Raw genomic sequence first — 106,771 nt, 5'->3', positions numbered from 1 at the left:
GCTAAGCATTTTGTTCTGGAGATGAGTGTCTTGGCTACGGAGTTGATCTGTGCTGGGTGGTGGTGTGAGAGTGCGTGCAGATAGCGGTTTGTGTGTGTTTTCTTCTGGTAGATGGTGTGTCCTAGGGAGCCATTGGATTTCTTGTAGACTAGGACATCCAGGAAGGGAAGTTGGTTATTAGCTTCTGTTTCCATGGTGATACATATATATATATGTAAATAAGGAAGAATTCAATCTGACAAACTCTGCTGAGACCATATTTACTATTTGCATGTAGTATATTATCAATGGCTACAGAAGAATTGTATTAATAATAAATTGCTAAAAGATTATATTTGTTTTAATTCACCTCAAAGCTATAAAATACAAACTATATATGCATTCCTAAACAGGTACATTCTACTGTACAGCCTGGAATATACCTGTAGGCATGTTCACTCTCAGCCCAACCCACTTCAGATTTGGGAAAACAGGAGGTGGGAACATTAAACATTAAGCACAACTAAGAATTGTGTCAAATAAAGGCAGGATATAGCAACAGCAGCAGCCCCATTGTGCTCAATGGACCTTATCCCTAATGAACTGCACATAACAATAGTGTTAATTAAATCCCACTTTAGATATCAGGTGTAACATATACACTCCTGCTAACTGGATGAAACATGTAGCAAGTTGTCTCCATTTACTGAAGTCAGTTAAAAGCCAATTTTCTCCTTTGAATGAAAGACCGATATGATAACTGTAATGTACACAGACTGAAACTTTTGAAAAAATGAAGTGTTGTAAAAAACAGAAAAATTGTTGTAATCCTCCTGATTCAAATTAAAGATGACGTTAATTAGAACATAAGCTGCTCAAAATATGACATTGCGAAGAACTGAAGTACAAAAGGTTTTATATGTTGATTTCTTTTCAATACTAAAAATAGATTAACAATATTTTTAAAATTAAAAATATACAAAAATTTGTAGTCCATTTTTATTATAAAACAATTATTGCAGAAAATGTTGAAATTTGTACTGATTGGGATTTGAGGGCAGAATGATTTTACAAGGAGCTGTTAATACCATAGGATGGAAGATATTCTCTCATATTCTCCTGGATTATTCTCTCCTTGGTTTAGCATAAATTATTTGGCTTTCATTTGGGTAAACTCAAACTGATGCAAGAATTTTAACACTTAAAAAATAATGGTTCCATTTGTACAACCAAGAATATTTCTCAAATCCTCTGTGCACATCAATAATTTATGACAAAAATATAAGCACCTTCTCAAATACATTTAATTCAATGAATTTCAACAAAAATGAAACAGTTTAAAAAAGTAAATATGTTTATTGGATTTCTGTTGCTACTGCATTCATTTTAATATGTCTCAACACTAAGATTACCTCAAGTTTTGAATTAATCTTCTATATACCAATCGTAGTCATCTTTTCCTTCTGAATACTTTAACTGAATATTTAACTACTTGTAGAGATAGTCCTCACTTAACAACTGGGACCGGCAACTCCATCATTAAGCAACACAATTATTAAGTGAGACATCATGTGACTATGATAGATTTATGTCTTCACTTCTGCTAGAGTCATTAAGCAAATTACCTGTGACTGTTAAGCAAGACAAGCAGAACTGAGACTTGCAATCTTATTGCTAGCTTCTCCACTGGCTCTGCTAGTCAGAAGCCAATTGTAAAGCACACAAATGGTGATCATGTGACTCTGGGATGCTGCAATAGTCATAAAAGCCCACCAGTTGCAAAATGCCCAAATCTTGATCATGTAACTGCAGGGATGCTGCAACAGTTATAAGTCCAAGGATCAGTCATAAAGATACTTTTTCAGTGCCCAGTGGTAACTCTGAATGATTCCTATCCAGAGCAGTCATTAAGTGAAGATTACCTGTATTAAATATTTAAGCAATTTGAATTGGATACTTATTTTCCATGCCATAGAAATAACATCTATACACCATCGGGACAAAGTTTGCATGAAATATGTTTCAAGTTTAATTTTTAACAGGTCAGTTTAAACAGGTATTCAGTAGTATGATTTGAAAATACCTGATATTACATGGTGAGAAATAATGTGAATAATGAACCAATGGCTTGGTGATAATCCTAGTGAGATAAGTTTAAGTATAAGGCTGTTTGATGCTTTTAAAATGGATGCACATCAACACATTATAGACACACACATCACCTACCTTGGCAATATATATTCTTCCCATTTTTGAAAAACCAGAGTTTAGGTCTTCAGCCTATAAGACAGGCAAAAAGAAAATAAAGAGAGTCAAAATCATCAGTATAAATATGTTAGGCTTTCAAATACTTTCAATATACATCTCTTATGATTTAATTTCCCTTTTCCTATATATAAAATACAAAGCTTGAATAATATAGTACAATTTCAGGAGTGGAAATCATGTAGGCCTGTTGTAGTAGAAAAGAAAGATCTTGTAAATTTTCATTTGTATCATACAAATTTTGAAGTGCCACCAAACTCTATCTGGCAAAACCATATCATTATAGAGACACAAATGAGCAACATACCAGCTGATGTGCACAGAAATATTGTTTGCTATGGACTTCCAGGAGAGGAATGTAGAACTAGCACATCTGCATGTGAGTGGAGAAAACCACCACAGTAAAGACCGAAAAACAGTCCTATGGAACCTCTACAGATAAGAAGAGGATGGGAGATTACCCACATGTGCACCAGATGGCTGCTCCTCATGAGGAGACCGCAGGAGTTTGAGTCCTGGGAGCTGAAGAGACTAGCCATCATGTTCACAATTATAGCAGAGCCTTTTAAAGTGGGCTTTAGATTTGCTGACCTGTCTTCCTAAATACTTTTGGAAATTATCGATTTAATTATCTTAAGGCTAATAAAGATGTTCAAAACGAGTTTGAAAAGCCACCTGGTGAATTTGCCTGCATTCTTGAATAAAAGAAAAAATAACCATAAGCTTAATAATTTAAAAATTTAGAAATAAATAGCAAAAAATAAGATTTTTGATGTAATAATGTTATAAACAAACTAGGGAATAGACAAATCTGGAATATTTGGATTTTCACTATAAGATTTTAGAAATAATTATATAAATAAATAGCCTTTCATGTGAACTAAATTGTTTCATCTATTCCAAATCATCTCAGAAATTGCTCCCTAGAGGGGACTTAAAGATTTCAAGCAGAAAAGGAGGGGGAAAAAACAAGCTTGCTGTTTATTTTTGGTTAATACTGGAATTTACAAAATAACACAAAACATTATGACATTTGAAATAATCCAGGATTTGGTTTGTTTGACCAAGATTAAAATAAGTTTTTATAAATCTCTAGTAACTCTTTATAGATATTTTGCTGACAACAGGACTGAAAAGTTGATGATTTATGGATATGCATATGAATAAGAAATACGTTATGGAAAGAAAAGATATTTGTTTGCAACCTTTCAGAGCTTGAAGTGTTATTTGTTTATACATTGTGAAGAAGACTGGAAGTCATTCTTTTAAAATATTTTTTTACTTTCTCCTTTTTCTTTCCTTGCATGTGTTATTCTTTTTTTTTTAATTTAGTCAGCAATTTGCTTTTCTTTGCAATTTGTTTTGTATGTTTTGTTTTTACTATTGTAATCAATAAATAAAAGAAATATGCTATTTATTGCTTGCATATTTTTACTATGTATTACTTGCATGGTACATCAATTTTAATGTGTACAAATACCAATGGGCTAACACTGCCAAATCCTACAAATTTAAGGTCCCCTGTGCCCTGTCTATAACATGTAACTTCAATAACCAAACAGAACATGTTATGGGGAAAAAAAAGAAAAAATGAAAGGAGACCTAGGATAAAGAACAGACTTTAAGAAATGAGCTTAGGAAAGCAGAAGAATGCACAAAGATTAGCCAGAAAAACATTTCAAGCAATAGATAACAGAAAAAAAAGAAACTCAGATAAGAAGAAAAGCAATAACCATTACAGAGGTCCTTGGAGTCCACATACTGGTAGAAAGAATATATAAGACTTCAGAGATCTTTGAAAGTAAATAACGAGTGATACAGCAAATTATAGTCAATGTCATTAAAAAAGAAATTTCTAGATAAAATATATGCATGAATCCATTTATCCACTCATAAAATATAAAAATGAATCCATTCAATCCACAAATCAACTAATTTACAATATCATCTACATTATTTACAACACCTACAATTTAAAAGCTTTGACTGAATTAATGTGAGTACCTTGAAAATAAAAAAATAAGGTATAGAACAATTATTACAAGCGTTGACCTTTCTAAGCCTTTCATTAGGCCTTACTGAGTACTAGAACAAAATATTTCAACTGGTCCATACGTCACAATGTGAAATACCTGAAGTTAAAGTTATGCACATCTGAATCAAGTTATTTATGCACAGAGCATAGTGTCATACCTTATCTTATCTTTGTTCACATATGCCTGGCACTCACATATAATGAGTCAATGATTGTCATTGGCATATAATGACAATGTCTAACTTTAGTACCTTTTACTTAAGACTTCTGCAAGACTATTGTAACTAATCGGTTTGAGTTCTGTTCAGTATAAATACCTTTAAGAAGTTTTGCAGTGCGTCTTGGACAGTGGCTAAGGGAGGCTCTTCATATAAAGCAGAAGCAGTTTTCCTTTCCAGCCATCCTAAATGAGCAACCTACAGAAAAACAATTAAGAAAATTTCATAAAACTTGGCAAGCAGCCTGAATCACTTTTATGCTTGGCAAGCAGCCTGGATCACTTTGATTTCCATATGAAATCAAGGAACATGATTTGCATTTTTTTTTTTACCCTAAAAAAAATCTAAAGGTGACGGCAAATTTGTTTGGAGGTATGCTAGCACATTTAACAAAGTGTTCAAAGTATTTCTTTCAGTCATGTATTTGTTTAAATGCACAGAAGTAGATACCTATGTCTCAACACTCAACAAGAACTGCCACATGCCTAAGAATGGATTGGGCCATTACTTCCGCTTGCTAACAATCCTTTGTTCAAGAGATCAAATATCAGGACTACCTTTCCTTCTCTAACATATTATATAGCAAATATGTAGGGAATATATGCTCCTTTTAATAAAAGTTAAAGTCATACTGAAATTTTGCTTTTTATAGGCATGTCCAAAACTGAAAATGACAGTAGGGATTTTCATTTCTTATTCCTTTGAACAACATAAAGAAGATGGTATGCTTTTATGTAATAGCTGCCATATTTACTTGCAATAAAAGGGCAGAAGAAATTGCATGTAAAAGGTTTTACAAATACACTGTATGCAAAAGCCCTGGAGTTCTCTGTAAGATCCATAATCATATCCATATGTTCTCAAAAGACAGGAGGTGATTGTTTTTATGGAGCAAAAGCATGAGAAAAGTAAAAGCGTAAAGCCATAAAGAGTATTTTTTTAAAAATTTAAATGCAAAATATTGAAGCTCGAAACTGTCTAGGATTTTTGCTTTCTCATTGCTTGAAAGACTTGCTTTCATCAAATATTGTTTTACTCTTTTTGCATTTAATTAGCAAAAAAAGAGAAAAATAGTAATCCATCATCAGAAACATTGCTAATTTAGAATGCGCAAATAATCATAGGAATAAAAAGTACTACAAAACCATCCACAGTGGCAAAAAAATCCCCTTATTTTTACAAACGCTTTTTTTTAATTCTTAAACATTGCAAATAAGAGTTACTAAAATGTTTATCTAAAGTGGCTGCTCGTGGCCTAAATCAGTTTCAATACACGCTCACAATACAAATATTTTACTATACCATGTATACAACATGTATACTATACCATGTATACAACAAAGTAAATATTGGTTGAAAACGCCAATCAAGATAAGTAGAAACAGCGTGCCATTTCATTATAAATCTATTTTACAAATAGATTTTCATCTATTTGTAAAATTAATATTGTATTTGGGTAATACATTTATTTGCATATAACTATGTTTTACTCATGCTTATGTAGATTTGTGCTTTGTTCCAGAATATGCATTTTGCTTTTAAACCTGTAAGTGAGCAATCTTTAAATCATGTATCATTACTGAATGAAGTATGTCTATGGAGATTCTCAGTCTTCCAGGTCACAGTTATCCCAAAGATGCTTTTTCACGAGGCAACTGGACTTTCTTTGTTTTTCTTGGAAGACATTTCACTTCTTCAAATCCCTGAACCACTCAATGATGCTGAGCGTTTCTGTGATAATTCTATCAATAGTTAACAACTGGTTACCAATTCCAGAGACTTAAATACAAAACTTCCCTAAGGCAGTCAATATTTTCTTTTCTGCATACGGGCAGAATTATTTAGTAGGATGGCTCAGAATTTTTTAAAAAAAACATAGTGATGAAAATAATCTACCTGGTAACACCATCGACCTAGGAGATAGTAAGACATGTGGTCATCTGGTTTCAGAGAAATGGCTTCATCTATATGTTTCTAAAGAAAAAGGAAAACAAAACCACACAGGCAAAACAGTTGTTTCATTTGCATTACATTAGGAAATAACATGCAAAAGGCTGAAATTCAATGCAAGCATTCAAGAATTTCATGCGGAAGTAGTTGCTAAATTAAAGCAATTGTTCTAGCAAATATACTACTGTAGCATTTGGTAATACCCTAGTCCCATGGTGGCGAACCTATGGCATGCGTGCCACAGGTGGCACGCGGAGCCGTCTCTGGTGGCACGTGAGCCATTGCTGGGCCGAGCTGCTCCTTCCTCCTGTCCGCGCATGCGCAGCTTTCCGCAGAGATGCGCTCTGCACATGCGCAATCTGGGAATAGGCAAGAGGCTATAAAGCAGTGGTTCTCAACCTGTGGGTCGGGACCCCATTTGGGGTCGATCGACCATTTCATGGGGGTCGCCAAGCAAGGCTGTCCGCCATTTTTTTTGTCCGCCATTTTTTCCCCTTTTCCGGCGGGTGCCTTACCTCCCTTGGGCTGGTGGTCGGCCTGCTCCGTCTCTGCCGCTTGCCAGCTACGCCTCGGCCGGCGCAGGGGGCGGAACCACCCATGCGCGGCGCTCCCGGGCAGGGAAAGTCCTTGACTTACGACCGGTTGGGTAGTCCTCGACTTACAACCGGTTTAGTCCTTGACCTACGACCGGTTTAGTCCTTGACTTATGACCGGTTGGGGTCGCGGCATTAAAAAGGTTGAGAACCACTGCTATAAAGGGAGCAACTTTTGGCGGAAGTAGGCACAGAAAGTGAGGCAGCAGCCCTATGTGCGTCCCCATGCGCGAGCGTGCCCCTGCCCTGCCAGGCAAGCGGAGCTGCAGCATCTTCAACAGAAGAGCGTAGGCGGGCAGCGGAAGGCATGAGGAGCCCCAATCCCAGCAGAGCCCCTCTCCCCTTCAGAAGAATTGCGGGGCTCAGGAGCCTCCCCCCATGCTCCCCCACCCACTGAGCAAGATGCCCTCCTGCCCACTGCCCCACCCGCCAGAGCAACATCGAGTTGGCCATGCCCACCCTGGCCACGCCCACCCAGTCTGCCATTTTCCCCATGGCTACGCCCACCCAGCACCCGGCAATACATAAGTGGGATTTGGGTTGCAGTTTGGGCACTCAGTCTCTAAAAGGTTCGGCACCACTGCTCTAGTCTACACTGAAGATGAAATACAAACATTTTTCTCAATTGCCTTAAATTGTGTCTTATAATCCCTTAGTGAAAGGAAGGTATTTTCAGATTTCCAGGGAAGAAATGGTGGACTGAAGAAAGCTCCGTGAATAGTAGAGCTTAAGGCTGTAGCAGAATGAAGACTTGCCAAATAGACTAGCTCTTTCTTCAATAATTTCTCTCCAAACAAGGAGTGCTCCAGATAGCCCATTCTACTGTCTTGTCCACAGCTGTCTGATTCACATATATATTTCACAATTTACTAGTTCCTCAAGGATACAACACCACTATCCATCACCACAATTACTGAAAATTCCATTAGAAGAAGCTCTATTATTGGACCCTATCCAATAAGATGCACTTCAATGGTGAGAAAAATAAGGTGCTGTATTTGGACAAGAAAAGCCAAATGCCTAGGTGCAGAATAGAATAGAGGTTGGAGGTCTTGGAGGTCCTCTAGTCCAGCCCCCTCCTCAAGCAGGAGAACTATACCATTTCAGACAAGTGACTTTCTAGTCTCTTCTTAAAAACCTCCAGTGATGGAGCACCCACAATTTGTGAAGGCAAGCTGTTCCACTGGTTAATTGTCCTCACTGTTAGGAAGTTTCTCCTTAATTCCAGGTTGCTTATCTCTGTGGTCAGTTTCCAACCATTGTTTCCTGTCCTGCCCTCTGGTGCTTTGGAGAATATTTTGATGCCCTTTTCTTTGTGGCAGCCCCTCAAATACTGGAATACTGCTATCATGTCTCCCCTGTTTCTTCTTTTCTTTAGATTAGCCTAGTCTCTATATATAACTAGTAGACTAGTTATATATATATTGATATATAACTTTGGGGCAAGAACAGGGTGGAATGGATGTCAGAGTTTTTTGGTGTAAAATATTGACTAAGCCTTTAAATCAAAATTATCACATACATTATTTTTTCAAATAAACCATGGTTATAATCAATCAGTAATATTTGCAACTCAAAGCCCCCCCCCCCCAGCTTTGCTCAAGATGTATCATGATTTTCTTTCCCGGAGTAAAAAGTCCCTTGAATTATGCAGTAAAAAGCTTTTTGAATAATAATAATAATAAGGCAGCCCTACCTACCTTAAAGGCATGTCCAGCTTGAATGCGCTTTTGTATGCTTTCATGTTCTGAACACTGACCACACAGAATAGCATACCTAGAAATTACAACAAGCTTCATCATTAGTACAGTTATGGTTTTGTATTTATTTTTCTGGTATACAGGTGAAATACTTAATCTAAACCTAATATCCTCTCTACAGAAATAGAGACATCCTATCATTTTTGATAGATGGACATCAGTCACTAAAATGTAAGTTACTACAATTTCCTTATTTAGTAAAAAAAAGAATATAGCAGAAAATGGATAGAAGTAGTTACATTACATACAATCTTCAATGTTTGATTATTTAAATTTTATGCCACCCATAAGGAGTGGATGTAAGGGGACTCTGGGTGGCTTACAGGTTATAAAACAAATAGAACAATAATTGAAATACTAAAACATTAAAACTATCCAGATTATGATTTTAAAAACTATACTTAAACCAGAAGTAAGAGATGGGATGGGGATGAGGTCTTGTCAACTTGTCAACTACTCCCCGTGGTGAGGGCCCCAGGCCAACTGGCAAAGCTAAATTTTAATGCCCTTCTGGAATGATTTTTGTCATCACAATTTCTTTTATATGAAGGAAAATAATCAATGTAATGAAGGAAATATAAATAAATCTGATATCCGAAGGTAAAGTGATAATTGATTTATCAAGGTAAGTCAATAGCATTCAGTTCAAAGTTTGAAGCTCTTAAAGTTCACAAATACAACGTGTTATTCTTAGTCGGCCAAAGACAAGTTGCATATTGCTAAATGAAATAATGTCCACAACGGGAAAGAAAAATAAAATAGGGCAGTGCCAGAATAGGCACTTTGGGTCTCATTCAATGAACAGTCTTACAATTAACCATCATTCCTTTTGTAGTTAGATATGAAGAAAAATTCTTCCCTTTTAATACTGATCTAACCCTAATCCCTTATAGCAGTGGTGGCAAACCTATGGCACAGGTGCCAGAGGTGGCACTCAGAGCACTCTCTGTGGGCACGCGCGCCGTCGCCCCAGTCCTAGGCCTTCAGCTGGGTTTTATAAAACCTTTTCGTTTTAGGCCTCCGCCGCCATGTACAAAAAAAAAATGTTCAATCAATCAGTCAATTTCAACTTCTTGCGGGAAAAAAAAGATCTTGCAAAATTGGAATTGATTGATTGAACTTTTTAGTCCCACCCAGTCTGCTGTTACCACCGCAGCCACGCCCACCCAATGGGCCACGCCCACCCGGCACCCGACGATGCATAAGTGGGTTTTGGGTTGCAGTTTGGGCACTCGGTCTCTAAAAGGTTCGCCATCACTGCCTTATAGCAATTAAATGGTTCTGAAAACCAAAGCTGAGACAAAAGGTCTGAATATTCAAGAAATCATGTTAGATTTTAGTGCAAGAACTCAAATATTATTAAATTGATGTAATGAAGATTGTTACAATAATACTGAAATTTAATATGGCCACTAAAAATAAGCCTTTTACCAAATTGTTTAGAAAAGAGAATGCCAGGTAAACCCTACATGAACTCTTACCACCTCCAAAACAATAGTTCATTACGGTCACACTTGCTGCAAGTGTGCACCAAGACAATCACTCTTTACTGCAATTCATTATACGTGGAGATGCCCTTGAACACCACCTGAAAACTTCAGCTGGTGCAGAATATGGCTGCTCAGGGACTCACTGCACACACAATATTGTCACGTGATATTGTAGAACGTTGTTTGGATTGTCAAGAGGGAGGAGCTGCATTCCAGAGGAGCAAGAGACAGTGACATTTAGATAGTGTCAAGTCCCTGTTGGAACACTGCCATTCCAAGGGGAGGGGGACGGCTATTTGGGGTTTGAAGAATTTGTTGGGAGGGAGGAATGGGCCATGAGGCCATTTTGGATGGATTACTTTCCAGCCAGTTTCAGCCTGTTACCAAGGCCCCGCCAAGATGACAACTTGTTATCACCTTTTTATCTCAGAGTTCTCAAAATACCTTTATGCCTGTGGATTGGCTCCTGTTGGACTGGGGCACTGGGGTGGGGTTTGAACAACGGGGAATTAGCTTAATGTTTTCACATGGGAACTTCAGATTCCGCCTAGCTTCTCTGCAATCACTTTCTCTCAGTAAAAGTCCCTTTTGAAATACCACTGGTTGCAAGAGTCATGCTTTCCTGAGAAGATAGCAGAGGCAGGACCTTACAGATAGTTTGGTTGGGAGTAAGAGGGCCAAGGCAGTCCTCCATAGAAATTCTCAGGGTATACCTTTAATAATAATAAGTTTGCTTTAGTTTGGCAAGATTTCTGTCTATAGGTGAAGAACAATAAGGGAAGCTGCTTTGAGGTTATTCAGCGTGTCTTTCTTGGTTTTTGGAGCGTGACACCTAAAAACATGGCTACTGAAGCTACACTGGCTACCAGTTCATTTTCTCACTGAAATCACCTAAACATTCCATATGGCTTTTGGGCTGGATATCTTAGAGACTGCCCATCCCAAGTAAATTCAGTCCACCTGATGTGTGGATGAAGAGAGGGCGTACCAAAGATCTCCTCCTATTAGCAGGTACTACCGGTAAAAGCACAGAAGCAGAGATTCTTGGAGATTACAGTACTTCTTCCCTCCTTTAGGAAAGCTTATCCCAGATGCCAGAATGGCTCACACTATATGTAGCATTCCAGAGAATTACTGAGACTTGACTATTTCAGGAGAGTTCTGGAGATGAACAATTGAAATAAGCTCTGTGGCAATTGTGGCATTATTATTTTACTGCTTTGTGATTTATTTTATTGTCTTATTAGCTGCATTGTCTTATGAACTTATCTATACATTTCTTAGCACTTCTGGAATGTGGGGCTTTACCATGTTATAAATACATAAGTTACTAACTAAATAAGCAAGAAGAATTGAACAGTACAGAGAATAAGGTAACCTTGACAAAAATACACAAGAACTGTTAGCTAGACAAAGAGGTATGCTTAACATTATTTAAATCCTGGGGAACAAGAAAATGTTTGGAAGGAGTATAAGAAAGAGGAAGATTAAGCACAATTAGACTTGCAAGATTCTGTTACTAAAGCCAATCTCAAAGTGTACTTCTGGTTTTCCTATGGAGCTGTTTCCTACTGAGCTATTTTCTGGTCTGATCTACTGAATGGGGCTGTCAACCGAGCTTCAGCAGTGGCAGTGTTGTGAAATATTTTCCACCTCAAAGCTACAAGCTTAGATGTATTTAGGAGTAAGCCAAATGAAACTCAGTCAGGTTCAAGCATAGGATGAGGCTAAGCTCACTTTTTATTTTCTTTTTTTCTATTCCTGTTTGAGATACCAGGCCAAGACAAGAAATCAGGAAGTATCAAACAAAAGTAAAACTCATACTCTGCATAGCAACAGTAAGGAATATCTGGGACAACAAAATGAATCAGCCTCATGGGCTAACAAAGTCAATACCACACATTCTCCCACTGGTTCAGATAAAATTTCACTTCTTGGGAAATAAACTGGAAAGATATTTAAAGTTTCATTAGTCTTGTCTTTCTTTCCTCCCCTGCTGCTATCCCACAGCATAAGACTGATGGTTCAGATCTTGGAGCAATGCCGGGTGTCTCCAAAGTGAACAGATTCTCATGAACTTTGGCCAGCTGAAAAAACAGAATCAGTCACCTAGGACTGTAAGGAAATACACAGTCTTGTCTAGATCAGACCTCATGTTGACCTATATATCTTGCTTGCTTTTTTAAAATTTTACAAAACAGAATATCTACATCCCATTTTTTTTAGCCAACAGGTGGCTGGCTAACCATTCTAGAAGTATTTAAAATAAAGCAAAGTATTACATTGCAAAATAAAATGATAGAAGTTCTTATTATAACAAGACTATTCAGATGCAGAATTAGCAACCCCAAACCAGGTTTTAGGCAGTTAAAGCAACACAATGCAATAGAGAAGGCCATGAACAAACATAACTGATCTTATCTGGCTATTTCTTAGAGACAGAAATACAGTATATTCATCATGAGGCTATTCCAAATCCAAATGAACTATTTTTAGTCTCTATTTTTATTCATTACCCATTTGAACAGCTCTCAAAAATGCACAAAATACTTCTCTAATGTGTGCTGAGTACTATAAATCATTTCTGGAGTAACTGGCTCAGTACACAGAGAAACCAAATTGGCTTTTATGACACTTTTGGACTATAAGTCATAATTTATACAATTTTGCGGTCTCCTCCCTTTTTGTTCCTATGTTTAGTATCTTATTTTTTAATTTTTCCCAGGAAATGTAGAAGAAGAATTGACAACTGAAAGCTATGGAGGATACACCCTGAGAAGTTTAGTCCCCACTATTTCCATTTGTGATTCAGCCAGATTTCAATAATAATAATAACAACAACAACAATTTGTTTTCATTAATGTCTAAAATTTGTTAATATTTTATTCAGACTGTTAATCATCTTGAGACCACCAAGGGTAGAAAGATAGTTATAAACTGAGTTTCAGCAAGAGATCCCTGTTTGGAACATAAAGAAAACACTGGTTTTAAATAAGCCCAGATTTTCATAGGAAAGCTAGTGCTAAGGAATGGGAGACAAACAGGATGACGTATGACTTGCTTCTCACTTCAGAAGATCGAAACTTTACACCCAAAACAGACCACAGAATGGCTAAACTGATGAAACTGCAACATCTGTTAGAGAAGGGTTATTTCTTTTACATTCTTTGTAAATACATCAACAGTAGGTTTTTGATAGTTGAAGATCAACAATGACACAAAGTCTGAAAATCTCAGCAGAACAATCCGCTATAAAAACGGCCCAGATAAAACAAATAAAACAGCAGTGAATAGAGGAAGCCATTGAAAAAATCTCACAAAAGTTTCCAGTCCATTTACTTTGTTATGTGATTTTTCTCTCTCTCTCTGTATGACATTTCCTATGCAGGAACCAACACAGATGTCTATAGTCTGGAGGTTTTATCAGAATCACGAAATATGCGTTGTGATGTGATGCAAGCTCTATCTTTTCTTATCTCACATTTTTCATCGCCCTCATTTCAGCATCACAACATTTAATTGTTTTGCCATGGAGCCAGTCACTTTTTAATGAAGTGGACATTATAAAATGGAGGGACAAACTACAGGTGAATGAGAAACATGTTTTTCCAACTTCCTTGTTTGTGTAGATGTGTCAAGGATAGTAACTTCTAAGCACCTAAAAGGATACCAGAACCAACACCCAATTCCACCATAGAGCCCAGAATGACATGACTAAGAGTATAGGAAACCATAAGCAGAAGACCCTGTTCAAGGTCCTGGGGACCAGGTGTGTTCTCATCCATCTTTCTAGTGAATTAAATATGACCAAAAAGAGTAAGAACAGTATTACAAATGAATGATTGACTATGGAAAAGATATTGGTTTTGTTTCTGGAATCATTGCCTGAGTACCTGGATCAGGGGTCTTCAAACTTGGCCCTTTTATGACTTGTGGACTTCAACTCTCAGAATTCCTCAGCCACCCCTCACCTAGATGATGGAGCCCTGGGATGCTATTTGTACTTCATTAAGATTGTCAAGATTGTCATTAAGATTGTCAAAAATCTTCATTAAGATTGTCGCCCAACATATCACCAGATTAAACCAAAAGGCTTCTCTGTCTATATACTAAAGTTCAGATTATGAAAAACAAACAAGATGATTTTGAAATATGTCAACAGTAATAAATAAAAACTGATAGCACAATCCCCAGAATCAATATCATCATCATCATCATCATCATCATCATCTACTAAACCTACATGCTACCTTTCCCAGCAACTCTGAGCAGTTGTTAAAATATTTAAGAAAAAAATTAATATATTTTAAATTCAAATTCACAAAAATACAAGGATATTATTTAGAAGCAACTCAGCTCTGGGAGGCTTAAAGTGCTGCAGTGTTTCTAAATAAACATCTCAATCCTTCTACCGGTAAAGCAATACATTCCCATAACCAATTCCATTTACCCTGAAGGCCAGTTCAGTCTTTTTGTAATGCAGACAGCTTTGTAAGCTTTCAGTAATTTTTTTTTTAAATAACATGAATAAACTGATGTTCCGTCTGCACCCTCTTCTCCAAAGGGATTACTAAAATCCCATAATGTTCTAGCTGGACTTCCAGCTCTTCTTAAAACATCAATTTCTGAAGCCAAAGCAAATATGCAATCTCCCATCTTGGTTTTTAAATCAGACAAAAAAAATTTAAGGAATGCAAAAGCTACAGACATCCTAAAGAAAGAGGATTCAGTGTTTTTCTTTCTCTTGCTAGCTCTGAGAATTTGCATATTGACAATTCAGCAAATTAAGCAACTGCTATGTATTTCAGAGTTGTCCCAGAGTTTTGACCCCTTTTGCATGTTTCTTTCTCTAAACTACAGGATTAAACATTACAACTAATACAGTATCTTATGTAAAAATCAGCTACCAGACTTATTTGAAGACACATTTCTCATGTGTTACATTGCACAAAAGGAGTATTGCTTTTAGAAATAATATGTACTGGGCTCCCATCCCAAGCAACTTAGGAGGCAAACAAAAGCAGCTGACTTTAATTTGTAGTTAGCATCTTTTGTGGAAGCTCTCTTGAGTGGAGAAAAGCATTTTGGGAAGATGTTGCTTAACTGTCTTCTCTGTGAGGTGGGGAATAAAGAAAGGGCTAAGGTAGAGGACAATATGGACTGACTGACCATCTGTAAAATGGCAAACATGGGAGAGAGAGAGAGAGAGAAAGAGAAAGAGAGACAGGGAGGGACGGAGGGAGAGAGAGAGAAGAAAGAGATGCTGTGATGGTTGCCAATATGGTCAATGGTTACAACGTTACTTTTTTTATCAATGTTGTTAACTGAGGCAGTTGCTAAGCAAGATCTACCTGTACTACGTGGGCTATGACGTTCTGTCTCCTCTGTTGCTCCTCTATTCCTGAAGCAAGCAGCTGAGACCCCAGGAACCACTGGCCTCTCAAGAGCCTAACGTGCAAATCTAAAGCTTCTAAAATGTTCTGCCAAAATATATATTTAATACAAGTGTGGAATAATTATATGCGCAGCATTAAAGTAATTCAATTATTATTTCATTTAATTAAAATCAGTTTTAGCTTCTAGCCTGCCTTCACTTAAACCACCAGCATATCTTTCAAAGGACAAATGTGATCTGGAGAAATTTCTTGTACGCTTCTGCTCCTGATTTTCCTTTCTTTAAGAAGCATATGGAGTCCTCTGAATAGAAATGACAATTCAATAAAACCTGTCTTGCATGGCGATGTGTTCAATGCTGCCAATGTTTAACTAAAAAAAAAAAAACCAGTTTGCCCACACTTGAGAGTTAATAGGTAAGATCTTGAGAGAATCCAGGTCTTTCCCATAATTCCTGCCCAGCAGAAAAGATAGAATGGATGTCCATCTGTAGATAGATATTTATGGCAGCTTCCTATCTCACACATTTTGATAGTCAGAATACAAGGAATTAAGAGCTGTAGCATTAGCACTGTTTGCTATGTAATTGCTGCATGATTAATCTATACTGCATTTTAGAAAAAGGCACTACTTTATAGATCTTTGGCAGCCACATGGATCTATATGTACATCTGCTAATACAATTCACCTCCTTCCATCCACCTGAGCACTTCTAACCCAGTATTTTAATATCACTTGTCTTAGAACTTGAAGCATCTTACTTCAATTGTGCAATTTTAGCAGAATGTAAAAATCAGAGCTCAATTGCCACAGAATTCTATTTTTGCTTGAAAAAAGGTAATTAATACTACTAGTACAATACTTTTCATCTAATCAGTCTGAGCAATAAAACTATTTGTCTATAGTAAGAGATGTAAAATAATTTAGACAATTGTACTAAAATTATTTTATATTGCATATATTATTAGGACAGAGCAGTAAACTGAGGAGAATTCATGAGAGATTAACACCAATTGCATTTTGAGAATTAGAGAATTCTCATTCACTAACAGTGAGGACAGTGTGGACGGACAGAAATTCAAATAGACACATAAAATAAACCTCCTAAATAAGTGTTCTGAGCCCATTTGTACATGGCAATCAAGAACTAAAGGTGGGGAGGAAAACATTTACCATGTTAATTATGGAGAGTTCGCAACTTATGACAGCAACTGGGAGTGGAATTTCCAACCACACTGCTTAGTGATGGCCATTCTGATTGCTACTGGTAACCAAATGTCACGATTGTCAGGCAAGGCAACTTCCTGCCAGCTTCCCACAACCAAAGTCATTAGGGAAGCCTGAAGGAAATTGCAAGATCCAGGCTGGCAGGTAGATAAGTGACTATTGCTGGGTGGGGGAAGGAGGGAGAGGGTGCGGGTCAGCAGCGGTGTGGGAGAGATACAGCACAGGTCGAAGATGGTGCACAAGAGGCACAGCATGGGTTGAGAAGGGTGCGCAAGAGGTGCCTTGCAACAAGGGGGTATGCAAGAGACACGACACAGGTCAGTGTGGCTGCACAGTGGTGTGAAGGGGTGTGGGAGTGGGAGGATCAGGGAGGGTTGGGGAAGATGCATGAGAGAGCTCTGGGGTGTGCAAGTGGCTATTGCCACATGAGCACAGAGGAACTGGGGAGGGTGCACAGGTGGGAGAGACTTATCCCAGCAGCCTATGATCTTCCCTGCCAGCTTCCCCATTGACTTTCTGGGGAAACCGGCAGGGAAAGTTGCAAATGGAAATCATGTGATTCTGGGGCACTGTGTAACTTACGATTGGTTGCCAAGTGCCCAGATCGCAATCACATGACTGTGAGGATGGTGGGATGGCCAGAACTGAGGACTGAGCAACCATCATTTATTCAATGCCATCGTAACTTCAAACAGTCACTGACTGAATGGTTGTAGGTAGAGGACTATCAGTAATAATAACCAGGACTATCTGTGAAACTCAGAGACACTTCTGCCAAGTGAGCAAATATTCCCCAGAGGAGGGTAATTTCTGAACTGCATTCCTGTTAAAGGTTTTTGTTTTTCCTAAATAGCTTTTCTCTTCCCTTATATATATAAAGTAAACAACTACATACCATTGGTGACATTCAGCACTGTGATCTCCTAACTGCAGAGCCATTTCGGCCTCTTCTTTGCCTGCAATATAACCCAACTTTTTAATCTTTGTCAAAGCGAGATTTAACATTGTATGAAATCTTACATATTTATTACCGAATGCTGGGGGTTCATATAAAGCAGTGGTTCTCAACCTTTTTAATGCCGCGACCCCAACCGGTTGTAAGTCGAGGACTAAACCGGTCGTAAGTCAAGGACTAAACCGGTCGTAAGTCGAGGACTAAACCGGTCGTAAGTCGAGGACTACCCAACCGGTCGTAAGTCGAGGACTTTCCCTGCCCGGGAGCGCCGCGCATGCGTGGTTCCGCCCCCTGCGCCGAGGCGTAGCTGGCAAGTGGCAGAGACGGAGCAGGCCAACCACCAGCTGGCCCAGCCCAAGGGAGGTAAGGCACCCGCCGGAAAAGGGGAAAAAAATGGCGGACAAAAAAAAAATGGACAAAAAAAAAATGGCGGACAGCCTTGCTTAGCGACCCCCGTGAAATGGTCGACCAACCCCAAATGGGGTCCCGACCCACAGGTTGAGAACCACTGATATAAAGTGCCTAAAACTCTGTATGTTTTGCAGTTAGCCACTTTAGCAAATAATATCTACCGTCTAAGGATTTAGCTGTCATTATAGCTGTCAAAGCTATAAGGTTGCTGATTTCTACTGAAGTCAAATTCCTTCAAACTTCACTTTCAGCATGTATAAAACTATCAAGAGAAAATACTCAATGTAGGTAAAATTCAGCCTACAGAAAAGCTGGGATTTTGATTTAAGTACAAAATACACACAATTTCTAATATGAGAAACAAATGGTCAGTTAACAGAAATAAAAAGAAGACAATATAAGAAGCAAAGGGAGTTGGAATCGTTATGTTCAGAAATCTGAAAAGTTGCCTATAACTTGGCCAAGAATCAGAAGTGTGAACTAGCACAAATATACAATCTATTTGAGTAAAGATAACTGCAGCATTGTGAAGCAATATTGTTTTCTGTTTATCTAAACTCTTTTCAGTCTACCTATTTTTAATGTAATCTGTTGTTTTTATAATAACCCGAATAAACTTCAGCAAAATGTTACTTCCAGAAAATGTCTTCCAGGTTAGGTGAATAAATGTCTGACTGAATTTAATTGGTAAAAAAAAATCAACTAAAATTTCTTCTTACCATCACATGCATACAATTGCCTCTCCTCTGTGTCTTCTGTGATTTCATACAAATCACTGTAAGCTCGGGCCAGATGCCAAAGGAAATCCTGCTTGTCACCATACTGTAGACAGAATGAATAGCAGTTTATATGTTTGCATTTCGTTTCTTCTAGATTAAGGTAAATGGCGCATATACCATGCAGCACTTTGTTTCAGGGCTAAATTATAATGTGGCTAATGTATTAAAAGGTAGACTTTGTCAAATCAATATTTTTTTTAAAAAAAATCTCTTCCATTTGTTTGAAGTACAAAAACATTTTGGCTCTTTTATTTTAAATAGAAAAGTGGAATTATTCCAGTTTCTGGGTGAGGACTGGCTTTCTGGATAAGGAATAATGGCAGTTGAAACTCCCTGTGAGCAGCTCCACCAGAGAGGACAGCACTGTGGTGAAACTGCCAACCAGGAGCCAGTTCTGGTTGATGAAAATCTCTCCAAAGAGAAGGAGAGATCCAGGGATCACCCACTTGTGCTATGGAAGAACTGTTCCTCATGAGGTAACCAGAGGAATTGAGTTTCTTGTGGTTGAACACTACTTGAGCAGGTTGAGAGACAAGGGAACTACAATGTGCCCTTAAGCTCTGTGCTGCCTCAATGGGCCTTTTACCATCAGAAGCCCCACTTTCTTAAACATCTTAATAATTAATTACTTTACAACGTAAGAGAAATATTCCAAAATGCAAATGGAAGATGAAAGACTCTGAATGAGTGCCTTATTTTTGAAATTAAGAACGGGAAAAACATTGTTTTTAGTGGATTTTGATTTAAAGGCAAAAAGCTTAACAAATTTGTGATCCAAGTTAAGTTCACAAACGGATAAATTTTAAAAATGGGAGTTAAAAAAAAACAGAAGAATTTTTTTTCTGACAAAGTATCTTTAAAAATAGCAAAATTAATTAGGCTAAAAGATCTTTATGGGAATGCTGATTATTTATTAAGGACAATAAATAGTTTGTGTATTTTACAAAATAAAAATACAAAGATGTTACAGATGTAATTGTACTTAAGGAAATTCCACAGGGGAAGAAAAGAAACTGAAGGTGAGATTCTTTCTCTATAAACGAATTTGGGATTATTATTTTTCTTGCTTATGTTATAAAATCTGTTGCTTCTTAAAAGATTAACCTATAGCCTTTTTGGAAATATAAAAAAGCTTGGATATATAACTTTGCAGAATAATTATCTTTAGTGGGGAAAAAAGTCTGATGACAGCTTTACTATTGACATAGAGATGATCAAATTTCACTTTTATTAGCCTTAGAATATTTACTATTAAATTATTTAAGTTACAGGAAACATGCAATTCAATGCTCTTAAATTAAGCCAAGTCTCAGCCACATTGAGGATTCTAATTGCTTACAAGAGCAATGGTTAGTTTGCATTTAGTTTATTTGCTTGGATTTATCAATATGGTTTAGGTAGGACTTTGCACAACTCCTGTATTCTTCTCTACATTGTTAATTCGCACACACTCTTTTTCCAGAAAAAGCAATTAAGAGTTACCACAGGTTTATTGTTAAGCAGTAGTTGGAAACCTTCTCTCTTCTCCTGGTCAGTCCCTTTGTGTAAGCTATCGGCTTGGTGCAGCAACTGAGCAAGTTCTTCTTCTGAAGCAGTGTCCAAACTCAGCGTTGCTTCATCTTCATTGACAAGGTCCAGGGAATCTCTTCTTCCAGTTCTAACTGTTTCACAACTGATTTCATCTTCTCCTTCTTCACTCTCTTTATCAGATTCCCTATCATAATCCGATTCTGCATTGGCCGTAGTATAGCTTTAAAGAAAATACAGTTATTTATACTTCCGTGTCAAGCACAATGCAGAATTTAAAAATCAAGTAACCAATGTCTAAATTCATATTCAACAATAAGCCAGAACTTGGGGAATTCACAGTGAGCAAGCCGTATGTCCCACTCATTCTAAGTGGCTCATGCTACTTTAATATACCATTAAACTAACAAGAAAGCAAATATTATTTCAATTTTGGTTCTTGGCTTTTTGTATTTCTTAAATAAAGATGGCAAACCAAGGCATGCTCCTGACTTACGAGTCCTGGCTTCTGAAAGAGCAAGTGAGTAATCCAGTTTGAAAATCCAGTTAAATTTCAGATGTTGGCCCAATCAGAAAGAGCCTAGTGGGCAAAAATGTGTGGCATATACAAACATGTAACTGATTCATTCATCAAATCTTCTGGAAACTCATAGCTTACACTGTATGGAAATTATTTTGACAGCAAATGCAAATTAAATTGCTTACTAACTGCCTTGATCTCCTGATCAGCCAAATTACATTTAACTATTCCTTGTTCTAAACTAAATGTTCCTTACCCCCCCTCACTTTCTCCATCGTCTGTGTTGCCAGCTCCTGAACTGGCTGTGAAATATATTGAGCTGGATCCTGTGGAATCACTTCTTTCTCTGGGGTATATAAACCGCCTCCGCCGAATAACCTTTTGGCTTTCTTCTAGATGGGACCTACAAAGTTAAGAGATTGGCACGACAATGAAACCTTACAACAATCAATAGTCCATTTCTTTTTGCCCAACTATCAAAAAACAATTTCCCCCCTCAAAAATTGGAATACAACTTACAAAATATAAATTATTAAAACATATTTATAAAAGTTAAAATACCCATAAAATGGCCATACTCAGCAAATAAAATTAAACAGGTAGGGCACATACTTATATGAAAAGAAAAATCCTTAATTGGCAAAAAACAAATATAGGAACGTGATCTAACCCAAGGCTTTTCAACCAGTGGTACGGGTACCACCTGTGGTACATTGGCACCTGGCAGGTGGTACGCGACCATCCTAGAAAAGTGGTAGCGGGGGAGGGGAATGAGCTGAACCGGTGGCAGCACCGCACAAGCCTAAGCGAGAGATGGCTGGAGCTCACAACAATGAAAACCTCGGACAAGAGGAAGAGCACCGCCGGGCGGGCGGGCAGGTGTCTTGCTCGGCTGTGGCTTGGGGGGCACTTTTTTCAGTGCCACTGTAACTTCAAACAGCCACTAAGCGAACTGTTGTAAGTCAAGGACTACCTGTACTTCATCACTTTTTTCCTTTTTTGGGGGGGGGTCATCAAGTTTTTGACACCTTGCTAGGCGACTGGTGGTACTCGGATACTGCCATATCCTAAAAGTGGTACAATGGGTGAAAAGGTTGAAAAGCCCTGATCTAACCTACTGGGACAGGTTGTTACCACTGAGAAAAACCTTTGAATATTCTAGGAAAATATTCTCAGAATGTATTTTTAAATAATAATTTGCTTTCATGACTGTATTCTCATAGTATTATGGAAACAATTGCTCCCCCAAAATGCTGATCATGGATTAAAAGCATGACATCCGTTCTCTGAGCGTCTTGAGCATCAAATAAACATTAGATAAAATAGCTAGCTTTTCATCCTGATGGGAAACTCCCTGCAGATCATGCTCTGGATTTCAGAAACATGTTCATCATCTGCTGGCTATCTAAATTTAGTTAATTTAAGCAAAGTAGGTCATTTGCAATTTTGAGCAGAAAAAAATTGAGGGGAACAACGTCTTCAAATTTCTTCAGGTAAATGAAACATTCTCCAATAGCTTCTCAAGGGCATCGTAATGGCAGGACCATTGTAACAGGAAAAGCCCAAAGGGAAGCATTGCTTCATTGCTTTGACCATGAAAATGTTAATGAAGCATAAGAGGCAATGAAGCAGGCAGACCACTGGAGGAGACATCAAAATAAAAGAAAGGATAAAAACAAAAAGCTGAATTCAGCAAAGGCTATTAAACCCAACATTATTGGAAACTTGTTGTTTCAGATTAAAACTGCATGTCCAGCTTTAAAATAAAAACTTTGCCTCTTTTCCACATCCTTTCTTAAAAAGGATGGTGTCCCATTTTTTACACTGCTATAAAATGAAGCAATAATGGTAATGATACAACAGTTGTTTTGACATTCAGAATTATTAGGTTGTTCTTTCTTCTGCTAAAAAATAAAAATGAAGCTAGGGAGCACTGGTAGGTTAGACTAAGAAACTAGCTGCTCTGCAGATAACAGCAAGAGTAAAAATGTCACATAGTGATCTCACACAAATCTTGATTAATAGTTTCTGGATTCTGCTACTCGGAATCTTCTGTAGCCTGGAATGTGAGAAAAACAGATACACACCTGACTTCTTCAATAATTCCTCCAGCTAAACTCTGTAGGCTGTTCCGTAATTCTTGCACCTCATGTCGCAACTCTATAAGGCTTCTGAGCACAAAATCAAGACGATTTAAGACTTCAGCCTGCTCTTCATGCGTTAGAAGATGTGTATATGGAACACTATCACCACCCTCCACTGGTTCTGGTCTCATCCATGGAACTAGTATGAGAAAAATAAAATAATTACTGAAAAGTTACTTCATCTGTACTGCACAAAACTGTGACTAGTGGTAATTTTTTAAATTTTAGATATGTGGACATAGAACTGCATACATGCATTTGATGGACTGGCTCTGAATCTTAATTTTATATCCAGTTATTTCTTAAATCAATTTACAATAAACAAATATCAATTTAAATTTCTGTGAAACATACTTCTGGGACTGATGGAGTGTGAGTATCTCTGCATTAGGTTGGTATAGGGACAGCATAGGGTTCCTGCTCATATACTGACTGCCCTGTTCTGAGGAGGATCTCTTGGCATGGGGATGGTTCTTATTGCAGAATTGGATCAGGAGTTTCTCTAGATATTAGTGCTGAGGGACCTCAATTTCCATGGCTTAGGAAGGATATCTGGCAGGGCTCAGGTTTTCGACAGGGATCACGGATCTGTCCTGAGCGATCCTGGATGCCACACACACAGCTGAAAGCTGTTAAATCTTCTCTTTGTTTAGGAGAAATTGCATTGGCCATTGAGAGCCATTACTGAATCACACTGATAATGTGGGTACCACAATGATTGCCAGTAGAGACTATTAAATTCCTAAATAGCTTGGCTCCTAGGTTATGGTATAGCCACTTTCTACAGGTAGATCCTGCCCTACATGTTTGTCCAAGAAGGAAATCTGTGCATTGCGGTTCATATGAGCTAAGGAGCCTGGAGAAGCTGTTTCATAGCTAGTGGTCCCTGCCTTATGGAGCACCTTCTCCTTTAGCAACAACTGGTTTCATTTCAGAGGTCAATCATAATCATCATTTTATCTAAAATGATTTCTTATATCTATTTTGCTTATTTTTACAATATTTTATTATGTTTTATTTATACAATGTTATGCTTTTAGACATATTAATTGCCAAAAGTCTTGGGACTCACTCAAGCAGGAAGAAAGGGACCAAATTCACAGATAAATACAGACATTTCACACAGAGATCTGGAGAAATGGGCCTGAATTGAGAAATCAGAGCCCAAATCTAGCTTTTGGAATGTATCTCATAATAATTCTGATAATACTGAAACACAACAAGTTGGTATCTCAGTAAGCAGTCTTTATTTTTCTGGTAAGTGGCATGGAAGAAGAATATGCATTAAACATATAAACGGAAATGCTTTGTTACATTTCTAATTCTATAAAAAAAGCCCTCTTTGCACTGTTGAAATTACTTTAAAATACAGTAATTAGAATAGAATTCATAATTTCATTTAGAAGAACAAAGGGACTGTGGTCTCAGATCATATCTACGCTGGAATTAAGCAAAGTAGAAGGGAACACTGGCACCAAATTTCAAATTGAATGAGGAATAATGATCTAATACAGGGCTTTTCAACCTTTTCACCCATTGTACCACTTTTAGGATATGGCAACATCCGAGTACCACCAGTCGCCTAGCAAGGTGTCAAAAACTTGACCCCCCAAAAAAGGAAAAAAGTGATAAAGTACAGGTTCGCTTAGTGACTGTTCGAAATTACAATGGCACTGAAAAAATTGTGGTAAGGCCACACTTGGAATACTGCATCCAGTTTTGGTCACCATGATGTAAAAAAGATGTTGAGACTCTAGAAAGAGTACAGAGAAGAGCAACAAAGATGATGTAAAAAAGATGTTGAGACTCTAGAAAGAGTACAGAGAAGAGCAACAAAGATGATTAGGGGACTGGAGGCTAAAACATATAAGGAAAGGTTGATGGAATTGGGTATGTCTAGTTTAATGAAGAGAAGGATGAGGGGGGACATGATAGCAGTGTTCCAATATCTCAGGGGCTGCCACAAAGAAGAGGGAGTCAAGCTATTTTCCAAAGCTCCAGAAGGCAGGACAAGAAGCAACGAATGGAAACTAATCAAGGAGAGAAGCAACCTAGAACTAAAGAGAAACTTCCTGACAGTTAGAACAATTAACCAGTGGAACAACCTGCCTCCAGAAGCGATGAATGCTCCAACACTGGAAGTTTTTAAGAAGAAACTGGACAGCCATTTGTCCGAAATGGTATAGGGCAGTGATGGCGAACCTTTTAGAGACCAAGTGCCCAAACTGCAACCCAAAACCCACTTATGTATCGCCGGGTGCCGGGTGGGTGTGGCCCACTCGGGCGCAGCTACAGTGGGCGTGGCAGACTGGGTGGGCATGGCCACTGGATGGATGTGGCTGCAGTAGTCATGGCAGACTGGGTGGGCATGGCCAGGGTGGGGGTGGCCACCTTGATGTTGCTTATGGGGAGGGACACCTGTGGGACCCGGGCAGGGTTGGGGGAGATCCAACCCTGCCCGTGGGGTGGGATGGTGGACTCCCCAATGGCGGCTCCAGGCTGGCTGGCCTTAGGCCAGTGATGGCGAACTTTTAGAGACCACGTGATGGCGTGTGCCCACAGAGAGGGCTCTGCGTGCCGCCTCTGGCACGCGTGCCATAGGTTCGCCACCACTGGTATAGGGTTACCTGCCTGAGCAGGGGGTTGGACTTAATGACCTCCAAGGTCCCTTCCAACTTTATTATTATTATTATTATTACGATGATGATGATGATGATGATGATGTGCCCTCCAAGCCACAGCTGAGCAAGACAGCGCCCGGCAGTGCTCTTCGTCCTGTCCAAGGTTTTCATTGTTGTGAGCATTTCTGTTGAGGATTGGCAGCGGGGGTGGGGTGGGGGGGTGTTTGGTTTTTATTCCCCCCGTCTGCTGGGTGGTTGCAACAGGTTTTGGTCACTTCACATGACCGTGGGACACTGTGACCGTCATAAATATGAATCAGTTGCCAAGCATCTGAATGTAAATCACAAGACCCTGGAGATGCTGCAACATTCCAGCTGATCACTGCTTCTTCTGGGCTCAGCAGAAGTGCCAGGATCAGTGCTGCTTTCCAGCTGATTGGTGCTTCTTCAGGGCTCAGCAGAAGCACCAGGATCAGTGCCGAGCTCCAGCTGGAGCCTGGCGCTGATCCTGGTGCTTCCGTTGAGCCCTGATAGCCCTGCAGCTCCAGCCATCTCTTGCTCAGACTTGTGCGGTACTGCCACAGTTCAGCTCATTCCCCTCCCCCGCTACCACTTTTCTAGGATGGTCGCATACCACCTGCCAGGTGCCAATGTACCACAGGTGGTACCCGTACCACTGGTTGAAAAGCCCTGATCTAATATACTCTCTCACTACCAATTTGGTCTCATGGTTAAGACACCAGGGTTGAAACCAGGAGATTGTGCATTCTTATCCTATCTGAGGCATGAACGACATCAGGCTCAGGTGATAAGCCAGCCCATGACTTCCTGTCACAATTAATGGATCAACACATGGTTGATCCGCCCCCCAAAAAGCAGCCCCAAACTTGTGGGAAAAATGCTAGGAAGAAAAATATCTTATTACTCTGAGTAAGTACAATCTTGAATAAATAAAAATGCCAAATAAATTAATCATCAACTTACCCTGATTATAAGGCTGAAGGGTTTCTGCATGTTCATGAACATAGATAGCATTTTGCTGACAATGTACAATTGGATATCTTGAACTGTTTTCCTGACTGGGCTTCTTTCTCTTCTGTTTGTAGAAGTAAAAGATGAGACCTATTCCTGCAGCTGCTCCAAGAACTATACCAAGCCCCATACGAATAACCCCTGTTTTGGGCATGATTCATCTAAAGTAAATTAAATAGAAAGAAATTATCCCATGCAGGAGAAAGGCCTACATCATATATTAACAATAACCGTCTGAACCTAAAATTACTCTTAAGTATTTTTAAGGATAGCACATGGCAACATAATTTTGTTTCAGCTATATATGCTTGACAGTATATCGCTTTAAAAACAAGTACAATAATAAGTACAATAATGCTTTGTAGACTCAATAGCAATTCCTTGCTTAATTTCATTAGAGTTAATTGTTTTTTCTGAGACAATATCAGAACATTTCTTTAAAATTTAGACTTAGCTTATATAATTGTTTGAAGACACAGGAGATCGTTTAAAGACCCTGGATACTGAAAATAATGTGACTTTAGGCACTCCCCAACATGTACCACTTCTGGAAAGTTTTGTATTACCTGATTTTGCAAACTGGAACCTAACCAAGTATCTTCTCCCCAAACCAAGCTTACAAATTTCTCAAGGGATGGATGACAAATGGATAAACGAAGCTTCCACTTAAAGGCTCTTCTGGGACTTGCTGCCCATCTTATGGTTCACTCTGCTATATTTATCTATATCTCTTGCTGCTTTGGATCTATACACCACACCATTTTTTCCATGCCTTAAAAATTATATGACTTATAGAAACAGTTGCATGAAGTCCAATTTATGTGAGTCATGTAATCCTCAATTTACAACTGTTCACTTAGTGATCATTCAAAATTACAACGGTACTGAAAAAAGTGACAATTTTTCACACTTCTGATCATTGCAGCACCCCCATGGTCATATGATTTACATTCAGATGCTTGACAACTGACTCACATTTATGACGTTTCAAGTGTCCTGGGGTCATGTGATCATCTTTTGCAACTTTTTGACAAGCAAACCCAATGGGGAAGCAGATTCACTTAACAACCATGTTACTAATTTAACAACTGCAGTCACTTAACAAATGTGGCAAGAAAAGTTGTAAAATAGGACAAAACTCACATAACAAATTTCTCACTTAAATTTTGGGCTCAGTTGTGGTCATAGGTTGAGGTCTACCTATACAACCTTGGAAGCCTCTGTTCAAGAATGGGAACATCCAGTTAAAAAGTTTCATGCGCTTTCCTATAGTACAAAATGACAAGCCAACCAACTACTTTAATATTTTCATTTTAAAACACGATGCAGGACCTATCCTCAAGAGTTTGCAACCATTTTAAAGAACAGTATCCATATTTTTCTTTTTGCTGGTCAAGTTTTCAAGTCAACAAGCGATGAAACCAACCATGCAACTATCACATAGTCAAGTATAATTGGCCTTTTCTATAGTCAATACTATGAACAAAGATAACTTTTGTCATTTTTTACTGTGGGCACCCGGGCACACATTAAAAATGAAATTCTGTTGCCTGCTCTCAAGTGTAAACTTACATAACACACATATACACATGCTATATACATACATATGTATATACCTACACCCTTACATACAAATACATATAAATATTAATCACTGTCCATCTTAAATCTATGTTGTCGCTAGGCGCCGGAAACGACTCGATGACACACAATCAATCGATCAATCATGCTCAATACAACCTTGTGAAACAACGGACCTCAACACTTGGATTCCTGCCTCTGACGTGGCAGGGAACGAAAGGTGAACAGCCCAGTCACCGAATATGTTTGAGATGGAAATTCAGATCTTGCCCACGCGGCTTAGGAGAAGTGAAACTCAAAGAAGCCGCTAGCATGTAATCACATTTCGCTTCTTAGACATAAGGGAACCCTGCCAACACCTACCGCACCCACGTGATGACTTTAAGAGACAGCGGGAAATAGCGCAGGGTGGCACCCGCTTTCGAACCAAGCGGAGCGCACGTGTGTCTAGGGCAGGGGTAGGCAACCTTGGCTCTTTTATGACTCGTGGACTTCAACTCCCAGAATTCCTGAGCCAGCTTGGCTGGCTCAGGAATTCTGGGAATTGAAGTCCACGAGTCATTAAAGAGCCAAGGTTGCCTACCCCTGGTCTAGGGAATCGTTGGCACTTAACGCTTCTCCAACGCAATTGGTTTTGCATTTCAGAGGGAAAGAGAGGAGCCGTGTTAGCCTGTTCACACGCTGAAAAGCAAAGTGCCTAATGTCGCCTTCGAGACGGATCGCGTTATTCTCCCCCCACCCCCCGGAACACATGCCTTTCCGCCCAGCAAACGTAGAAACTATTATCGGAGTGCAATCCCCATGACCCTGTGAGATTTACGTCCGAAGGCAGCCCCACATTAAAGGGCCTTACAGAGAAATACATCCAACAGAGTCAAACCAAACAAGGGGAGCTACCAAGCGGGACTCTCACCACGTAATTTAAGTATTCCCAACACCGCTTCGCTTCCTGCGTGGTACGATCTCAAGCGGCCACCGTCCACCGCGGTTTTTTCCCCTTCACCTTCCTGCTCTGAAGCCACACCGCTCCCTTCCCCATAGTCGCATTACAATGATATCATCGCCCTGCCCCGCTGTTGGGTTTTGCCTTTCAACTTTGCCCGGCCCTTGACAAGCCAGTTTTCTTTGCCTGTGTTTTTGTTTTTTTTAAAAAAAATATGGCGCGGAGAATTGACGCAAGGCCACGCCTCTATTTCGTAAACCCGTTTGTTTCAAAGCATGTGCCTAAGGAGCCAATGAGGAAAAAAGGAGGAAGTGGCATGGGCGAGAGAAGTGAATGTGTTAAATCTGGACCTAGAGCCTTTGCATTCACTTTGTAGGTTTTATAGCTTACATTTATGTATTACTGTACCTGCATTTAGAACTGATTTAATGCCCGTAGATTTATGAAGGTGTATGTTGAATTTGATCAGCGGATCTGCAGCTAATGAAAGCATGTGCCTTTTCATAAAATGTGTTAGTCAGAAAAGTTGCTATCACCTCCGATATTTGAAGGAGGAAGAGTTTTTACATAAGATCATTTGATCACATCAGAATAATCAATCAGAATAGAGCTGGAAGGGACCTTGGAGAGCTTCTAGTCCAACCCTCTGCTCAAGCAGGAGACCATACCATTTCAGCTAGGTGACTGTCCAGTCTCTTCTTAAAAACCTCTAGTGATGAAGCCCCTACCACTAAGGCAAGCTGTTCCACTGGTTAATTATTCTCAGTGTTAGAAAGTTTCTCCTTAATTCCAGGTTGCTTCTCTCCTTGATTAGTTTCCATCCATTGTTTCTTTTCTTGCCTTCTGGTGCTTCGGGAAATAAGTTGACCCCCTCTTCTTTGTGGCAACCTTTCAAATATTGGAATACTGCTATCGTGACACCCCTTTTTTTCTAGGCTGGCCATATCCAATTCTGACAACCAGGGCTTTTTTTGTCATAGAACGCCCAGAACGGAGTTCCGGCACCTTATTTGGATGGAACCTTGTAGGGTAGGCAAGGCGGGTTATATGATGTGTGTGAGTTCCGGCACCTTTTTGTTTTACAAAAAAAGCACTGCTGACAACTGTTCTTCATATGTTTTTGTCTTCAGGACTTGATCATCTTAGTTGTTCTTTGCACTTTTTCCAAAGTCTCAATATCTTTTTTGTAATGTGGTGACTAAAACTGGATGCAGTATTCCAGGTGTACTAATACTTCACATGATTTTGATTCTATGCCTCTGTTACACAACCAAAGATTGTGTTAGCTTTTTAATTAAATAATAAGGCTAAAGCATATAAGGAACGGTTGCTGGAACTGGGTATGTCTAGTTTAATGAAGAGAAGGACGAGGGGGGACATGATAGTAGTGTTCCAATATCTCAGGGGCTTCCACAAAGAAGAGGGAGTCAACCTATTTTCCAAAGCCCCTGAAGGCAGGACAAGAAGCAACAGATGGAAACTAATCAAGGAGAGAAGCAACCTAGAACTAAGGAGAAATTTCCTGACAGTTAGAACAATTAACCAGTGGAACAACCTGCCTCCAGAAGCAGTGAATGCTCCAACACTGGAAGTTTTTAAGAAGAGACTGGACAGCCATTTGTCCAAAATGGTATAGGGTTTCTTGCCTGAGCAGGAGGTTGGACTAGATGACCTTCAAGGTCCCTTCCAACTTTTATTATTATTATTATTATTATTATTATTATTATTATTATTATTATTATTATTATTTCCAAATTGGGAAACCTTAAGTAATATTAATTTGTGCAAAGTGATCTCAGCTTTGGGTCTTCTACCAGAGGCCTGGGAGTTTGAGGGTTCTGCATAGTATCTTAGCTGTTTCTAGCACGCCTGGCATCTGTTGGAGCTACTTTCCAGCTTAGAAGTCACAGCCCCAAGTGCTCCTGCTGCCATTGGGACTACTTTGGCCTTTATTTTACACATCCTTTCTAGTCCCTCCTTTAGGCCATGGTACTTTTCCAATATCTCATACTTTTTCTTCCTGATGTTTATTTATTATTAGATTTTTATCTCATATTTATTACATTATAAGTAACTAAGGCAATGAACATACATAATGCTCCTTCCTTCTCCTATTTTCCCCACAACAACAACCCTGTGACCTGGGTTGGGCTGAGAGAGAGTGACTGGTCCAAAGTTACCCAGCCGGCTTTCATGCCTAAGGCAAAACTAGAACTTACCATCTTCTGCTTTCTAGGGCAGCACCTTAATCGCTACACTAAATTGGCACTGCTACAATTATTACAACTTGCATCTTCTGTCTTCTAATCCTAACTTTGTCAATTGATGGAGAACACACACTCACACCAATACACATTGATCGGCAAACGTTTATTTATTCATTCAAAACAGCTAAAATGTGTTTTATAGACAGGCAATAATTGTATTTTTTCCATCATTCTTTTGGCCATAGAATTGTAAACCAGGTTACTATCACTATCCAATTTTACTGTTTATGTTAAGCAGTGTAATTGTTTCAGAGATCCCGACTGGGTATACATCAACCTGCATGTTTGTTCAAATATTTCGTGGAAGCCAACAAAAGCTTTACTTACACTTTTATTGTAATATATCTCAGTAAGAAGTTTCCTTTTTAATGTTCAATGTATTTAGCACAGTGCTTTCCAAACCTTTTTCATTATCCAAAACTTTTTACCCAATGTAGGTAAAAACATTTTAAGTCATTGTAATTGGATAATGATTTTGTGTGTCATTACTGCCCCCCCCAAACCACTTTCATCCTATTTTGGGTAATTTATCCAGGTTTGAGAAGCACTGATTTAGATGTGATTGAGACTACATGTCATGAGGTAAGATTTTTTTTGTCTCTTCTACTACCTGTTTTAATTTTTGAAAGATTTTCTCATTATTCAAATAATAGTTGGTTTAAAAATGGTTTTGTTTCATGCTCAAATAACGCAAAGCCATAGCGTAAGACTGAGCATTGCATTTAGTGCTTTTGGTTTGTCAGGTGACGCAGGATTATTTGATGAAAGCAAGTAGAATAGATTTCATTAGATAGATCTGTAGAGCTGAATGGGAAAAGGAAATGATTCTGAGGCAAGGCTTCAGATTATTATTTGTTGTCCTTTTGTTATCTGTGTAGGAATGATAGAGGATCAAGGCTGTGGGAGTTTAAAGTTAGGTCTTAAAGGATATTAAAGATCGTATCTAGACAATAAATTGTACTGCTAGAATTCGGATAGACTTGCTAGCACATCTGCCTTTGTGAAAGTAATATCAAAACACATAAAATTAAACCATATCCCTGTTTTCACGATCCTTGTGGATTTCTTATAAAATTCTTGCCATTAGAATGCGGAATTTCTAGTAAATCAAGTGTGTTTTGCAGATAGATATGCATAAACTTTTTAACGTTTTAAACTACCGGTATTCTGGATCTAAAATTTGAGGGCCTGGCATTATGACCTCAAAAGAATTCTCATAAAATGAGACAAAACATGTTTACTACAGTAAGAATAACCTTTCACACACTGCTATTATTGTAACCCTGCAACCCTGGAAATGAGACGTCATTAAAATTTAATTGTAGCATTGTGTGATCAGTCCTTATCTCTTGCTCAGAGGCCTTTTCCTGGTGACAGTGTTTTGATTTTGTACTTTTTCCAACATCTCTGGGGTCTGACATCTCTAATGTGTGATGTACCTTAAAAGTATGGACTGTGCACAAGTTTTAAACAACACTCTCCCTGCGGTTGCTTCAGTCAGATCCACAAATTGCTGCATTTCTATCAAACAAACAAGATAGTTCTTGTGTCCTGTTTAATTTGGCCCTAAGAATGGTAGTGCAATTGGGCATGATAGAGTTGTTTATGTATATCTAATTTCCAGCAAGCATATCACTATCTGTACCTAGAGCATGTTTCAGCCTTTTGTGTTATTTGTTTCATATGCAAATGTTGCCAAAGCAAAAAAAATCTGCAATTACATGGGATTAAATTAAATTCTTTCTTATCACAATGTCTTTATAGTTGAGAACTCATACATCTCTGAACATCAGTGTGACAGGACTGGTTGGGGTGGGATACTATAGTTGCTTCCAGCTTGCAAGGCAGCAAATCTCCCAAATCTGTTATCTGTTGTGATGCTACTTATAGTAATAGCAATTCTTCATCTGTAACATTTTATTTGCAGTTGCCCTTATGCAAGTACCGAATAACTACTTGTAAATTTTTTCAATAGAAGAGAATATGTGTAGCTCAGGATTGAATTGTGGTGTCCTTCGTGCTCTCTGAGCTTGATTGTTTGCTTGCAAATGTTTTACTACCCAACGAGGCAATACTAGCATTTGCTAGTAAAAAGACCAGAACACATCCCCTTCAGCAGCCAATGCTCAGATAAAGAGGGATTAATATCAAGCAAATAATCAAGCAGAAAAAAAAATATTCCAATCAAGGAACTACTAAGGAGCAAACCACTCTCTCACCGACACTGGTAATGCAAGCTACTGTAAATAAACAGGAACCAAACTTCACATTCAATAGCACTGGTGATGTTACCTAGTTTGCACTTCTTTTTTTGCAAGTGATTTGTCAGACAAGTGTGTGTGCACAGTTTCCCTTGCCCTCCATTTAGCTTTTTGTAATTGCATATTCCTGGTCAGCTATGCCTGCACATATGTGTGCCCCTTTGTCTCCAATGGGCAGTTTGTAAGGATCAAGAAGGGCACTTGGGAGAGGTGCTAAAGGTTAAGTTTTCATTGTTTGGTTTAAATGCAAGTATTTAATTGGTTTGTGTGCTTCTTAAGTAATATGATGTTCCATATCCATTGAACTGGTAATCTTAATTAGCCACAATAATGTCTATCTCAGGGTTGACATCTTGCATTGTTGGAATTTTTGAACCTTAGTTTTTGGGTTGCAAATGCTTATTTTCCATCCTAACTTTGTAACTTTATTTGTGCAGGACTTTTGGAGAAATGAAGTTTACTGATTGGCTGGGATTATACTGTATACCAATCTGTTTTGTATATGCATGGATTGATTGGTTAATTACTTGTCCCAATTTTTTTCAGAACTCCAATGTCTCATATTGCCAAACAGAAACTTTTTTCATATGACGCTACAAGGATCAACAGTGCATTCCTAAGAAAAGATGCAGCTGCTTTAAAGACACATATATAGGTACTACATTTGTATTTCTGCATATCCTAAAGCACTTTTTTCAAATTATTTCCGAGGTACAGCAGAATCCCAGTATTTACAGGATGCTACTGGAATGAGCATGTTTACTACTTTATCAGTCAACAAGTCCTGGAAAGTCAGTTGAAAATGTTTCTTACACTCTTGCAGAAAAATGACCATGCTTGCCAACTACAGTATTTCTACTGTTAAAAAAGCTCTTAGCAAGCAACTTGAGAGGAATTATGGACAACATTAAATCTGCTTTAAGCGTTGTTAGATTTGGAAACCACACCCTTCTTTGTCCAAAGACTTAGCTACCAGACTTTCTCATAATACTAGACTTAGCATTTGCTTACTTGCCCACAGCGCTAGATTTAGACAAAGGTAAGTAAGCAAGCTTACTTAGGGCCTCACATTATGAGATGCTTCTGAAAAATGAAACAAACTTAAGTTTGAGTATTTACATATTGAATTTTCATTTAAAAGTATTTATAATGCAAATAAAACATAAAAACATGAAAAAATAACTTGTTCTTAGATTATCTGCTTTTTGTAGCAATTTTTTTTCAAATAAATGAGAGCTTTACTGGTATTTTAATTTTCCTTTCTGGTAGATAAATCATTGTGACCTCATAGCAAATAATCACCATAAATTTCTTTGCAAACTTCTGTAGACATCTGGACAAACATTAGGATGAGTGTCTTAGGTCAGTATTTGTCTTAAAAGCATCAGATGATCTACTCCTCTTTCTTGAGCTAACTGTGCCATTTTACCCATTGAAAAAAAATGAAATAAAAATAAAAACAGCCATGTTGAGACTTTCAGGATAGGAAGCCGCTAATCCTATATTTTGTGGTTCCTTATCCTATCCCATCACAAAGCCAGAGTACCATGAACAAGAAGGCAGAGTCAGCTAAGCATGTCTCCAAAATTATTTCCTCAGTTTAGTATGATGTAACAGTCCTTCTACAATAACATTAAACAATAAAAGTTCCCTTCTGCAACAAAAAATCATGACAATATCAGGAAGAAGCCAAATCAAAAGATGATACTAAGCACCCACTGACAGCCTGCATTCATCAATGAGAAGGGTATGCTTTTGAGAACTCCTGGCAACTACCTGAACTAGTTCTTGCAGTTTTCTTGGCAAGATTTTGGAAGTGATTTGCTATTGTCTCTTTCCTAGGACTGAGAAAAAGTCACCCAGATGGTGACTAGAGGTCACAATTTCCGGGTTTCTAGCCTGATGCCTTAACATTTATATCAAATTGGCTCTTAATCAATAGAAGGCTCAGAGTATTTAATGTTGCAATTCACCTCCATCTGGAAAAAACATTGACTGATCTTTGATTAAGTCAAGGTGTTAACAGGATGATCTATCCTCATCCTGGCCTTTTAAGTCTTGTTGTACATTCATGGCTGTCGTAATCAAGTTCAGCATTATAGACTTCTTTTTCATTTGATATATTCTGCTTTTATTTTTTGTCATCGTAAGGCAGCATATATACCTCATACTTCCATGTCTTATTTTCCCCACAACAATCCCAGGGCTGAGAGTATAACTGGCTCAAAGTCACCCTGCTGGCTTTCATGTCTAAGAGAGGACTAGAATTCACAGTCTCCTAGCTTCTAGCTTTTTCTTTCAGGAGACTTGGTTCCTTGCATAATATATCCACAACATGACCCTCTAAGACTCATTTGAATTCAGTTCTTATCTCCTGGGATGTTTTTTCTGCTTCAGTTTAAACTACAGACCTTATTATTTGTGCTGATCTCCCATCCAAATACAACCAGGTGTGATCCTTCTTAGTTTTTTGAGATCTACCAACACCTGCTAAGTGCTACCACCTGGGTAGGGGCACAGAAGTGTCTGTAAAGGTATGAGAGAAATGGAAACAAATGATAAAAACAAAGCTACAAGTTCCACTCTGGTCCATGCATCATGATGTTGCACGGGCCAGCATGAAGAGACTGAAGCTTACAGTGAAATGGCATGATGCCACTTTCATCGTTTTAACTAAAATGTTGGATCCTACAGATGCCTCTGTCAGCTTTTATTCCACCGAATTTTCCTTCAGCTCCCAAATTTGGTAGTCATCATATATCTGCCACGTTTCTCAGAATCAGGTATTATTCATATCCTAATTAGGATTATAAAATGAGATGCATACATATTTTTAATTACAATCACTTGGAAATAGGTACAGTAAGCATTCAGGAACATAATCTGTTAGGTGCTAAAGTGCACAAGGATGGTAAATAAATTTGACGGGTAGGGAATGATAACAAGGTGCTATAAAAGAATATAAATGCAAGCAATACCCACTCATCCCTTTACAAGCATTCTGTGGCTGTTCACTCAAAGATGAATAACATGCAGAAATGCAGACAATAAATTTTTATTTGCTGACCGACTATCGAAATGTTCCTTGTTCTGCTAAGTCAGCTGTACAAACAGAGGAAAACCCAATATATTATAAAGAGAAGCTTGATTACTGTACACGTTGGCTTAGTCTTTTCTGGCCACGGTCCAGCATTCCCACGAACTAAAGCAGCCCTAGCTGTGCACAGCCGAAAAGCTTACCTTACGGCCACCACTTCCGTGCCGGCCCCGCCCTTAGGTGGCTCGCTCTTCGATTGGCTGTTCCGGAGGAGGGCGTTAACCTGGTTAGGCAGGATGTCACGTGTGGAAGTGAACTAGGAAAATAGAAGACGCTGGAGCTGCTGCGGCCACCTTCAACACCCTGGTGGGCGCTTAAGGGATCATGCCGTACGTTCTCATCAGCACTCAGATCCGCATGGTGAGCGATTCGGGACTGGGGCTGCAAAGTGGGAGGCTGCGGAAGAGAGCGCGAGAGATCAAGCATGCAGTTATTTTGGGAATGTTGAACTTTTCCTGATTACCCCCCCTCCCCTCCCAAATCAAGAAAGCCAGTGTGTGTGGGAAAACATATCCAGACGGGGTGGGAGCCGATATCTTTATTTGGGTAAAAGTAAGAATGAAAGAATTAGCTGATTTCTGGAAATATTCGTCTGGCGGAAATATATGAACACCGGCTTCTTTCCTTGGTCATATGTATGTAGATATGTGTTGATACAATTTGGTCTAACCCCCTTCATGCCTGGTTTAGTACTAGAGACTTTGGGGATGATAAAATATCTCAGGTCACTTTGTGTAATTTGCATGCAGTTCTACAGTTGGGTATTGTTTTCTTTTCTCAGTTGCCATTTGCTTGGTTGTGCAGATACATGAATGCCACCCATAGCAATAGATTTCTGATGATGCTCCTCTATGTTGGCAGGATCCACCTGTAACTGCTTCTAGAGCAGTGCCTTTCCCAACGTGGTGCCTTCCAGATGTGTAGACACCACAACTTCCAGAAATGGAGTTGGCTGGGATTACTGGAAGTGATAATCCCAACACCTCTGGGCATGAGTTTGGGGAAGACTGCTTTGGAAGGTGTCAGAGTTGCAATTTCTGGATTGGTTAATCTCTTGAAGGAAAAACGATCAAAAGTCACTGGGCATTTTACACAGTGCTTTTTTTCTTCTTTTTGGATACACTTTTGTGCCTCACAGACCATTTCATGGAATCAGGGATCTAACCGCATTGTGACACAATTGTGTGACGATACATTTGTTAGATTTGCCATTGTGTGAACCTATCCATTTTTCTGTAAACCGAGAACCTCTCATCATAGTGGAATTTACTTAGAAGTACATTTCAGATGTGACTGGCCCTGCTTATATAGATTATCTGATCAGTACAGTGAAACATGGAAAAATCTACACGTCCAGAAATTTTAACTTTACAGGTATACAGAAAATTGATGGCCGTTAGTTACTTCTTCTGGCTACTTACATATTACTTTGGGGAAAGGGATACAGAGACTGTGGAGATTCATCATCCCAGTCTTAGGAGAAAATTCCTAAGCTAAACAAGCAAAGTCCTTTTTCTCCAGTGGCTGCATGACATAGATAATTGTTTTTCAGACTTGGAAAATTTAAGATGTGTGGACCCAAATTCCCCAAGCAGGATTCCCAGACATAAATCATGTGTTGACACCCTTCAGCGACCCTGCATTGACTTTTAAAAGTATGCACAAAAATTGAGCAGCAAACTGAATTTCTGTGGATTTTCAACAAACTAGCTGCTAGTGAAAGGAGAAAGTGAAATAGATGCATTAAGTTTCCTGCTCCTCTCCATCTGACACTCTTCTCCCTTTTTTGACAGTAGGTTGAATGTTGAGCAATTAATTTACATCCACTGCAAATCTCAGCTATATTTTATTTCAAAAGAAGATGATGCCCCCACAACTGCAAAAAGTCCTTCCCCTGCTATAAAAGGATCTGTGCCAGCCAATCCTGAATATTGGTTTGAAAAGAATAAAAGTCAGAAAAAAAAGATCAATTGAAAACAAGATCGATTAGTTCAAAAAGATCAATTGAAAACATTTCATGCTGTCTCATGTTCAGCCTGTAGGGGGAGCTATAACAATATGTTATATAACTCTAATTGTAGAGTGTTACACACAAATAGCTACATAGCTCTAAGTAGGTAAAAGTGAATAGGGTATTGTTGCCAACCTTTTGCCAATGGTTTTACTTTGGTTTTATGTAAAGGAAAAACCATTCCTTGTGTCCTAATAGTGAAGTCTTGTGGTTCAGAAATTAAAACAACTCTAAAAAAAAGGTGGGCTGTCAAATGACTGAATTTTGATCATGTGACTGCAGGGGCACTGCAAAAGCCATAACCTCAAGGACAGGTCCGTAACTACCATTTCTTTAGTGCTTCTATGATTCTGTGGAAAAGGGATTTGAGATTGTATCATGAAAATTTTACAGCAAACTTGTTGATTTTTATGGGTACGATTTTAGGGCACTTGTGGAATACGTAGGTGTTAAGAGTGGAATGGGAAGATTTCGCCCCCCTCCCCAACTGGCTCCCACCCTTATCCTCATTTAGAGTGAGAAAAACAACATTGCTACCATAAATTGGCCTCTTTGCTGTCAAATGGTAGTGTGATCTTAAAGTGTTATTAACTCATATGCAGTGCTATGCTTTCATTTAATAAATAAATACTTATGTACCCATCTATCTACCAGAAGGAGCCCCAGGTCTGATTTTAATGAATAGATAAATTCCTCCAGGTGAAGTCAACTGATCAGACATCTTGATTCTAAAATATATAAGGTGTGCTTAATACCTGAGATCAGAAATACCATCAAACTGGATGCTAGTGGAGATCTTTGGCAAATGTGTTGGAAATTACTGGCACGTTCTGAATAATGTCTGAATAATGTAGCATTAAAACTGCTCCATTCACCTATTTTTTTTTTAATCAATGCCTATATATTCGGGGAAGTCCTCTCTGTATGTATATGTGTGTGCGTGTGCGTGTACACCAACGATGAAACCTTTATGTTGATTTGAGTTGCATTGGTTTTCAATGTTATACTGAATTTTGAATGAAAAAGCTCAATAATTTTAATGCTTGTGATATTGATATCATAAATTGTAACTCATTTTAATAGAATATCTCATTTCTTTCTCTTCTCTAGTTTCAATACTTTAAGTAATAGAATGTCAGTGATTTTTAATTATTTTATATAAGGTACGATAGCTCAGTGGCGTTAAGATGCTGGAGGTGGTCTCTGCTCCAGCGGTTTGAGTCCTAGCACTGTGGTGGAGTGACCTCCTGTCACTGGCCTCAGCTTCCGCCAACCTAACAGTTCGAAAACATGCTCTATGCAGGTAGATAAATAGGTACCACTTTGGTGGAAAAATAATGGCGTTTTGTGTAGTAGTGTGAATCCAGCCAATGCCAGACCTACCCCAATGCAACTCCCAAACACAGGGTGACATCAGTGGAGGGAGAAACCCCAAATGTTGCTGCAGAATGCTGTTGAACCTTTCTGAGTGTGGAGCTAGTCCGCCCCTGTGGTGCACTCTAGATAGTGTGCGAGTATGAATTGAACAAACCAGCAGTCATGAGCAGCCAAACAACTACTTTGTATTAACACTGTAGTCTGCTGGTAATGTAACACATTAGATAAATAAATAAATAAATAAAAATACTTTTATATACATGTCACTATGCTGAAATAATACAATGAAATAATGTCTTACAACCACACAATAAAAAGGGAAAAAATAAAATGCATTGTAGTAAATTTAGATACACTATTATGGGCAGGTGTGCAAAGCTGAGTGGTAATAGGCCAATCTCAACCTGAGGACAAAAGTACAGTGTTAAGAGATTTTCATAAACCATCTTGAATTGTGGTTTCTGCCAAGGATCTTTATTATCTGGTGTTCAAATTTTGCAACTAGACGAGAGGTATAATGAAATAATGGGATGATGCTAATGTTGCTTTCGATACAGAAAAGGTCACTTCTCTTTGCAGGAAGTTGGACCTACAATGGTTGGTGATGAACATTCAGATCCAAACCTGATGGACTATCTAGGGGCCATTAAAAGAAACATGTTGGGAAATCATTTGTAAGTATTCCTCTTTTTGCTTCTTGCTTATATCACTGTTTGTTAATCAGTAATTTTGACAACACAAGAGAACTTTCCCAAATCTGGTGCCCAGTTGGGTGGAAATCTTTTATTAACAAACTATATATTCCTAACTTTTTTTGTCATCTTTATTCTTTTGCTCCGAAAAATTGTGTGCATTCTTCAGGATGGATGGATAATTCTGATGCATCTAAGACATTTCTTGAGCTTTTCATTCATCATTTAAATTAAAGCCCAAATGATGACAACAATACTAGAATCCTATTTACTTTAATGATAGCGTCAGAGAAATTTTCATCCAAGCCATTTCCACTCAGTTCTTTTCTTGCTTCAACCCCCATCATTACCCCAGATTGGGCCTGTCTTCCAGTCTAGTATGTTGGCCTCCTGCCAGTTTTATGCCATCTGTTTTCCCTCTGTTTATGCAGCTTTAGAATTTGATGTGCAAAATGTTATCCTTTGAGGCACCATAAATAAATATGAACATAAATATAAATCTTCTTAAGTTACAATATAGTTGTTTTGGCTTAAGATATCATGTTCAACCCAGGCGTTGTGATTTATAAAATATTAACTAATATATTAGTTCAACTCAGCCAGTTGTTCTTTATTGAATGAACTATGAATGAAACAAGGCCTGGCTTACTGTAGTACGTAAACTGGATTAGTTTTCAGGGCACTTTTCTGAAGACCTAGAAAAAATGTAAAATCAGTTGAAAGCAATATTTTAGAATTGAAGATGAAAAATAATAAGTGTTTTCTTTCCCTATTAACTTTTCTCCACAAGTATTGGAAATAAAATTTGGTGAAGAGATCACAATCATATTTACTTAAGTAGTTCAAAAACATGCTATTTTAGAAGCCATTCTAAGCTTTTCATCATGTTGATGTTTACGTCCTTTGACTTTCCATTGTTAGTGATTTCAGAGCCTTTACATGCCCAAGTATGAAGCTGGTGTATAAATAGTGATAGGTCTTACTTTAAAGATGACTCTTCTATTTGGAAGATTGTCAGATGAATATCTCTTTGAAGGTATCTGCTCTTTGAAGGGTTGTGGAGGCCAGTGGAAGGGCAAAGGGCCATGAATATACCCCTGGATACAGTGTTTCCCTGAAAATAAGACCCACCCTAATAATAAGCCCGAGCCTGATTTTTTTGGGGTGGGCCTAATATAAGCCTTACCCCAAAAATAAGCTGGTGGGGTGAGCGTGGCCAACACGAGCAGTGGTGTGGGGGGGGCGCGATGGTGTCTGGAAGCAGCCGCAGTCTGCCAGTCCCTTGGCGCAGAGCAGGTAAGTCCGCACGCGGAGGCAGAGGCAAGTGTTTGGGCACCTATGGAGTGCTTTGGAATGAAGCAATTCACTCAGTTCCGAAGCGCCTCATAGACGCCCGAACACCTTTTCCCCCGAATGGAGATCTGACGAAGATGGAAGCTCCGTCTCCTTGCGAATGGGACACTTGGTGACAGAACTAATCCCCTGTTCGCAAGGAGACGGAGTTTCCAGTCTCTGTCAGATCTCCATCCTGGTCAGCAGTGGAGCATTGCATCCTGAGGAGAAATTCTGTTGCTGCTGCTGCTGGACCAGCCTGGGCTTCTGTCTCCCAAGTTCCACCTTTACCCACTGCCCAGGATTTTCATTTGCGTTTGGGTGCATTTGTCGATAATGCCAAAAATAGTGTCATACCATAAGCGTTGTCCTTTTCATATTTGGGTGCAACATCATGATGCACATGGAAAAAGTGCAGGGTATGTGCCCCAATGACGCAATGCTATTTGTTACTCCCGCCCTTGCCATTCACGTCTCTACTTCTTGTTCTCCTTTCCCTTCTTGCTTTGCAGTGGTGACTGCCTTTTTCACATAAATAACCAGAAGAAGAGGGAAAAAGAACAAAGCCTCAGGGGGATCTAATTCTGTGGCTGCAAACTGTGCAGTTTAGAAATACAAGCCAGAAGGGTCAGTTCATAGATGAAAACAGAACAAATCCAGTAGAGCCCTGTAAAATATCAAAAGCAGATTAGGGTAGAGCTGTATTTGTAACAATGCCCTAACATTTACAATAATATTATAAATAATCCGTTGTTGACTGATTTGTTTATTGGGACCAAATATATAAAACTGGGCGTTATATCTTCATGAGGGTTTGTGAATAAAGCTGTCCCTAGGCTCCATTGCTATGTCCCAAAACTTGGAAGCTTTCAGAAATGTGGGGCAACAAAGACCTAAAAGATTAATCTTAAACTTTTATTCAGTTTACGTTCTCATCAATATAAACACAAATTATTTGAAATTGTTTTTAAAAAAATCATTTTCATATTTTTTGTCTTGTTTACAACAGCTGGGAATATTATGTGAATGATGCTCCACGGATCGTCTTGGACAAGCTGGAGAAGTGTGGTTATCGAGTGATCAGCATGACAGGAGTGGGGCAGACACTGGTGTGGTGTCTTCACAAAGAAATGCTTCATTTTTAAAATATTGCTGTAAACCACCCAGCATAAGCCTGAGATCGCATTGCTCGTCTTCAGGCATTTTGAAGTGAGACTTTTATCAAAACCTGGCTTTAAAATCGTAAGCACCATTACATCATTCTAAGAAGCATCATTCTAAGAAGCTTCACAGCTTTGGGACTGGAATTTCCTGAAGAGATGAATCCTTATTAAGTATTATTTCAGGTACCAATCTGAAACTGGCAGTATTAACTGTTATCGCCACTTTATTGAACGATGACAACTTGGCATTAAATCCACTATATTAGTAACAGTCTCAGGTTAGATCCAGTGTGACATAGCAGAGATATATGATCATGCAGAAAATGTCTGTTAATATTGATAGGGATACTGTTACCATACAAATTTACCTCTATAAAATTACATAATGTACTTAAAGTATACTACAGTGTCCCCATTCAAGAGTGTGACTAGAATCTTGAGATTGTGATATGTGGCTTTTCTATTATCTCTACATGGTATATCTTGAAATAGTACAGAAAAGATTCTTTAAATAATTCCATATAGTTTTTAATTGTACCAACTTGCCTTTTCATTGTTGAGATTATTTACACTATGTCTGCTGAAAACATTCCTAAGTAGCTGATAAAATAATAATAAAAAATAGTAAAATCAACCTAATATTGTATCTCAAACTGTTTGTTACCAGACAGTTTTAAAAGGCTGCCAAAGCCTGTAATATACCAATTGACAATCTTGAGCAAAAGTCTGAAATAATGAGTATCCCGAAGGGTACACTAATATAAAATATACAACATATATTGGCAGGTAATGGGACTAGTGCACCATCTCTCTCTTATTCAAAGAGCTACGTTAGTTTCACATTGTTTTATTGCTGAACTGGAATTGCCAGATAATTAACCCTCTTTGTAATTTGAATTTATTTTAGTTTAGATTGCACTGTCAATACTGATAGGTGGTTCAATTTCCTTGTGATGTAGGTGGCCATGAATGACCACCAGTAATATTTAGAGTCCTAGATAAGAATTGAGAAAATGGGCAAGATCACAATTTAGTTATGAAATTGAGCTGGTAACCAGCTTTCAACCAAACAAATCTCACAGATTTATTACAAAGATAAAAAATAAGGTAACAATAGAACGCTTTTAAACAAAAGATTTTGTTACATCTAAGAAATACGTTGATTGATAAAGAACGTTAGAGAGAAGAGCACGATGAGCCTTTAAAGTCAGACTTGCCATGAGTTGTGATGAGCAGAAAACATTTTCTATCATAGAAAGTGTGCTGTAGAACTCATATTGGTTCAATGAGTAGGGAAACAGGGTGATCAAGAAGGAAGGGATATGGTTTTTCCAAAAGGCAGATTTGCCACTGCTGTATAAATTCCAGATGTCAGAGTAATTTAAGCCATACACCGAAAATACTTGAAATAGATTTTCACTTTATATATCACCCCTTAATTTGGGTGATCAGTTATTCTTCCAAGAAATCTACAGTAGTTTTGAAGTTTTTCCTTCAAATAGTTTTTAATGATTTAAGAATTATAAGCAAAAATGCATGGTAATGCCATTTCCACTTCTACTATGTACAAGACTCTTCTTCATCTTCCTGTTTCATCTTTTCAATTAGCTTCTGCCTCTCAGAAGCTTGCCGCATGCGCATCATCACAAGACTTTCATAATCCCTCTCGGAAACTACTGAATCCTGTGGAAAGAAGTGACTGCAGTTAGTTTCAGAAGCTCCATTAGGTCTTTCATGCATAATTATTTTATTCTGGATCTGGAAAGCATCGCCACCCCAATACAAGAGTACCTTTCAAATGTCTATAGAAATACAGAGTCTACATTTAGCGCAGCTACATTACTACTAATTACTGCATATTGGCAATTTATTTGGCTCTCGGCAAGAAATATTCTTGGCATTTTCAGCTGATCTTAAGATTTTATAGATATTAAAATTACTCTTTACAAACAAAACAAACTTCGCACAGTATACATAGCATTATTCATCTGGCTGGAAAGTGCCAAAAGGAAAAAATGTTTTATGTTTGACATCCCAATATGCTTAATAGTCATACAAATTATTCAAAATTAAGTAGTTTTAAGATCCCACATATTAAAACGGAGCTTAGAACAAATTATTCTAGATTATGTTCTAAAGGTTCTATTCATCAGGTGTATTTCTTTTTGAGAAAAGCTTACAGCTGGTCCAAAGAACAATGGTTTGTTGAAGCATTGCCGTATTTCTTGAACATACAGTAGTCTTTGATCTACAACATTTCTTTTAACAACCATTTGAAATTAAGCATTGAACAAATGGGGGCTATAATCAGTCCTGGGAGCTTGGCAACCAGTTCACATTTAGGACTGGTTGCCAAGCATCAACTGATCACCATTTGCAACCTTCCTTGCCAGCTTCCCCAGAAAGAGCCTCCTGACCTGTGCTGCTCCTCTCACACACACCATCCCTGGTCCTCCCTCACCTACACAGCACCTCTTGCACCCTCCCTGATCCATGTATTGCTTCTCATGTATCCAGCCTGACTCGTGTATCCTCCCATGCACGTTACCCACTTTCCCTGACCAGCGCCTCTTGCACATCCCCTCGCTCCCTCCCCCACCCAGCAGCAAAGCACTTACTGATTTGGAACTTGCAGAGTCCCCCACTAATTTCGATTGTGGGAAGCTGGCAAGAAGTTGCCTTGCCTAAACTGTGAGATTCATTTAAAATCAGCAACCGAGATTGCAGGGATTGCTGTCACTAAGCGATGATGCAGTCGCATTTTATGACTGCAATGCTTGGCAATGAAAATCCCAGTCTCAATTGCCGTCATAAGTCAAGACCAACCTGTATGTATGCCTCCAAGCCTGAAAAGTTTCTGGAGGATTTCTGAGGGAGCTGTAGAAAAGAAACACCCAGCTGAGAGGCCAATACAATGTGAAACTATGGCAGTGATGGCGAACCTTTTAGAGACCGAGTGCCCAAAACTGGTCCCGGCCCACTCCATCCCCTGCCCCGCCCCCACCCCATCTGCCCGCAGGGCCATTCACCGCCTCCAGGGCCTGCCACAGATCGCCCAGGCAGCCCAGCAGCACCATGGTGGCCACGCCCTCTGCCCGTGCCCCACAGCATCAACTGCATGATGGGGCATGAGGGCAGAGTCTTGTCTACGCTGCCTGGCTGCCATGTCCTGGGCTGCGCTGCTCCACGTGGGCCACGCTTGGGGGAGACTCTCCTCCAGGGGGCTGCTGGTGAGGGGGTCGCAGGGGGAGGCAAGGCTGGGGCAATGGCACGTGTGCCCACAGAGAGGGCTCCGAGTGCCACCTCTGGCACCCGTGCCATAGGTTCGCCACCACTGAACTATGGTCTAAAAATAGTGCTTCTCAACTTTTGTGGCTTTTAAGGCGTGTGGACTTCAACTCCCAGAATTCAACTTCCAGAGCTAATGTCCACAAAGCTAAAGTTGAGAAAGAAAAATTACCCATAGAAACTTTGGCACATTTGGAAATGATGGGATGGGAGAGCCAAGGCTATATTCTGTTTCCTTTCAGAGATGATTTTGGAGACACCCTGTAGTTATAGAGCCAGTTTGGTGTAATGGTTAAGGCACCAGGCTAGACACCAGAGGACCGTGAGTTCTAATTCTGCCTTAGGCATACAAGCTGGCTGAGTGACTTTGGGTTCTCTCTCTCTCTCTCTCTCTCTCTCTCTCTCTCTCTCTCTCTCTCTCTCTCTCACACACACACACACACACACACACACACACACACACACACACACACCTCACAGGGTTGGAAAAAATAGGAGTAGGGAAGTGTATTATGTATGCCATCCTAAATTATTTATAAAAATAATACAAGGGGATGAAATCTGTTTCTTGGCAAACCTACACCAATGCATTTCACTCACAAAATTAGGGTACCAGGCACAACCTTATTAAGCAAAAATGAAAAAAAAAAGTTGGGGCTCTAATCCACAAAAATGACTTTGGTTTACCTTTTGGACTGGGTCTGGGATGGGGTACAAACAAAGTGCCATGAAACAAATGGAAAGGCTGAAAGAAGGAAACAAAACACCAAGAGAGGTCTAACATGGCTATCCAAACCAATTTGCTATAAAGTTCATACATGTATGTAAAATGTTATGAGACTATATACTGGTTTTTGCTTTAACCCTGCTAGCATTTTAGAAATTTCACGCTGGCAAACATCTTACATTTAGGTTAGTTTTCTTCTGTGATGGCACACATTAGCAAACGATATGGGATTGACACATTAAATCATGTATTTTTAGGATTAAGGCAGGAAACCTAACATAACAGATATTAATAATGATTTAAATGATACTTTGCAAGCAGTGATTTTCTCAATATCAAACGCTATGCAAAATGCAGCAGTAAATTGCTATCACATATTGTCCAGAGGCATCTACCTGACTTCCCTTGCAGACAAAAGCTGACCTAAATCTTTAAAGATAGGTGTTCTTTATTGTCTCATCGTCTATATATGCTACATAAGCGAAAGTATACTTATATAGTGTTGTAAGTAGTTTTGTTAATTATCTGGCCAATCAGATTAGTTGAAAAGCTCTATACAGAGAAGAAAGTGGATTACATCAGTTCCAAATTTACTCACGTAGCCTTGTAAGAAAGTATTGCTATAGAAATTATAAAGTGAAGAAGTCTGAGTAGACTTGTAGGCTTCTACACCTCTCAATAAGGGAATTGGTTTCAGAATGTTGATTTTAATGTTTCATTGAATATTAAGTATGATTTAGGAAATCTTAATGCAGGAACATTATTTCTAAGACTGATAGATAGATATTGGTACAATTTATCATCATTTTCTTGCTATCTAAAGAAGCAGCTAATTCATATATAGAGTATAAATAACATTCATATAAAGGAATTCTCTTTATATGAATATTTACAGTAGCCATTTTACCTATGGTAAATGAAAGCGATCTGATATTCATTTATTAAATTTAATGTATTGAATCTTTTGCTCATATAGCTATTACGAAACTGCATTAGTACTTCCTATTATACTGCAGTAACATGAAATTTCTCCTGATTCTAAGGAAATTAGACCTTTATACACAACACTACACTGCAGACACTCCTGATTTTACCTAGACTGTAGCACAGCAAGTTTCACAGATAAGCAGGAACTGAAACAGACTTCAGGGTATCTCTACCCAAATATCCACCACTATATCATACTGACTCACATTAGGATGTCTGGAAAAATACTTCTTTGCATAAGTTAATGAAGGCAAGAGTGATTACAGGAATAGAAGAATAAATTAGAATTTATCTTGTTGATAGGCGAACAATGTTGTTTCAAGTCTTATTTTAATTTGATGTTGACAATAAAGGATGAAAGAATAACTTTTAGGAAAATAAACTAATATAAGTTCCTTACAAAAAGGGTAATATTAAAAACAGCCATGTAACCAGAGTAAAGAAAATACTTGGAGGAACAGCTGAAAAATTGTTATAGAATCTACAAAAATGTCACTTTTTAATACCACAAAGATAAGACCCAAGTTCGATGGAGAAGCAAAAGCATTAGACAAAAACACGGGCAAAGACGATTTAAAATATCCCAGGCCATCAATTTTTTTCCTAACCATTTGCCATGTTATTTGATGTAAGTCACTAGTACTGGAATTCTGTGTTTTATTGCACCATCCTCATTTCAATACAGGGGAGGGGAAGGGAGGAAGAGACATTCTATTTGAAACTATATGTGGAATTACATAAATCTCTTGGAGCTTGGCCAACAGAATTAAATTTGCTGGGTGCTCTTTTATTTCCTTATTTTGTACCTTCTTCCAGTAACACTCCTGAAGAATAAAAATCTGCGGTTCCAAGGTTCCACAGAAGCTCTAGTTTTCTCTTGAGGTAAAGTAACGTAGGCTAATGCTTCAGACTCATAACACACCTATTTCCTGCAACCCAGGCAATTAGGTAATAGTATAAATCCCAGTTTCTAATGCAACTGAGTCAGCAAGGGCTTGGCGTAGAACACACACAAAGGCATTACCACCCACAGAACATATGAGTGGCTGAGCCAGAAGTGAAAAGTAGGTGCTAAAGGAAAGGTGCTTGAAACAAAGAAATCTGAAAATATGCTATGATCTTTCAACGACTGCCAAGGAATGAAACCGCAATGTGCACTGAACTGGATGGGCTTCCTTCTGTGTTCCCCACTTGGCTGTTTCTCTATTGGTCCATCTCACTGTAAGTATTAATTCTAAATTTTATTTTGTTTAAAGCTCAAAGCCATAATTACTTAATTTATAAATCCTTCCGGTATTTTTGCTAATAGATGCCTGTCTCTCAGAGGCCCATAGTGAACTTTTCACAGAAGGAAATTGAATACTTTTCATTATTGTGACGGCTCACTATGGGATCCAGGTGTAGCGTTCTACCAATACTTATACCTTCACTCAGCTTTGATTTATCAGCACATTTTGGAAGCCACGATACAGAACACCTTCCCATAGTAAAAATGGGCTAATGTAGGGATGGCAGGCCACAAATAAGAAACAATGGAGACTTCCATATCTTCTTTCACTGTCTAGCCTCTACATACAATGGGCATCAGCTTGTCAGTGTGAATGAAGTGGTACATCACAGACTGACAAGTAGAAAATAGGAAAGACAACTTATTGATATGTTGATCAAATGGAGCAAGCCCAGGTTAGGTATTAGTTCTTGATCCAAAGAGGAAACAGGAATAAATGCATGAGCAGAACAAGTAAAGCTATTGCAAGTTTATGGAGCAACAAAAGGGGAAATTAGAACTGAATTGAGCATGAGGAAGTCAAAAGAGAGGCAGACATTTACTGAAAGCTGTGGAAGAGACTGTGGAAACTGGAATAATAGAGGAGGAGGCTTGGATATAGAATAGGGGAGATATAATCTAATGAAACAGAAAGATGATGCAAACTAATGCCAAGGAATCTATACCAATAGGGTATATGCTGGGGAATAAGCTCCCTCCCAAAGAATGCCATACTTTGTCCCACTGCAGGTAGAATTTAAACCTATGATGTTTATCTAAAGTTCGTAAGGGCTGGACTAACTATAAATATCTAGCTAGATGGCAGCAGCTACTCAATTAAGCAGAGTTGAACCTAGCTAATATTAGATGAGAGACCATCAGGTTGAATAGGGCTGAACAGGAAAGTAGGGAAATATCCCAGAAGAAATTAATAGCATATCACTTTTGTATTGTTGCTAGGAAAACTACATAGATATATCCAAGAAATCACAAGGAATCAAGTTTGACTTAGAGGCGCGGTGGCTCAATGCTTTAATGATGCTGGAGATGGTCTCTGTTCCAGCGGTTCAAGTCGTAGCACTGCATTACGGGGTGAGCTCCTGTCACTTGCTTCAGCTTCTGCCCACCTAGCAGTTTGAAAGCATGTTCTATGGAAGTAGATAAATAGGTACTACTTCAGTGGGGAGGCCAGAAGGTGTTTCACGCAGGCCATCAGATTCCTGCAGGCTTTGAACCTTCTTGGTTGCAATGTCCATTTGTGAGGTGGCTCTGGTGGAGGGAAGGGTGCCCTGGATGACCCTGCAGGAGGAGCCGCTTGTCTTTCTGGTGCGAAGCCAACTTGCCCTCCTGTGGCGCATCTTGGGAAGCGTGTGAGCGTGTACCACAACAGAGTTAGTGAACTGGCAGTCAAACTACTACTCTGCATTAGCATTGTAGTCTCCTGGCCAATGTAACAATGCCATACAATCATCATCATCATCATCATCATCATCTTGACTTGAAAGCTCCTCTATTGTACTTCTGTGAATTTGGACTTTGAATAAGCATTCAGGAGTATGAAAAAATAAAAGAATCTGGAATTTATTAACTGTACATACCTTGTAGGTCTTGCACTGTGCTTAGATATAAATGCATACCAAATTAAAATACTAGTAATACAATGTTTAATTCTGAGATAAATTTCTGTCTAAGATGCAGAGTATTTTCTTACATTTGGGCTTTGGTATCAGAAACCACACTTATTCAGTATTCTTCTCAAAATCCTAGTTACCTGGAGGGTTGCAGAATTCTAGCAATGAGAATTATTGTGAAAATTACTTTTGCAGCACTCCTTACAACCAGGGGTGTCAAACTGCCGGCCCGCGGGCCGGTTTCATCATACTGGAGCCGCACCCACCCCATTGCCGGCAATGGCAAAAAAGCTCCGATACGTCGCGCGACGTCACATGACGTCGTGAGTTTGACATGTCTGCCTTACACATTCTTTTCTTTAAAATGCAAGCAAGTCCTAACTTTGAATACACAAACCTGCTTGTTAATGTCTCTTTTCTTCTTCTAGCAAACAAGAAAGAAGTTCACTGACTCCAGGAGCAACCGTTTACCTAAAGACTATTGATTAATTAGCAAACATCACTTTACTGTTGTCTCAACTGTTGTCTCAACATGGACACATGGCGGAGAGGATCTATTAGGTCTTCAGGTTTCTTCAAGCGGCTCTCATTCAGGAGGAACAAGAAATTGGGCAACCAGGCTATTATCTTGAACCAGAACAGTCAAACATTAGACTCCAATGAACAGTGTGACAAAAAGAGGTTCCTAAGAAATTTCAAAGAAAAGCCAGACTATTTGTCATGTCAAAGTGAACAAAATCTTACCACTAAAACACAGCCGCCTCCCAAACCACCTCGCTTATATTTGGACACTGCCAGCTGCCCCAATATAATAGACCACAGAGCATCTTCCTCTACGGATATCTCCTTTTTAAGGACTTCCTGCCATTTTCATAAGGCTACTCAAACACAGCCTGATCTATTTTACAGAGCCCAAACCATGAACTCTGAAACTCTCTCCAGGAACCGTAAACCTCCTTTTGATCCTTCAGACCCTTTCTCTTCCTTCACACTAGATTTGGGGCCCTCACTCCTGGACGATGTTTTACAAACACTCAGAAAACAGAATTTACTATTAAATTAGCTGGAGTTCTCACTAAAACCAAGAAATTAATCAGACTGACTCTTCTGAGTCATGGATCTTTGGTTCTTTTTAAAATAAATTTGTTCCCATAAGAAGGTTATGCAATCTCTTAGAGGTCGCTATTAAGTAAATTATGTTTTCTATCTCACTGATAAGGAGGCAATATACTTGCTATACGTAATCAATCAGAAATTCTAGACAATATGTGTATGTGCAAGAGGAAGATGGTTTTTGCAGGACGCACTGTATCATATGGAATGTATGGGTATGGTTGGATAAAATAATCTTAAATATCTTGGAGCCCAACTTTTATACATAAAGCTTTCATGGGATACAGAGGGCAAAGGTCCTCATCTACCAATAGTGAAATGGGAACTCTGAATATGAAGTTTATCTTCCTTTGTGCCAGTACAGAATTTTTCTAATTTCTTCCTTCAACTTGAGGGAATTGATTGGGGGAATTAATAACTGCATTTACATCATACTATGAATATAAAATGTGAATGTATATGCTACTCTTTATTAAACCAATTTGTTTTATTTACTTTGCACATTCTTTAATTTCCAGTGACAAGTATTCATCTTCTAACAGATAAATGGGGAAAGCCTTAGTATTACCTTTTACAGTCTGACATCTTCAAAAGTATTGGGGGTGCAGCTTTTACTAAGTTCCACCCAATTTGATCAGTGCTGTGATGAAACACATTTGAAAAATGTTAAATTTGGGGGGGGGAGTCTATCCTACTATATCATGTACTGTATCTACTACCAGCAATCACTTGCAGACATCATTGTGGTTTATAGTAACATCAATTAAAGAAGCATAAAGCTGGCATGAGGAAACCGTAGTTTCGGAAGAGAGCAGCAAGGAATTTCATCCAAACTGGATCAGAGTCCCACAGCAGGTTTTTTTTTTTTGCCAGATTAAAGCAGCTGTATTAGGCAGCTGCAAACATGACTAATGCTATTAATTTTCTACTGAATTATGAACCTCACCTACTGCTGCATACTTAAGGTTATGACTGCACCACCAAAAATAAAGCTGAATTGTGACAGGAATTCTTAATATACGAAGGGCTTTCATTTTTGTTTCAACTTCAGGCTGATGTAAGTCAGTGTCAAAAATGAGCTCATGTTTACTTCCTCAGGCTGAGAACAAATATAGCCAGACTTTGTAATTTTCTCATTCTTCTAACACACACACACACACACAAATCAGTAGCATTATATACTTCAAGAGGATTGCCAACAAACAGATTCAAACCACAAGATGTTTCCAACTAGATGCATGAGAATGACAACATTTATACAATATAAGCCTACAATTGCCAGCAAATGGATAAATCAACCCCATGGGTGACAAGAAGAAGGGAGGTGCATGGGAGAGATTTGTAGTGAAACTACCTCACAAAATCTAGAACAGGAAGTTGTGGGAAGGTACTTTCCTACTGGTTTCTTTGGACAGTGTAATTGTAAAACTTTTTCCTCCCACTAAAATCAATGAGATAGAACGAACTGCTTCATTTCCAATTCCAATGTAACTTGCAGGCCCAGAAGAGGAATGACAGGACTTGGGGGGCAGGTATAATTTTTAGCTACTGATCTCTTTAACATATTGCCTGGCATGAGTCATCACAATAAATCCATAGGGGATGTTTACCTATTCCACAAATATAAACATGACTAAATGCTGTTTATTACAAAACAAATCGATGACATCTGTTGCTCTCTCTTTTTATTTTAGTTTTTATTCTTTATTGCCATAATATACTTAACCAACTGAAGGAAAAACTACCACAATATACAAAGCAGTGTAAATATAAAAAGCAAAACACAAGAAACAAAACAACGCAAAAGGAAAAAATATGTGTATTTACTGTATATATCATGGGATCCTTCAAATATTCACTCATGGTAGACAGCTGTCACTAAAGGATGCGATTACATGACATTATGTTTTAAAACAACATCACTTAGTGACAGAAATTCATGTCCCAATTACTGTTATTGACAGAGGACTACCTGTATAAAAGCAACTCAAAATTTAATCACAAGGAATAATATTGACTGGTCTTTCCATTACACTTATTGATAGCCACATTGATGGCAAGAGCAATGTATTCAATTTGGAATTTAAAAACCCAAGTAGCCATATTTTTTTCAGTACAGGTTCATTCCATGCTCAATAAAGCTAATGTTCTTCATAAATAAATTCTAGGATTTCAGTAAAACATATTAACATATTTAATATATTTAACCAAGTGTGGTTGGACACACAAGGAATTTGTCTCCAGTACACTGGGTTCTTCTGTACTGAAGACAATTTCCCTGTGTGTCTAACTACACTTAGCCAAATAAATAAAGTATAAGTATAATGCTTATTTCTCTACCCAACATCAAAATACCAACAGTGTGAGAATTAAAGAAAATGGGACAACCACAGAAGAGGTCCAAATAACATATATAAATATCTCTAGAATACATTGTATTTTTTGGCTTAATGAAATAAATTCAAATCTTTTTTTACATATCAACTGAGGAGAACAACAAATATGATCAATTATTTCCATTTAAGAGCCTAGGAAGCATTATGCAGTTCTTCAGATCACAAGACTACTGGTTAATTAAAATATGTTAGCTATTTCTTCCAAAATTCTTGCAAAACTAATCTCTGTCTAGATAATACTCTTCAATTGTCTGGAAAAATAAACAATAGGTATAGAATCTTCCAAGACATTTTTCAGTTAATCTAATATAGTCGTTGGCTTATGACCACAATTGCGCCCAAAATTTTTCTTGCTAAGCAAGGCAGTTATTAAGCAAGTTTTGCCCCATTTTTTGCCATAATTGTTAAGTGAGTCACTGCAGCTGTTAAGCAGATCACATAGTTATTAAGCAAATCTGGCTTCTCCCATTGATTTTGCTTGTCAGAATTGACTGGGAATGTTACAAATGGGATCACATGACTCCAGAACAGTGTAACTGTCATAAATACATGCCAGTTGCCAAGTGCCCATGACCATGGGGATCCTGCAATGTTCATAAGTGTGAAAACTGGTCATACAGTAAGTCTCTTTTTTCAGTGCCATTGTAACTTCGATCACTAAATGACAGTTGTAAGTTGAGGACTGCCTGTAATTTAGGGATTTCAGAAACTGCTAGTATATATAGTCCATACTATCTGATTAAAGGGTGTTTTAATTGAATGCAGGGTCATGCTGCAGTTTTAAGTGACCCACGTTCTTCTTCCAAACTAACTCAGCACTGAACAGATGCTTATGTCTTCCATTATTCTCAACTGGTTCAGGTGCAAGATTCAGGATAAAATACTGTTCTTTTATCCTCTTTGAATCTAAAAATATACTTATATAAAATACACGTATTTCCTATTTTTTAGCAGGAAATCGACTGATATTTGAACACTAAGTACATGACCTGATTTAAACTGCAATACATTGCATTAAATTGCTGCTGTGCAGTCAAAAACATAATTTAGCAATGGATCATCTAATAATATTGGAACAGAATAGCCCAACCTCTGCAATCTAATAAGGACTTTATTTATTTAGCACAACTACCTCACCGCAATAAGCTATATACTGAATCAGAGCTTCTAGTTCTTTTTTAACCCTTTAGCAAAGACATGTTCAAATGGCCTTTTGCACTGTTAATAAAAAGAAGGGGAAAAACCCTAAGTAATAAACAAAAGATTTCATAAGAAGCAATAGCTAAAGTCTCTCCTGAATCATTCTTGACTCCTGGTGACGCCATGGATACAGCCATGTTTTTTGGCGACATGCAGAACAGGTCTGTCACCGTGTTCTTCCATAATGTTTTTTTGAGTTTCTCATTTTAACCTGTAATCCTGAGACTTCTTGGTAAAATCTCATCCAAATCTTAACCAGATTTGATCTGCTTAGCTTTTCTGAGATCAGGCCAATTCAGTTAAATGCTGACACCTTCAATGACATAATAAGCAATGCAGATAGTCCTCGACTTACAAGCATTTCTTTAGTGGCCACTGGAAGTTACAATGGCACTGAAAAAAAGTGACTTATGACCCAGTTTTCACACTTATGTCCACTGCAGCATCCCTGTGGTCGCATGATCAAAATTTGGATGCTTGGCAACTGGCATGTACTTATGATGGTTGCAGTGTCCTGGGGTCATGTGATCGCCTTTTCCAATCTTCTGACAGGCAAAGTGAAGGGGGAAGCCAGATTCACCGAACAACCATGTTACTAACTTAACAACGGCAGTGCTTCACTTAAGAGGTATGTAGCAAGAAAGATTGTAAAATGGGACAAAACTCCACAACTACTTTGCTGATCGGTGGAAATTTTGGGCTCGATTGTGGTCGTAGGTCGAGCACTTCCTGTGTTCAACACCAGAGTTCTATTACCGAAACATGAGCAAAAACTTTTAATTGTAGTCAATTCATCCTCCTTCACTCTTAGGGACAGGACTTAATACCAATAATATACATCGGGACTGCTTGTGATAGCTCTGCCAATCTTGTGAACGCTTAAAAAAAAAATTGAGCCCCACATTTCCATCCATCAGCAAAGTAGTTGCTGAGTTTTGCCCCATTTTAGGATCTTTCTTGCCACAACTGTTAAGTGAATAACTGCTGTTGTTAAGTTATTAACAAATGACCCAAACAACCTGGGGTTTCTGCTGGATTCTACCCTGTTGAGTATTGCTGGCCATAGCATTCTTCTCTAATGCATTCTGGCCAAGAGAAGCTATGGCAGTAAACACAGCCCTGTGGAATTGGACTAGAAAGGCAATTCGCTCTAAAGAGCTCTAAATATGTCCCAGGTGGAGCTACACAGGCCTCAATAAACCTCTGCAAAGCAGTTTCTCAGGACCAGACACTGTGAATTAAGACCAAATTACCAAATTACTTACTAGCAGAATAATAAGTGATGATTATTTATTAATTATCACACACAGTAAATGCTTCTTTTAAAAAGCTGGCAATATATACCTGCTCATTAAGTACACAACAGCTATTTTTTTCACCCACGTATTGCCAGAAAAATGTACTTGTGTCATGCGCAAAGGAAAAAGGCTGAACTATGGCCAAAGTCTCTTAATTTTGTTTATTAACATTTCAGCGGAAGCCACAACGCATCGGTTGGGAAATGGGGACAGAACATATTCCCAGCTCACCTAGGTACAATTCTTGTTGGAAATGATGGGAGTTGTACTCAAGGAAGGGTCAAATTGGGGGGAAGACTACTATAGAAATATATTTATTTTTGTTCATTTACTTGTTAAATTTATTTGCTGCCTATCTCGCTGGATGGCTGCTCTAGGCGGCTTACAATCATATAACACAGATAACATTCACCTTTACATTCTCCTTAGTTTTCCTATCATCACCACCCATCTGGCTTTCTGTCTGTAAATTATTTAACAGTTTATTTTCTAGTTGTGTCAAATAGATAGAAGATATAAAATCAAAACAAATGAACATTTATAAATAAAACATTGAATTTGCAGACATATTCATATTTCACAAAAAACACGTTTTTGCCATCAACAAAAGAAAAAAACTATCATGCTATAAACCATAGAAGAGAACTGTCTTTTTAAATGTTATTTTAAAGATCTACTAGTCTATGTAGCCCAGAGTTCCCCAATCTTTTGGGGTTGGCAGCCTGGAGCAAGTGGAAAGAGAGAAAGAAGGAATAGTCTTGTGGGGGAGTAAATGCATGTGCGCACGCGCACACACTTGTTGCTCATGTGAGTGGGGCTGTGAGCGTTCGTGCAAGTAGGGTTGCGAGCATCTACGATGCTCAAAGTAACGCAAGCGCTCACGCATGGGGCTGCACATGCCTGCAATGCTCATGGTGACGCTCACACAAGTGGGGGCCATGAACGCCCACAATGCTCATGCGAGTGGGGCTGCGAACACCCGTGACACTCACATAAGTGGGGCTGCAAACGCCCACAATGCTCACATCAATCTGCGCACGAGTGAGGCCGCAAATGCCCACGACGCTCATGGTGACACTCGTGCGAGTCGGGCTGCAGACGTGACGCTCATGCGAGTGGGACTGTGCATGTGTGCGCATGTGTACGCACCAGCCAGCCACTCACACGGCCCGGTGGCCAATGGGGGGGGGAAACCTGGTTGGGGACCCCGGTTGTAGCCTATTTGGAGATTTGAAAGTGTAGTTACAATATTTAAGAGGAATTACATTTCAGGGAGATTGTATCTGAGATGTTTCATATAGCATATTTGCAAAAAATAAATTATTAAATGAATGAGTTCGTTAAAAATATTGAGTGTTTCCAATAATTAGGGGCATAATTTTTATTCTGAGTGTAGGGTCAAGGTAACTGTGCTCCACAGTTGTAAAAGATGTGGTCCACAGAAGACCTTCTAGCAATTCTACTTGAGAAAGCTGGGAAGGGAGGGGGAGGTGAATTTGCAATCCACATGCACATGCATGCAGCGCTGAATCTGATAACATGAATAGCTCTCAGCATCAAATAGATTGCTCAACCTCTGTCCAAAACATGAGTTCTCAGTATAAAGAACCTTTAAGGGCTACTTGTTTATCCTAACTTCCTTACCAGGAAAAACTATCATATTTATCTGTTTCTAAGGCTCCTATTTCTTCACCTGCTAATATTATTTCTTCAGTAACCAACCCCAACAAAGTAAACACTGTGGATATTTCATTCCACATTCCTAATTAGCACTAATTGCATTCATTCTAGCATAGTGGGTGTACGTGAATTTCAAACTAAAAACACATTTATATTTCTTTCAGTTAGAATAAATCTGTAAACAACAACTTGTGACTTAAAGAACGTCTTCCAAATCAGAATATAAGCAACACGCTTACTGAGTGCATATAAAATAAAATTACCTGAGATATATGTGGGTGAATAGTGCCATCAGCAAACACTGTGCTACTCTGTGGTTGACCCTCCAGCCAAGTGATTTTTAAAGGATTGTATGTTAGGCCAACTTCATTCTTCACTGCCATCTCCTAACAGATAAAAACAAACAACACTGTGTGATCATCTGTATTTCATTGATCCCTGTTTCGGTAATTAACTTGAGCAAACAGAAGAATGGCTGCAGGCAAATAATTGAATGGCTGTGTGGAAAGGAATTGAGACGTTCAGTCCAGGCTTGCTTCACGTTCTCTCCTAAGTTGCCTAATTAATTCATTATCACTCAATATAGGATATCAACTGACAGTAGAAGGACAATAATCCAGCTGGTTGTTATCATTCTACAACAGGGGTCCCCAACCCCTGGTCTGTGGACCAGTATCGGGCTGCAGCATACCAGCAACCGGTCCACACAAACAAGCAAAGCCCCATCTGTGGGATGCAGGCAGCACACAAAACCACGTACCCTCCGGTCCGTGGAAAAACCTCTCTCCATGAAACCAGTCCCTGGTGACCAAAAGGCTGGGCCCTCTGTTCTACAATATATTGTAATTCTTTCAATATACCTCAATATCTATCAATAAAGATCAATACATACCTATATCAAATAGGAGGGCATTTTACAAACAGATAAAAAAGAACAGTAACAACATTTACCCACAGAGATACTTTAGGGTAGTTTCTCAACTATTGTAAGCATGTTGTTATTTTACACGCAGTAACTTCACTAAAGACCAGTCCTATATCTGTAGTCCTCATTTAGCAACTACCTCAGACAGTGACCATTTGCAGTTACAACACTGATTAAACTTTGCAACTAATGCCTGTATTTACAACCTTTGTAGCATCTCTCTCTCAATCATGTATTCAAGCATCACTAAGCAATATGGTTGCAAAATGCGATGTTATGTGACTGCATTGACTTATGACAGTACTTCCAGTTGCCATTGTTAAGTATATCCCACACCATCATTAGGTGTGATGTCACATGATCACTACTGGTGACTTCCTGCTGGCTTTCCTGTTGATTTTGCTTGTGAAGGTCACCAATGGTGATCATGTGATTATGGGATGCTGCAGTTGTCGTAATTGGAGGTTAGTCACCATGCATCCAAATCACAATCACATGACCATGGAGACACTACGACAACTGCAACTTTGAGGACTAGGCATACGTCTCATTCAGTGCCGTTATAACTTTGAATGTTTGCTGAATGAATGGTTGTTAAACAAGAACTATCTGTACTTTATAATGCTACCTTCTTCAATTATTGCCTGCAGAATTGTCTTGCATTAGTGTATCCATTGTGGTGCACCATATTTCTAAGTTAAAATACAAACAAAAATAACTTACAGCAGCTTTCACTGTAGCAAATTCCACAACTGCACTTCCAGCCTTCTTGTTAGAGATCAGCAAATTAAGAACCTCACCATACTGCCAGAATCAAGAAGAAATGTAATGTAAGAGATAGGTTACGTTTTCAGAGATTTTACTATAAGGGACACAGATTCACACAGGCAATATTATAGTCCAGAAATGATACAGACTCTAAGAACAAAGGCACCAGCCAAATTATTCCAGTGAAAGAATAAGCAATATGTGGCCTTTCAAAAGTGAACGGACAGCAATTCCTACAATCATTCTAGCTACGGCTGAGGGACAGCTGTATATTATCAGGAAGATGATAAGTTGTCCACAAGTGGCCTGAGCAGTTGCTCCGTGTATTAATAGTAACAAAGCAAGATATTATGCAAATAAAATATTATTTATCTTAATGTTTGATAATTCTGCTTCATTAACAGTCCATATCATATTGTATAAATTATATGTTTTATTTCGCCCTTGGGAAAGGAGCTATACATTTATTTCTTATCCACAGGATGTGTCCTAGACTAAATTATTTTTCATTTCCTCTTCATTACTGGAACATGTTTTAGGTTTTTCTACTCATTCTCTTCTTATATCTGATCACGGTAACCCTTCAATTTAAAAAGTTTAAGCCAGTTCAAGGAAGATGGTATTTTAATTCTTCTTTGTTATAAGAGGATAGCTTCTTCAGTTGTATCAGATAATTAAACTTAATTTTTTGAAATTAATCATGATTCACCCACTCTACAGCCATGGTGGCACAGTGGTTGAAATGCAGTATTGCAGGCTAATTCAGTTCATTGCCAGGAGTTCGATTCTGAGTGGCTCAAGGTTGACTCGGCCTTCCATCCTTCTGAGGTCAGTATAATGAGGACCAGATTCTTGGGGGCAATATGCAGACTCTGTAAACCGCTTAGAGAAGGGGTCCCCAAGCTATGGTCTGCGGCCCGGTACAGGACCGTGGGCTCTTGGCCAGTGGAAATGGTTGGCCGGTGTACGTACGTGTGGACGTGCATTTCCCCTCTCGCACTAGCGTTCATGGCCGTTTGCGCATGCACGCAGGCACAAACAGAATGTTAGCGCGGGGTGGGTGTCCGCAGCCCGTTTGCACATGTACCACTAGCCCGGGTGGTTTGCACAGCCCATTTGTGCATGCGTGAATGGGCTGTTAGCCACCATGGGGGTGCGTGACCATTCACACATGTGCATGGTGCCAGCACATACTGCATGCGCAAAAGGGGCTACTAGTGCCATGCCAGTGTGCGTGGCCCCGTGCGCGCATGCGCATGCACACCCGGAAAGATTGGAGACCTCTGGCTTAGAGGGCTGTAAAGCACTGTGAAGCAGTATATAAGTCTAAGTGCTAAGTGCTACATACTGTATAGGACAGTTATAAAGCCTAATATGTGAGATCATGTTATTATTAATGCTTTTAAGAGAAAACAAGAAAAAATATTTTGCATCAACAGCTAGAATATTTGCTTAAAGAGAAATTGCTAGATTATGCAAAGGATTCTATGGAGCAGGTCTATTGTGAATTTGTATTAGCCAAAGTGATATTAGAAATTAATACATATTAAACAATGCCTTCCTTTGTTAACTTGTCTAGAAAAGATAATGATCATGGCATGATCTCATTGGTTTATGAAGGAATTTATATAAAAAGTCTTTGCTTATTCTTAGAGAAGAGTCATAATTATACAGAATAAGAAAGTGGCATTCTGGTGACCCTTCTACAATGAATAGACATACGCTAATGAATTTAGTCTGTCTGCTTTTATTTGACTATTCCTACTACTGCATTTAGTTAAATAATCCGCAGATTGATCAATGCTGTCCTAACCAAGATTCCAAACAAGCTAGAATTCAAAATACAAGACCAGATCATGGACTTCAGCTGTAGAAGAAAATAAACCAAGATTTTTAGTTCAAATGATAGGTCAAATTGAATGCACCCGCATATAGCTCATTCAAGCCAAAGCAGAATACACCACAAGCCTAGTTTATTGCTTCATATGAATGTGAATATTAAGCAAAGCCAATTATGGTAAGAAGACATTTTAGAACAGGACCTTTTGTAGAAGTTGCAGTAGAATTTCTTTTGAGTAACCTCCATTAGTTTCATCTTCTTTCTTGCACTTCCATCGAAGCTGATGTAGAAAAGACACAAATTAGTTTTACATAGTGCAGGGTCCAAGGCCTGTATATCAACACTCACAATTTATTTTCATTTCTATCTATATATTCCAAAAACTCTTCTGTTTGTCTGTCTCAACCTTCAATTGGGCAAAATGGTACATCATAAGAGCAACAATTTTTGAATCAATATACCTCAAACGGGCTGTCTTAAAGAATGTATCGGAAATCTGGGACCCATTACTCCTATGGGAATGAAATTTGGCAAAGTTGTGGTCACTTCAGCATTGCCACGCTGCTGTATTCAGCTGTGCTGCTGCACTGCCACAATCAGCCAAAGTCAGGTGATTGTCATTTCCAAAACTCCCTGCCAGTTTCTTGCAAGCCAGCAGGAAGTTGGAACTCTTCTGAGGTGATGATGGCACGGTATAGCATTGTGGTTAAAAAATAAAATATTTTGTTTTAAATATTGTCAGCTTCCTTGTGTCATGTGGAAAGAGAGGGGAACAACATGGTCAATAGATGACATCAAATGTCACTGAGAAGCTGTGAGGAGGAGGAGCATACACGAATGGATGAAGTCAGGGCCACATGTCTCCAGAATCAAACAGTCATCACAAATAACATGGGAGAAGAAGAGTCAAAGGGGGAGAGGCATGCACGTCTCCAGAATGATAACAAGAGGCACAGAAGAAGAGGGGAAGAGATAAAGGAGTAAAGAAATGCACAACTTCAGGATCAGCAACAAAGAACAAAGGAGATGAAGAAAACAAGGATGAAAAGGCTGGACATCTCCAAAATGACAACAAAAGCCACAGAACGAGGAAACAATAATCCAGCAGGTCACAGGTTGTCTAGGGTTACTATAAATACAATGAATTAGAAGTTGTACAGATACTAAATTAATTTTCACCTTGCATAAGAAGAGGCCTATGGAAGCATTCACATTTTAGAATAACAAAAACTTATTACATACACCAAGTAGCATCTGGAAATCTGTCAATATTCCAAGTGACAGAGACTTAACTTCTAATTACCTTTATCCTAGTGCCTAGATTCTAGATTAAAGTGCAAGGAACACATTAAGGTGAAGTAAGTGACAATTCCCATAAGGAGCAGGGATGCCAAGGGCAGTCCAACTGTGTGGGAGGCTGCAGGTGATCCATCTGGCTTCTACTGATGGAATGATAAATTAGTTGTTCATCTTTCTTCATAGCTCAAATTTTTGGGGATGTCTTACTTTGAGCTTGGGTGTTCCTGTGCCATTCCCTCCATACCCATCTTGTTTACCTCAAAGAAGAAAATCAAATAAAATGAAAATTATGGTTGCAATAGTTTTGAATCTAAAAAGAATATCCTTTTTGGCTAAACAAAATCTTAAAGCAATCCAGTGTTCTAGTTCAGTTTACACAGTTTGATCTCCAAAGCTAAACTATTCTATTATAGACAAAATTTACACTATCCGGATATACAAGTCAACAGGTGTTCTTAATTTACTCTGTATTCCCAGAGATAGAGCATCACTGTCAGTAAGTATAAAGAAAAAAAAAACCTCAAGGAAATGGGAATGGCAGAAAAGACTGAAAAGCAAATCTCTCATGTCAGTCAACACTGAAGAAACTGAAACAAACAGTTAATCACAAAGCTGTTGATTAACATTTATTAACTAATTTTCATTTCTTCACTTTTATGATAGGTATAACGTTCTTGAGAAGTAAACAACTATCTAACGTCATATATGAAATAAATGTTACAGGGTAAGATGCAATCCTGTGCATTTAGTTTGGAAAAAGTTCTAGTGAATTCAAGGAAAATTACTTCTGAATGGATACTAAGTTTTTTTTGTGATGGATTTCCTAATTTAACTCTTCTTTTTTTAAAGCTTCATGTCAGAATTAACGCAAAACATTCCATCTGTAAAAAGCAGGCAAAAGATTGCCTGGCCTTACTTCGTATTCGCTCCTTCTCAAGCCGGATTTGTTCCTCGATGAGTTTTTGTTGTTCTTCCAGTTGCCGAGATCCCTCTTCACGTAACCGTTGGATCTGGGATGAGTAGCAGAAAAGAAAAAATCCTGGCAATATTACTTTAAGAACTGGCACTAATAAAAAAAATCTACTCGTTCACAATTTTTTTTTGGAAAGGGGGAACTGTCATAAGAAGTTGACCTGCTATCATTGTTCTAGCTCTACGTTCTATTTACTGACTACAATTAAACAAACTACAGAGCTTCTTTTTTAACATGTGAAGTATGAACATAGAAAACTGTCTATATCAGGGCTTTTCAACCTTTTCACCCATTGTACCACTTTTAAAATATGGCAACATCCGAGTACCACCAGCCGCCTAGCAAGGTGTCAAAAACTTGATGATCAAAAAAAAAAAAAAAAAAAGGAAAAAAGTGATAAAGTACAGGCAGTCCTCGACTTACAACAGTTCGCTTAGTGACTGTTCGAAGTTACAATGGCACTGAAAAAAGTGCCCCCCAAGCCACAGCCGAGCAAGACACCTGCCTGCCCGCCTGGCGGCGCTCTTCCTCCTGTCCGAGGTTTTCATTATAGTGAGCATTTCTGTTGAGGATTGGCAGCGGGGGTGGGGTGGGAGGGTGTTTGGTTTTTATTCCCCCGGTCTGCTGGGTGGTTGCAGCAGGTTTTGGTCACTTCACATGACCCTGGGACACTGTGACCATCATAAATATGAATCAGTTGCCAAGCATCTGAATGTAAATCACAAGACCCTGGGGATGCTGCAACATTCCAGCTGATCAGCACTTCTTCTGGGCTCAGCAGAAGCACCAGGATCAGCGCCGAGCTCCAGCTGGAGCCTGGTGCTGATCCTGGTGCTTCCACTCAGCCCTGAAGAAGCACCGATCAGCTGGAAAGCGGCACTGATCCTGGCGCTTCCGCTGAGCCCTGACAGCCCGCAGCTCCAGCCATCTCTTGCTCAGGCTTGTGCGGTGCTGCCACCGGTTCAGCCCATTCCCCTTCCCCGCTACCACTTTTCTAGGATGGTCGCGTACCACCTGCCAGGTGCCAATGTACCACAGGTGGTACCCGTACCACTGGTTGAAAAGCCCTGGTCTATATCATCAGATTATTTTATCATCTTGCTTAACAATCTCTAGATTTACTGGGGAAGAATTCCTAGATTGGCAAACAAAAGTTATATTGAAAGACGCAAAGGACTGAGACCTGAAACTTTATCCATGCAGAGCAAGTGCTTTCCATTGAATTAAACAATACATTCCTTTGTGCTTGTTTGCTTGTGTATTGAAGCCTGAAAAGCGAATATATTTTAACTAGGATCCCAGCATCATTATTTTGTATAATTCAATAATTCCATTGCTCTTCCTGAACATAACTATGACAACCAATGAATTTCATATACAATAGTATCTGTTTGCCACAATGACCTTACCTCTTGCTCCAACGTCCTAGTTATCTCAATCTCTTCTGCCCTGCTAACCTGGGAGTGAGCTTCTTTTTCCCTAGCTTCAAGATCTACAGCAAAGGAGAACAATCAATGGCAAAGGGGGTTTAGTTTCAATAGTTTTTATATGTACAATTGAAAGAAAAATTCAATATAGATAAGAAAGCGCCAGATACAGAAGACCATAAAGCAGTATTTGAAAATGAATTATATACAAATGATGAACACGTAACTGGTAAAATGCATAAACGTTTGTTAGGATTTGAAAGTGAAGAAGAACAAATTAAAGAGGGTATGATAAAATGGGCAAAGAACTTGGGTTACAACGGATCAGGGAAAGAGAATGTAGTCAAAAAGGTTTGAAATTCAGTGTTCTATAATTTAAAAGAGGATGTTTATAAAATGATATTCTGCTGCTATATGTCACCAGAGAAATTGTCTAGGATGGATAAAGGTAATCCTAATTACTGTTGGAAATGTGAAAAACATGAAAGAACATTTTATCATGCACAGCATACCTGTGAAAAAGCTATAAAAAGTACTGGAAACACATGCATATGATGCAAATTTTAAAATTTAATATTCAGATAAAACCTAGTAAAACTTTACTATGATTTCTTGATACACAATTAGAAAAGACAATTGGTTTTCTATATTGTAATTGCAGCAAGGTTATTATAGCACGAAGATGAGAAAATATAGAAATATAAACAGTGCAGGAGTAGACTGTGAAGGTGGCAAAATTTGCAGAAATGGCAAAATTGACCTGTTTGATTAGGGACAAAACAGTATGTACTCTTATCAAAGATTAGAAACCTTTTTGCAAAAATGAACAAAGATGGAACTGGTGATATCTGGATTTAAAAGTGTTGAACACAGGATCCATATAATATAATTCTAAAGAGGAAGAAATGATTAAAAAAATTGTTTTGTATCTGTGGTAAAGATTAGAAGCCATGACTTTAACTTTATTTTCTCTTTTATTTTCTCTTTATCTGTGTCTAGCACCTTCATCTTTCCACTTTCTCTTTATATCTTTTAATTATGTCTTTTAATTTATCTTTTAATTATGTCAAAAAGCTAAATAAAAAATATTTTAAAAATCTACAGAGAAGAAAATCCATAAACTTACCATTTTAAAAATGGAACAAAATAAACTATTTTGATTGTAAGTATACTTCACTATACCTACAGTCTTAATGGTATATAAATATGCAGTTTGTAAATGAATTGCACATATGACATTATTGTAACGATCCTATAATCTTGGAATTTATTTTCTCAATAAAAACAGTCTAATATAACATACCAAGTTTGACTTTCTTTCTTCTTTCATCAAGTTTCTGGGTCCTTTCTGCTGCTTGTTTCTTGGCTTTCCTTACTCTATCATAGGCTACCTACAGAAAAAGTAACAAGGACAAAACACACTGAAAGAAGGTAAGAATTACAATCACCTATTTAAAATATTAAATTGGTCTATTTGAATTGTTGATAGTTATATATGTTTTAGTATCTTTCATTACCAAAGATCAAAAAGAAGAAAAAGGATGTGATCCTATTAGTGAGGGAAGAATACAGAGAATAGCACTTAGCAATAACACTTAGACTTATATACTGCTTCACAGTGCTTTATAGCCCTCTGTAAGCGGTTTACAGAGTCAGCATATTGCCCCCAACAATCTGGGTCCTCATTTTACCGACCTCAGAAAGATGAAAGGCTGAGTCAACCTTGAGCTGGTGAGAATTGAACCGCCAAACTGCAGCCAGCCAGCAGTCAGCAGAAGTAGCCTGCAGTACTGCATTGTAACCACTGCGCCGCCACGGTGCACAAGTAAAATAACAATGTTCTTTTTATAGGGTGTCAAATTATTTGATTCACAAATAAATTTAGTTTTAACATCTATGGAAGTTGACACAGAACTGAATGTTGAGTGTTAGACATATGAAAACATTAAACAAATATGGAAAGCTTGGTGGAGGGAAGAAATGTAAAGAAAATGTTGCCATAGCTACCTGTTTTATGTTTTTCTGAGCCTTTCTCTAACTAATATTCTTTCCTGAAAAGTGTGTAGGAAAATGGGATATACCTGTATAATAGCAATAGGTAGCAAATATCCTTTCTTTATCATGAGAAACAAATCCATATTATGAATGTATTCTTTCCTTATAGGTTCCATAGTTTATTAAAAATATATCTGAGAGACAGATGGTTGACAGTATAACTCTTACTCCAGGGTATGATTCTGCCTCTCAAAATATAGGATAAGATTCTTGTAGTGAACTAAGAAGGGGTTCTCCATACACAAACAAGTAATTGCTGAAAATGAAGCAACTGAAGCACTCTGGGCATCTGTAAGGCCCTTACAGATTTTTAGCGGCTGAAAAACGTGCACAAAGGTATTTGCTTGTTCAAACACTAATTTGCAAGGACAAAACCAAAACAATTTTGCATTTATAACACAGAATCAAATCTCTTACCCTTGCTGCTGCATCTGTTAGAACTGTTAATGCCTGAGACAACTGATGGAAGAGTTCAGCTACAGAACAGAACATTAAAAAAAAAACCCATAAGCACAGGGAAATTCATATCGTTTTAGGTGCGTATCATTTATTTATTTTACTTGCGTAACTGAACATTTAACACAATAGGATCAAACATCAGAAATTATTTTAGAATTTAAACTCACCCTACCTTTTAAAACTCAATTTGGTATTGTTGATTATTAAGTTTATACAGTACCTAATTAAAGACAAAAGATTTCTAAGTTCTACATCCTTAAATGTTTCAGTTTTTTCACAATTAAAGGTGATAGCCCAATTCTCCAAAAAGAAACACACTTAAAAGAACCAAAAGGATCCTCCTCACAGGTAAGAACAATTCAAGACTGCCTTGGCTGGCCTCTGAAGTGGAAGGGGAAAAGCACTGGAATGAGGATACTGTGCCGGTAGAAGGCAGAGAGAGTGGAAAGAAGACTAATTCCACCCCTCAGTGGAATACAGGAGGCCCTCTAATCCATAATCTTTTGTCCTCTCAACATGGCTCTGTGGCCAGACCAGCCTTAATGACGGGCCATTTGACAAGATAGACGGGATGGGTACATTAGTGATAATACAAGTGTGCATATTGCTAGATTAAAGACTAATCTGACAGGTTCCTTGGCAGTGATAGGCTCCTTGGTAATTGTGATGGCAGCATCTGTGGTAAAGATCATTGGTAAGGTAGGCCTTTGAGGTAATCTATTAGGAGGACCTACTCTAAGGACCACACTGGATCTCCTTCATAAATAAAGCAAGCTATGGAGCTGCACTAACTAAACTATTTACAATCAATTGTTCGGCAATGCAGATTAATTTTATTTATTTATGAAAAGTTATATTGCTGCCCAATTCACTCTGATTCCGGGCAGCTTACAAAGATAACTGCTGCTGCTCAACAGTTTCACAGCAGCAACATTGAGACTGGCTCTGCTCTTCTCTTAATCATCAGTGGAAGCTTCTCCTGTCGGCATGACCTTGGAGCAAAAGTGTCAGCAGCCCTGGGTTGCCTACTGTCACATGTGGAGAATGTAAACACCCGAATGATAGTGTTGAGTGAGAGATAGATCAGTATCAGACCAGTAATGCTATGGGAGAACCAGTTTACATCTAGTGCAGTGGTGGCGAACCTATGGCACGGGTGCCAGAGGCGGCACTTGGAGCCCTCTCTGTGGGCACACATGCTGTTGCTCCAGCCTTGCCTCCCCCCAAGACCCCCTCCTTTCCAGCAGCCCCCCTGAAGGAGTTGCCCCCGAGCGTGGCCCACAAGGAGCAGCGCAGCCAAGGACATGGCAGCCAGGCAGCGTAGACAAGACTCTGCCCTCACACCCCATCATGCAGTTGATGCTGCAGGGTCCGGGCAGAGAGTGTGGCCGCCATAGCGCTGCTGGGCTGCCTGGGTGATCTGTGGCGTGCTCTGGAGTGGTGAGTGGTCCTGTGGGTAGGCGGGTGGAAGATGGGGGAGCAGAGGGGGGCAGGGCAGGGGGATGGAGTGGAGGCGGGGCCAGTTTTGGGGCACTCGGTCTCTAAAAGGTTTGCCATCACTGATCTAGTGACTATCTTGCAACCTGTCTCACAGAAACTGCCATCTCATCTCACTAACTGTTACTGATTTCAGAAGAACTGTTACATGCATTATTTCTACCTCACCATATCATTATATGTTTGGGGGTGGGGAAAATCTATTCACTCCTGATGGATCACACATAAAACAGTTATAAGGAGAGCCAGACAGATTTTTATCACAAGTCTCAGTACCTGCTTTGGGATTGTCTGGATGTTTATCTGGATGACAGGTTAGGGCCTTCTGTCTGTAGGCTTTCTTAATCTGTAGCAAAAAGAAGACAGAATGAACAGTGAGGTCAGCTGACTGTATCAACTTTCAAAGTAATGGTCAATAACAATATCAACTCGCTAAAAAGTGATTTGAAACATGTTTATTTTATTGATTTTTATCAGGGAGATACTCTCAAGTTTCCTAATGCACAAGCAAAGGCCATGACTGCAGCTTTTAAGAATTATAAAGGAAATATACAGAAGAATTTAGATTGTCTATGTCTGTCCAGAATTGTGTCTCAGTTTAAACTGATGGATCTGATATTTTTCATCTCAATTCCAGCATTATGCTTCTCTGACATTAAAAACTATGATTTTTTTAATACAAATATAAATTAAAATTTCATTTCTATTTATTTTATTAACTATAATATTCTCTATCAGGAAATTAAATTGAAACTTATTCAGAAATGGCATATTAATACCCAGCTACCAATATACTATCCAAATGTTTATGGTAATTTAGCACCATCTAATGGACTACGTAAGTATTCCCTTACAAAAACTAACACTATGCTTCATGTATAGATAGTTCTCAGTTAATAATGGCAACTGGGACCAAAATTTCCATCACTATGTAATGCAGTTATAAAGCACAACGCATGACCATGTTACTTAGCAATAGCATGTCCCAGTTGCTGTCCTTAAACTAATCCCATGCTGTCGTTAAGCAAGGACGTTACATGGTCGTCCATTTGTGACCTCCTGCCAGCTTCCCTGCTGACTTGCTGAAGGACTCTGGCAAAGAAGGTTGCAAATGGTGACCATGGGATGCCGCAACGTTGTAATTGTAAGCCATTGCAATCATATGACCACTGCAACGCCAAAACATTTACAAAAATCGGTCCATTTTCTTGAGAGGGAAGAGTCCAATTTTCCCATTTCTTCTAGAACTTGGCATGGAAAGAAGAATTAACAGCATATCATAAATATGTGTGGGAATAAATATGTGGTACTTGTAGAGCAGTGTTTCTCAACCATGACAATTTTAAGGCATGTGGACTTCAACTCCCAGAATTCCACAGCCAGCAATGCTGGCTGTGGAATTCTGGGAGTTGAAGTCCACATGCCTTAAAATTGTCATGGTTGAGAAACACTGTTGTAGAGGGATTAGAAAGAGATTCCAAAAAGTAAGCTGTTTGCTCTCTTGAAGCAAATGTAGTGTAAGTAAGTAATAGCGTAGCAATGCAATTGTGCTAGCAGCTCGAGGCTGGGAGTTGCAAGCACACTTTGCAAACAGTTTCAGAACTCTCTTGGAATCTCTTTCTCTCCAAGATGGGGAGAAGGGGGCAGCATAGGAGGGAAAGGAAAAAAAACACAGGTCAGGCATAGAACGCTACTGACTATAATGGTGACCACATGACTGAAGGTCATAAATGGTCATGAAAATACTTTTGCAGCACCATTGTAACTGCAAATGGTCAGTAAACAAGGACCATCTGTATGATCATGATATAACAATTCAAAGCAAGCATTTAATACTGGAGCGAATGTGAATCTCTATTGTATAGTCATATACATCCTCTCTTTCAAACTCCATCAATCACACTATTGTTCTTCTTCCACTATCTTAGTTTTGTTTTGTTTTGGAAAAAAAAGTGTTCAATTGTTTTAATCAGTGTTCTATTGTTCTAATTGTCAGTGAGAGTTGTATGTGGCCCAGAGCCATGTTCAATAAGATTTGGGTGGAGTGGTGTTATATATAAATTTGCTAAATAAATGTCTTCCACTGAGACCTGGATCAACTATAGCTTTCACAAGAATACTGATGTCAAGTGCAAGGCACCATAATCTTCAGGAACACGAGGCCATCACCCTGCAGTTTTGACAAGGTAATATTGGGTTTAGCCCTGTTCCCATGCTCCCAACTGCTAACATCTTCTCCACAAAGTTTGTCCTGGGTCTTGTTTCTCAAGCCCTCTAAGACAGGGGTCTCCAACCGTGGCAACGTTAAAGCTTGTGTACTTCAACTCCCAGAATTCCTCAGCCAGCAAAGCTGGCTGAGGAATTCTGGGAGTTGAAGTCCACAAATCTTAACGTTGCCACGGTTGGAGACCCCTGCTCTAAGGCAGGGCTTTTCAACCTTTTCACCCATTGTACCACTTTTAGGATATGGCAGTATCCGAGTACCACCAGTCGCCTAGCAAGGTGTCAAAAACTTGATGACCCCCCCCAAAAAGGGAAAAAGTAATAAAGTACAGGTAGTGCTCGACTTACAACAGTTCGCTTAGTGACTGTTCAAAGTTACAATGGCACTGAAAAAGTCCCCCCCCAAGGCACAGCCGAGCAAGACACCTGCCTGCCCACCCGGTGGTGCTCTTCCTCTTGTCCGAGGTTTTCATTGTTGTGAGCATTTCTGTTGAGGATTGGCAGCAGGGGTGGGGTGTGTGTGTGTGTGGTTTTTATTCCCCCCCCCCCCCGTCTGCTGGGTGGTTGCAGCAGATTTTGGTCACTTCACATGATCCTGGAACACTGTGACCCTCATAAATATGAATCAGTTGCCGAGCATCTGAATGTAAATCACAAGACCCTGGAGATGCTGTAACATTCCAGCTGATCGGCGCTTCTTCTGGGCTCAGCAGAAGCACCAGGATCAGCGCTGAGCTCCAGCTGGAGCCTGGCGCTGATCCTGGCGCTTCCACTAAGCCCTGACAGCCCCAAAGAAGTGCCAATCAGCTGGAAAGCGGCACTGATCCTGGCGCTTCCGCTGAGCCCCAACAGCCCTGCAGCTCCAGCCATCTCTCGCTCAGGCTTGTGCGGTGCTGCCACCGGTCCAGCTCATTCCCCTCTCCCACTACCACTTTTCTACGATGGTCGCGTACCACCTGCCAGGTGCCAATGTACCACAGGTGGTACCCGTACCACTGGTTGAAAAGCCCTGCTCTAAGACAGGGGTCTCCAGCCGTGGCAACGTTAAGACTTGTGGACTTCAACTCCCAGAATTCCTCAGCCAGCAAAGCTGGCTGAGGAATTCTGGGAGTTGAAGTCCACAAGTCTTAACGTTGCCACGGTTGGAGACCCCAGCTCTAAGGTGCAACCAAATATTGGCACAGGAAGACAGGAAAACCACCAGCATACGGAGAAACTAATAACCCACAAAGAATCCCTCTACTGGTTAATGGACGGAGTTCTGGCACATTTTAAACAGGTCTGCTAACTAGCCCGTTATTCCTGTAGTAAGGACCGTTTTTTCACTCCGTGGGCCGTTTCCATGTGCATTGGACCGCGATCCCCGTTTGCCCCGGCCAGTCACAACTGGGAATGATGGAGCCCCCAGCTTCAGACACTGGGCCCTAAGAGCTCATTTATCCGCGGAACATCCAGAGAGAGATCAATACGTCTGGTTTACGCAGGGCTTGTAAAACCAAAGCCGTTTCAGAGCGTACGGTGCTTCTTCGGACCGCCTCCAACGTCTATCAAACGGGCACGGTTCCCCATCCCCCAGCTGGGGGCCTTCCTAACCTCTTTATCCGTCGCTTTCTCGACCACTCCCAGAAGCGCGTAGAGGTCCAACTCCAGCAGTTCTTTATCGACCGCCATTTCCCTCCGACTTGCTTCTTCTTACAGTTCCCGACCGGTATGATTCTCTCGAGCTTGCTCCCTTCCCCCTCCCCCGCTCCTCCTTTGCCCCGGTAGCGATTTGGCTTCTGGGAAAACGTGGACTTTTCTCTTTAGAACGTCTCTTCTCCAGACGGAAGGCGGGAGTCGGGAGAACTACAACTCCCAGCATGCCACGGTCGGCCCTCGTCATCGTGATTCGATTAGAACTTTCCGGAGCCGCGATTGGACAAATCGTCGAAACCCCCAGCAAGCGCTGCGTCAGGGATAGTGGGCGGGGAAGAGTCTCTAGGAAATGTAGTCACAGAGCAGAGCTGTGTTGTATTTGCCTGTCACCCATTTAGACCCCAGGGTCGTAGAAGGGCTGTAAGTATAACACCTGCCGTCGCTTGCGGTAAAAGGAGCAGTAGCCAGACTTTGAAAAAGGCAGAAAAAAGCCTGTTGGATTAGATTAGACTATCGGATTATCAGTCTAAATTACCCTTCCTTTCATAAAGTTGCCTTAATCTTTTCCTTTTTCGTAGGCATCTTGGGGTAACCTTCCCAGTTCAACTGATGTGTTGTACCCCAACTCTGATCATTCCCAATGTGATTGTAGTTTTCCATAGCTAGCTGGACACGGTGGGAATTTGGTCCGCATCTTTAGAGGTGACAGGTTTGAAAAGTTGGTTATAGGGGAGTCGGCTGATTTGTTTCCCTAATTCACCATGGCAGTCAATGAAGAAACGAAGGGGAGGGGGGAATTCAACAGTAAACATGTATCTTTTCAAAACAGTTAATGTAACGGTCATAAATGTTGACTAGTGTCTTTTTTTCCCCCCTTTCAATAAAGTTTGTGCTGTTTTATTCTTTTGTGAACAACATATTTTTTGGAAGAGACTATGGGTCTGCTTCTGAACATTGTAAAGATAAAATGAATTACAGGAATTGTTCTAGTTAAGAATTAGCGAAATTAGGATTAACACTTTTGAAAGATACTGGATTGGGAAAGCCTAATCCTTGAATTTTTGTTTTTTCTCTGATTTTAATTGTTATTAGGTAACCAAATGTATAGTAAGATTGTTTTTATTATGAAAGCAAAATCAATTACCAGTATCACTTCTTTAGTAGATCATGTTTTCATTGAATCATTATCAGCATTTTATATTTCACTCTTATTCTTTGTTCTATCTCTGAAAAGTGAACCATGGGATAGCTGCTTGCAGACAAAATAGAATCACGTCCCCACTGGTATTTTTTGTGAAAACTCTAAGAAAACAACTCAGCTAGCATCATGGATAACAGGTGTTATGGCTGTGCATCAAAGTTTACTGTCTTCAAGAAACAGGCAAGTTTTTCTTCAGTACTCAGTGTCAGCACTTGCAAAAACTGTACTTGGTAAATCTGTGTTGAGAGAAATGCGATCTCATACAGTAAAATGTAAAAATGTAGAATTCACTCAGATTTTATGCTCATGCTTCAGATTCATGCTTCTTTTGGTTTCTGTAATCAGTTTTAGATATTTTAATATTTAGTTATTTTAATATTTTACATTTTATTTGTTTGTATGGATTTTTTTGGTTCTATATACTGCCCAGAGTCTGTTGGAGTTGGACAACTATAACAAATTTGAGTAAATAAATAAATGATGGATGCTAAGCAAGTCTCTGCCTTTCAGGTTCAATTGTTTGATTGTTTTGTTTTTCTATAATAAAATAACCAATAAGGATTTTTTCCTTAAAAAGTCCCAAAAGATGGTTCTGGTTTCACTTTGAAAAGTGATCTGTCTACTTTGATGCACAGTGAATAGAGAATTCACATATACTCTTTAAAAAAATGAATTAAATAAGGTATATGAAATACAATGATAAACTCATATATTAATGCTAAAATATTCACAGGGAAAAATGTGTGATGCTGATGCATGATTGCATGTCATCTTTTTACATTATTGAATGAAAAATAACTTAGATTTTGAGAAGTGTTTTAAAGCCCATTACTGCTTTTAAGAAGTTCTCCAGTAAATACTGATGTTTTATCTGCCAGTGCATCACTGATGATGTTTTATCCATCTTAAAACTAGGTAAGAACTCATCAATGGGGCAGGGGAATAATTTAAATAATAGCATATGACACCAACTTCTTCCTAAGGAAAATATGAAAAGACTTCTGCCCAAAAATGTCTAAGTCTTGGAGAATTTTGATTAGCTAATTATCACTATAACGTATGACGTGATACCTAAGCTCTTTGGTTTTTCCTTCTCTTTGTTTATTGTTTGTATAGCTGTTTGCTTGTTTTGCTTGTTAACTGTTTCAATATTTCTTGCCATTAGTTGTTTTAAAAAAATAGTAGGATATAAACAGAATAAAATAAATGATATAGTATACAGGTATTACATTCCATGCTCTTGCATGTCAGATGTGTGCTTTGAAGGGACCTGGAGGAAAAACCTTGTTTTCATATTGGCTTTCTACAACAAGAGAACTCAGTTTCACGCTTGCTTGCTTGCTTGCTTGCTTGCTTGCTTGTTCACTCATTCATTCATTCATTCATTCATTCATTCATTCATTCATTCATGCATTCTAGCTGTCCATCTCACTTTTACATGGTCTAGGCCAGAGATAGGCCACATTGGCTCTTTTATGACTCGTGGACTTCAACTCCCAGAATTCCTGAGCCAGCATGGCTCAGCTTGGAAACCCCTCCCTTTCCCCTCAGCATGGCTGACTCGGGAATTCTGGGAGTTGAAGTCCACAAGTCATAAAAGAGCCAAGGTTGCCTACCCCTGGTCTAGGTAGTTTACAATAAATCAAGATAAAATACATAAAATATACAATATAAAAAATAAAAGTAAAACATATAGCAGTCGGGCATAATCTAACCAATCACCCACACAACCAGGAAATGAGCCCTAACCCATGCCCAGGGCCCCTGGCTCAGGCACAAAGACCCACACTTTCTTCTCCAGGAGGCCTTAATCGGCCAGGAGCAACATGAATGTAACACAAGACCCTATCAGTCCTGAGGACCCTGTTCACTTTCTCAGGCCAAAGAGGATCAAACTCCCTCCAGATAACCAAGCTAGGCCCAGTTCCAGTAACCACCACAGTATGGAAGTATCTCCCTGGATGAATCTTATATAAGAAGGAATTTTCCAGTCATCCTGCGGCAGTCTGCTTAAAAGTGCTTTTCTCCATTGATTTTTTTTTCCCTCTCTCAGAATGGTTGCAAGTGTTGTGGTCGAGGATTTTGCTCAAGCTGCCTAGGATTCAATGCCATTGTTCCTCGTTGTGGGGACACTCAGCAGAAGGTTTGCAAGCAGTGTCATGGAGAGTTAACAAGGTAAGAACAGAACTGAATTCTGATCCAAGTGATGGACTGACAAAATCACAGAACTCAATCAACAGCGACTTGCCACTTTAGCATTCTGTGTATTAACTGCAATCCACACAATCGTTTAGGAAATGTACTACCATATTCCTTACTCGACAATGCTAAAAGATTTTTCTGGGCAATGAATTCTGGCATTAAGTTCAGATGCTTATTGCCCCAGGGTTTCTCCCTTATTTTGAGGGGTTTGCATAAAATCTATCAAATCTCATGACGCTTAAGGTGCCTGACTATGTGTCACATAAGGAATGTAGGTGGGGTTGTGCTATATATAATACTAATGTACTGTACAAATGGTTATTAATGTATTTATTTTGCACATATTCTGATTTCCAAGTGTTAGAGGGATATATTCAGTTAAATAAAACACTGGTAATTAGTCCCAAATAGGTTTATACATTTTATAACATAGCAGTTTTAGCCTCTGTTTTATGACATTCTTATTTTTCTTTTCAGCGGACCATCTAAGTCAAATTCAGCTAGATGGTCTCCACCAGAGAACTATAAGAAGTGAGTTCCAATAATCAGAAAATTAGTTTTGCTTCATGATCTTTATATATTTGTAAAGCAAAGTATACATATGTGTGATGATGAATCACCAGTGGCCGTAGCCATTTAATAGCTATTTGTTAAATTCTTTTATTTGTTAAATTTCTTTATTTGTTAACAGTTCAAAAAATGTAATTCCTTTCTCAAAATAACTAGATTAGGACTTTTCTCACTATATATCTTGTTAGTTGAAAAAAAAATCCAAGAACCCCTGATCAAGAAGCAAGCACCAGTGATACAAACATTGACAATAATATGAAAATCTAAGAATAATATGCATACACTGAGGGCCATATATCTAGGATATGTATGACAGTTTAATATTGTGATACTGAAAACTTGTGCATTAAAATCACTATTTGTGATGTCACCTGGAATGAATCTGTTATGAATGCTTAACTGAAGGAACCAAACAAGGTTAAGCCCATTGTCTTCTAATGGCGGTGGAGCAGAGTTTAGCAACTAAGAGATTTCAGCATAAGAGTAATTTTTTTAACTCTGGCCAGTCTATACATCCAGGAAAATGAGGGTATCAGAAGTGATTGCCAATCCTGATACAATCTTCCTTCTGAACTTCTATGGTGGAACAGTGGTTAGAATGCAGTATTGCAGGCTAACTCTGCCCACAGTCAGGAGTTTGATCCTGACCAGCTCAAGGTTGACTCAGGTCGATAAAGATGAGGACCCAGATTGTTGGAGGCAATATGCCGACATTGTAAACTCTCAAAGAGTGCTGTAAAGCATCATGGAGCGGTATATAATTCTAAGTGCTATTGCTATTGTTATTCCTGTCTATAAGGACTGATCCATTCACATGTGTTTGGACGTTGCTTGATGAGTCAGTGCTGTTTTATTTCAGTGAAACATGAATGAATTTGGCAAACATCTCTCTGTTTTTATGTCTTGCAAGGCTCACGTGTAATTTGTCACTTGATGCCCCAGTAATTAATCTNGGGCATAATCTAACCAATCACCCACACAACCAGGAAATGAGCCCTAACCCATGCCCAGGGCCCCTGGCTCAGGCACAAAGACCCACACTTTCTTCTCCAGGAGGCCTTAATCGGCCAGGAGCAACATGAATGTAACACAAGACCCTATCAGTCCTGAGGACCCTGTTCACTTTCTCAGGCCAAAGAGGATCAAACTCCCCCCAGATAACCAAGCTAGGCCCAGTTCCAGTAACCACCACAGTATGGAAGTATCTCCCTGGATGAATCTTATATAAGAAGGAATTTTCCAGTCATCCTGCGGCAGTCTGCTTAAAAGTGCTTTTCTCCATTGATTTTTTTTTCCCCCTCTCAGAATGGTTGCAAGGGTTGTGGTCGAGGATTTTGCTCAAGCTGCCTAGGATTCAATGCCATTGTTCCTCGTTGTGGGGACACTCAGCAGAAGGTTTGCAAGCAGTGTCACGGAGAGTTAACAAGGTAAGAACAGAACTGAATTCTGATCCAAGTGATGGACTGACAAAATCACAGAACTCAATCAACAGCGACTTGCCACTTTAGCATTCTGTGTATTAACTGCAATCCACACAATCGTTTAGGAAATGTACTACCATATTCCTTACTCGACAATGTTAAAAGATTTTTCTGGGCAATGAATTCTGGCATTAAGTTCAGATGCTTATTGCCCCAGGGTTTCTCCCTTATTTTGAGGGGTTTGCATAAAATCTATCAAATCTCATGACGCTTAAGGTGCCTGACTATGTGTCACATAAGGAATGTAGGTGGGGTTGTGCTATATATAATACTAATGTACTGTACAAATGGTTATTAATGTATTTATTTTGCACATATTCTGATTTCCAAGTATTAGAGGGATAGATTCAGTCAAATAAAACACTGGTAATTAGTCCCAAATAGGTTTATACATTTTATAACATAGCAGTTTTAGCCTCTATTTTATGACATTCTTATTTTTCTTTTCAGCGGACCATCTAAGTCAAATTCAGCTAGATGGTCTCCACCAGAGAACTATAAGAAGTGAGTTCCAATAATCAGAAAATTAGTTTTGCTTCATGATCTTTATATATTTGTAAAGCAAAGTATATATATGTGTGATGATGAATCACCGGTGGCCGTAGCCATTTAATAGCTATTTGTTAAATTCCTTTATTTGTTAAATTTCTTTATTTGTTAACAGTTCAAAAAATGTAATTCCTTTCTCAAAATAACTAGAGTAGGACTTTTCTCACTATATATCTTGTTAGTTGAAAAAAAATTCCAAGAACCCCTGATCAAGAAGCAAGCACCAGTGATACAAACATTGACAATAATATGAAAAACTAAGAATAATATGCATACACTGAGGGCCATATATCTAGGATATGTATGACAGTTTAATATTGTGATACTGAAAACTTGTGCATTAAAATCACTATTTGTGATGTCACCTGGAATAAATCTGTTATGAATGCTTAACTGAAGGAACCAAACAAGGTTAAGCCCATTGGCTTCTAATGGCAGTGGAGCAGAGTTTAGCAACTAAGAGATTTCAGCATAAGAGTAAATTTTTTAACTCTGGCCAGTCTATACATCCAGGAAAATGAGGGTATCAGAAGTGATTGCCAATCCTGATACAATCTTCCTTCTGAACTTCCATGGTGATATGGTGGAACAGTGGTTAGAATGCAGTATTGCAGGCTAACTCTGCCCACAGTCAGGAGTTTGATCCTGACCAGCTCAAGGTTGACTCAGGTCGATAAAAATGAGGACCCAGATTGTTGGAGGCAATATGCCGACATTGTAAACCAGTGGTGGCGAATCTATGGCACGGGTGTTTGTAGGTTGCTTGATGAGTCAGTGCTGTTTTATTTCACTCGGAGCCCTCTCTGTGGGCACACGTGCCGTTGCCCCAGCCTTGCCTCCCCCCACAACCCCCTCCTCACCAGCAGCCCCCCTGGAGGAGAGTCGCTCCTGAGCGTGGCCCACGCGGAGCAGTATAGCCAAGGACATGGCAGCCAGACAGCATAGACAAGATTCTGCCCTCATGCCCCATCGCACACAGTTGATGCTGCGGGGCACAGGCAGAGGGCATGGCCGCCATGGCGCTGCTGGGCGATCTGCGGAGGGCCCTGGAGGCGGTGAGTGGCCCTGCGGGCAGGCGGGGTGGGGGCGGGGTGGGGGTGGGGCAGGGGGTGGAGTGGAGGCGGGGCCAGTTTTTGGGCACTCTGTCTCTAAAAGGTTCGCCATCACTGTTGTAAACTCTCAAAGAGTGCTGTAAAGCATCATGGAGCGTTATATAATTCTAAGTGCTATTGCTATTGTTATTCCTGTCTGTAAGAACTGATCCATTCACATGTGTTTGTAGGTTGCTTGATGAGTCAGTGCTGTTTTATTTCAGTGAAACATGAATGAATTTGGCAAACATCTCTCTGTTTTTATGTCTTGCAAGGCTCACGTGTAATTTGTCACTTGATGCCCCAGTAATTAATCTCTGTGTGTGTTTCTCTCTCTCTCTCTCTCTCTCTCTCTCTCTCTCTCTCTCTCTCTCTCTCTCTCTCTCTCTCTCTCTCTCTCTCTCTCTCCCTCTCTCTCTGTATGTGTGAATCAAGTCTTAGAGAAGCATTTCTGGTAATCCTGTTAATTCACACAGGACTTCTTTTTGCAGGCGGATTGCAGCTCTTGAAGCCAAGCAGAACCAGACGCAGAGCCCTAAGAAAGGCTTGGTGAAATCTCAGAGTCAGACAGACTCCAGATATCGAGGGCTATCAAAAGAGGATAGGATTCTAATGGAGAGACTTGAGAGGCTCAAGAAGGCAGCAAGGCCTAGTGAGTTGCTCATATTTTCACGCTGTGGTCTGCCGCAGATAGAACATAAATCAGAGTTCAAGAAGAAAATTCTTAATGTTTGGTTTATACATGCAAACAGAGAAGCTGTCTTACTTATGCTCTGGAAACAGTTTCTAAAAGAAGGCAATGTGAGCACCAATACCTCAGTTTTTGCTTCCATAGTAGATTAACATTGATCATGTTAGATTAGATACATACATTCTCTTCCTTCCCCCCCCCCCCCTTAAATTTTGGTTTAGAAGTGCTTAATGTTGGGCTCTTGCTATTCTTTAAGTTTGCACTTCGTTCTGCAGATGTTTTATTACTGGGCTGAGTAACATCATCAGTGCAGGGGGAGTGGAGAGGACAATGCAGTAATTTTTCTGTTCACAGGGAAAAGATTAGGTGTCCTTTTCTGAGCAACTTGCTATTTAACAGAGATGATTTTGGATGGGTGCATGGTGAGGCCAGTATTGATAGTTCCATAACCCTGAATCAACACTGCCAGTTTCCGCATTTTAAAATGTGCCATTTTTGCCATTGGTTTTTTAATGTATAGAAATAATTTTATGCTTCTTTTGGTCACTATTAGCAAATAAATCTGCTTTTAAATTGTGCAGAGTCTATTCCATCCCAGGGGGAGATAGAATCTAGGCTGGCAGCCCTGAAAGCTGACTCTGGAAGACCCGTTCCGACAGCCCAAGAGATGGAGGACCGTTTGGCAGCCTTGCAAGGCAGAGCACTTCCATCTGCAGCCCCCAGACCCGTAAGCTACCATTGCTTAAAAACAGACCTTTCCCAGAGTTTTTGTAGCCAGAGAAAATGATTGAAAATCGCCTGGCCATTTTGATTTGCCTCCAGATTGCAATGTTTAAATGGGACAGAAAGGAAAATCATTAATATATGGACAGTCGTTATTTTTAACTGTATTTCATTTAATTTAATTACATGTAATTTCCTATACTTCTCTTGCTTTGGTCAGGTATACCAGGTCTCCAGCAGTAAGACCCAGGCTGAGCAGTCAAATGACTTGCTGAACCAGATGGCTGAAGAAGTCACCATTGATGAGAGTGGAGGCTTCACAGTTACATCTCAAGGTTTCTCTTTAGCTTTAATATGGATTCTTATTTTTGATGTAGAAATGGAAGCAAGTAGGTCCTGAAATCTCATACAACAAAGTGCTCCCCCACACTGTTCTTGACCAGCGGGCTGCAAAGATGCCCCTTCCAGAGTCCTTGCATTGCTTCCAAAGCCGCCTTCTTAGCACCCAGTTCAATTTTGGTGAAGAATTGCCACTAAAATCCTCCGGTTTCTATTTGTCTTCAGATTTTGTTGAGCTAATGTCACTATTTATTACTGGAGGAATAATTGTCTGTTCAGTCTCTGCTTTAAGACATTCAGTAAGAAAATATAATCTACCATCTTGTGCTCCATTATCAAAGAGCACTTCACTGTCAAAACCTTTTTCCTAATGTTCATCTGAAATCTGCATTTTCCTCACATGTTTATTATATGGTTCTTGCATTCAGGGAAGTTAGAGAATAAATTACATTTTCTTCAGTGTGTGACACCCTGCCAAGATATTTGAAAAGTGCTATCATATTAATACTCTTACCCCCAAACAAGGCAAAATCTTTCTATAGGCTATAGCGATATAGGGATTCTTGTTTCCTGCCTTGTTTGACATAGTCTTTTTGAGTGCTGAATGCTGAAGAGGATGAAAACTCTTAGATCAGAGGCTGGCTGAAGATTTTAAAAATGCTACTCAAATTTGCATAGGAAAGACAGAAGAGACTGGTGAAGCAGCTACAAACCTTTGAATTATCTCATGTCTTTTAAAATCTTCTATTCAAGTTATTTATTATGAGACAACTAGCAATTGTGTGAATAAACTGACTCCAGTATGATTACACTGTGGCATAATTAAGAGTGTTTAGACTAGACATGTCAAACACAAGGCCCGGGGGCCGGATGCGGCCCGCGAAGTGGTTTCATCTGGCCCGCGAAGCCATCCTGGAAACAGTGAGGGAACGGCCCCCGCTGCCTTGGCCCTGGCCCAGGCCAGCTGGGAGCCAATGTACAATTTTGTGGTGGCCATCTTGGCACTTGCCCCGGTGGACCATGCCTTGGCTCTTGCCCTGGTCCCACTCCCTTCTGCCAGAGACCCTCAGATCTGTCCCACTCCTGCCCAGGCCCCCACAGGCACTCTTGACGCGAATGCTGCAGAACTGGCCACGCCCACCCAGTAGGCCACACCCACTCCATCCATGCCCACCCAGTAGGCCACACCCACTCCATCCATGCCCACCCAGTAAGCTGCACCCGCTCTGGCCACACCCACCCGGCCCCCCAAGGGCAACCGCAATGCTGATGCGGCCCTCAGTGAAATTGAGTTTGACACCCCTGGTTTAGACTGTGACGTGTTTTATTTTTGGCCAATTATTGTAATGGCTGAGTGATTGTGGTGCAGCTGTGAATTCACTCTGGGTTTTTGCCGTTTCAGAAGTGAGGACACAGAACTGGAATGATTTAAATCAAACAGATGGTACCGCGGCCACTTCAGATCTTTCTCTTAGGCAATTGGAGGAGGAGAAAACTAAACTACTGGCACAGGCTGCTGCTGAACTCAGGGAGGAGAACACCAGAGAGGAAAAGATTTTGGAAGTGGCCAAGCGATTGGCAGTGTTAAAAGGCAAAGATCCTGAGACAGGTATGCAGCCAGCAATATGCGTATCAGCTGAGGAAGACTTTAGTTTATTTGCCAACAAATCTTGGTTGGCTAATAGGAAAACATCCAAGTCATCATTCTCAGAAGAACATCTATTTCCTGGTGCTAGGATTTTGGTTCTTTTAAAAGCAAGTAATTCATAGGTATTGATAGCTGGGAAGAGATGTTAACGGAAACACTTTGTTTGTTTCACAAGCAAAACTGTGAAACCAAAGCTGTCTTTGTTCCAGCGGGCTAGACGAACAGGGTACATTCATGGGGTTTCCCCAAGCCTGGCACCGGCCTATGGCACTGCTGAGCAGCTGATGGGCCTTTGGGTCCTTTTGTTTTTGCTTTTCAAAATCTCGGTTCTGATTTCTGCAGTTATCCTGATGAAATATCAGCCTAATCATTGTGGCACAACTGATCGGTTCACTGCTGTTATTGTCTATACCAGGGGTAGGCAACCTCGGCTCTTTTATGACTCGTGGACTTCAACTCCCAGAATTCCTGAGTCAGCATAGCTGACTCAGGAATTCTGGGAGTTGAAGTCCACGAGTCATAAAAGAGCCGAGGTTGCCTACCCCTGGTCAATAGGATAAGTCTATAGGACTTTCAAATGGGAGGTTCTGACATTGGGTTAATCCTTCACAGGAGGTTTCATAGAGGCCCCCTCCACTTTAAAGTTTATCCATTTTTACATCTCAAGTATACTTTCCTTAAAACAACCTTGCTTCAATATTAACTGCTACTGGTAGTATTGCCTGTCTGATTGTCCCACTGGCATATCAGCAGCACACTAGCCTCTTATCTCTCATGAAGCCAAGGAACTAAAAAAAAACTGAGGCTGCCCTTTTTCTTTTAGTAGAAACCTAATATGTAGAAATCAATTTATGAAGGTTTTGTTTTAAATTAATACATAATAATGAATGGTTATATTGCAGATAAGCTGCTGTGAGTGGCACACGTATAATGAGCTCCCAGCATTAATAAGTTGGATTAGCACTGGCAGTGGAAAAAGACAACCCTCTGATGCTTAGCAATCACACTGGCTTTGAGAAGGTGGTGTCAGAAGTGATAAGACAGCTCCTGAATCCTCTCAGAAAGCAAACTTAACAAAGCACATTTGAGGCTGAAGGAGATCAATTACTGAGGAGAAAAGGATGTATTTTTGAGAAAAGGAGCAAGGAGAACGAAGATGAGGAGGATGGCCTACTGGCTGCCTTGAGGGACCAAAGAATATTGCTTGTATATCAGATGATGGAATGGAGACTACTTGTGGATCTTTCAGGACCTTCCAAATCAGAAGTGATAGAAGCTGGGCTGTCACTTATCCTCTCTTCTGCTTTATAAGGACTTGAAAGATTAAGGGTCAAATTAATCCCACTGCAATGGGAATAATTTATGGAAGGCCTAAATTAATGAATGGGAGAATTTATGGAAGGCAAGACAGTATGTTGCACAGCATGATCTGTGGATGTTTGCAGTAACATGAAATGACGAAAAGCTACCTTTATGAAATCATGATTATATCTTCAGTTTTATTTTTCTTTCTTCAACAGTTACTTTGGATGATTACAAACTTCCTAATAGTGATGAAGAAGAGGAGGAAGCCATCCAGAGAGTTTTGAAACAGGTATCTTACAGCTGGCGTTACTTCTGCAGAGTTAATCTGATAATCTTTTACTTCACACCCAAGCTTGATTTTTCCCCCATGTATTAACCTTTTTAACCTTCTGAGTGGGTTCAGAAGATAAAACTTTGTTTTGTAAGTTTTGCAGCTAAGTAAGGATTTGAAACTCAATGCTTATTTAGATGGTAACTTGCTACACCGAAAATTAAGAGTAGAAGGAAGCAGCCTCTGAGAGTAGTTGTTGCTTGAAAGAGAGATGAATGGCAAATAAATTTAATAAATAAGCTTATTATATATGCTATTTTTTTTGTTACCAGCTTACTGAGGAGGCAGCTCTGGATGAAGCAAGTGGTTTCAATATTTCCCCAAATCAGTCTGCAACGGTGCAGTCGAATTCCACTGAGAAAACCAAGGTGAGCAACATCCCTAGATACATACATGCAGAGCATTGTGAAGCTAGTATCTTCAGGACTGCAACTAAGGGCCAACAAAAAGTTAGTCAGATCCCTCAAATTGTGTTTCTTTAGGATTATCAACTGTCTCCAGATGCCAGGCCAAAGAGCAAACACCTTATCCTGAAACTTAAAAGACAAATGGTTTCTCCAGGGCCAACTTGCCCCACACTTTACACTTACCCATCATTTTGTAAAGGGCTGGCCAGTTTCTTTACAGAATTGCCAGCAGCCTTCCAGGTTTGGACAGTAGAGTTGATTTTCACATAAGCAAGGGAAAGTGAATGGGAATACATTTTTTTTTATTTCCAGGCATTAAAAACTGGTACATTTCAGTTATCCAAAGAATTATTATAGGTATTCTAGTAATCCTACAACTGCATTGGAGGGAGGCTATGTAGAGAGATGCCAGCCTTGAACCAGGGCATCTTAGCTTAGAATGCTCATTGTTTTTCCAGTCTTAAGTTATCAAGTCTGGGTATTTGCTTATCATACATTTGAAATACTTACACAGCACTTAGCTAGATTACCTCTGAGTAGATAAACATAGCATTAGAAAGCAGAGTTCCTGAACTTTCAGTTGTTCTATGTTCTTGCCTCTGATTTTGGGTTCTTAGCCTATATCCTCTTAAGTGCCCAGCTCATCTTTCTCCATCCTACCATATGATTTTTTGTCTCCAGATCCATAATGCATTTGTTTTTGAATGGAATAAAACGTGAAATTAGAACATCTTGTAAAATGCCCGCTAATGTTACACAAATAGCTACTTCAGAGATAACATTTTGGGTTTCATTGATGAATAGATTTAGAGGAAATGTATGGAATACGACAGTGATGCCTATTTCCACACCTATCCTTTAAAACAAGGAGGAACTCTTATTATGAATTTTTCATAATGTGGTATCTCCTCCATTAGGCACAAGCTTCAGTTGTTGCTAAACATCTAATTTGGCCTACCAAAACACCAGACAGTGATGAAGAAGAATTACCCTGGTGCTGTATCTGCAATGAAGACGCCACTGTGCGTTGCCACAGCTGTGATGATGACCTCTATTGCCAGCGCTGCTTCAGGTAACAGGCAAAGTGTCATTGGGTAAAACACAACTTCTATTTCTTTAGGAAACACAAGGACTGAAACAAAGCTCTTGAACTGAAGATACCATAAATGAATCAGCATAGTTGGCAGAATGTATAGTGTTAAAGCTACAGACCCTAGCTCCGTGGTGGCGAACCTATGGCACGCGTGCCACAGGTGGCATGCAGAGCCCTCCTTGTGGGCACGTGTACCATCGCCCCAGTCCTGGGCCTTCAGCTCGGTTTTATAAAACCTTTTCGCTTTAGGCCTCCGCCGCTGTATGCACACACAAAAAGGTTCAATCAATCAATCAATTTCAACTTCTCGTGGGAAAAAAGATCTTGCAAAGTTGGAACTGATTGATTGAACTTTTTAGTCCCACCCAGTCTGACGTTACCACCGCAGCCACGCCCACCCAATGGGCCACGCCCACCCAGCACCCAACGATACATAAGTGGGTTTTGGGTTGCAGTTTGGGCACTCAGTCTCTAAAAGGTTCGCCATCACTGCCCTAGCTCTTGGATCCTATGAGGAATTCTCTTTAGGGTAGCAGTCTCCTGTAGCATTAAAATGATTCTCCCAAGAGATGGGGAATCTCCCAGGTAAGCACTGTGAGGAGAAGAAGGGGTGCAATTGAAAAGGGAAATTGCCGGAAAATACCTTCATATGTCTGTCTCATATGTCAAAACTTGGTTACTTTGCTTACAGTTCCCGACTCTCCTGATTGGCATAGCCAACTTTTGGTAAACACTGGCTAAATTTTCTGTTTTGGTTTTTAGGGAAAGCCATGATGAGTATGATTGGAAAGAGCACAGAACATCTGGCTATCGTCCTCCCCGCCAGCAAAAATGAGCCCAAAGAGCATGATGGGAAAGGTCTGAAAAAGACATTGGCCAAAAATGTTTTCCACTGCGCATCAGCTGGGCTACAAAAATCAACTCTGGAATATTGAGGAAGGGCAAAGCTATACTTCGCAAGAACAAGCAGTCGCAATTAAGTTAAATAAGACGCTGGAGCTGGTTTATTTTGTGAATAAGCCATGGAGAGTGATATGGAAGGTTATTGCGTTCCTGAGGACTACGATTAGTGGAGAAATATGAATATTTAAAAAAGTATTAAAGTATATGAAGAAAATAATGTAATGAAGTTGTGCTCTGTTTCTCTGCTACAAAAAAATTAGGGCCTTATATTTCTGATTTTTAACAACTTATCAAAAAAAATTAAGTCACTTTAAAAATTATGTACCGTTGTTCATTCCTCAGGAAAATCTGTTGCTTTAGGCAGTCCATGGACATTCCTGGGGTGGCCTAACTGGGTTGAGGTTCACATCTGCATCATACACATTCTAGTATGCCATTGTCACTCCTTACCAAAGATCATGAAGTGTTTGGGCCTTCACAAGGTATGGAAAGTCTTTGCAGAGACCAAGCCAAATGGTTAGTAAAGGTACTATTTCAGGTTGATATCTGTAGAAGGGCTTCTGTCTGCTTATGCTGATCTCATAATCAATTTCATGGTTTCTTAAGCACCCACATTCACTCATTTTTCTTTCAGTTATACCAATCGTCCGTTGAAATGCACATGGAGGCAAGGCGATTGATTGAAATGTGGGTGCTTAAGAAACCATGAAATTGAGACTTCCTAGATACTTCATTCCTGAAACATCATTTTTTTCATTTTAGGTGTACAGTATGTCATTCCTCTCCTCACTGTCCGATTTCACTAGAATTGTTCTTCCTGGAGCACTTGGTGGAGAGAATTATGTCCACTTGCCTCTCTCCTCAAGGTTTAAGGCATCAGGAGGAATGAACAACCAGCTATTAATTCATCCCATTGCTACCTAACTAATGTTCAATGTTGGCCTTATGTTACATATCCAATATAGGGGATAGATTCATCCTTCCCTGGGATGGGGGAGGAGCCAAGATGGCTCTTGATATCCTTCCAAATTCTCTTGACAATCAACCATAACCCTTACGCTGCTGTTGTTCTTTCCTCATCTTGTCATCTCTTATGTATGAGAGGTTCTCTATGGGTATAGCTTATAGAACACAATGGGATATATGTTTTGTTAGTGATTTGTTTCTTGTTTTAAACTTGGGAATCAGCAGAAATTATCTCCATAAGTGTATGATTTTCAGTTTACAATGCACTTTCAATTTAAATAATTAAATTAACAGTCATATTCTTTTTCATTTTATTTAAATTTCATTGTTCTATCTATTTTTAAAATCTCTTTATCCCCTCCCCTCTTGTGATAAGGCCCTCAGTATGTTCCTCAAAGACTGAGGCAGCCCTTAAAATGGATAGTTCAGATGACAATCTTACAAAATAATGTTAGAGTTTACATTCGCCTTTATTGCTTTGCTTTTCTCCAAATTAATACATGAACCCATATGGCTGAAATTATTCTACATATCTGAATTTAAGGCAATAAAATGACTTTTCTTCCCAGACTGACAGCTCTGCAGAAACTGAATTTCTTTTCTGCTTTAAGAAGTTACAATTGTGTTAATCAATATAAAGGACTAATAACCCCCCCCCCACACACACACACTGGCATTAATTTATGTCTATCAACAGCTGATCTGCAACTGTATTAATTTCCTCACTCAAATTTTGTCCTTTGCATGTAATTGTGACTTAGATGAATTAAAGGACAACCTTCTATGCCAACTCATGAATTTGGCGAGAATCTCAATGCAATCATATATGAACAAAGAGATTCATTCAAATTGTCTCAGGTTCTGTGATAATTGCAGGATAAATAGATCCAGTAATGCCAGCACAATTTCCAGCATTGTAGTAATATACATATCACCAGGTTTGGATAATTTCCAAAGGTAAAATAAATATTTCAACAGGAAGTAAGTTTTAAGTTTCACATAAAAATGGCAAAGATTTAATTGATGATTCTGTATTGGGGAATAATGGAAACTTTATAATGTGGAAACTATTTTGAAAGTTAATCATTTACTTATACATTTAAGCACATTACAACACTAAAACAATACCACAAAGATTAAATCAATGAGCAAATAATTGAAATCCCCCAGGAAACCAATAAATAAACCTTCAGAGGAATCAACAATAATTATACTGAGTTTTGGAAAGTTCACTCAGTTATAGATTGATATTAAAATATAACAATAACATGTACAAGGGAAGAAGAAAACAATAAAGCACTGCTGTTCCTGGCAAAAACCTACCAGCCCCCAAAGAAAAACAGGAATCATCTAGAACAGGGGTTCTCAAACAGGATTGCTCGCACCCCCTGGGGGTGGGAGACGATATTCCAGGGGGTGTGAAAACATGGGTTTAGAAGTTTCAAAATTATTGTGTATATGCATAATTCATTATTTAAAAATTTTGTAAGTAGTGCAAAAATATATCAGAAGCGTTTTAGGGGTGCGGGGTATAGAAAAGGTTGGGAGCCACTGATCTAGAATATACAGTGTAAGAACTGCAAATAGCCACTATGTAGGACAATCAGGGAGAAGACTAGCAGAGAGTATCCATGAATACCAACTAGCAGTCAGAAGACATTTTGAAAACTTAATTTCATAACACACGGACAGATTCAACCATAGTTTTATTTGGGAAACTGTGAGCATCCAAGATTAAGCCAAGTCCAAAAATATCAAGAGAATTCATGGAAGCCTGGAACTTAGACAAATCGGCCATCAACAGCACGTGGAGATAAACAACATCTACACGCCATTCAAAAGAGACAATCAAAAAGCCAAAAAGGAATCAAACAGACCTCCTCACCAGCAATCAATACCTAAATGAGCAGAGATTAACACTAAGATTAGTACTGGATTAGGAATCAAGAAATACACAATACCCCAATCAAAGAATCACCAACTCAGACAAACAAGCTAACAGTAAACAACAGTCTAATAAAGGAACCACCAGCACAACTCTCACCAACACAACTGCCACTAACGGCAAGCTATTAGTATATAAAATGAGAGCAAACCCAACTCCCTACTGCCACTGATGATATTACCAAGTTTGGTAATGAAACATCTGTAAGAAAACAATCAAGCTCATAGAGCACAAAGGACTCTGCAGTTTAGCCTTGAGCTACAAATATTCTCTTCTCAATATTGAGACTTGATATTGCCTGGCACTCTTCCTGAAAGTACTAACCAAATCTAGCCCTACTTAGTTTTTCAAGATTGGACAAGTCAGTTACAGGTAAACCTTGACTTACAACAGTTCAGTTAGTAAGGTGACCAACTTTTTTTACAATGAAAAGGAGGACACAAATAAATTGAAGAAAAAAAATCGTAAATAAAAGAAACATTTTATATCATTGCAACAATAATACAGACAACTTGCATGTGCAAAGTTTGCCAGCCGGGTGTTTTGGCGCGCTCAGCAGCAATTCCTATTGGCTTTCGAAAGCCAATAGCGGGAGTAGCACAGTTCATGCAAAAGTTGAAAAAAAACCATCAAAAAAAGGTGCTGGAATGCCGTTCTGAGCGTTCTATGAGAGAGAAAAAAAGCCATGCAGATTAGTCTTCAAATATCGAAAAGGAGGACATGTAGGAGGACACTTTTCAATGGAGGACAGAACTTACAAAAGGAGGACTGTCCTCCCTAAAGGAGGACGGTTGGTCACCTTACAGTTACTGACTGTTTGAAGTTACAACAGCACTGAAAAAAAGAGACTTATGACTGTTTTTCACTGTTTTACAACCCTTGCAGCATCCCCATGGTCATATGATCAAAATTCAGACACTTGACAACTGACAGTTTATGATGGTGGCAGTGATGGTTGCAGTGACTCCGGGACACTGCTACCTTCTAAGAAGCAAACTCAATAGGGAAGCCAGATTTACTGAGCAACTGTGTTACTAACATAATAATTGCAATGATTCTCATAACAACTCTGGCAAGAAAGCTCATAAAATGGGGCAAAATTCACAACTGTCTTGCTTAGCAACAGAAATTTTGGGCTCAATTGTGGTCGTACGTTGAGGACTACTATAGTTGCTGTTACAGCTTAGGTCGGTGTTTTTCTGATTCTAAGATCTATGGATATCAATCCCCAGAATTTCCATCCAATTCCAATTATGTGAATTCAAGCCCAGACCTCTTAAAGTTACCAAGTCTGAAAAAAAACTGGCTTAGATTAAGTTAGTGAAGATAACTTAAATTAAGTTAATGAACTGGGCTTTTGCAGACAGATTCACTTTTGCAGACAGATTTATATTGGCAATTGTGAACTGCATTACTCAATTTGACAATTCCTTCTAAAGAAGGGCAAAAGATCTGATATCCTACAGATTCTTAAATTTTTCCATAACAGCTTTTCTTGTTGTTTTAACATTATATGTTCTATCCTGGCTTCGATGTTTGTGCTATTGTTCAGATAAGTCGGTCTGTGAGGCCTTATTTTGAGAATGTAGATGCTGATGAAATAGGAAAAGTAGAGGTGAAGATTAATAGAGATTTTGTTTCTTTCAGACTCGGAATTCAATTCTGAGTTTGGCTTAACATGTGTAGCCAGAAAAATGCAGGTGTGTAGAAGAAAGGCATTCCCAAGAGGAAAACATTTCCAGGGTCATCTTCAGCTCTAATGTCTCCTTCGACTTCTTTTGACAATCCACAGTATTTTTCCAATCACATCAAATCTAATCCTCAAGTCCCAACCTCTTTTTGACCCTTTGTGTCAAAATAAAGGGTTTTACAGCCTTGAAGAACTGGTCAAACAAGTATGATAGAAAATGCACGGTAGAAAATAATGTAAGAAACTGATTAGCATTTGTACACTTATAGCCGGCTTGTGAATAGCGGTGCATGTTCCATAGTTGTTTTCAACTGCAAATGTGTTTTCATTTCCTTCAGCAACAACCAGTTACTTCCCACAGTTAAATATATACACCAATGTACATTTTCAAAATGGCCACAAAATTAAAAAATATTTAAAAGATAGCAAAGTAAACTATAACCTCATAACACCAGGTTTTCAGCTTTGAAAAAAATAAGACTGCCTGGCAGAGAGCAGGAAGAGGTTTATATGGAAATAAAAAAGAAATGATTTTTACTTCAAGCTGTAATGTAGGCCCAGTATTAAGAAGCATGACCTTGCAAATATCTTGAATTCACAGCTTAGATACTACCACAAGAGGTCTCTCTTCCTAAGAAATCTCTTAATTGGCAGGAATATCTGGAGCAGAGTCTTTGATAATTTTGTGGCTGTCTGACAGAGACAGGCTCATAACAGAATGCAAGATGCCATAGTCTGATGAAGACAGATCAATATTTAAGTTTCAGATCTTGTATATATTTATTTTTAAAATAAACATGCTACTACAACTCGGCAAAGGGGGCTTATAATAGATTTAAACCACAACAATTTCCATAATAATTAAAGTGAAAAAATAAGCAGCCAGATTAATGAAAATGTGCAATAAAATAAATAAAAAATAACAGCCAAATCCTTTAAAAGCTTCAGTGCAGGACATACCCCTGTGGAGCAAGATAATGTACAGATGCCAATGTGGCTATTTGTGGCTATTTCTGTTAATGCCGGGACTATCCAGGGACCAAAGGCATTTTTTAAAGTGCTCTAGATAGAAACCTCCAAAAAAAGTCAGTGATCTTCTGTTTGAGTCCGTAGACTGGGGATTAATACAAGTTGACCATTCACCTAAATATCTATTTACCAGAGAATTTTTTCTTTTGATTTAATGTTCTGTCCTCAACAGAATAAAAGTATATACTCAACCTGCTGGATCAGAAGAAGGCTATATTATCAGCCTTTTAAAAAAAAATCAGCGTCTTGAGATCACCAGGAGAATCAACATTTTTATTGCAATTGTCTCAAAAATGCTTTTTCAAAAGGCAACCGGACATTTTTTTTCCCCTTGAGAAAGAAGAAAACATTTCGCTTCTCAACCAAGAAGCTTCATCAGTTCTGGCAGGATGGTGGCAATGGCAGGATTAGCACAACCAGTTGACTGCAAAGAAATAAATTCCTTCCAACCCTCCCCCATCCTGCTAGAACTGATGAAGCTTCTTGGATAAGAAGTGAAATGTCTTCTTCCTTCTCAAGGGAAAAAACAGTTCAGTTGCCTTTCAAAAAAGCACCTTTGAGACAACTATGACCTAGGTGACTGAGAATCTCCACAGATATTTTATTAGGATTGCACAGCCAGAACTATTTGTGCAAGTTGAGCCTGTATGTTATTGTTTACTTATGTTGGATTATCTTCCCTTTGTTTTAACTTTCTTCTTAAGTTTGACTTTTTGGTATGCTGTAATCTGATCTTTCATCAAAGTAGAGCTAGAACGAAGCATATGCATGTTTAATATTAAAAGAGCTAAGACAATAAAAATATTTTTTCCTGTCTCCAAAAGAATATAACATCAGTACCACACACCTCTACTAGTAATTTAGAAAGATATGACAAAGAGGTTATAGGGATTGTACAAAAGGGTATTCTTGTTGTTAGCCTAATTATCGCCATTTTGCTTCTGTAAATTATGCTTGTGTTAGGGACGGCATTTTGTGAAGGCAGGAAGAACATGTACACAGACCCAGAGAAAAGGAAAAGAGCGGGAAAGGAATGAAATGTGATTGGCTGATAATATGTGTACTAACATGTGTGCCTTTGTGATTGGTTATTGCCTGCCTATATAAAGAAGTACCTAACTGACCAGTGTGTGGCACTTCTGTACGCAGCTGCCAGTGTTTCAGATAGTGTTCCACCCAGCAACTTCACTTGGCCAAATAAAGTTCTGTTTCTCTTGGAAGCCTCCGCTTGAGTCTCCTGATTTGCCCTCTTGGAACCTCAAGTTCTTCGGGTAGCTGCTGACCCTTACAAGGTCCACTCCCAAGAGAGCTAGTTTGTTCTGGTGGTTAAGGCAAAGGATTGGACCAATTCATTGAAGTCATGGGAATCAATCCTATTAGCCTTGATTGTCATCTGAGTGCCTATGATGACCAATTGGTCATTATGAGGACAGATTGCTGGACGGGAATAGGCCAGAGGTCGAATCCAGCAGTGCACTGCTTATGTTCTCATAGCAAAAGTTGATGCATACGATATGTCCTTTTGCTCTTGTCAACCATGTCACAAAAAATATGGAATAATCATCCCTGTTCAGATGGCCTGTGCTTATGCTAGTTTGGGGATAGAGCAAAAATTAATAATAATGTATTGAAGGTAATCATTAATTTGCAGGTGACATCTGACTTTTGAATAATCTCTGGTGGCAAGAATTAAATTTGTGATTATGAGAAATTATTCAAGTGAGATATCGGAGATTGAATTTTAAAGGCTGAATCATCAGATGCCTCCTTAGTGTGGATTGAAAGAACAATTGAAAGACCCAGAACTGAAGTGAGATGAAACACTGTTTTTCAGATGAAGTCATTCCTGTTGCTCAAAAGAATTCATGACCAGCACCCTTTGATGGGAAGAAGGGACAGGAAGCCTCACCCTGTAATTACATGAAGAGACATGCATAACTAAAAGAAATTCACCATTCTATACCTTGCCTTTGTTATCCTTTGTTTTTCATTTTTTTAACTGTTAGGAATTGCTACAGCATAGTGCTTTTGAATTCTAAACTCCAGTTTCTCTATGGTGTAAAAATGCAAGCACATGTGAATATTTTTTTAGATCTGTTGAAAACAAATTTTAGCAATATTTTTTAGCAATCAATTGCCAACCTTCTTAAAATAGTTTAACATGGGTTTTAAATAGTGTGTATTTTAAATAGTGTGGCATCCCTGTCACGATTACGGACATTGTATCTTCACAATATATCAAACCATTTCCTACACTGTGCTTGTCTGACATCTTCCTGTATGTCTCTGAGATTTTGGTATCAGAGGGAACTGCTCTGTTGCGAACAGAGACAATCATATGTGAAGGAAAAACACATTGGAAGACCAAACTGATTTCAGATGATAGTGGTGAAAGTTTGACTTCACTTAAATGGGCAAGAAATTTATAAACCAGGACTATAACGCTAAATAAATAATCAAATCTGCCTATCTTCACTTTGAGATGGAGTGAAATGTATTCTGGGCACTTTACTGCCTGCTATAGTGAAGGCCATCAGGGAATTTTAAATCTGTTGCATTTGTGTAAGCTTTAGCCTAGCATATTATGTGAGTCCAGCCCCCATGGTTAGTCCTTTATTGTGCTGCGTGAAGCCAGAAAACTGAGTTAATGGATAAGCAAGCCATGCAAACAGAGCTACTATAATTCTGGCTGGATTCATACTTCAGAAAACCATAACGTGGATTGTTTGCTATGCAAACCCAGTTATTATGATTTATAAACCATGATTGTTACTCCCATTTAAGTGCTAGAATCTTCCACGGGAGTTTCAGCCAGGAACGCCTTTATCTGGCATACTCTCTCTTTGATGATCACAATCTAATTGTGCTTGCACCACAATCCATGTTTTGAGTTTTTTTAGATTGGACTCGAATAGCAAGTTAGAACTATGAGAAGTGGTTCCAACCTAACCCTAACCCTCATTGATTTTAGCATCGGGTGTGAAATTTAAACTGGGTCAAAATCTGAAGATGAGAATATTGTCAGGCCTCAGAAACCTGACCATACCATTATTCCTTAATAGTGTGCTTAATAATATGCCGGCTGAGGAATTCTGGAAGTTGCAGTCCACAGTTGCCAAGTTTGAAGAACACTGGTCTAAATTATATTTCTGTCTTTTACCCATAAGGACATTTCAAATGAAAAAAAGATACGTTCATTATAGAATGCTCAACAGAAAAGTGCAAGACAAATAGAGATTAAGAATAAGGATAAGCTAGAAATTAAGATGCTGATAAATTGAAGAAAAGGCTCTGTTGCTATTAATTGATAGAAATATAAATTTCAGTGCTTAGCTAAGAAGTTTAGTTTCAAGCTAGAGGAATAGATGGATAGTATTATCCACCCAATGGGTGGTCATCGCTGCCACACACACAAAAAGAAATGCAACACTGAAAAATGATTACTAGAATATATGTATATGTATATTAGAATATGCTGATTTTAACTCTAGATGCACATGTAAAAATAATTACAATGATTTACATAGAAATTAAAATATCTCTCCTTATAGTAGCAACATTGTGACTGGCAAATTGTTTTCCAACTAATGACTCTTGATGGACAATTTCTACCCCCTTCCTCTTCATCATTAATCTTTATGCTTTCCAACACATATTTTTATGTTAAAACATATACGGTACTCCTTTTGTCATTGAAAATGAACCAGTAGAGGACTGCTCATTGTAAAGTAGAATATAAAGCTTCTCTAACCTGAATATCACATAATAGTTATATTTTTAGGAGGGCGGGGCTAGCAGGTGTAAATGAGGGCAATAATTTGAAATCCAGAAGTGAGAAGAAGGTAAAGAGCCCTTTCTCCTATTATATTCTCAACTCCTTCATCCTTTTATTATATAATCATTTTCTTTGTGAGAAAGTAAGTAAGGTAAGTTATTTAAGTGGAATTAGTGGCACGAATAAAATAGGTTCAAAAACTCTTCTATATATCTTCGTAGCTGGTTGACCGGCTGTATTCAGCGTGTGGTCCTCAACGGAACGGCATCTACATGGAGGGAAGTGTGTAGTGGGGTGCCCCAGGGCTCTGTTCTGGGCCCAGTGCTCTTCAACATCTTCATCAACGATTTGGATGAGGGGATAGATGGGGAACTCATCAAATTTGCAGACGACACCAAGCTGGCAGGAATAGCCAACACTCCAGAAGATAGGTTTAAGATACAGAAGGATCTTGAACATTGGGCACTATCTAACAAAATGAAATTCAATGGTGAAAAAAGTAAGGTTCTACATTTAGGCAAGAAAAACCAAATGCACACAGTACAGTATAGGTGGTACCTTGCTCAATAGTAGTAACTGTGAGAGGGATCTCGGAGTCCTAGTGGACAATCACTTAAATATGAGCCAGAAGTGTGCTGCAGATGCCAAAAAAGCCAACACAGTGCTAGGCTGCATTAACAGAGGGACAGAATCAAGATCATGTGAAATGTTAATACCACCTTATAACGCCTTGGTAAGGCCACACTTGGTATACTGCATCCAGTTTTGGTTGCCACAATGTAAAAAATATGTTGAGACTCTAGAAAGAGTACAGAGAAGAGCAACAAAGATGATTAGGGGACTTGAGGCTAAAACATATAAGGAACGGTTGCTGGAATTGGGTATGTCTAGTTTAACGAAGAGAAGGACGAGGGGGGACATGATAGCCGTGCTCCAATATCTAGGGGCTGCCACAAAGAAGAGGGAGTCAAGCTATTCTCCAAAGTACCTGAAGGCAGGACAAGAAGCAATGGATGGAAACTAATCAAGGAGAGAAGCAACCTAGAACTAAGGAGAAACTCCCTGACAGTTAGAACAATTAACTAGCACTGATGATGTTCCCGCTTTGGATAATGAAAGGTCTGCAAGCAAACAACCAAGCTCAAAGAACACCAAGAACTCTGCAACTTAAATCTTTTGCAAGCAGGGCAACCTGGCTGGACAGGTGGGGAGGAGATGGCAGATCCCTTGGTTGTTAGAGCTGATCTTTGTAAATAAGAGAAGTGAAAACAAAAAAAGTAAAAATCTTTGTCCAAATATGAGAAATTATCTCAGTGGAAATTAACAAGGGAGCCTAGACATTGTGAATCTGTGGAGAAAGTTGAAGAACACAAAGACTCACTAGACCTCACCCAACAGAAAACTTGAAGCTCTCAGGGAAATCTGGACCTCTGAAAGATCCAGCTAGCAGATCATTGGGAGAAAAAAATCAACTGGTTTTAGGTATAGAAGAAACATTAGAGAATCTTTAATTATGGTTTAGGGATGACTTGGGAACTATATCATATATTGTCACACAACGTAGGGATTAACTTGCCTGTTTTCATGTGAAAATACTCTCTGTCTGCATGATTTGATAGAAATCTTCTGCTTTTACTTGTTAATATTTCTAGAGCATAAATTTATTAAAGGTGACTTTCTATGCAAGTATATGTGCGAATTGTTATTATTCATATGTCAATCATTAATCAGATCTTCATTGTGAAATAACCTTTGCACATGTTTTATAAGAGTTGGGTATGTCACCATGGAAATAAATGATGCTGTGTCAAGAATTTTGCCATGTTGCCATGAAAACAACTATAGAAAAACATGTAGTTATAAACAGAGGGGCAGGTATAGCTTATATAATAGAATTAGAAATAGGCTATTTGTGGCTATTTCTGTTACTGCTGGCGCTGATGATTGGTTTATCTTCTAAACATAATAATCCAGGTATTTCTTTTATTCCTAAGACTGTAGCAAAATAATCAGAATCCAATCAGCTCCCTATATGTAGTATTATTGCATGCACAGAGTTCATATACATAAAGAATAAAGGGAAAACTGATAGGAAAGAGAAATTTTTTGATTGGTGGTAGCAAGAGGTACCAGAGTACCAGACCATCTTATTTGTCTCTTGAGAAACCTATATGCGGATCAAGAAGCAACAGTGAGTACTGGACACGGAACCACTGATTGGTTCAAAATTGGGAAAGGAGTCCGGCAAGGCTGTATACTGTCGCCCTGCCTATTTAACTTATATGCAGAGCACATCATGAGAAAGGCAGGGCTAGATGAATCAAAAGTTGGAATTAAGATTGCCAGGAGAAATATCAACAACCTAAGATATGCAGATGATACCACTCTAATGGCAGNATTCCTGGCAAATAGATGGGGAAGAAATGGAGGTAGTGACAGATTTTATTTTCCTGGGCTCCAAGATCACCGCAGATGGGGACTGCAGCCAAGAAATTAAAAGACGCTTGCTCCTGGGGAGGAAAGCTATGGCAAATCTAGACAGCATACTAAAAAGCAGAGACATCACCCTGCCAACAAAAGTGCGTATAGTCAAGGCTATGGTTTCCAGTTGCAATGTATGGATGTGAAAGTTGGACCATAAGAAAGGCTGAGCGACAAAGAATTGAGGCCTTTGAACTATGGTGCTGGAGAAGACTCCTGCGAGTCCCTTGGACTGCAAGGCGTTCAAACCAGTCAGTTCTAGAAGAGATCAAACCCGACTGCTCTTTAGAAGGCCAGATCCTGAAGTTGAAACTCAAATACTTTGGCCACCTAATGAGAAGGAAGGACTCACTGGAAAAGGGCCTAATGCTGGGAAAGATTGAGGGCAACAGAAGAAGGGGACAAGAGATAATGAGGTGGCTGGATGGAGTCACTGAAGCAGTAGACGTGAGCTTAAATGGACTCCAGAAGATGGTAGAGGACAGGAAGCCCTGGAGGAACGTTGTCCATGGGGTAGTGATAGGTCGGACACGACTTCACAATTAACAACAACAGCAAGAGGTAGAGAAAGAAAACTTTGGATTTTTATCTTATATTTTTCTGGAAGTAAGAACCACTGAAATCAAATGAGTGTGCAGGATTGCACTGACAGCCATTCATCTGCATTCAAAACATAAATACATTTAAAAAATAGAATAGTTGCCTTTGTTCAGTTTCACTGAAAGTCTCCTGTGTAGCACTGTGCAACTTGAAGAAAGTAAATACCGTTCCTAGAGTAGATATGATTCTGTAGTAGAAAACTAACCATTCAGCTGTCTCCCTACACGTGACAATCATTTGTCAAAATGTAATCATCTCCGTTTTTCTGAAGCACTCAGAGGAATTTCCTGCAAGAGAAAAACAATATATGTAAGGGTAATACTGCACTTTCCCTTTTCAGATTCTTCCTGCTACTCAGCTGTCACATACTATATACAATAATTTGCAATACAGAACAGTTCAATGTTTCCTATGAAATGAATTGGTTTGAACCTCCACTTACTGTAATTGTCCAGAATTGGCATCTACCCAGCTTACCGTGGTTACATACTGTTCAGTACCAGAGGCCTTCTTCACAAAGCAATCTGTGCCCATTTCCTCAACAGGGAGTGCTACTATGCTCAATATATTAAGATCTACAACCTTAAGATATAAATATAAACACATCATCTTCATTAAATTCTGGAGGATTAATCTATATAAATAAAAATGTAAATGTTCGTTTGTTCAAAATCTTAAATCTCCGAAAGTTCTTCACCGATTGCTTTGAAATTTTGACACAACGTTGCATTCGAATACGCGCGTGTTTTTATATACCTACTATTATATAGATGTCACACCTGTGACAGGTAAAACATGCTTTTTTTGAAAAACAGTGCCATGGACAATTATATGTTGTGTGTTCTAGAGTCGGCAAACCAGACAATCTCTATATCTGCACAGACAATGGAACAACAAAAAATATTGTATACCCACAAGCATTGTGAAATTAAACATATTACAAACGTGCACTTTCTCTTTTCATTCTTTTCCATTTAACCAGACTGAGCCACAGCAACCCGTGGCCAGATACAGCTAGTTCTTAAATAGAATTGTATCATCTGATAAGCAATTTCTGGCCCCAAATCCATATATGTATACTTCTGAACAAGTTCCATAGAATTTAAAGAAGCTGAATTTCTGCTACGTCTTTATAGGATTGTTAGTGAAATACATTTTAATTTCTATATTGGAATGTTAAAGCTTTGGCCTAATAACGGACACACAATCCTCTTCCAAATATATTAAGGTTGGTTTCTCTTAGTTGGTGTGCTAATATAGTTCAGTGGCCCTTCCTACTCTTGTGCCTTTCTGTTGTATTGGGACTATAAATCCTAACATCTGTATCTCGCATATGTAGGAAAAGACAGTAGCTTGACACCTGACACAGTAGAGATGACATCTCACACAGTACAGTACATATAAGAAGCTGCTTAGCACATTTTTTTCTACTACGCATTTCTAATATGTGTGCTTATATTACTCTGACTTCTAAATCAGGTAGAATGACCTGAAAGAATGTCTTTCATGTCACTCTACCTGATTTAGAGTAGCGCTAGTCATTTAGCTATGGTGGATCTCACTTTCAATTAAACATGGTTTGTTAAGAGCTTGAAAAATGGAGCAAAACAAGAAAGTGCCCTGGCCCACACTTCCAAAGTTATTGTTTGAAATGATCACCTGGTACACCTGGTTAATTCAAGATAGTACAATATAATCCCAAGAGTTATTCCAGTATTTGGGATTTTCCCACATGCTTTCAGTCACCTGGAGGAAGGTATTTTTAGTCTTTCAGGGGATTTGTACAAATAACATGCTGAAGCTGAGAGGCATTTTTTTTTTTCGTTTTGTCCTGCAAAAATTAAGTTTATATGCATTTTGCCTGCTCACCTTTTGATGCTGTGAGCAAGGATTATGGGACAACAATGGGATTTATTAAGGTCTGGATTGAATGAAGCTTAAAATAGTTAGAGACTTCAAAGAAAAAGAGTCTGTGAGCGAAAACAAAAGCACATGACCATGGAGAGCGAAAAGATAGAAGGTATATGAAGGGGAGGTCAAATAAACATTCTGCCCCAGCCCCAGATACCTATCTGAGAGGGAAAAAATGCCCATTTTTGTCTCTTTCAAGACAAGCAATTACAGACACATGGAACAGTTCATATTAATTCAGTTCACCTGAAACAGGTGAGACTGGTGTTGCTGTGTTGATTGGTGTTGCTCAGGAATACCATTTGCTTCCACAAATCATTTTAATAGCCAAAGGTCCTACCTTCTCTGTTCAATCCCCAAGTTTGATTTTTGTTCTTCCCTGGACATTTCAAGATCTTAATTTTTAATCTCTAGCTCTGAGGCACAATAGATTCTGCAATCTTCTGCAATTATTAGTGCTCAAGATTACTTTCTAATCTTCTCCATGCTCCATAGTAGCTACTGTTTCTAGGTTTCAGTGAGGCATGCTTTGTTTCCATGCCTTTCTTCAAGGTCTATTGCTTCCATCTAAGGTTTCTACCCCTCTTTCATTATGACTAGGTGCAGATCTGATCTGATTGCCAGCTCTTCTGTGCTTTATTTTTTCAGGCAGATGGAAAACATGAAGTGTCCTCAGGCAGGAACCCTTGGTTATTGGCTATTCCCCCAATCCCTAAACCATTAATCTGTGGTCAATTAACATTCCTCTGCTACATTCCAAGAATCTCAGCAGCCTAAGAAACATCAAGGCAGCAACAAGCATGTTTACAGTAACAAAGGTAATAATAATCTTAGATGTCCCATAATTGGCTATAAAGCTACAGAGGTCTGTCCCAAAGCAAAACTTCTGATCCCCCATGTTTATTTTTCATTTATATTGCATATGAAAATATATACTTTAATTTATACTTTAATTGTATATCTATAAAACACACATTAAATAGAAGGAAGGAAGGAAGGAAGGAAGACAATAGTGAAAAAAGAAAGGATAAAAAGGTTAAAAGAAACATAAAAAAGAATATTTTGATTTGTTTTGTAGCAAATGCGAGCATGATTACGAAGTTATCTCTTACCCTATGATTACAAACAATCTTACCTTTTTTCTATTATCCATTTTTTTCTGATCACCAACACCACAAATCAAGTACATTTTTATAAAATGTGCAAAGTTTATAAGGGGGTTCCAAACAGCCATAAATAATTTTCTTTTCTCCAATCAAAGAAGTTAATTTGGTCATCTCTGCAAAAGTTATCATCTTCTCCAACCATTCTTCCATTGTGGATATTGTTGAATCTTTCCACTTTTGAACACATACTGTAATAACCTTCCTGCAGTTGTAATATCTAAAAACAAAATTCAATTACTTTTTTCTTAGCCGCTTGTCCCCTTAATTCCAAAAGAAAAACCTCTGATTTCAATTGTATTTAAGAGCTCTATTTTTCATGAATTATTACGATGAACCTGATGTATGACATTCCAAATAGTAGATGTTACATTAGTAATAAAAATTCTTGTTTTTTGATGTACTTCATATCTTTGTGAATAAATGCATATTTTCTGAATTTTCTATCATTTGTTATTGCTAATCAGCAATTGTTGTATATGCATCTTATCCATAAATGTGAAGACCATTAAAAAGGATAGTTATATTGGTCTATCAAAGCTAAGAGCCTTGTATCTTTTATAATGATGATGATGATGATGATGATGATGATGATGATGATGATGATGATGATAATAATAATAATAATAATAATAATAATAATAATAATAATAATAATAATAATAATAATAATAATAATAATAGTTGGAAGGGACCTTGGAGGTCATCTAGTCCAACCCCCTGCTCAGGCAGGAAACACTATACCATTTCGGACAAATGGCTGTCCAGTCTCTTCTTAAAAACCTCCAGTGTTGGAGCATTCATTGCTTCTGGAGGCAGGTTGTTCCACTGGTTAATTGGTCTTCACTTCTAAGAGTGAAGCGAAGCATTCCTCTTGCTTTCCTCCACTTGCTTCATTTACCTTTTCTCCAGTCTCTCCAATCCTTTAGCTTACCCAAAAAGTACAAAAAGTCTTGGAAGATGCAATTGTGGGAAGTCAGAGCCCCAGAGAAGGAAATATTCAAAGGGCAGAAAAATATATTTCCTCAAAAGTATTTTAAAAAGCAGAAACCAACTTTGCCCCCAAGTCAACTATCCCAAACAGGAGCTAGCCCCATACAAATGCAGATGTAAAACCATCAGAAAGTTGAAGCCAGAGCAATCAAGAAGACAAAGAGAAAATCTGCATACCCCACCCAAACTCTAGGAGTCATTAGCCCCATCACTTGGGAAGCAGGATTTGATAATAGGATTAAACCACAGATATCAAGGCCTAGAAAAACACTCAAGGTTCATGCCACAGGAACATGAAACAGGAACAGGAAACTATTCCAAACAGGGCTAGAGAGGGTATAAAAACCAACTACCCGTGTGCTCACTCTCTCTTTCTTCTCCTCTGCTCCTTCTTGCAAGGACCACCTTTCTGCTTCTTCAATAAACTGTAACCTTCTTCCCAAAGCAGTCGCCATGTTGCTTATTTATCCCCGGCTTCGATGAACCAGAATGAAGACTTTACTTCTATCACAATGGCAGCATGGAAAGAGAAGCATAGAATTGCTGTCACTCTCTCATTAGATAAACTGGGTTTTTTCATGCCCATGGGCGGTGCTCATCTCTGATTCTCTGCCTAGAGAGCCAGTGTTGTCTGAAAGAGACTTCTGATATCATGTGGCCAGCATGAAAGTACAGAAAACATTAACCACCTTTCCCGCTGAAATGATACCTATTTATCTACTCACATTTGCATGGTTTCAAACTGCTAGGTTGGCAGGAGCTAGGGTAAGAACGGGAGCTCACCCCGTCATGTGGAGCTTTGGTCTTAAACCCGGGATGTCAGTTTTCCACTTGACAAGCTCAGTGTTTTGGCCACTGAGCCATTGCACCACCCACTATTGTAACTACCTTTAATTTATTAATTAGATTTCTGTCCTGACTTTCATTCAAGAGCTTAAGGAGGCATAAATAGAACTTCATCCTAATTTTCCCCACAACAACCAATCTGTAAGATAGGTTGGCTGAGAGTTACTATATTGACTATCCAGAGTTATCCAGTGACCTTCCACAGCTCAGAGTATCTTGCTCTTACTCCAGTGGCTTAACTACTATACCATGGTAGCTGGGACACTCCTGGAAAGACTTCTATGTTTGTAATGCACACATATTTTAAAGAAATAAAGCAAACTCCACGAACTGTCTGGAAAGAACCAGAAATTTTAGGACAGTTGAAATAATGGGATAATACATAAACACTCGGTAAATATTTCTCTAAATCTAGGAAGGGGAAAACAAGGGTAGGCTTTTTGTTACTAGGAAGTAGATTTAAATTGAAGATTAGAAAACAGTTGTGAGGGCAATGCCGCAGGCTAATAAGCTACTTAAGAAGCAG

General features: G+C 39.1%; 5 protein-coding genes across 7 annotated transcripts in view; 3 read left to right on the top strand and 2 right to left on the bottom strand.

Annotated features, from left to right (window-relative positions):
- RMDN3 (regulator of microtubule dynamics 3) overlaps positions 1-29,495 on the bottom strand; it is a 34,819-nt gene extending 5,324 nt beyond the window's left edge. Inside the window, exons 1-11 of the mRNA XM_015814536.1 lie at positions 29,395-29,495; positions 26,853-27,061; positions 23,191-23,386; positions 21,360-21,506; positions 20,539-20,806; positions 18,997-19,099; positions 17,807-17,867; positions 8,741-8,816; positions 6,394-6,471; positions 4,597-4,695; positions 2,206-2,259 (exon numbers count right to left, since the gene is read on the bottom strand). Of these exons, the coding sequence (XP_015670022.1) occupies positions 2,206-2,259; positions 4,597-4,695; positions 6,394-6,471; positions 8,741-8,816; positions 17,807-17,867; positions 18,997-19,099; positions 20,539-20,806; positions 21,360-21,506; positions 23,191-23,386; positions 26,853-27,054 (1,284 nt within the window). The 5' untranslated portion in view covers positions 27,055-27,061; positions 29,395-29,495. The remainder of the gene's footprint in view (positions 1-2,205; positions 2,260-4,596; positions 4,696-6,393; positions 6,472-8,740; positions 8,817-17,806; positions 17,868-18,996; positions 19,100-20,538; positions 20,807-21,359; positions 21,507-23,190; positions 23,387-26,852; positions 27,062-29,394) is intronic.
- A 7,795-nt stretch (positions 29,496-37,290) lies between these two features.
- Positions 37,291-44,874, top strand: GCHFR (GTP cyclohydrolase I feedback regulator). The gene is made up of 3 exons (XM_015814535.1): positions 37,291-37,409; positions 41,017-41,111; positions 43,471-44,874. Exons 1-3 carry the CDS (start codon positions 37,374-37,376, stop codon positions 43,604-43,606), a joined length of 267 nt encoding a protein of 88 aa, XP_015670021.1. The 5' UTR covers positions 37,291-37,373; the 3' UTR covers positions 43,607-44,874.
- A 150-nt stretch (positions 44,875-45,024) lies between these two features.
- Positions 45,025-74,416, bottom strand: DNAJC17 (DnaJ heat shock protein family (Hsp40) member C17). The gene is made up of 11 exons (XM_015814531.1): positions 74,271-74,416; positions 70,731-70,800; positions 68,916-68,974; positions 67,747-67,834; positions 66,426-66,508; positions 64,960-65,053; positions 64,251-64,300; positions 62,947-63,024; positions 60,860-60,940; positions 59,475-59,597; positions 45,025-45,307 (listed from the first exon to the last, which is right to left on the bottom strand). Exons 1-11 carry the CDS (start codon positions 74,346-74,348, stop codon positions 45,185-45,187), a joined length of 927 nt encoding a protein of 308 aa, XP_015670017.1. The 5' UTR covers positions 74,349-74,416; the 3' UTR covers positions 45,025-45,184.
- CUNH15orf62 (chromosome unknown C15orf62 homolog) lies at positions 49,638-53,125 on the top strand. 2 transcript variants are annotated; one of them, XM_015814533.1, is made up of 3 exons: positions 49,638-49,847; positions 50,854-50,985; positions 51,953-53,125. In XM_015814533.1, the coding sequence occupies exon 3, from the start codon at positions 52,057-52,059 to the stop codon at positions 52,585-52,587; it is 531 nt and encodes a 176-aa protein (XP_015670019.1). In that variant the 5' UTR covers positions 49,638-49,847; positions 50,854-50,985; positions 51,953-52,056; the 3' UTR covers positions 52,588-53,125. The 2 variants fall into 2 exon arrangements, with proteins under 2 accessions (XP_015670019.1, XP_015670018.1); XM_015814532.1 differs by lacking the exon at positions 50,854-50,985.
- Positions 74,417-74,651: 235 nt separating the features above from the next.
- Positions 74,652-89,058, top strand: ZFYVE19 (zinc finger FYVE-type containing 19). Of its 2 annotated transcripts, none has more exons than XM_015814529.2 (12): positions 74,652-74,732; positions 75,547-75,693; positions 79,591-79,712; positions 80,217-80,270; positions 81,898-82,058; positions 82,679-82,824; positions 83,041-83,155; positions 84,562-84,768; positions 86,328-86,401; positions 86,716-86,811; positions 87,768-87,922; positions 88,706-89,058. In XM_015814529.2, exons 2-12 carry the CDS (start codon positions 75,640-75,642, stop codon positions 88,776-88,778), a joined length of 1,257 nt encoding a protein of 418 aa, XP_015670015.1. In that variant the 5' UTR covers positions 74,652-74,732; positions 75,547-75,639; the 3' UTR covers positions 88,779-89,058. The 2 variants fall into 2 exon arrangements, with proteins under 2 accessions (XP_015670015.1, XP_015670016.1); XM_015814530.2 differs by lacking the exons at positions 79,591-79,712; positions 80,217-80,270 and adding exons at positions 77,567-77,688; positions 78,193-78,246.
- The last annotated feature ends 17,713 nt before the right edge of the window (positions 89,059-106,771 follow it).

Source organism: Protobothrops mucrosquamatus, unplaced genomic scaffold (assembly GCF_001527695.2).
Source record: "Protobothrops mucrosquamatus isolate PMUCROS unplaced genomic scaffold, P.Mucros_1.0 scaffold261, whole genome shotgun sequence".
NCBI lineage: Eukaryota > Metazoa > Chordata > Lepidosauria > Squamata > Viperidae > Protobothrops > Protobothrops mucrosquamatus.
This window is presented reverse-complemented; position numbering and strand designations above follow the sequence as displayed.

What these genes read in the sequence shown, in the direction of transcription:
- GCHFR (XM_015814535.1), top strand. Translation starts at nt 37,374, where the DNA reads ATGCCGTACGTTCTCATCAGCACTCAGATCCGCATG. An exon ending in TCAGCACTCAGATCCGCATG is followed by an intron (nt 37,410 to 41,016) that starts GTGAGCGATTCG and finishes TTCTCTTTGCAG; the next exon opens with GAAGTTGGACCTACAATGGT. An exon ending in AACATGTTGGGAAATCATTT is followed by an intron (nt 41,112 to 43,470) that starts GTAAGTATTCCT and finishes TGTTTACAACAG; the next exon opens with CTGGGAATATTATGTGAATG.
- CUNH15orf62 (XM_015814532.1), top strand. Translation starts at nt 52,057, where the DNA reads ATGGACACATGGCGGAGAGGATCTATTAGGTCTTCAGGTTTCTTCAAG.
- DNAJC17 (XM_015814531.1), bottom strand. Translation starts at nt 74,348, where the DNA reads ATGGCGGTCGATAAAGAACTGCTGGAGTTGGACCTCTACGCGCTTCTG. An exon ending in AAGAAAGAAAGTCAAACTTG is followed by an intron (nt 66,509 to 67,746) that starts GTATGTTATATT and finishes CCTTTGCTGTAG; the next exon opens with ATCTTGAAGCTAGGGAAAAA. An exon ending in CAGGAACACCCAAGCTCAAA is followed by an intron (nt 63,025 to 64,250) that starts GTAAGACATCCC and finishes TTTCTACATCAG; the next exon opens with CTTCGATGGAAGTGCAAGAA.
- ZFYVE19 (XM_015814529.2), top strand. Translation starts at nt 75,640, where the DNA reads ATGGATAACAGGTGTTATGGCTGTGCATCAAAGTTTACTGTCTTCAAG. An exon ending in CATCTGCAGCCCCCAGACCC is followed by an intron (nt 82,825 to 83,040) that starts GTAAGCTACCAT and finishes TGCTTTGGTCAG; the next exon opens with GTATACCAGGTCTCCAGCAG. An exon ending in TATTGCCAGCGCTGCTTCAG is followed by an intron (nt 87,923 to 88,705) that starts GTAACAGGCAAA and finishes TTTGGTTTTTAG; the next exon opens with GGAAAGCCATGATGAGTATG.